The sequence below is a fragment of the Thermobia domestica genome, chromosome 15 (genome assembly GCF_964235325.1).
Source record: "Thermobia domestica chromosome 15, izTheDome1.hap1.1, whole genome shotgun sequence".
Lineage (NCBI taxonomy): Eukaryota > Metazoa > Arthropoda > Insecta > Zygentoma > Lepismatidae > Thermobia > Thermobia domestica.
In genome coordinates this window covers 38,960,129-39,071,596 of record NC_137468.1, presented here as the reverse complement: position 1 = coordinate 39,071,596, position 111,468 = coordinate 38,960,129, and the positions used below count along the sequence as shown (strand labels likewise).

Below are 111,468 nucleotides of genomic sequence, written 5' to 3'. Positions count from 1 at the left end.
TGGAGATATTTTGAACCGTTTAATGCTTTTCGTACACGTCTAATGATACTGTACTTCCATAGTACAATTCTTTTCTCAGACACGAGTCGTTGACACATTGACATTTTGATCGGCCATATTGGGTTCAATACGTCAACGTCCGCGAAATTTTAAACCAATAGATGCGTAGTGTTCATACATATATCAATCTGCAAAACATTAAGTCAATCTGCCCATGGGAAGTGGATGAGAGGTTGCTTACAAAAGTCGATTGGTATGACTTTCGGGCGGCCATATTGGATTTATCCTTTGTTATCAGCCCGGCATATTTCACCAGTATTCCTTCGTGGCCCTCCTCTATCTAAATATAAGCGCAGTTTCCGGATCCCCGATTCTTGGGAAAGAACCTTTAGTTGTTAGACAAGTCATCTGCGTCTGAGTACTCTGTGATTTCACAGTTTGCTAATCCCATTTCCGGTAATCAACACAGGAGAAAAAGGAGTAGACAAGCGTTAATTAGGACAGTAAAACAACGTAGTTGATGATCTTACAGATATACTAATACACTGCGAAGACTTAATTTTATTCATTCTCTTCTCCTTCTTTGTTCTACGTGTTTGTCTAGGGATGGCCTTTTTCGAAAAATCTGTTTTTCGATTTTCGGAAATTTCATTTTTCGTTTTTTCGTTTTTCGCTTTTTCGAAAAAATTTTCGTTTTTCGTTTTTTCGAAAAATTTTTCGTTTTTCGTTTTTTCGAAAAATTTTTCGTTTTTCGTTTTTTCGAAAAATTTTTCGTTTTTCGTTTTTCGAAAAATTTTTCGTTTTTCGTTTTTCGTTTTTCGAAAAATTTTTCGTTTTTCGAAAAAATTTTCGTTTTCGTTTTTCGAAAAATTTTTCGTTTTTCGTTTTTCGAATAAAATTTCGTTTTTCGTTTTCGAAAAAGCCATTTTTCGAAAAAGTATTTTTCGAAAAAATGTGGCCATCCTTAATCTCAAGATTAAAGAGATTCGCAATCACGTCCGGATGTGTGCAACATTGGCACTAGTGCCCGTAGACTATATTTCTTATGGTTTGTTGATCAACATGGAGGCTGTCCGATTAGACGAACAATCATTTGAGATTTTACATTTAAAGAAAGAAAAAAAATGATTAATTAGGCTTATATTATATGGAACTTCTCCACTTTATAGTATAAAAATTTGAGATGGGCCATTTATCTTGATACGCCCATGTAATTTTGAAACTAATTGATAAAAATGGCTCGAATTTTGTAAGATGCAAATAACGACAAGGGAACTCTGTCTAATAAACTCTGCAGTACCAACAAATTAATAGTGTTGCCAACATAATATAAAGTTATATTTTTAACGCCACTATGCCATGTTATTACATATCTCAAATCTAAATATTAAACGAAACCTTACAACACAAATTTGTTATTCAGTGTTGCAAATTAAGGACGCTGCAATATGACAAGCATCTAAACTTTAGAAACCTGATAATAGTATTAATAAAAGCAGAGGCGGATTTAGGACGAACTCAGCGGTGAGGAAAGAAGGTAGTGAAAGATTATGTTTTCTCTCTCACCGACTTTTGCAGCACTGGTGATTGTGAAACTTAGGGAGGTGAATAACCTTTCCCCCCCTGGATCTGTCCATGAATAGAAGTGAGACGGACAGTGAAATGCAAACCCGAAATACCTTAGTGTCGAATACTATGACCATGGCTTATTTCGAATGAATACAAGAAATTGAAAATTAGACTTTTTTCGAAAAATTTCTTACATAAACAGAACGTCTAATCACGTAGGTAATTCTCAAAAGACGTAAACTTCTCGGATCCGTTACAGCAATTTGATATCTCAAATCGTTCAGGAGATATGAAAAACGTGAATACTGATAGTGATACTCCTAAAAATGACGTATTTGGGGATTGTTCGTAATGTATCTTGATTCTCTTTGCTTTTATAACATTACAGAAACAGATTTTGGTACTTGTAATTACAATAAATTCTCGCAATTACATAATTTTAACCAGTGTTGCAAACTTTACCAATGTGTATCACAACTCCAGATCAGTTTGAGATATCAAATTGCTGTAAACTGCATTATGATCTTTACGTCCGTTGAAAACCTTCTATGTTGTTGGATATGATACTCATCCAAGCAATTATCGAAATAAAATCATTCTGGAAAAAAAGTCAAATTTTCAATCCCTTACGTGAAGACTAAGGAGCATGGAAGCTTCTTAGTTGCGGCAAGTGCCTTGCCAATAATGGCAGAATACCTATGATGACAACTTTGTACCTATTTATTTGAAATAAATCATATCATGATCATAGTATGTAACACTAATGTGCTGTGGATGTGCATGCCCCGTCCAAGTTATTATTTATTACTATTATAGAAGCCTAAAACATTTGGATCTTTGAAGGCCCGTGCTGGCCCACCGGGACACCGGGACATGTCCCTGTGCGCCCTCCGAAACATCTCATTATAAATAAAGGTACAACTTTTTTTATAAATATAGATCTAATAAATTCTTCCATTTATTATGTATTGCTAAAGAACTGGTGGTGAATGCAGCGCGTTCTTTACATAAGACGCCCTCGCGAACTACATAAAAAATAAACAGTTTTATTTATTCTTCTGTAAGGCACAATTTTGTACAATGAATACATACTGTTACTGTTGGTAAAAAACCCATGAAGGTTACAGTGCGCCCTCTATATAAGGCGCCCTTGCGGAACCTCACCAAAGATAAACGGTTTTATTTATTCTTCTGTATGGCATAGTTCTGTACAATGAATGCATACTATTACTGTTGGTAAAGAACCCGTGAAAGGTACAATGCGCCCTTTATGTAAGGCGCTCTTGTGAAACCAAATCAAAGATAAACGGTTTAATTTATTGTTCGGTATGACACAGTTCTATACAATAAATACCTACTGTTACTGTAGGTAAAGAAACCGTGAAGAGTACAGTGCGCCTTTTACGTAAGGCACCCTTGCAAAACAACATCAAAGATAAAAGTTTAATTTATTCTTCTGTATATTGGTGGATCCACGACCACGTGGGGGCGGAGGGGGCGACCGCTCCCCCAAAGGTCTTTTACTTCCAGTTTACTTTCGGAAATAAAAATATTGCCTTTTCAATGTGGCCGATCCAATCTGTGTGACAAGCCTAGCAGAGTCTAATCAAAATGTATGGTATTTAATACAGACATATTTGAATTGTGAATACTTCTGTCCCTAGTTCCTTGAGACTGTCACCATAAGCCGCAAACGAGCGAGAATGATTTATTCGTTGAACGAACAGCTGTAGGAAGAAGGAAAGATGGATCACTCTTTGAACTAAAAATGTATATTTTAAAACTATATCCTAGAAAAAAATGATGTGTGATTCAAAACCCGAATCTTCAATTACGTTTACCTTGAATAAAGAGAAATATAGAATATTCAGCGCTCCTTACCGAAAGCTCTCTGAATCTAAGAGGAGACTTTTCGGTTGGTTGATTGATTGACATGTATTTATGTCGTTTGTCAAAAGCAATGCTTTACAGAACGAGAACTAGAGTTTAAAGTTGGATCTGAACCACTGCAGTGCGTTCTATGTTTACTTACCTTGTGTCAAACCACAGAACCTCATGCATCAATTATCAAAGGTACGTCCGCTAGCTACTACATCAACAAAGAACTGTGACGTTTGGGGTTCAACACGGAAACATTCATTGTGACTTTTAATGGCATTTCATCTTTTCTTAGGAAATAATACAAGCTGTTATTTTAATCATATATAAAGAAGTCGTCCTGATCTTCGCACAGGCCAAACCGCTTAAGATAGAAACTTGAAATTCGGACAGTAGATAAGATTTTCGATCTAAGGTATCACTAAGGAAGGATTTTTGAGAAATTCAAAGAAAGGAAGGGGGAATGGGGTGGGAATTATTTTAATAAGATGATCATCTCTCCGAATCCCTTACAATTCAATATATATTTCAGCGTTTTGTATTATTATTATTATTATTATTATTATTATTATTATTATTATTATTATTATTATTATTATTATTATTATTATAAGATGCCTATATTTCGGGATTCCTTACGGCTAGAGACATGAAAGTTGCTAATTTGATTATTCATTTAAAATAATGAAACATGTATTTGAGCATTTTTTTTTTTTTTTTTTTTTTTTTGCCACTTAACGTACAGTAGAAAGGCAAAAAAATAGGTGAGGGTTGACTAAAATGCCTTGCGAGGTGTTTGAATTTCGTGACAGCGTTTTAGCTCGATTCAATTATATGTATATGAAAGACACAGAAGGGAGAACGAGAAATATTGTGTCACAGTACACGTAGAAGCATTTTCTACATTGTACAGGGCCGTATTCCGAACAAATTGGGGGGCTGGAAGCGAAATCCCACCAAGGTAAAGGCTACTATAATATAATTTTATTGTTGCAGGCATACATGTTTCTAAATGCTGCTTTTAAGAAATTAATTAATAGAGCCAATTTACAACACCCTCTTCCTCGTCTGGTCTAATGCTTAAAAAAAAAAAAAAACTCAATTATACCACTGCAAAAGCAGAGTATTCGGACAAAATACCCTATACGGTGTTTATAGTCCCCAGTTTGATTCCCGGTGAGGGTACATTTCAACGAAAAATGTGGTTCGGATTCCATTACAATCAATAAGTGCACGTCTCCTTTAGCCGTCATGTCACTACCATGGAACGTTAATCTCAAGCAACAAATCAAAATACCCTATGTATAGTTGTCTACACTTTTGTAATATAGTGTCCTATATTTGTTTTCTTGCTCTCTCCTGCTTAAGTTAAAAATTGGGAGCTTTTCTTGAGAAATGAACTATTCCATGCACACATAACGTCAAGGCTTATCAATGACTCCCCAACTCCTCGTGAATCCTGGGTTCTATACCAATCATAGAAATGTTTTCTTCACCTTTGATACATCAGAAGATTTTGGTACGACTTATGTAGCCGCAATCTTAACGCGCACTTAAGAAAATGTCAATAATGTTGATAAACTGAAATCATGGTGAAATATTGAGTTTAGCAAAACGAAACGTAACGGAAATCCAACATCTTGCCCTCAGGAAATGTTCTTTCCATAGCGCCATAGATCAAAGATCAGATCAGAGAGACAGTGAAAAAAAATGTCATGGATAGGGGTCGACGAACGTCAAGACATTCTATTGGATAATGAAATTGATAGTTATGTCAAACTTCATGTTTTCTTGCGATCACTTTAGTGAAACAAATGGAAGCTATATTTATATACACAGAGGAGATATGGGAGAGGCTTCGTGGTAGATAACAGATGACATATAAATGCCATCGTCAATATAGTACTTTGTGTAAGTACTGTGCAAGACAGTGCATCTGATATATTGTGGTGACTAAGTGTGAAGTGAATTATGATACCGCCACGCCTCCGAAACGGAAGTTCGTATTTAATTTAACTCTAGAGAAAGAATATACTTTCATCAAAAAAAAAAAAAAAAAAAAAGTCACAAAATATAATCTGAGAATCAGGTTTACGCCCCCCCCCTCCTCTCCAGCCCCGGATTCATATGTGTCCCATTTTTGCAAATTAAAATTCTGGTCAGTTTTAGGCTACCTCATCTTCCAGAAAGCGAACCGCACCTTCAAACGATACCTCTGGATCCGCTAGTGCTTCTGTATGGCACAGTTCTATACAATATACATACTGTTATCGTTGGAAAAGAACCCGTCAAGCCACCCTTGCAAAACAACATCAAAGATAAACGGTTTTATTTATTTTTCTGTATGGCTTAGTTCTATAAAATGAATACATGGTGTTACTGTGGGTGAAGAACCCGTGAAGGCTGCAGTGCGTCCCGCGCATAGAGCACCCTGCGAAACACCACGTTAGAGGGAAGTGGTTTTAATTGTCCTTCTGTATATCAGTTCTATATAGTAAATTCATATAGTCATTGGCGCAAATCCCGAGAGGATGAGGGGGACATGTCCCCAACCTTGGAACTACGGGGGACTGTCCCCTCAATAATTCGATTTGAAATGTGTTTTTGGGGGAGAAATGTGATGATTTGTGTCCGACTGCAACAAAGGAAAGTGAGATGAAATTGATGTTTCTTGGCTTGTTTCATTTTTAAAAAAAGAATCGTATTCTTTCATATTTCAAACTGAACTTCGTATCCTGGCGTATTTACGTCACATCAATCTGTATTAATTCAGCTCCCGTTACTTGGACACAAATTGCAATAAGTGTCAGAAAAGGATATGTGCCTCTCCTCATGCTGGAAAATTGTCTCAGCTGTAGATAGGGCACAAATCCCGAGGAAATGGGGGGGCCTGCCTCCCAATTTCAATACATTAAATTCGTTTTTAATTATTGTTAGTCTATTTATTTAATTCCTGTAACGATTCCTATAATGCTAGAGATCATCATCATTTTCCTCAAATAATAGTATTCTTGCGTCATACATAATTGATTTTCTTTCTTCATAGTTTAGGGAAAGTTATTATTTAAGTTATTATAAAATAAGTGTCCTAAAATTTAATGCGGTCTAAGTAGAAGCATACCAATTACAAATATGCATTTATTCAGATTTCAGAATAAGTTCATGGCACTGATTTGTAATACTGATATGTACCACTATTTCATCTACATCGCCTGATATATAATATACAACATGTTCACCTCAGAAAGCAGATTCATCTGAGTCTCATCTGCCCCTTCGCCACCAAAAAAAGCCTTAAATCTGCCCGTCTCCCAATATTGAAGACAACTGTGCTCCCCCAGTTTCTTTGGGAGCCACCCTTGCACCGCCACTGCACTTTATCCGATTGTACACTAATGGAATCTATGACTAAAAATAATGGACATTCACTTTTGCCCAATTTCAATCCGACATTTTGTTCTGGAGTATGGCTGTTTTTGCATTTTTCCGAAAATTTTCGAGTGGTCATCGCTCCGAGGCATTTCTACACCCAGGTTGGTCTATACTTTTCTTTTTATCTTGGAGACAGGAATTAAATCTTCCAAAAGACAGACAGACAGACAGACACACACTTAAATCACGTTTGTATGAGCGCCCTCTTGGTAGACTTGTCCACCGCCCTCATTAGTAAGCCAGCACGGGCCTGGATCTTTGTGGATGTTTGTGATACTGTAGCATCCTTAGTTTGTAGCAAAATTTCAGCCTTTTTTATATTATTCTAAAAGTTACAAGAGTGTAAAGATAAATAGTCCACTAAGTGTGTTCGTGTCACGTTATTTTTTTATTTTTTCTCTAAGAGTGTCAAACACGAGTGTCCTCTAAATAAATCTTATGTACCCCACTCAGGGAGGGGGCTAGAAGACTCAAATGACACCAATGTACAATCACTTACCTCTGTTTCTTTTGTGGCTCCATCTCTGGATCACCCTCGGCCTCAATAATCTCTTCCAGTGACTGCTATCTTGATGTTTCCTGTATAACACCAACGTGTCGTGATCTTAAATGGTACCACAAGCCAGTCGTTGAATTTCGATTGTGGATAATACTTCGACAGTAATTGCATTTTGAAGAAACACCATCATTTTCACGAGTGAAATGTTCCCATATATTGGACTTTCCCATTGTAAATACTTCCCGAAAATATATCTTCTTGCAGTTCTTTTATATAGTTCGAAACAAGCTCTGCGTTGGTAACTGATATAATGAACTCGGTTGGAACGAACTAATGCTTCTCCCACTAGGCCAATAAACATATCAGAAGTGTTGATATCGTAGGACACGTGTCCTTTCTCTAAAAACAATCTTTTATTGTTACCAAAATATTCAGTCACAGCGAATACGAAACCACCTACCGTATCAGCAAAGGCGAGTACGAGATAGCTAAAAGCAGTCTCAAATAGCTATTACGATTAAAACACGCCGCATCAGCGAAATAAGATACTATTCAATTTCAGTCAGGGAGTAAAGCTTATCTGTATGTAATGATGCGTTTCTTTTCTTTTGTTTATAACTTCAATCAAACCAGGCAGGGAAGGAAATGTTGCTCTTTCGCAACTTCACATTTCTCTTCAGTTTCGTTTCGTCCCTTCGTGTTCCATCTCCTTCTGTTTCGATTTTTTTCGTTTTTCGTTTTCCGAAAAATTTTTCGTTTTTCGAAAAATTTTTCGTTTTTCGTTTTTCGAAAAATTTTTCGTTTTTCGTTTTTCGAAAATTTTTTCGTTTTTCGTTTTTCGTTTTCGAAAAATCCATTTTTCGAAAAAGTATTTTTCGAAAAAATGTGGCCATCCCTAGTTTGTACCAGAGTTGGCGTGGGTCAATGAAAACATGACCCACGACCCACTGACCCACCACCCACCGTGACCCACGACCACTGACCCACCACCCACCATGACCCACTGTGACCCACCACCCACGGTGACCCACTCTGACCCACCACCCATCATGAACCACTCTCATCCACTTTGACCTACTCAGACTCACTAAAATCCATCGTCATCAACTCTGAACACGATCCTCGGCCTCCTCTGTACTGACTAAAGAGTTTACACTTGTAATAAAACAAGACTGTGAAATTGTCACTAATCAAAGTTTGAATTTCTAATCAATCGCTCAAGCACCACTCTGTTACGTTAACGGTGGATCTGACCTTTACGATATAAAATGGTAAAGTGTTTGTCAGTGAGGAAATTGAAACAGTTCGAGGTGGGGGGGGGGGATTAGTGTGTGCCTAAAATATACTTATACTAAGAGAGTATTCTTGCAAGTGTTAATTCCTGAACGCATTCCACAAGAAACTTTTACTTGCAGGGAAATAAGGTTATGGTTTCTCAGTTCATAGTATTTTTTTTTTCACAAAAGACCTGAAAAATCAGTTGTTCATAGGGTATAAAGGTGCTCGGGTACCCTATGTGAGAGCATTTCCATAAAGTATGCTCATAATTGTAATTTGTGTAATCACTAAAACACCACGTTAAATTTAAGTTACAGATATGCATAATTGCAATTATTATGAACATTTATTCAAAGTAGTTTACCTAAAGCAAAGAAGAGACTTACTGCAAATTAGGTACAAAGTTGAATAACACAAATAAGCCATTAGTAATACAAGTATACATTTTCCGTAACTCGTAATTTTCCACCTTAAAACTAATCTGAAATCGGATTTATTTCCTGTTGGTAACTTTTTGGTGGTAAATCATCCGCAGTGGAATGATGTCCATCCTTCAGCCAAGAAATAACTAGCTCGTCTACTTTGAGCTTGTCTAGCGGTAGGCCATTAACAATGATGAGCAACAAGTTAGACAATGTTTGAGCACTTAGTCTATTTCTAATATCAGTCATCTGTAAATTCATAAGGGAAAATCCCCGTTCGCACTCTGTCGTGGAAATTGATAGTACTTCTACCCGATTTCTGCAACTTCTCATCGACAATCTACTTGTTAGACTTAAGTCTGATAACGATTTTTCTTGGTCAGGTTTGAAATACTCAGCAAGAAGTATAATCTCTCTATCACCATACAACATCTTTACCATATCGACTATGCCAGTTGGCAATGTCGACCCATGTAGAACAGAAACTTCATTTACCACGCCTTTGATAGTGAATCTTGTGAATAAATTATCAATTAAAGCCTGATAAACTGATGATTTCTTATTTGTTTATAAATTTAAATTTTTGTAATTACACATGAAGGTTTGATACCATTATCAAGTTCCCTCCCCCCTCTAGAAAGCGAAAGGGAACGAGGTTCCTGGAAAGTGTTCAGAGGTGAATGGGAATTTCCCTTCTTCAACTTCAATTACCACACTGCTGTTTGCATGTGCCAAATTACGATGAAATTCAACTAAATTATCATAGTATAATTATTTCTTTGTTGAATTATCAATGCTTTTCAGTGGAAAAAAAGAGTGAAATTTCAAAGTTCCAAACCAAAATAAGTAGACCAACGTAAAGGGGAAATAAGTGTAAAATTTTCCATACAATTATGCGTACAATCCAAACTTCAAATTTCCTTGTAATTAAACTTACAGTACAAATTTTATGCATATTTTTCTCACAACTTTATGGGTTGATTGCCCTGTGCTGTAAGCGCTCCATATAATAAACATAAGCTTCAGCAATTATTATAGTAGAAAGCAATGGATATATGAAGGCAAGCACTGTATTTTTTGTTTCTGATTTTTTTCCTTAAATAACATCGATCGTTTTCGATCATTTTTACAAACCAACTCACTACCAATTTTCCATATTTAGAAAGTCCCCCCCCCCCACATAAAGGAGAATTTTTAAAAAATGCTAGGACACATTCTGTTTATTTCCAATAAAGAGTTAATACACTGAATTTCAGCTCCATAAGTTTAACGGCTTGCGAGTTACTCATTTTTTTTTTCGCAAACATTCGGATCCTCACTACCTCCTTAGGATATTATGCATTATAACAAAAGCAATATAATATCCCAATTTGGATTAAGGCCTAACTATATACCAAAAGTCATTTTATTTGACTTTGCAATTTGACCGTGATGATCCGGCACACATAGTTACATTCAATTTTTTATATAATAATTTATATATTACAGTGATTCAAAAATGTATTTTTTTCCAGTAGTTAGCTCCTCTAAAAATTCACAGGTCTCGAAAGTCAAGTAGTAGTATAAGCCCTATTGCTATTATTACCATTAAAAATATCAATATCCAAAAGTGCCTGAAGTTCATTTTTCACTTGGTTAGATATACTCACCTCAGGAAAGTAGACAGAAACAAGTGGAAAAGAAAGGGAAATGAAGGTCTTGAAAGTAAAACGGAGAGAAATTTACCAGTCCTTAGAAGATACTGTCTACAATGCAGTGAGCAGAGAGGGTCGGTAGATCATACTGAGTCGGTGGGTCGCAGTGGGTCACGGTGGGTGGTGGGCCGCAGTGGGTCACGGTGGGTGGTGGGCCGCAGTGGGTCACGGTGGGTGGTGGGTCACAGTGGGTCAGATGCTGTTGACCCAAGACCCACTGGCCACCCAGAAAACGTGACCCACTTGACCCACTGACCCACCGACCCACTGACCCACTCCATCTCTGGTTTGTACGTCATTCAATGACCAATTGGTTTACATCTTTCGTCTATACCAAGCGGCTTTCTCTGTTCAAATGCAAAGTGCTACAGAAATTATCCCGAAAATTGCAACAACTATAGAAATTGCTCGTACTCTTTGAAACATTGTTGTGTCTCTTTAAAACATATTGTTGTTTTTGCAGAGAGAAAGGTGATACGTGGTGCTTAAAATAGGCACTTTTAAAAGTAATGGAAGATAAAATAGTTTCATTGTTAATAAAGTCACTTTCATTTAAAATATAATTAGTCACTGTAGCTTGTTCCCCGTGGATACGGGCCTATGAACACACACACAAACTGTTGCTATTGCATTGGTTTGTTTATTGAAGAACAAAGAAAAATGTAAGCATTTGTATCAGTAAAAAAAAGTCAGCCCGAGAACTTTTCTAGAGTTTAACGTTTTATCGAAAATTTCTCTTTTTCCTTTTTTGTTAAATTTGCATACGAAAATTTCCCCAGATTAGGGAAATTTCCCTCAAACTACGTACACTGAACTGAGGCCGTTAAACAGTTAAAACAAATAGGCCCTACATTATTTCTTCCACAGATGGCACTATATGCCGTGAATGGCTTACTGCGAGTGGCGCGACATTTCAGTGTCAGACCAGAAAATTTTGAAATACCCTCGTAAATTATACACTCTATAAAGTCTGTATTAACACTATATGTGTTAATAACTTTCGTTTCACAAATAAAATGAGAAATGAAGCTGCGGATAACAAATTAAAATTGTGGAAGTTGTTGTAATAATAAGATTAATAATGAGTACCGTCAACTATATTCCCAGACATTTGACAACTGGTAAAGTGCATACAATGTCAATGCAAAATGAATTAATAATAAAATATAAAATGTTTATTTCCTTACAAATATTTTTTAAAAAAATAAACAGTTACAACTTAAAGAACACATGCAGGTGTTTGGAAACAGTGTCACTGATACTACCAAAGTGAACATTTATCACGGGGATTCATTGGAGAACCCTCAGGGCATCCCCAAACTCTGGCAAAGTCCTTCATGTTACTCAACGTGCCCCAAACACGAAACTTTCCAGGACTATGAGGATCTGCCAATATTGCACTAAGAAGTGATTGATGGGTTGCCACGCTACACCATATCTGAAAGTGAGAACATATCATGTAAGATAGTGACAGAATACCGTACGTGTAAAATTTCTTTCAAAAAAAAGTTAGCATAACTCATGATATGAAAAGAAATCAAATGTGAGAACGGAAAACAAAGAATAGAATCAAATTTGGTTCAATATACTGTACAGGGCCGGCACTAACGTATGTGCAACACAGTGGCGTATTTAGTGGGGGGGGGCTTCCGGGCTTAAGCCCCCCCCCGAAATCTTACTTACTATAGTAAAGTATATGAAATATCTTGCAGAATTTTCACATTTTCAGGCAAAGCCCCTCCCCGAAAGTTAGCAAAGCCCCTCCCGAAACAAAATCGTAAATACGCCACTGGTGCAACACGTGCATTTCCACCTGGCAGCAAGTTTCGAGGTTCAGTAAAATCTGTTATAACTATATTATTTAAAGTAAATAATTCTTGTTGTAAACAGACTTCATGATGATGCTAGTTAATTTTACTAACTTGTAAGCTGACCTATTTGAATGCTACCTTCATAAATCATGTTAAGGTCGCATTAGTTTTTAAGATCCCATGACAGTGCTAAAGCAAACGATCAAGCATGAATTGCTTGATTGTTGTCAAATACAAGAACTCAGTTCTCGAATAGTAGCGAACACCTGCCCCATTTAGTTAGATATTACAGTTTTGACATGAAAACTAGTCTTGTCTTTGTCACAAACAAGTTCCTTATCACTGAAGGTGGAAACAAGTTTTTTTTTTTTAATTTTGATAGATATAGAAGAAAAATCGAGAATAAAGATAAAAGATCTAGTTGGACTGGAATTGTAAATTGATATGTTGAGATTAAAGCTTGATATTGAATTATATAAAAGGTATTACCATCTTTTCTTTCAGCAGGAGTGTTTGCTTAATCCTTTACTAACATAACAGATTATTATTTAAAGAAAAAAGGAGACACAACGAGATTGTATTTGTAGTGTTTAGGCCTTTCTGAGTGCGAGTGAACTTTCCTCTTTTCGTTGTTCATAATAGGGTAGCTTTCAAGATTTGTTCTTTCTGGGGAAAGGGGTGCGACAAATTATGCCATTTCATGGGGCGACAAATTGCCTAGGGCTCGCCCTGATACTATAGTTATTGTTTGGTTAAATCTTCACAAAGGCCGTAATAACTTCAGGGAATATATATAGAATCGAATAAACAGTAGTGCATAAATAGTAGACTTAGATAAATTTGAGACTTAGGTAGATTTGAGGCTATCTCAAATTATTGAAAACTCCGTCTATACGTAAAAGAAATTTTATAGAATTTGTACTAGCGATGGAATGGATCATGAACTTCGTGACCCGGAAAGAGTCAGACCCATGACTCAACAGATCCGGTATCCCAGATAGGTTTGTTACCCGATCTGAACCGATAACCCCCAGTGTAATGCTGAGGTAACGAAACTTCGTCTACACAAGATTAGCATCGAGTCTGCTAACGCAATTCTAACGAGTATGATTCTCTTTTTGTTCTCTTTTAACTAAGTGTATTCTCTTTCTTGTTGTGTACGAGCTTATCTATGTGTGTACCAAAGACATGGACCTACAACTTAAAGTGAAAAATCCAAACTAAAAGAGCTCTCGCAGGGAATCGAACCAGAGTTTCCAGCATCGATTTTTACTTATATCATTGGAATCCAAAATGGAGAGTCGTATAGAGGAATTGATTGATATCCCGATTATATTGGTTTATGATATATTTTGTGGATGATTTATGAATGGTGATATTGGTTTATCATATTTACCAAATGTCTTCTAGTTCGGCTATAAGGGTCGCACTCCAATAATCACACATGTACACATTTTGTTAACTTGTTACAGTGAAAAGATAAGTTCGTTTTTTGTTTTTTTTAATGTTTGTTATTTCGTTCACTTTATACCGTACCGAACTGGAGCCGGACGATTTTCTTGATGAGAGTTGCAATATTTGTCTATTATAGATTTATAGTTCATGCTTATCTTGATTCATAAATAGTTCTATATTATCATGTTATTCGAAATTTGAATAAGGCAAAACTTGAATAAGACAAATGTTTCTTGTCTGGTGTCGTGTTATTTTGTTTACTTTTTCCTCATAGATCTCTTCTTCTAAAGAGCGCATGCACCAAAGAACAATGTTTCCTTCCTTACTAGCTTCCGAACAATAAATGTGGAGTAAGTGTGGTCAGAAATCAATCAAGCAAGCAATGTCATTGCTTCACTCCCCTTTGCAGGGAGAAATGTGCATCTCGCGTTTCTCACTTTGCCTTATGAGCAATATGAAATGATTATGGATTACTGGAGGAAGTTTGGAAAGTGGAGTGTGTTCTCATTACAAACCAAAGAAGATAACAAAAGCAGAATGAAACGACAGTGTGAGTTGTTCGAGTGTTTGACATTCCAGGTATTTCTTGGTAAGCGCTTTCCTTGTCGGACGTGATCCTCTTTCTGACTCCAGTCGGTCGCAGTCGGCAGGTATCGAGAGGACCGCGTTGACTCAGTGGTAGAGCGTTCACCTCTGGTACATGGGGTATCTGGTTCAATCCCAGCTCGCGACAAGTAAACTTTCTGGTGGACAAACACCGTGTGCGTGGGTTTCCTCGGTGTTCTCCCGTTTCCTTCCTCTTTCTTCATTCCACCATTTCATTCATTCCTTATTATCACCGTCTCCTTTAGCCTAGACGGCATAACCGTGGGACACAAAACTCAAAGATTTCATTTGGTTAGGTATCGATTCTCCAGCAACGCAGAGGTTGGAAGGGCGTCCTGCAACTATGCTGCTTTACCCAGTGGAGATGTTTTGTTTATATTTGATATTTCTTTTTGGATTAAAAGTCGGCATATTCTCGTTTCCGTGTTTTACGTTTCATTCTGGTTCAGGGATAGGAGAAAGGGTCCCAAACAACTGTGTTCCCCTCTGGGTGAGAATTTTTTTTAGAATATGTTTGTTTGCTCGAGTAGTATTTTTGTTTGTTTGGTCTGCTGTTTTGTATCTTTTTCTTGCATTGGCTCTTGAAAGGGCCGGACGTCTATGGGCTGTCCCTCCTTTTCTGCGTGTAGGGTCGACCTTACTGGGAATGGTGTTAAGCTTATTTCTGCTTATGAATGTTTTCTTTTTGTGTTACGTGGCTGTGAGTACTAGCTATTTGTGTTTTTGGATTTCTTCTTGAGTGGTGTTGGCTCTTTTTAATTTGTGTGTGAAGACTAGATGTCATCATGCGTGGAAGTGATGACGTTGAGGTTTTCTTCGAGAGATTGATTTTACCCTTTTTGGTTGGGTTAGTATAGTACTGGTTGTTTGGCAGATTCCGTAGTCATAATGAGTAAGGAGGCTACCCATTTTATGATCAAGTCATGTCTGTTTCCCTCCCTTCGAAGAGAAGAGGAATATATATAATTTTATTTCTATTTTGTTCAAAGTTTATTTGGTTGTTTTAGATGTTCTATGGCCAACTAGGGTTTGTTGGGATTTGATATATAATTAAGTTTAGGGGAATAGGCTTTGCACGAGAATTTATTACAATTGTCCAAATGTAGTAGACCCTTATTTCCAATGAGATGTATACCAGAGACAATAGACATTGTTTATTTCGTTGTCTATTGTCTCGTATTCATCCCAGTTGGTTTATAATACGTATGGATGATTTATTGTCCTGTATTCCGTGTGTTTTCATCTATGTGAAAATTACTAATCGCGTGATCAGATACTATTTCGAAGTCTTGTAAATAGCTCTTGGTAATCGGTTGCAAGGATGGCGATGTTAACATTTTGTCAGCTTTCATGTCGATTTCGTTTGAACTTCTTGTTAGTCCATGAATTTTAATCTTAAGTCATGAGCTCACGACTAGGTATTATATCAGTCTCTTCTCTTTTAAGTTCGTGATCGGATCATCTAGTAGTTGGTGTTGGTTATGTATGTCTCAAACTATGACAATCCTCTTAAATTTTGACAGATAATTTAGGATAGGACAGATTTGAACTGTTGTAAAAGATAACTAGTTAGAATGATTTCTCAGTGTGTATGTATACCAGTATGGGTGTTTGACAGTCGCTTTGGATTTCTGTATTCAGAGGGTATTGTGCAAATTTGATACCTTGTTTTATTGATATTGCTGTGCCTCCAATGATTTTAGTTGCTATCTTCTTATTATTTGTAATTGTTATGTACCCTGGAATGTGTAAAGAATTCCTTTTCCTAGGCAGGATCTCATTTAGTATAATTATTTGTATGTCATGATCTTTCACATATGCTTTTAGTTCTTCTGTTTTTTTTTTTTTTTTTTTTTTTTTTTTTTTTGTATTGCAACTTCTATGTTGAAGAATAATATTCGAAGCTTGTTGTTAATCCTCCCTCTTTTGCTCTTCATCATCTGATGGTTCAATAATTTCCTTGGTTGTTTTGTTGGAATATTGGAATTTTTGCTTCCTAGAACGTGTGAGTGGTTTCTGCCTATTTATATTATGCCTTCGCTGCATTTCACTGAATGCGTTCTCTGTGGTTATTCTTGCTATATTTATCAGATTCTGTGAGTTGTCCTTGTGCAGTAGAGTTAGGGTGCTACTCACCCACGTTAGGATGTTTCCCTGTAATCTTTGTAGTTCAGCTCTGAGCTGTTCAATTATGTCGTAGAGTTGGTTGGTTATGTGTATGTCATCATGTTCTGGATTCTCGTTTCTGGGGTTTCTGTGTTCTTCGTCATTTCTGCGTGGCGTTGATAATTCTTTGGTATTAGATGGTATGAAGACCTTAATTTAGTTGTCTACGTTCTGGTATGGTCTGTCTGAGCAGCGACAACTTCTGATTCTGTGATCATTGGTTTTACAGGTGGCGCAGAAGAGCTTGGAAGCTTTTTTTGGAATGCGTTGGGTGGGTATTGTCCGCATATTTAGCATGTGATCTTACTTTTACAGCTGTATAAGTTATGGCCCTATACGTAGCAATGCATGCATGCTGTGGATCGGTCTGCTGTTCTGGAGATTTCCATTTTGTACCTTGTAAATCCTATATAGATTCCGTTTGTAATCAGCATGTTGATGGTTTCCGGATTCTTTGAGGAGATGCAAAGTAGTGAGATTGACCCCGTATCTTTGTTGGGTGGTATTTTGTATGGCTTCTCTGATCATGTTTTCAATTGATTGAGGTCCTCCGACGTGCTCTTCACTAGTTAGCTGTTCGTTGTCTTTTGGCGGTGGTGAGGATTTACATATGGATGTCTCAGAAGGTGGACCTCAGAAGAACCTGAGGTTGTGGTTTAGTTCTTTTGTTTTTGGTTTTATTATGTTGGGTAGCCTATTATAGGTGTTGTGGTCTCTTGGTGTTGGGCGTAGAGGGCAGCTGCTATGACCTGTCCGATGCCCTGATGTTGCAGGTGGCGTAGTACTTTGGGTTGACGATACACTGTGTTGGACGTCATGGCTCTCTTTACATCTGTGGGTGGTGTGGATAGAGTGGCCATACTTGTAACATGTTCAACATGGCTGTGCTCTTGCATTGTTTTAGATACTTCTGTTTTGTGGTGGTTCTGGACCAATTCGATGCAAGTCTGGATGAATTTACTAATCTCTTCTGGAGGGCCTGGATTCTGGTTATGTTTTGAAAGTCAATGTTGAGATTAGTTACTTCATTCTTGATTGACTGCAGTTGGATTGTAGGATCCACACCCTTGATGACACTGGTGTATGTTATTTGATATTTCTTAGTTTGAATGTTTCTTATTGAGTTAAGAGCAGTGTTCGAGTTCTTCTTTGTTGGTTTCTTTATGTTCTCTTTTAGCCCGTTTGCTTCAATGTTCTTCTTTATATGTGTATCAATGCTTTCTGTTTGCGTGCCCTTAAAATTCTTCTTGTTTGATTTCCTGTGTCTCTTAGGGTTTATTTCTTTCATGTGGATTATGTACTCCTGATTCTTGCATTGAACATGTCTTGGTTTTTTCTGCTGGGGTGTGTGACCAACAGTAGAAATCACCGGAAATGAATTCTTCTGCTGGGTATGCAATTCGAAATTGGCTGACATTTTTCGGATCTTTGAAGGCTAGTTCTGTTATGATTTTCGGCGCTGGAGATATGGAAGTCTTTCACATTCGCCTCTCTTCTTACCCTGTCGTAAACGTCATCCGCGACCGCCTTCATTTTTTTGAAGATGTAAATCTGTTTTTGTGGTGAAGATTCTCCAGTAAAGGCGAAACCTGTCTTTTGTCTTTATGTCTTTATTGGGTGGCTCAGATGGTAGATCTTCTGACTTCTAGTTTTTCTTATATCTCTTTCTACGCATGATGAATATGTTTTTTTATTTATTGATGATTGTGTTGTTGTGTTGGTGGGTCTGGTAAAGGCAAGTCTGGTGAGTAGGGAAGCGAGTGGGTGGGGCTGAATATCCCAGCAGAATGGAAACAAACATCCTTTTTCCGCGACTGTCACCAAAGGCTGTACCCGCAGGTTTTCCGTGCGAATCTTCGCTATTCAGGGAGTCTGCAAGTGAAGGTGGTCTTCCTCTACTACTAGGAATAACCAGTATGGGGACGGTGGTAACCATAATTTGTTTGTATATTTGGGAGGCTTATTTGACGAGGAGATGCCGAATTTCGTACGACATTGCTTCTGCTAAGCGATATTCTTCTTTGCAGCGGGTGCTAGACTCAGACAGCGGTGCACACTTCTTGATGAATCTTCTTTAGGTGAAATCTTCGATTGTTCAACCACCTATACTTCTTGTCGTTTCTTCTTGAGGCGGGAGCTGCTTACTCAAACCACCTCCACCAATTGCGCTGGATTACTTCTTCTTTCATGACAGTGTAAGTGTAGCTGCACGTCCATCTCTTCTCGCTCTTTGGAATAAGGACTGTATCGAAAAGTAACTATCAACATGTATGATTAACAGGAATAAAAATGGAAGAAGATATACAAAAAAGACAATTTGTTACACTACAATACTTGTTGAATACACAGAGAAAAAAATATACATTTGCAGTTCTTGTCTGATGAATAAACGAAGCTTTTGTCGAACACCACCCAATAGTTTCTGCACAGTATTGGCGGTGCATTTTCTCGTTGCGGCAGACCAATATTTTCTGAATTCAGCCATGTTCCTGGCAGCTTTACCACCCTGTTTGACATTTTTCTTCACAAGTGCCCAATACCGTTCAATAGGTCGGAGCTGAGGGTAGTTTGGTGGGTTCACATGTTTTGCAACAAAATCCACTTTGTGTTTAATGTACTAATTTAGCGTAGATTTAGCGTAGTAGGCTGTCGCCAAATCCGGCCAAAACAATGGGGAAACAGTGCTTTTTATACAGAGGGAGCAATCTTTTCTGTAGACAATCCTTTTCATATATTTCGGCATTAATAGTTCCCTGCGTATAGAAAATTCCAGATCGTAAGCCGCACGAATAAATTGCTTGCCACACGAGCACTTTTGGTACAAGTTTGTCCACGGAAAGACATTTGACCGAGTCATTCACATCTTCATCTTTTACTTTTGTATGATATTGAGGGCCAGGAAATGTTGTAAAGTCCTCCTTCACGTAAGTTTCATCGTCCATCAAAACACATTGTCTCTCCCTGTTCACAATTCGTTCATACAATTTGCGAGCTCGTGATTGTGCTCTCAATTTCTGCTTTGACGATTGTTTGGCTATTTTTTGCTATCTGTAGGTTTTCAAATTATTTCTAGTTTTAATTCTTTGAACCGCTGCGATCGTAGTACCTGCTTTTTCGGTAAATCGCGAACAGATAATGATGGATTTTTTTATTAATCTCACCACTTTCTGGTCCAGTTTTGGGTTACGTGCCCCTTTTTTCGCACCGATCTCGGCAAATCTGTAAAAGTAAAATTGTTATCAAATTTTTCAATAATAGCTTTCACACTTGCATGATGCACTTTCACCTGTTTTGTTATCTGATTGTAGGTTACTCCTTTTTAGGAACACCATATGTGCACAATTTTGCACTTCACTTTCCTCGGAATTCGTCCCATAGCCTCTGCAACTCCTTACACGGCATTCAACACGCTACAGCAGCTAAGTACAACTTACCAACTAACCCGCAGACTGCGTGGACTCACTTTCAGCTGCCTGGGCCCGTGAATACCAGCGCCACCAATGTTGATAGTTACTTTTCGATACAGTCCTTAGTGTGTAACCGCTCCAAGATTTAGATTGTTTGCCTCTTATGTTCTTCAGGTGGTGTCAAGCCGGTATTCGGAATCATATGGCTTTGGTGATCCTCTTTGCGGCCGCAGTGGATGACTGTCCTAGCGACGATGCAAGCACATTGTGTTTGGTTGGATGGAAACATATTGCGAAACAGAAACAAGTTGTTGTCTCTATTGAACTGAGAATTAATATTTCCTGAGTAACTTTCCAGGATCTGAATCCTTGACTTCGGTATAGTCTTGGATGAGAATATGATAACGTTTCTTTAAGAGGAAGTAAATAGAGTCAAAATATAATATAGTTGTTACATTTTTAATGTTGTTTCCATTTCGTTCTAAATGTACTCGTGTAATTTTGCAGTATTTTCTAATGTAAGTGAAGTACTGTTTTCCCGAGAGGATGTGTTCTTTGTGACATCAGCAATATGAAGAGCCAGATATAATTTTTCTATTGGGATTATATCCTCTTCTGTGATGATCCAATGCAATCTGAAGTGGTAGTTTTGTAGAGGGCTGAGAGAGAAGTTGCTCCTTCTGGTACTATGTTCAGTTCCGCGGCATTTCAATAGAAGTTCATGATAGGTTCCATTTTAGACGTAAACTGATATGGAAATCCACAACAATAGCAAAAGACTCGCTTCTCGCTTGGCATCCTCTAAAAGAATGCCCTTATTGACAGCAGTTCTCCATTATGGAGATGACCTAGGATTATTTCGAGATTCTTCTACTCTGAATTTCTTTTTGTAGGCGATTCCCGGCTGGGTTAAACCCTTGACTTGCTTCGAATCCTAAGTAAACACCCGGATAAAAGCGATCGGATCCTTGTTTTACTGGATTTTGATGAGTTTGATAAAATATACTTTATTTGTACATAGTTCTGTTTGAGATCTTCCAAACTGACGGGCAAAGGTACTCCAATGACCACGTAGGTGAACGTGGCGTTGACCCTCTTGGAATGAGAAAGTTCTGTCTTGACTTGTTAAAGAGAAAAGATGTTCTTCTGTAGAAGATTTTGCCGAAACAGGATGAGGATTTTACATCATTCTGTTGAAACACTTCTTAATCAGCTACAAATTCTAGGTCTTGGTTTTGCTGTGTTTCTTCTGTGTAAATCTTCATTATATTTGCTTCTTTCAATGCACTTTGTCTTGCTTGGCGATGAGTTTCTGTTCTTCTTGCTTTTCCATTTTTTAAGTTGAAGTTCCATGTCCGCAAAATAGGAACCTGAATGTTCCACGCTTGAATAGTGTCTTTCCTGGATAAGACATATGTACTTCCAGACTACTTTTCTGACAGAAGGTTTCTTTTTACTCATGTTTCTTGAATAACAAGAGAACATTGGTCTACTCTTACGGATCTTTGTTTCAGAATGTTGGATAACTCCAGTGATCAGGAATGATCAAATTGTCTTTATATATCCATTGTTGTTGTTGCAGAATTCTTGCTGCGAACGGAATTAAACTTCGTAAGCGGTGGAAGTTATTTTGTGTGACTCATATTAAATGGATCATCGGATTATCAAGACTCAAATTATTGACACTCTAGTGTAAAAATGAAATGAAATCTTTAAGTTTACGTCCCACAGTTATGCTGATTAGGCTAAAGGAGACGGTGATCATGAGAGATGAGTGAAATGGTGGAATAAAGAAAGTGGGAGGAAACGGGAGAATCCCGGGAAAACACATGAGCACGGCGCGAGCTGGGATCGAACCAGGGACCCCAAGCAACGGAGGTGAACGCTCTACCATTGAGCCATCGCACGCCCCTCACTCTACTGTAAATAGATACAACATTGAATGAATTCTAACCAAAGGCAATCATTCGAGCTTCAATCAATAGGAACTGACAGATATTTTAATAAACAATAACAAATACATTCATATCTATGTTTATAAAAATCTTGAAAATATTAAGTTTTGCGATCAATGAAATCAACCATATATAAATTAATAGACTACTTGTTGAAGTATTGGTAGTAAAAATTTAGTTCTTTCATTACCCTCGCACTACTTAGGCTTTTTTTTTTTTTTTTTTTTTTTTGCAACGCGGGCTACCAAGAACGGTCATTTTGTACCCACCTGTTACGATTAAATATATCTCGCAAAAGAAACAAATTAGAATTCTCACAAAAATCTACAGGGACTGAAATGAACAGTACACAAAGTGAGACTACTAGCTATTTATTATACTGCCATCTAGGAGTGACAATTCTAAATGTCAGTCACGTCTCCTACCAACGGGGACGGGGTACTTTGTGCCCTCCAACTCAAAAAAATAAAAGACACACTAAAGTTTAGTGTGCACCACCGCAAGGCTTTAGTTAAATTTCTTATGCAATAATGTATTTTTTTTTTACAATTTTAAACAAAAGATTACAAGAGTAATTACAAAAAGCATACTCTGGAGGGCACAAATTATCTACCCCCCTCCCAATTGGTAGTGCAAGGGTTAATGAGTAGAACTTTTATTTATTTGTGGAACAAATTTCTTTTAATATTTACCGATCTACTTACGGAAGTATAAGATATGAAAAATAACTGTTCCGGTGTGTAAGGCAAACCAGGAAGAAGTGGTTCCAGTCCATGATTCTCTACGTATTTCTGGTATCCTCTGAAGGCCTCTCTAACTCCTCCATTGTCTGCTATGTTTTCGCCCAAAGTATTTAAACCATTTACCTAAAAAAAAAAAAAAATCACAATATTACTGTAGTATACAAGGATTACTTATTGGCAACTTATTCGGAGGAAATTTAACATGATTTGTGCTATATTTTATACAAATTCAGTGGTTAGAATCATATTTCAAGAAATCATTACTAACAAGGGAACATCTTATATTGATAGTAGTATTGCCCAATCAAACAATGTGTAATCGAAAGAGGAGTGAAGAAAAGTGAAAAATACAAAAGTTTTACGGGCCGACACCCAGAAACACAGGAGATACAGAGGAAACAAAGATCTAGAATTATGTGAAGATAGCAATGCAAAAGACACACTGACACAGAAAGAACTTGCAAATGAGTAAAGTAATCAAAATGGCATTTGCACAACAGTATAGTAAGCAAAAATTGTACACACAGACATTCTCAATAAAATCATAGATAAAAAAATAATAAAACCTAATAACTTTTGAACCACCCAACCAATCTCGATCAAATTATCAACACATATATGAGGATCGATTCTTGGGTATTTTTAATCGTTTCACTTTGACGAACAACGTAGGGGAGGGGAGATATATGTAAAAAAAATAATAATAATAAAATAAAAATAAAAATGAGTGCTTTTGTGACTTCATCACTCTTGAACCACCCGACCGATATCAATCAAATTTTCAACATACATGAGTTTAGGAGCAGGGATTACTTTAGGCTATTCACTTTGACGATGCAACGTAGGGGAGGGGAAGAGAAATTTTAAAATTATAAAAAATGACTGATATTAGTGTTGAATCCATAGTTTCCGGAGTCGATAAAAGAAACAGTGACACTTCTGATGCTGTTGCAATCCAAGTTCAGCCCTGATAGTTGGGGAGGGTACAACGTAGGGGAGGGGGATAAACATTTAAAAATGATCGAAAATGACCAATATTAGTGTCTAATCCATAGTTTTCGGGATCATTCAGATGAATAGTGACATTTCCGATCCAGTTTAAATCCAAAAACAGCTTCACCACTTGAGGGAGGGGGAGAAAGATATATATATTTAGTTTTCTGGGCCCCTTAGATGAACAGTGATGCTTTCGATCCCGTTTAAATCCAAATTCAAACCCGCAACTTTGGGGAGGGGGAAGAGAGATATTTAAAAATAATCGAAAATGACCGATATTAGTGCTGAATCCACATTTTTTGGGGTCGCTGAGATGAACGGTGACACTTCCGATGAACTGGAGAGAGGGGAAATTATATATATATATATATATATATATATATATATATATATATATATATATATATATATATATATATGGTCAAAAAATGATCGATATTAGTTTTGAATCCATAATTTTCGGGGTCAATGAGATGAACATTGATACTTACGATGCAGCATAGATCCAAATTCAGCCATACAACATACAAACATGTGCATTTAAATTATTTATTTCAACCCAGCGAAGCGGGTAATATATGCTAGTACACTACTATAACGCACGCTCATAAAATTGCTTTTAGTTTCTTTAGATGTAACTGGATTGTGGGCATATGCAAATCAAATTGGATCAAGTACTGCTTCTCTAACACATGTTACCCGTTATTGGATTCAACTTTCGTTTTTTCAAATTGGAATAGGTGCAAGTGATGCAGTTGCAAAGATGAAAATGCACAGTCCAATTCAGGAACTTCTCCACTAAAAGTTCGAACTATGCCATAACCCAAGACATTTATTGTGCTAAAGGTGATCACAGCTATCAACCTGATGATTGAAAATATGTTGTTCGGGTTGTGATAACCTCGCCGATCAGCAAAGGTCAGATAGACAGAATGGAAGGAAAATAATACATGTAAGTTGTTTGAAAATATTTATTTTAATATTCAATTAGTGTTTCTAACCGCACAATTTCATTAAAAGCTCACTATATTTTCTGACGTATTAGATAGATACTAAAAGTACGAAATGAGCTAACACTTCGAAAACTGTGACGATCCGCCACTGATGGGAACACTTATAATGAGATTGACATCCTTAACCAGAAGACATACATATTTTAAATAAACAGAGATATCAAATAATTACCCATGTAGGTGCTTTTAGTGATTCTTTGCTGCAATAATGAAATCATGAAACAAACTTTTTAACTACAGGAATATTAAGAAAGTTTTATATACGAACATCACTTAGATTGAAGTGGCAACATATCTGAGAAACGAAAATGAAATATTTTACTCACGTAAACATGATTATATTCCATCGATGTACTCGTCGCCTTCCTGGTGAACATATTTCCAGATATTTGGCAGACGTTGGATACTGTTCTGAGTCCCCGTTTGAGACAGGATTCTTAAAGCGCTCTTAAGCACAAATATTTTTGAGAATATCACGAAAACATTGTCACTGAAGTCTTGTTTGCATTTTTTTAGCAAGTGAAAATCGCAGGATCTTAGATCCGGGGAATATGGGGATGCTTCAGTACCTTCCAACCCCTTTGTCATAAGAGTCTGTACCGCATGGACAGTGACATCAAGCATTTTTGTGAATCAGAACTGGTCCATATTGCAGGAGATGTAGTCATTTGCATCGCAATGCTGGCTGCAAATGATGTCTCAGATATGACGTATAGTACGCAGCATTTAGAGCAATCCTTGGTGGGACTTCATGTGAGAGGGTAATGCCTTCTTTGTCATAAGACATTGTCATTAAGACTTCAATGTTTGCTGGCTCTTGTTTGACCTTTTTCGATTATGGAGACGCCGGGTGGGGCAATTCACTGGAGTGGCGATTCACTTCTCGTCCATAGGATCTTCCCAATGTATCGTCAATCGCAATAATGGGGTGCAAAAAATCAACATTTTCCTTCGCGTTAACGATCAAGATGTAAACGTGCACAAGTCCATCTGTATCACTTTCGCACCTCCGTTAGGGCATGCGCTAATCATCTGGCTACTATCTTAGGTACGCCGAAACTGTGGGTTAGCATATGGCACACTGACGCAGATGAAATAGACAATTTCCTGCACGCCCATCGCGGATGATTTTTGAGCATTTTTCGCAGTGCTTCCAATGATATTGATCTGTAGCTGTTCTGTAGGGCTTCCATCGTAATCTTCATCTATTGACTGTCTCAATCCCGCAGCCATTTCGCAACTTTCAGATAAAGCAGAACACTCTCATCCAAGCCCTACATATTTTTTTCTGGTTCTGACGTGCATTTCGACCTCATGCCTGCTGAAACTTGATGACAACATGCAGCTCTGCACGGAAAAACACTGTTTAAGGCAAAGGGTGTAGGTGTTTGAAAATCAGCTGCGGTGCTGTTACAATTCACGACGGGAATCTCAGGGTATTAAATATCATTCAGGCTTCCGGTAGCCCTCTCCTGGAAAATTTTGAAAATTGACCCTCTTGGAAATGCAGTTTTAGGTTATTTTGAATGAAAATTGAAATTTCTAGTGTCTGCTTTCCTTTTTTTCTTCTTTTTCTTTACGGTGGAAAATGTGTGTTCTTGAATGAGAGTATGGCGGCGTAATCAGGGTTGTTCGAAGATTCTAAGGTTCTAACCTCTGATCTACATTTCTCATCACGCCATTTTGAATATTAGCCACGTGTGAGATAGGACGTGTGATAAATTTTAGCTGAAAATAGCACGAAGAAACGGTCGTTCAACCTGTCATTTAAAAGTCCTCAATGTTACAAGTGCATTCATTCCTGGTAAAGTCTGCCCAAACGTCAAGTCTCTGCTCTATGAAAATGTCAGACCACATTATCATTTAAGAAATGTGTTGAAGTATTAAACATTTTTCATTTTTCTTTTTTTCTTTCTTTTTGTTTTCTTCATTACTTTTCTCTTCTAGTTTTCTTTTCCCTTTTTTGTGTGGATACTGAGCACCCCTACAAAAACTCTAGAGGATTTTCGAGCACTGGAGCGCCCTCGGTGTCGGCGTCCCTGTTTAAGGCGGTATGTCACACGCTATGGTTACACTAAGACATCGACACGATTGCTAGAGTGTTCAGAAACACTTTATGTTCGTCATTTGTCTCTCGGACAAACGACAATCTAATCACAGCAGTGTTATCACTTAAATTTAAATGACCCTCGTATATGTTACTAAAAAAACGTTCTAGTAGAAATAAATAAAATAAAATACGTACTGTTATTTCTTGGCTCAGAAGTTCCGCCAATTCAATTATTCGAAAACTGTTGTATAAAATAGTAAAACATTCGGCTTTGGTGATGAAATGATTCAGGGTTAAGTTACTCCACCATTGAACCATATTGCCATGTTTACCAAACTGTCTACCTGAAATAATGCGGTTACTAGAGTTCTTGGCAGGTAAAAATGACGCATTTTCTTACAAATAATAATAAGAAGAATCATTTAAAGGAAATATTAGCTATGTATGAGTACAGTACAAAATATGCATTTATCCCTCGCTTTAAGAGTCCCTATGACTGCGAAATTAAAATACCGCTAATTTTACAGTAATTATGTGATATCTTCAAATAGATAAAAGAAAATCGAAAAGTGGATCAAGACCTCCCTAGACGATGTTATTTTGCATGAGGTACCGTTATCACGAGTCACCTAGTAGCTTTCCGTTTACAGTTATTTAGAAACGCGAAAATAAATCCCGATTTTCTAAATGGCTGGAAATCGAAAGCAGATAAATGAGTCGTAATAACGGTGTCTCACGCAAAATAATATTATCTAGGGAGATCTTGTTCCACTTTTCGATTATCTTTTATCTCTTTGAATATATCACATAATTACTGTAAAATTAGCGTTATTCTAATTTCGCAGTGATGAGGCCTCTTAACGGATTGAAAGGGAGCAAAAACAGTCTGATGTTGCGCATTGTCCATACGTTCTGTTAATAACTATGTAATGGCTAATATTCACAATTACATATTACAAAAGAAAGAGGAAAAATACATCATTATACTTTTAATCAAGTACACCATCCAAATGGATAATGTAAAATACCTTGTAGACTATAAATATACACTATCATACGGTAAATCTAAAATTTCTTGTTTACAGACTGAATGGGCTGCTACAAGTTTTGTCCATTGCTTCTAAAGTACATTAAATCGAGAAATCGAAGTACAATAGACTGTTTCTTAAAAATCAAGTATACACTAAAACCTGATAGATTTGATTGTAGTACGCGAAAATTTCCTAATAAACATAAAACGAGAAACGTGTCCATTTCCAGTTGTAGGCCATAGAAAAATATGCTAAAATAAAGTAAACGCTAGGACTATTTGTCAGGCATTTAGCTCAAGAACTATGAGAATTAAACTTAGTACACTCTTTTGATCTTCTCTATCAGCTATATACCTAATAGATAAAAGAAAGAAGTTAGACAATCTATTGGAATCTCTTATGAAACAAAATCACTAAGGTGTTTCATGTTTTGTTGAATTTCGAGTGTTGTAATTGTATTTCTTTCCATATTGTATTGATAGAGGAAATTGCTTACAAGGAACGGACATGAACCTATCATCTAGACATCCGAATCAAACCTAGTCCATTCGATAAACATAACAAAGATATGTTCATGCACAAAAGATTAGGTGCCATGGACAACGGAGTAAGTCCATGGGGCCCAATAACCCTGTTAGTATAAAGAAAATCGTAGAGTCGCAGTGAAATAGCTATTGTATGAGCCTACTCATTGGAAAGTCATGGTTTATTGTTCATTCTCTTCAGTATGAAACAAGCTTTCCAGAGCTGCTATGTATTGGGACCCATAACGTACTTGAACAGGGAAAATTGGGTAAATGTCTTGAAAATTCAATTCAGTAATCCCTTCCATCAACTTTGGACCCGTCTGGAGTGGCTCCTGGTAAAAGCACACAATCCAAATGTATCTCAAAACTATCAACACAATCCAAATGTATCTAATGATATTTTAATATTTTACTGTTATATTATTTTACTATTATATTTTATTATTGACGACAATACTACTCTCTTCACATCATTTCTTGATACCAGTTATATCCAGTTCTTTTTATTTATGTATCACGAGTGGGTGAAGTTAGAACCATAGTTTGAAATCTCCATAATATTCATTCTTACCTTCTAAAAATTACTCCAATTGTTTATTTAAGTGTAATACATAACTATAACATACTGTACTTGAGCTGCAATGCACAATATTGTAAACACATTGTAAAGTAAAATAAATAACTAAAATTAGAAACTAAGTTTTATTTGGATTGAAATGATAATCTCTTTGAGGAAATGTTATTACTCTGTTATTATTTTAAAGAAGGAATATCACCAAAGAAAACAGCTGAGGTAATATAAATAAATTCTAGAATAGATATTATTAGCGTTCTTCAAAGATGAGTCATATACTGTAACAATCGATCAGAGGAGGCTCGTGAGGGAAGTCCTATCACTAAAAAAAATATTCTGCTAAATTTAAATTCAAGAAAAGAAAATTCCTGTTCATGTCAAGGATCTTATAAAATAGAGGATGTGCCTTTACAACATAATCTTGAAGCCATACGTCACAGTTCCACCACCCCTACTCTGATCACTCCGCCCAATAGGATCGCAATGTTTTGAGCCAACAATCATGGCGGAAACGAAAGTAACCATTGAGACGATGGCGGAAACAAGAGTAGCCAATCAGACGTGCAGATGCTCGGTTGTTTTTTGGCTTCATTGATTTAATAGGATGAACATACATATGGGCAGATCCTTTATTTTATAAGATTCTTGGTTCATGTATATAACATTTTGTATACATTAAGCAACTTCTTTTTTCTTTAGTTTGAAACTATAAAGATTTAATTTTTACGGCTGCAAATTTCCTAACAAGCTGCCCCTGATAAATGTAAATGCTGATGTGCATTTTAGGAAAAATGTAGATAAAGAATAATGAACCTATAAGTTTATGCTGCACGATAAACATGCCCCTTATTGAGGCAAAATTGCCACTGAAATATACCTTTATTAAACTCTTCATTATAAGGTTTGGAATCATATTTTTATGAAACTGCCCGGTTTACAATCAAAACTATTCTGCGTTACTATGTGCGTTTGTTATATATAAACTGTAAATATTACGAAACCTTTTTTCCCCTTAAAATTCTTTCTTTCGTCCTGAAATGCCTTCCGTTTTTCTCTTTCTGAAAATATGATAACTCTAGCGTGTTCTCCTGCCAGAAAACATTTAAATAAATGCGTTTATAGAATAAGAATACCTCCTTAAGCCTTTCAGAAAGAAAAGCCATCATAGTTTCTCACCGATATCATCAAATCCATGGGTAATTTCATGTCCAATAATAGCTCCAATGCTGCCATAATTTAGAGCTCTGAAAAACAAAAAATGTGTTATACAGGGTGTTTCAAAACAATACCGACAACGTTTGGGAGGTGATTCCTGACACCAAGATAAGACAAAAAGTATAGACCAACCTGTAGTATAAATCTGTAATTTCGCAGTTAAATCCTGCCGAAAACATGAAAAAAATGAGCTTTAGATGTCCATAGCTCCAAAAACTATGGGATCTACCGTAGTCGGGTCAAGACTTCACTTAGAATCTAGTATGTGCCCTATCCAAATATCCATGTTTCAGAATCCTTCCAGGTACTTCCACAACAATTTTTATAGAGGTAGGTGGTGAGTACTTCAAATTATATGGCTGTATCCAAACTCCCACTATAAAAATTGTTGCAGAAGTACCTTAGATTCTGAAACATGTATTTCTGGATAGCGCACATATTAGTTCCTAAGTGAAGTCTTAACCCTACCACGGTAGGTCCCATAGTTTTTGAGCTTGGACCTTTAAAGTTCATTTTTTCATGTTTTTGGCAGCGTAGGAAGCATTTATGCACCCAGGTTCGTCTATACTTTTTGTCTTAACTTGGTGTAGGAAATTATCTCCCAAAGGTTGTCGGTGTTGTTTGAAATACCCTGTATTTAATTAAGCCATTTAATATTGCTATTAATAAGTCTTAGACACACCGGTTTAGAAAAGGTAATATTGAAGGTAATATTAGAAATAAACGTTTCTATCGCTTAAACGTTCTCATTCAACTATAGCTGATTACTGGATTCTAATGAGATACTTTTAAATCTTTTGCATCTATTGTGCCTCCATTACGAAGAAACAATTAATTAATAGGCCTATTAACCAAATCCCATTTTTATTAAAACACCGATTTCTTGTCAATTCATATTTTGCAATGAGTAACAAAACACTTCACCCTCTTGCTACGTTGTATCCATCAATCACGTCATGATTTAAACAGCATCTATCCAACAGAGCCTTGTATCAGATTTTTGTTTCAAGTACATATTAGATGGAGAAAAAAAAATATTTTGTGTGATTATCGTGGTAGAAAACAGATTTGTTTGACGTTTATTGGATTATGTGGACACTCATAATGCACGCAAATACAAAATATCATGGATGAATAATACAACATGTAATCTATAACCAATGGCGGATCCAGAGGGCAATCGTCCCACCCCCAACCCCCCCAGAAGAGGAAAATTTTATTTTATTTTATATATAAATAAAACCCATCTCAGACTTTGGAGTTTTTAAAAGTAGCTCTAAGTAGCAGTATTACAACCCACCGCCCCCCTCAGAAGTCCGTCCTGAATCCGCCCCTGTCTATAACAATAGCATTTGGTTTCACTATTCTCTTTCCTTTGAAAACGTCACTTTTTTTTTTTCAGAGAGAAAATCTTCCAGTGTTCCTTCCCTTGAAGACATGAGTTTTGTCAGCAGACTCATTTTAGGTTTTACTTGGGAAAGGGGTGCAAAATTCCCCTAACTCAAGGTGGCAATTTTACCCTTATCGTCCGCAAATCATACCTTTATATTTAATAAGAAGATCAAATGAAAATATGTTCGATACTTACTACAATTAAAATGTATTAAATGTGTCGAGTATAAATGTGAATCGAACAATATTCGACTGGTGCACTACACTCAATAATTGATAACAAATACTAAACAAAACAGTGCTTTCCTTGATGTTAGGTAATATAGGATACCTTTTGAACCAACGCAAATGTTGTCATAAAACTTTAAGGAAACTAAATACTGGTAACGACCTGAGAAAAGGGCACATATCTACTGGGTTCGATTCCCGGCAGGAGCTCATGTGGTTCAGATCCTACGTTAAGCTCTAGGTTCACATCTTAAATAGACCTTCTCTGCTGAAAGTTCTAATGAATACTAAACTCTAATCCAACCCAACCTAGAACGTCTCGTTCCGTTGCCCTAATTTTTCCTGTTCTTCCTGGTAGACTCTGAACTATATCCATTAGCTACTAACAATATATAGAAAGGAGGATTTGGTATGGAGGATATATGTATTACCACAGAGTACTCTATGGCGTTACTTTGTCCATTGTAAACTACCACCAAAGAACATAAGTGGCTTTTTATCCTATTTAAATATGGAGCCCAAAAGCAGCTCCTAGAATCCCTTTTGGAAAAAAAAATGAAATAAAATCTGTGAGTTTTACGTCCCACGGTTATGCCAGTTAGGCTAAAGGAGACGGTGAAGATGAGAAATGAATAAAATGAAGAAAGTGGGAGGAAACGGGAGAACCCCGGGAAAACCCACGAGCACGTGTTTGTCCACTACAAAGTCCACACGGCGCGAGCTGGGATCGAACCAGGGACCCCAAGCACCGGAGGTGAACGCTGTACCACTGAGCCACCGCGCCCCCAATCCCTTTTGCGTTAACCCATATGTAATATACCTATACACTGTCAAATATCACTGATACTTTTCTAATAAGACAATATCGACATATGAAGGAAAATAAGTATAATAAATGAAATAGACTTACGCTAAATTATTTTTGGAAAAATATGGCGGCTGGAGAATAGCAGCTGGAAAAGCTGAAAAATAAAACATAATTTCGTTATTGTCTATTTTATTTAAAATATTGATGTACTTAGAAATACAGTAGAGCCCCGAAAATTCGGCCTAATGTAGACCGAAGGGTAGTCGAGTTTGTTAAGATGCCGGGTTATTGGGAATGGAGTTTTAAAAAAAAGAATAAGTACAAGTGTTTCCTTACTGTACTTATATGAATTGATTGCTTGAGAATATAACAGAGAATAAATTACCCGATTACCCTTAAAGAAAGGAAAAAGTACGTACTTTATGAAGGCATAGAGCCTTTACTATACACGAAAATGACAAATTAATGCATACACACTGTACAATAATTTACCTGATAAGCCAGACCTCAGAAAAATACTTTATGAATGCATAAAACTGTGGGCAATGACCTTGAACAAGTTTGCCAGAGTGTGACCGAGACTGCCGGGGGTTCGAGTGCCGAGTTTTAGGGACCCTACTGTATCGGTAAAATAAAAGGTTACTGGTGTGGAGTTCATATATCGTGTGGATTATTATACGATACGGGGCAAAAAATTTATACATTTCTGTACGAAGATGAAATAAAAACTGGGAGCAGTCGAAATGTAGACATGGAGAAGAATGGTGAAAATTAAATATGTGGATGAAATGAAAATAAATGAGAATATATTGAGAATAATAGAGAAGAGAAGGACATTGTTGGAAACAGTTAAAGATGTAAAGAAGAGAGGGGTTAAGAGACTATTAAAAGAAATTATATCTTGATGAACAGGGTGGGTATTAGTGTTGCATAGTAGACGAGAAATTTCTCGAGTCTTCACCAGAGACTAGTTCACCAGAGACTCAGTCCTCAAACACTGTTTTAGTGTTGGATAATTCATAGTAGAAGACTATAAATTGATAAAAGGATCGTACGAACACAATGAAAAGCATATATCAACGCTTTGCAGACGAAAGTCAATACATAACACGTATATATTTGAATAGTAAATATAATTTCAGTCTTGTTATATCACACCTTTGGTGGACTTCTCGCGACGCGGGAGGATTCTGACAACTTGTAGATGAAATAAAGATAAAAAATAAGGGGGCGAATTTTGTACATAAATTCAAGGACAAAATACTAGACGAAACGAGACGAAAATCGAAAAGTTTATAGACGAGACGAGAAAAGCTTTTCCGAGAATCGAGACGAGATGATAATTAGACAAAAAAAAAAAAAAATCCACGAGCAAAAAGGAGAAAACTTCATTTCTTGTCTCGTCTTGTTAGTACGCTAAAAAGAAAAACTGGAAAATAAGGAAACAGAAACAACTTGAATTAGTGGAATTATTAATACAGATAAAATACTTAAAAGCGATCAGCGATCCATCCTTATTTTTTAGTCTATAGAATATTTTTTCTCTTTTCTCTGAACTGAACTGGAATTTTGAATTATGTAATTTTACTGATTTCTTCTTTAAGTCCAGTTAAATGTCTCTGAACAATAAAACTCAAAGTCATAACTAGAGAACATGACTCTGAACATTAAAACTCCAGAACATGTCTCTGAACGTTAAAACTCAAAGTCATAACTCGAGAATATGTCTCTGAATGATACAACTCAAAGTCATTACTAGAGAACATGTCTCTGAACATTAAAATTTATAGTCATAACTCGAGAACATGTCTCTGAACGTTAAAACTCAAAGTCATAACTCGAGAATATGTCTCTGAACAATAAAACTTAAAGTCATAACTCGAGAACATGTCTCTAAACACTAAAATTTATAGTCATAATTCGAGAACATGTCTTTGAACGTTAAAACTCAAAGTCATAACTTGGGGGCCGCGGTGGATCGTTCACCTCTGGTGCTTGGGGTCCCGGGTTCGATCCCAGCCCCCGCCAAGTGAACTTTGTGGTGGATAAACACCATGTGCGTGGGTTTTCTCGGGGTTCTCCCGTTTCCTCCCACTTTCTTCATTCCACCATTTCATTCATTACTCATCAACACCGTCTCCTTTAGCCTAACCAGCATAACCGTGGGACGTAAAACTCAAAGATTTCAAAGTCATAACTCGAGAATATGTCTCTGAACGATACAACTCAAAGTCATAAGTAGAGAATATGTCTGAATGGTAAAACTCAAATTCATAACTTGTGAACATGTCTCTGAACGATACAACTCAGTCATAACTCGAGAACGAAATGTGGAATTAAGGTTGAGCAACAGAACATACTGCTTGTTTCAAGCCTAGAACCCATTAATGCAACAGCGGATGTGGGACAGGGGCGGTGCCAGGGTTAACCTCGAAGAATATGTCACGTTCTCTCGAAATTACGATATGTCACGTGACATACTTTTTGAAGGATAATGCCTTGCAAATAACACGAATTCTAATGAGAAATAGAGGACTACTATTATAGTCGTTAGTATATAAATTAATTATGATGTTTATGAGTGTAGTAGATTACATTGCAATGAGATAGAACAAATACATAGTTGATAAAACAATAGAATAAATAATCTTAACGTAGATGATTTTTTGTGCTAAGGTCGTTTTAGTTTTTTCTGTAGTACTGTACATGAAGAAATATAGATGAACGAAGAACAAATAGCAAGAAGAAACAAGTTTTGCACCTTTTCCACATTATCTTTTTGGTAAAAATAAACTCATATGCAGTAAGGTCGTTAAGAAAGAGCATTTGATTGAAGTGATATTCCAGCAATTCCACCCAACAATACTTATATGTGTATATCTTAAAAATATAGTGTTTAAAAGTTTATGGGCCATGTATTTCGCATGCCTACCTTTCATATTCTTCTGTAATGTATTATCAGATCTTGTAAAAGTCCGCTAAGCTGACTGGAAGTTGCAATTTGCATAGCTGTACAGGATGTCTATAAAGTCACTTAACATTTCCTCGTCTTTTTTGCAGGTGATCTAAACTGATCTGCAAAAATGTACTCTATTGAAGAGCGAATAGCCATGGTATGCAGTCGTCTGCGTGGTAGGGCATACAGGCAGGTACAAAACGATGTCATCCATAAGTTAAAAAAAAAATCTCCTACAACAAGTTGAACTATTAACAGTACTGTCAACAAATTTAAGAGAACTGGTAGCGTGCATGATGAACAGTGATCTGAGACGCCATCTGTGTCATAGGAGATCATTCATAGCATTGAAGTTGCTCTTACTTTCAGTTTACTTGCATGGACAAGAAAATTCAGCAGGCAGCTTGGCATTTCTCGAAGCATTGTTTGGAAAACAAATCGCTTCACATTGAAATAAAGAGGTTTCAAGCGGAAATTCTGCATTAGCTGGAGGCAGAGGATTACGCAGAGAGAGCAACGATTCGTTATGATTTGCTACAGGCAGTTAGGTTTGAAGAAGGTTCTGTATGGTGACGAAACCATGTAGTCAATAGACATAATTGTAGGATTTGGGCACTTGAGCAGTTGAATGCAGTGGTAGAGAGAGTGGAAACGGGACACTCTCAAGGTTAATATGTGGATTGGCACTACCAAAATGAAAGTGTAGGGACTATTTATATTTACAGAGCGACATTAAGGGGAGGTATGTACAAAGACATGCTGTAAAATCACCTGGCACCTCAGTTGGTCCAGGATGGCATTTTGGGTACTGTTGTTTCCTAGCAGGATGGAGCACCACTGCATTTTACTTCAAGTGTATTGCAATTCCTCAGTACCACTTTTCCGAAAGGTGGATTGATCGTGCAGCACCAAAGGTTTGGGATCCTCGGTCACCCGACTTGATCCAGTGAACTTTTCCCTTTCGAGCTTCGTTAAGTTTCTTGTGAATCAGGTAAAAGTAACCCAGCATGGGATTGTTAAAGCAATACATCTACGCAGCTGCGGCAGAGATTACGCCAGATATTCCCCGTACGAAGGTTTCGGAACACAGAACAGCGCTAAGAAACATGTGTAAAGGCCTTCAAATTGAAATTTAGTTATTTCTTATATTACACATGTCTATATGTATAAGTTAAAGTTATCAGGACATCTTATTAAAAAGAGTTCTGACTCATGCTCATAGCGAATGTACTTCCGGTATGCTTGTCCTTACGTCGATAAAATTTGTGTAAATGGAAAATGTTAAGTGACTTTATAGGCACCCTGTATAAACCCGGAGCAAAGTATTAAATTCCTTTGCATCCTGCACAATTTGCACGCTGGTGTTTGTCTCGTTGTAACTCCGCAACTCTCAATTGCTTAGATAGTCATAGTACTTGGAATTCGATGCCTCTTACTCAAATACATATTTAGTGTTATGACCTGGGCATAAATCTGTTTGAACATTAAAGCGTACTAGAGGGCGCTTATATGCTCTGTCGTACTGTCGTCCAACCTAATTTTAATATGCAAGACATGGTCATACATAGAAGTATCAAATTTGACTGTTAATTTTAATAGGACACTGTTGATTATAGGATATTAGAAATATCAACATTAACAACTTACTTAAGAGATGTAAATGTGTTTATAATTGTACTTACTGATAGCATTTTTATTCGAACTGTAAAAGGCATTCACTATGGTTGGCGGAGATTCCCATCTGAAAGACATAATAAATACTATAGCTGTATATTAAAACTAATTTGTAGCCTCTCTTACCTAAAGCAAGTAGTTACTAAACCTTTTCGGTTCACAGCGACCTAAGTTCAAAAAAAAAAAAAAATCCACGATACCCAAAGGTATCTCATAGACCTAACCTTTATTCAAATTCTAACGCTAAAAATTATTTAGCGATATTCTAGGGCAGGGATGAATTCAGGGGGTAGCCCGGGGGGAATCTTCCCCCGAAGAAAATCCATTCTCCCCCGGAGAAACTTCCAAAATTTCAGTCACAAAATGTAGAAATTACTTCACCCAATTATTTGCTTTTCTTTCCGTGCACGTGCAGATGAAATCCGATCTCTCAATATACATATAAATGACGCAGACCCATTGTATTTAAATATATAAATATTAAACAATTAACATCTAAGATAGAATACCAAAATAGTCAATAAAACCTATATTTCTTAACGCTATGACCGAGTTTGGCAGAACATGAAATTTTCAACTGTTGAAGAAAGGTTTGCATTTTAGTAAGTACTATACTCTCGCCCTATATTATATATTAGTACTGTAGGTAGCATTAGCACAGATTGAGATAGGAAAGGAAAGATAGGGCTTTGATCATTCCATATGATCTCTGATGTCAGCAGACTTCATTCAGTTCTTGAAAATGTACGGTTCTTGCATTATTTGAAATAGAGCGCCTAAATTCCATGTGTTTGGCGATTGTTAAAGTAAACACACCTTTCTTTAACTAAAAATAAGTGAGTTAAAGGGTGAGATTCAGAGGGATCAGGGAGGAACAGTTATCCCTCCTGGGTTAGAGATTTATATAGAATTTATCAATATAATAGTAGTATATAAGTGAAAGATTGCTATTGAAGGTGACGAAGATCCTGCTCAGTGCCGTGCAATGGGGGAGGGGCAACGGCCCCGGGCGCCGAAGTAAGGGGCGCAAAATTCGGGAGGGAAAAGAAAAGAAGGAAAGAAAAAGAGAGGAATGAAACACATATGCACATGTGGGCATGTGCACATATATAAAATGAAAGGAAAAAAGTAATAAAAAGTGCTCAAAATCAAGGAAAAGCAGGGTTTACTTTTTAAAATTTTCTCACCTTTCGCAGCTGGTCTGTCGACCTCACTCACACGTACGGGGCTAACGTCGTATACTCTCGCCCCAAGCGCTGATTTTCCATGACACGGCACAAAGTCGTGGAAAATCCTACTGAAGACAGTCCTACTGAAGATTTCGTAAACTAAACTATTGATGTGTATGCAATGAAGAAACCAAGGCTAATATGCTTGATTCAGAATCAGAAGTGTGAGAAAGAATGATAAGTTTTTGTTAAGATATTCCTATGTATGTTTGTTTTAGGACAAAAAAAAATTGCGTTAATTTAAATCTTTTTGAAAACTTCTACATTAGTAACAAACAGTAACTACTGAACATAGGAAATAATAACAAAAATAGCTACTGTAAATAGCAGTTAAAATTTAGTCTAAAATATTTTTGCCAGTCTTTATTTAATGTTTTAGATAAAATTAAACGATTGTTTCTTTTAATTATAATTTCACATTGAATATTTATCAGCAATTAGTCTCAATATTAGGTAAGATGTGTATGTGAATGAAATTGTTAAATATGCTGCTTTCTTGCAAAAATACAGAAAAACAACCCTTCCCCCCCGAGGAGTTCACATTCCCCCCCGGGTGAAAATGTCTGAATTCAACACTGTTCTAGGGCCCCGCGGGCTGCTACGTACACTTTTAGAACCACTGGCTTTAACATAAATTGGAAGACATGTAAGCCTTTTACGTAAAGACTAGAACCTGCCAAATGTGCCAGATGATACAAAAACGAGACACAGATCCGGATGACCCTGGTCCAAGTGACCTGGTGACTCGTGGCATCACTGGCGAGTAACGACGCTTCAGAGAGACATGTTTTGCTACGAATTTATCAGAAATTTCTCGTATTTCACGCAGAATTACCAAGGACTATTTATGGGAAATTTTGGTACTGCTAAGAATATCCTATTTAGAGATTCTCTAATAAAATCTTTCTCACACTTATCTCGAGTTATTTATCTGGTGTAGTAAAAAGTAATCCATTATTTTGCCACTAAATGGCTTCAGTGATCTGTATCTCGCGTTGAATAAGTCCGATCGGGTTCAACGAGATGGCGTTCAAACGATTAGATTGCGTACTACAAATACTGTTTAGATAGGTGTGATGAGTTGACACAGTGTTGTGTGAGCGCGAGTCAAAATGGACACTAGCAAAGAGAAAATACCCTATATTTTACAATTTTTTTTCGATAAAGGCGAAAACGCAAGCCAGGCGGCTGCAAATGTGAATAGTGTTTATAGTCCTGATACTGTAACAGCCAATCACGCGCAATTTTGGTTTCGTCGATTCCGTTCCGGTAATTTTGACGTCAAAGATGCACCAGACACTGGAAGGCCAAGTGTCGAAAATGTCAATAAAATCATGGACATTGTCGCTTCCGACCGTCATGTAAGCACTGTGTCGATTGCCCAAGAGCTAAACATTGCACAAAAAATCGTGTGGAACCATTTGCATAAGGCTGGATACAAAAAGAAGCTTGATGTATGGGTGCCACACGAGTTAACGCAAGAAAACCTCATAGACCGAATTTCCATCTGCGAATCGCTGCTGAATCGCAACAAAATCGACACATTTCTGAAGCGGTTGGTGACTGGCGATGAAAAGTGGATTATTTACGACAACGTCACGCAAAAAACGGTCGTGGTCGAAGCGTGGCGAGCCGGCGCCAACGGTGCCCAAGCCAGGATTGACGGCCAGGAAGGTTTTGCTGTGTGTTTGATGGGATTGGCAGGGAATTATCTACTATGAGCTGCTCCCCTACGGCCAAACCCTTAACTCGGAACTGTACTGTCAACAATTGGACCGTCTGAAGGCAGCAATCGCCTAGAAGCGGCCAGCTTTGGCCAATAGGAGAGGCATTGTGTTGCACGAGGACAACGCCAGGCCACACACATCGATAGTGACTCGCCCGGGAGCTTGGTTCGGAGGTTCTTATGCATCCCCCTTATAATCCGGACCTGGCACCAAATGATTACCATCTGTTTCTGTCCATGGCGAACACGTTTGCTGGTGAAAAAGTCGCTTCAAGAGAGGCTCGTGAAAATCGACTGTCTCAATTTTTTGCCACTAGGGACAAGGGCTTCTATGAGAGAGGCATCATGATATTACCTTCCAAATGGCAACACGTTATCGAACAAAAGGGCGCATATGTGACCTAAATCAGATCATTCTAACTATGGTAAGTCAAGCCTTCAATTCCATGTCAAAATAATGGATTACTTTTTACTACACCAGATATTACATGTATTTTGTCCGCAAAAATTTATGCAAATGTTATAAAGAAAAGAAGCGTTTACTACATACAAACACACAATAACATACAAAGTGTATTTAATACTAATTATATTAATACATCTACTGAACTTATTCTTCGATTATGAAAATGCAGGACTTACTCATTTACATTTGGTTCTAAACGTAATTTCTTCAAACTAATCACTTTGTTCACCAACATCAAGTTTTGGAGATTTCGTATGTGATTTTCCCCAGTAGATACCTGAAATGAAAAATGCAATTATGAATAGGTGTGGATATACAGTAGATATAGTTACATATCTCAGTCGTGTATTCAATGGAGATTACCGGCTTTTAATTCCTTTTACAAATATTATCCGAAACTAAGAATTTACTATATTAAAATATAAATACATAAATGACGCTGCTCCTCCCAAGACTTTTTATTCCAACTTCGAAAGTATTGAGATTATCAATACATCATTAGGATTATATAAGTGGGACACATAAGAATGTAATGTGTGTTCGTCCGTCCGGCGGTCCGTTACTTCATAAATGATAACTGTTGAACGAAAGCAACAAGGGACACGGTGGCTCAGTGGTAAAGCGCTTACTTCTTATGCTTGTGGTCCCTGGTTCGATACCCGCCCTAGTAAGATTGTGGTGCACAACATCGTGCCTGTGGGTTTTCTCGAGATAGGTATACTCCCGTTTCCTTCTACATTGTGTGATTCCACCAATTCTTCCATTATTATTCACTTGCCTTAATTATCTGTCTCTTAACCTAAAGGATATAATCGTGGGATGTTAAAATGAAAGAATATTTTTGAAGAAAAGCTAATATATATATATGGTACTAGTACCGATTATGGACCGGGTCCCTAATATGGCCCACCCACCATATTTCTGTAGATTTACGTTGGTGCTACTAGATGACAATATAAACTATGTCCTCATGAAAAGCGTATACATATTTGCTGGACTCAGAGGACATAGTTTATATTGTCATCTAGTAGCACCAACGTAAATCTACAGAAATATGGTGGGTGGGCCATATTAGAGACCCTGGCCATAATTGGTACATGTACCTTATATATATATATATATATATATATATATATATATATATATATATATATATATATATGCTGTAGACAATAATACAGGGTGGCCCAGAAGTAGGTATACAACCCTGCATTGATCAAGTATGACAGTTTTTTAAGATAATGAGGTTATATGCTTCGATCCATTCCGACTTTAGCGTATAAGTGAAAAGAAATTAAATTCAAATAATAAACTATAGCCTAAGTTAAACCTGTATGGATAACAACAGTAAATTATATGAAATGCCGTCAGTCGATCAGTACGAGACTGTATACCTCTATAGTTTCGGGCCACCTTGTATTGTACAATTATTGAATCGTTATGAAATACTGTTTTTTAAAGAAAAAATGATAAGCGGGTTTTTTTTTTTTTTTTTGGAAACTTCCTCCAAGGAAATCTCAATTCCAAGAGTACACTACCCCTTGTCGATATTTTCAGGCCAAATGAGTTACGTTATAATGTCAGGTTATTTTAATGAAATATTTAAATATGATCCGTTAATGATGAAACATTTAATGAAGTATGAAGAAAATAAAGTTTGTTTTCTTAATCATTTTTAAATAATTTCTCAAAAGCGATTTAGGCGATTTCATTTATATCTCATATTTAAATATTTCATTAAAAACCTTACGTTATGACATAACTCATTTGCCCTGAAAATATCCACAAGGGGTGGTGTATTAGTTTACTCTTGGGTGAAGTTTCCCCCCCCCCCCAAAAAAAAAACGCTTTATTTTATTAGTATTTCATGACGATTGAATCATTGAAAGTCGCCCGCAAAGAACTCATTTCCAAGAGTAAACTGTCTATTTTAGATTTTACCCAGAGGGACTGAGGACTGATACCAGGATATAAGGTTGTAAATGCAGTATAAACAAAATAGTTAAAATCGATTTCGACAAAATAGCATTTTATTGCAACTGTAAAAACTGTACTGTAAAAACAAAATCTGTAAATGTAGACACAAAACAAGAACTATTATCAATACATCTAAAGTATGTCAGATTGCCATAACAACGGTCATTTCATTACGTTCGCGCAAAATAGAAGTGTTCTGCTTTAGTGTCACCGATATATCCATATGGTCTAGAACAACTACACTATATTCAGATTTATTACTAATGTCATTTGATAAAATTTAGAAATTTGAAAATAGTTGATATTATGAATTTTGTAAAATATTTTAGATAATTTTCGAATGCATGTAGTTGATGTACGAGTAATATATTGTAAAGTACCCAAAATCTTTACATGTATTTTTTAATTTATTTTTGTTTACTATAAAATAAGGAAGTGATATTCAAACTGCTTAGAAAAAAATAAAAACAGATAACGTCGGCATCACACCACAATTACAGGAAATTTTCCTATACGGAAATAACTAAGTAAGAGATTGCAGAAGGAGGCTCTTCGCCACAACCAGGAAGCACCTAAATCCCGGAAAGGGGTTGTGCTGGTTGAGGACGGAGACTAGACTCAGGGAGTTGTAATTAAGATTGGAGAGTGGAAGGACATCGTTTGGAGTTGAACTGAGCTAAACTACCTGTGAGTACTGCATCTATTTGCGATGTTAGATAACCATAATGGTTCTGTGCCATTACGATGTAGTAGATTTCTATAGTTAAGACCATTTCGAATCCTAATAGCTTGTGGTGTGATGTCGAAAATATCCAAAAGTAATTGATTATTTCACTTCTTATTCTAAGGTGATTAGTTAAATTCATCCTTGAGTTGTCTAAATACACGGTGTTACAAATTTCAGATGAGCTACGCTCTACCCCCAAGTATAAAAGGTTTCTAAGATACTAAATCATTCCAGTTAGAAATTTGTAGCACACGTTATGTGGTGTGCTGCCGACGTTATCTGTTTTTATTTTTTTTTAAAGCAGTTTGAATATCACTTCCTTATTTTATAGTAAACAAAAATAAATTAAAAAATACATGTAAAGATTTTGGGTACTTTACAATATACTTTTTTGTAGTGATTAATTGTGTAAGACTTTCTACGAGTTTTTCAGGTTGTACCTTTAGAAACTCGACATCTCAAACTTTTATTTCGTTTAAAGAATATTGTTGTATTCGATAAAGTTTGTTTTCTTAGAAAGTTAGAATTGCTATTTCACATTTTTTGTTAACCAGAAGAGCCCATCTCTATCTATGTTGAAATGCCTTAGCCAAGGGCTCCCATGTTGTGGTTTCCAAGGGAGGCAAGTATAAGCGACTTTTCAAATATAGTTTCAAATTTTCCTGTAACTAATGTAAAAATTCTATTGGGTTTTCAATATTCGCAAGTACAATTTCCTCTTAGGGGAGCAAGCGCCCCACCTTGCCACCCCTTCCTGATGGGCGCCCTTGGCCTTAGCTATGACTGAGACTGTATTTCCTGAACATCTAATTTTCAGATTACTCCGATTACAGTACATTTACTTCTAATTTTCTATAGAGTTAGTTGTTTCTTGAATTGTAGAGTTTCTAGTGACTTACCCCTTCATAGTAGCTTTCAAGAGCAGAAACATTTTTGTACCATTCCGGATAACCAATTAAATAATTCATATAACCAGCCTTATCCTGGGCGTAAGATTTAGTCTCTTGATCCATCCAATCATTTTCCTCTAGAAGTTCTCTGAAACTTTGTCTTATATTAAGTACCATGGATTCTGCCTGGAAAACAGAGGAAAATTTTAATTTAACAAATTCTTTCCTGAATTATATCAATAGCTGGGAAGCATTCAATAATAATTACCGGATCTTCTTAAACACAAAATGATGAGTGTCTTCATGCGACATAGTGCAATATCGCTCAGGTTATAAGACGGTTTACAGCTATCAAGATGTAGGAAAGTGTGAAGATGTAATTATCCACTATAATTCGTAACTATTAAATCGGATATGCTTCTGGAAGGTTAACACACTGTAGCAAATTTTTGAGATGATGTCAGTATACAGTTTATCACAGAACTTCCATTATATCATGTATCGAACAACTGACGTCGTTAATTCAAATATAGGCGGACGTAAATGGAAATTCTACAGAGGCGAATTCTGTATGTTGGATGCAATTACCAGTTATAGCCCGGTCAGTTAAGGTCTTGAAAAATGAAAAAAATCTTATAGTTCTGGAAATTGCCTTAAAATGTCCTTTGGGGATTCCATTTAAACATACTAAAAAGTCCCGGTGGTGGTGGGGGGTCAGGAACCTGCCGCCATATTGGATTTTAGGTCCCATTTGCCAGTTTTTATTGAATATCTCGAATCCTATCAGCATTTGTGTACCATAAGGAAAATTCACATTCGTAAGCAGGATATTTTAGTTCCAGAGCTTGAAACAGTTTCTAAATAGCTTTATTATTACATTTGAGTGATATTTTAATGGTGGTATAGTTGAAATAACGAGAAGGGAAGGAGAAAAGCGAAATCATGTAGGATGCAGAGAACAATGGCTTTCACACCTGATTGACGCAAATGGAATGATAAAAGAGATATATTTGCTTAGTAATTGTTTTGATAATTTATTTATCAGTAACCAAAATAATACAATGAAATAAAGCGGAGACAAAGAGATTTAAGTTGCAAAAACTTATTCAGTTTCATAAACATAAAGTTACACATTAAATGTAGATATTGTATTAAGTAAATATGTTCACTGCGTTACATGCAATAAGCAGTGTTTCTGTCAGACGAATGGTGGTAGGCTTCACTAGACGTCGTCGTCAGAAGACTCGTCCTCATCTGGTGACGACAGTGATCTGTTAATACACACATCAGAGCACTGTGAACAGGCATTAGTGCACATTGCACCAGCTTTTCAGCAGTGACATCTCCGTCCACATCTAGTCTTGCATGAGCAGAATATCATATCTAAAATGTTGTCTGGAGCGGCAGAATCCAAGGTGCGGATGGGTTCCAGTGTGGATGATACTGTGGTCCATCCCCAACTCTTGGGATCAAGGTCTGTTCCCAGCCATATTTGGATCTGGTGATACACCCGAAAACAATGTTGGCCAGCTGAACTCTCAGTGGGAGGGAATGAGGCCAAGTCAGGCTTGATTTTTCGTACCGATCGCTGGAACCAGGTGCACCTGAAGGCGTTTAGACATGTCTCGCTGAGGGGAACTCCATAAAAAGCAAGAAATATTTTCTGCCCAACTTCAGTGAGAACTTCCGGTGTGGTGTGAGGGTGGTAAACTTTTGCTGGGATGTCATGAAGGTGTTGATTTTTTTGGAAAACTTTGACGATCTTAATCTTCCCTTGATTGTATATAGCCGATATACTATCGCAGCCACTAAAAGCATGCACAAACAATATGCTCTCTTTAAGAAACGAGGGTTCTCATTGTTTTGAGGATAATTTTTTTGGTTCTACTTTCAATTTTCCGGGTTTATAAAAATAAATTTTATTTTCAAGTGGAGTTAGAGCAACTAGTAACACCAAGAGGTCCACATCCTCCCACACCACAACAACGTTCTGAAAATTTGACAAATTTTCCAAAAGCTGTTTGAACTATTAGGAGGTGAGCATCCCCATCACTCTGGAAAACCTCGAATCCATTTTGACGGAGCTTAGGAACCAGAGACGCAATCGGCCCTGCTTTATTCTTTGCATTCGTTAGGAACTGATCCTGTTTTATAGTGAGAGGGAGGTTGTCCTCTGCTCTGACGTCTATAAAATGTTTTAGACGTGCCCTTCTGCTTTGCTCTGCAGTTTCTGTATGGTTGGAAGCATCTTCGTAACCGTCAAACACTATGGTACACCAGTTTCCAAAGTGATTCCTGACGTACTTTATATAAGAATCGTAAATTCCAGCATAGTTAGTAGCTTCATTCCACTTCACTCGATGTAATAAAAAGCCTCCGTCCAGTACCACAAAGCTCTGAAGCAAGTCAATGTTGTTTCCCAAAGGTGTAAAAACATCGTAGAGGAAGGATTTAGTTGTTTTCTCATTCCACCGTTCTCAAAAAGAGATAAGGGATATGGAGCCAGTTCGTATTTGAAGCAGTCAGCCAAATCCTCATCAGTTTGCTTGACAATCGCAATCCGTTGAAAAATAAGGAGGGGATTTACAACAATGTTGTAAGTTTTTTGTTTTTACTACACAGATAATTGATGCCAAAGACATGACTATCTTTCCTGGCAAGTTTCACAGCTCCAAAAGTTTTGCCTACCAACTTTCCAAGACATACCTCACCTACTTGTACTGCTTTGTACCAGTTGATTGATTCATTGCCAACTACCCCAGTTGCAATAGACATGATTTTTGAATTTCAAGTAAAGGGAGGGTGATCTTTCAACAATTCAATCAGTTTCTGTACATCTGAAGCATCACGAGAAAGTCTTGAATCTCGGAAGTCGACGTGTTGTTCTCCTGATGTAAAATCAAGACCAGCAAAATTTTCTAATGATTGACAAATCTTGTGAGTGGGCACAATTTCTTGAACATTTTTAGTTAACGTGCTCCTCTCGAGACAGTTTTTGTGACAGCTGCAACATGTCCTGCAAGTACAAGTGACTTGACTTGGCGTACTGTGTGTGACCGCTGGCATGAAATATTGGTATCATCTGGGCTACACTACGAAGATGATTCTCCCAGTTCCCAGATCGTTCAGCATGTACATACTCTTTCATGAGAGAAACCATTCGAAAGTACTATATCCACGATGTTGCAGTGAGCTATTAGTAAGTATAACGTTTAACTCTTTACTAAATGTAGATACAAGGTGTTTAATTTGTGGATCTTCATTCATCCTGGATACGGTGGGTGTTTCACTTAGAAAATCTGACAGGAAATTCTTGATGTACTCCTTTTTATCATCCGGAACATCCATGCGATCCAACACTAGATGGGCTTAGCTTGTCTGAACCAGAAAATGAACCCGAATAGCTCTTGCATACGCATGCACTAACAGCATTTTGTCTACTGCGTGTGAAGCGTATATTGTGCAGAGTAACTCCCTAAGACCACTGCCAGCCATTATTTCACCGATGCTACCCAGAAAAGACAAGAGCAAGTGGAACCCTCCTAGCCTCACAATTACTTTTGACAAGTCTGAGTCGTGAGCAGTTGAGACCATTATCTCGCGAGCCTTTATGTACAATGGCTGATCGAAGGTGATGATACATGTATCCTGGTTCAGTGATTTATGGCCATTTTGATCACAGTAAGGATTGTGTCACATTTTGATGGTGGAGCTTTCACAAACGTTAATGGTACAACCTCACTTTTTTCACTGTTCACCGATGCGTTGGCTGCATTCATAAAAGATTTCCATCCTGGTATTGGCAGTTTTGCAACGAGCCACAAAACGTCAGCAGCTTCAATCTTCATAAGCTCCTTAGAACAAGGGAGAGCACTAGTAAAATCTGAAATTGCAATGTTTTTTTAGACCAGGCTGACGGTGTTCATAATTTGCAATCGGCACTAAGTGCCTTGCGCCAGTTTCTGAAACAGATGGTTTAGTTGTCAACTTCTTTATTTCTCCGATGCATTGTAGATGGGAACCTGGGGCTATGCACTTGTTTCCTACCATGCTGTGAAAGGTGTTGTGCCCGTCAATAGTTGCAACGTTAAAGTCTGCGTTATCGAACATAAATTGCACAAATGTGTCAGGCGAAATTGTGCTTGGGGAATGGGAAATCGCTGAAACTTCGTGCATCGTCATAAAATGAACATAAACCCAATTTGTGCAGCAAACATACCAGGTTTTTGGAAACATGCTTCCTGTAAAGGAATAATCCCAAAGCATCTTGAAGAGGTGAACCGATGATTCGAGGCCGTACACCTTTCATAATAGCATGAGCTATAGATGTCGTCTTTATTTTGGCTCTTCCTTTGCTCTCTGCAGTTCGTTTTTTCCTCGACAACAAATGCTCTAGAAAAGACAGTAAAGCATTTTACTCACAGCAGTACAAGCATTTACGTTTGTAGTCAAATGCACGTTGAGTCGACCTCAAAAGGGTAGATTGAGCTCTTGATGTTGGTGGCTCAACAACCTTCTTTATTGCTGATTTTATAGATGTCTTCCTGATGTAAGTTTTCTTGCAGGAGGCGTGCATGACCAAACTAGTAAGTCCTTCAAGTTCTTTCACTCATCCATCCTTTCTTAATAAACTACACTCTATCAAACCATTTAGTCCTTTTATACCAACTTCCATTTCATCACATCCTTTTCTAACTTCTTCTCCACAAACAAAACACTTCACATTGCTTGTTACTTCCATTTCGTATCCTACATTGTTCAGCAGACGAATAGAAGTCACAGCATTTAATCGTCCAGTTTGTTCACGTCAAAAAAGGTTGTTCAGTCTGCAGCATGAGCAGGTCAGATCTCACAGTATTTTAGTGTGTCCCGTCACTATCTCTTTTAGACGAATAGAAGTCATAGCTTCTAATGTCCAGTCTATTCACCGCGAGAAAAGTTATTCAGTCTGCAGTCGTGAGCAGCGTAGATCACAGAGTGTTTCAGTGTGCGAACTTTCTTTTTTTAAAAAAAAAAAAGAAAAAGAAAGAAAGAAAGAAAAATAAATTGCCGTTACCTTCTTGCACATCACTTTCATGAGCAGGAACGTCGCTACGTAAAAAATAGGGATGGGATCATAACCGTAACTAGAGGGGGACCAGGGTAGGCTAGGCCCTCCCCAAGAACAAAGCTGGCCCTCCAGAGATTTTTTTTACTGAACGAAAATAATGTGACAAATTTACCTCTATTTACTCATAACCATTTTAGTGGTGTAAAAGGTACTACCAATTTCCAGAACTTAGGGACCATGGCAACCCCAGAAACATATTCAAGTTACGCTAATGGGCGAGATAAGCGTAAATTGAACATATTTTAGGTCTGAAACTGGAATATCCTGCTTACAGATGCGAGTTTTCCTTATGGTACACAAATGCTGATAGGATTCGTGATATTCAGTAAAAACTGGCAAATGGGACCTAAAATTCAAGATGGCGGCAGGTTTCCAACCCCCACCACTGGGGATTTTTAGTATGTTTAAATGGAATCCCCAAAGGACATTTTAAGGCAATTTCCAGAACTATAGTTTTTTTTTTCATTTTTCAGGCCACTTTTGGTTCTAAAGCGACTGGGCTATTAAATGAGGAAAATGGAAGCCTCAATATTTGAATGAAATAAAGATAAATGTCTCCTGAATAACGTATCAATAAATACGAATTAAAAAGTTAGGAGCTGCGATTACATTCTATATGTATAAACAGTGGCGTATTTACGATTTTGTTTCGGGAGGGACTTTGCTAACTTTCGGGGGGAGCTTTGCCTGGAAATGTGAAAATTCTGCAAGATATTTTATTTACTTTACTATACTAAGTAAGATTTCGGGGGGGGGGCTTAAGCCCGGAAGCCACCCCCTAAATACGCCACTGTGTATAAATGTTTCAAATAATATAATTATAGGTAACGAGTCTTCAATAATACATACATAATCACAACATTTGATTTCAAAATTATCTCATGTGAACAACACAATCTAATCTAAACATACCAACGTGCATTAGCCTGTATATGATGAGTACGCTCCTATATAAAGTACATCTTATTTTTGGACACCCTCGTTGTATGTCAATAATAATGTAAAATTGTTCAATATTAAGAATTTGTTTCTGTGACAATATAACTTTCTTTATCTATTAAGCTATAGATTTGGTAAATTGTCATTTAAATATATAGAAGAAACTTAAATATCATTGTAAAGAACGTACCTCATGCTTAGAATTTTCATCAAACAAGTAGTGTACATATTTATATCCAATAGCGAAGCCCAGCAAGTTGTTCATTTGTCCAACGCAAGATTCCCACCTACAGGAGAGAAAGAAAAAGCGGTGTTTGTGCGTTGTTCAATATATACTGTATTTCAGTTGATAAAATTGCTAACAGAACATTATAGTTTTGATGCAGTGTAATATAATAAGAAACTTTTAGTTCTTCACAGTCAACAGAATCCATCTGATCTTGATTTAAAGTTTTCACGGAAGTAGACTTTTTCTTATTTAGTAAGCATGTGAAATATTTTCCTGTACAGATTTTTGGTTCCAGAGTTATTAGCCATCAAAATATTGAGTTTGGATTCAGTCAAATTTGTGCAAAATGATAATGATAATAATAAAAAAAATTTAAAAGACACTACCTACTAAGTTCTTTAGAATTCATTCCATCTTTTGACCAAACTTGGCATTGAAGTAGACGTTGATGTGCTAAGTACACATGTGAAATAGTTTCTTCTACAGATCTTTGCTTCCTGACTTATGGACCATGAATTTGCGACTTGGATTTAAATGAAATTTTCGCCAAAAAAAAACTCACTAATTGCCAATTATGTATATTAATCAAAATACAGTGCTTTTCAACCAGTATGTCACACAGTTTCATATGGTGTGTCATGAAATATTAGAATTTAATGTACTAATTACAATTAGAATGAATTTTTGAGACAGACTGTGCTAGTCAACAACGCTTCCAACACCAGCAAGTAAGTTCATTACTAGGGCCACGATGGCTCAGTGGTAGAGCATTCACCTTTGGTGCTTGGGGTTTCTGGCTCGATCCCAGTTCGCGCCAAATTAACAAACACCATGTGCTTGAGTTTCCACGGGGTTCTCCCGTTTCCTCCCACTTTCTTCATTCCACCATTTCATTCTTTTCTCATCATCATCGTCTCCTTTAGCATAGCCGGCATAATCGTGGGACGTAAAACTCAAAGATTTTATTTTATTTCATTTTAAAGTTCATTATTACATAAAGTCACTATTTCATAAACATTTGTGGTCTTATACTATTACCAGTGTGTATGCAACGGGATTTTTGGAGTTTAAACCCCCTTGAGCAAGATATTACGAAAAAATAAACATTTACTATGTTAAAATTTACTGTATTAAAATATACAGTGGAGAATCGTTAATTCGAACTTGGAAAATTGGAATAAAAATTTATTCCTTTTGAAAACGGTATTGGAAACAATGGTAAAAGATACTGGGTAAATCAAACTTTTGATCCTCGTGTTTGAATAATTCGAAGTACAAGAAATTTTTAGTGTTAGGGAGATCACAACAGAAGAACGGATTTGCAACTTGTTATCTGTTACGCAGAGACAGCTGTAGAGGAAGAATGAAAAAGCTCAAGACAAGAGGGACGTTGCAGAAAATAAAAAATTAAAAAAACAGCATGTGTTAACCTCATCCCTCAAAGCTTCCGAAATATTTGAAAATTTCAGACCTATTGAATGCAAACCAAGTGTTACTATTTCACTGTTATAACGCATTTAACCAGTAAATAAAATTGAAGTTTTTGTTTGCCGTGTACTTAAAAATAATCAAAATCAAACTAAACCAAGATCACCAATAAATAAAATTGAAGTTTTTGTTGGCCGTGTACTTAAAAACAATCAAAATCAAACTAAACGAAGATCACCAATAAATAAAATTGAAGTTTTTGTTGGCAGTGTATCTAAAAACAATCAAAATCAAACTAAACCAAGATCACCAATAAATAAAATTGAAGTTTTTGTTGGTCGTGTACCTAAAAAGCAATCAAAATCAAACTAAACCAAGATCACGAACTTATTTAAGTCAGATCAGATTATTAAGGTTGTCACTTGTATATGTAATACTGTACTTGAGTGTATTTTTCATGGTACACTCATGTACAAAATTATTGTCGCATGTCTATAAACATGTTGATCTAGGAATAAAATTTGATAAAGAATTCCCCAGGTACTTTTTACAATGTTAGTATGCGTATAATCGGCAAAGACATATATGTGGCAAATTTCTTGTCAAAAGAGCAGTAAATAAGAACAATAAAACGAAAATAAAACTTTATTGTCCATTTAGCAACATTTTGTTTCACTCATTCTAATTTTCTTATTTACAATTCTTTTCCTATGAAATTTACCACAAATATACATTTCCCGATTATACACATAGTATCAGTATTAAAAGTACCCTGCAAGATCATTATCAAAGTATATTCTTACAAGAAGACAGTTATAGATATGCGACAATAACTTTGCACATGATTGTACATGTGACTTAAAATATGTGCGAGTAAATGTTTGTTTGCTTGAGGTATTGCGTCACCCAAAATAATATGCTCTCTTAAAAGTAAAATCTACTGCATGCTATTATTTTTTCATTGTAGATATACTGTAGTAGTTTTGTTCGCTTGATTTTTAGATAGTGAACAATGCATATTTTTTTTTTTAGATAATTTGAACTTCTTTTGTGTTCCCTTGGATTTTGAATTAAAACGACTCCGCTGTATATACAAAAACCATGCGTGCCCTAAAAGGATATGAGATAAAGTACTTGAGCCCTTCCTTGATGAAACTCTGCGTACGCCACTGACTATTATATTTTATATTATTTTAATTTTAAAATATCAAACATGTGTGTTGTGTTGTCGGTGGCATATAGAGCTAATAAAGTGTGTTTATCAGTCAAAAATGGTTGGAAACCACTGGTCTAATAGTCTCTATAGGCTATTTCCAGTTACGATAAGAATTTGTTAAAATCAATCAAGGACATAACTTTTTGCATAACCGGGAAAGTTGCTAACTCTTCCATAACCTTATTAACCAACTAAACACAACGTAAAAAAAAGTTCTGCTTAGTTTACCGAGTTTAATATTTGTTTTAAACACTTTAACCAAATTGTATATAAGTACATGTGCAAAAGTACTGTAAGTTTAACCCTTTACCGCATGTCGTGCTATATATGGCACATACCCCTTTTTTCACTTTAGCTTTTGTGTATTTATCAAAGGCACCAAATGACTGTTTTGTCTGCTGTGTGAGATATTGACGTGTATGAATAAGAGATTTTGGTGTCATCTGGCAGGTTCTTTGTGAGTTGTAAATGTGTCATATATGGCATTTACTTATTTCTCGTCGGAATTAAATGAAAAATCTAAAATTCAAGTTTTCAAGTTTCCATATGATGATATCCAATACTGATTTTTTTTTTTTTTTTCGCTAAAAGAAAAGAATCATGCAGAAAGGGGTTGAGTAAATGTCCGTACGTTCCTAGCAAATAGCAATGTGCATTTGTGAAATAGACATAAATAATCTGTTATGTTTTGTTAAGCTCTTAGACAGTCCTGGAATTTGGAAAAGGGTTACAGAGAACCTCAAATATAATGCTGAGGTACAATTTATATTTTATGTTAAACTTATATGTTTTACTGTTGTATACATGAAACATAATAAACCTAAGTTTCACTGTTCAAGGGAAATATATTATTGCCATCTGTTTTCAACAAACACTGCAAATAGCTAATATAATCATCATTATTTATTGAAACAGAAACATTAAGATACAGATGAGATGGTGATGTAAATCCAACTATTTTATTAACCTTGCACTGTAAAACAGCATTTAAAGACTTTTAGTACAGATGTTGAGGGGAAAATATTGTATATCAAGTGTGTGTTTATAAAATGTGCTTTGCGTATCCAAAAGCGTCTACAGTTCGAAAACAAAGTGATGACATGTACATTTTGCACATTTTGTACAGTCCGCAGCAAAAAGAAACCCTGCAACATGAGCATGTAAGTTTATCGCGAAACTACGCCTAACAGTGCAAAAATCAACATAACGTCTAAGTGGTACGAATCACACCAGGAGAAACCTCGTCGTCCTCCCCCTGCACATTTATTTTGGAGCAAAAGTCTTCATCGTTTCACAATAAACTTACATGCTTATATTGCAGGTTTTTTTTTTTTTTTTTTTTTTTTTTTTGCTGCAGACTGTACATACTTCTAGGACATACTTGGATAACACAGTATCTACAAGGAGTGAATAAATTTGTCATTTAGGGGTATTCAAAGAGTGTCGATAATGTGTACAGTGTCCTACTGTGTCTAAAAGTTGTTTCTGTATTTTTTGCAGTGTGGAAATATGCTTTGGTGGAATATTCATTTGACTACACTAAAAAATAATAGTAAAACACCATTGAAACACTTTTAGTTGTAGCCATCGAGGGAAAAATTGATGAAATAGTGTTTGTAAAGTACGGTTCGTTTGTCCAAAAGTGTCCATTTTCCGAAAACAGTACATAGTGTGACATATAGAAGTTAAAACACTTCTCGGCAAACAGTTCGAAAACAAAGTGATGACATATTTTGCAAATGGATCTGAGACATACTTGGACAACATAGTATCTAAGAGGGATGAATATGTGTCATCTGGAGGTGTTCAAAGAGTGTCGGTAATGTGTACAGTGTCCTACTGTGTCTAAAAGCAGTTTCTGTATTTTTTGCAGTGTGGTACTTAATAAGAGCTAAGTAGAAGTTTCGTATAGAAAAAAACTTTTAAACTTAGAATGAGCAGTAAGTTTTAATTGCGTTTATAAGTGAGTAGTAACTAAACTAAATTGGAATGTAAACTTAAGAGGCCGTATCACTGCGAAATTAAAATACCGCTAATTTTACAGTAACATCTTCAAATAGATAAAAAATAATCAAAAAGTGGAACAAGATCGCCCTAGACAATATTATTTTGCATTAGGGACCGTTAGCACGAGTCACTTAGTAGCTTTCCCTTTGCAGCCATTTAGAAACGCGAAAATAAATCCCGATTTTCTAAATAGCTGGAAATCGAAAGCAGATAAGTGACTCATGATAACGGTCCCTCATACAAAATAATATTGTCTAGGACGATCTTGTTCCACATTTCAATTATCTTAATTATCTTTTATCTATTTGAAGATATCACACAATTACTGTAAAATTAGCGGTACTTTAATTTCGCCGTGATGGGGCCTCTTAATACATATGAAAATAATAAAAATGAAGTTACACTCATAAACAGAAAGCACGTCCACATGTGTGCACATGCTCTTGATATTGCAAATTGCTACTGTTGTCCAGGCCCGTATTTAGGTAAGTGCTATTCTGTGCTCGAGCACAGGGCGGCAGAATTTAGGGGCGGTAAAATTTTGATATTCTTTTTAAGATTCACAATCAAGTAATATTTAAAACTAGCAACCCGCAGAGTTCCGCACAAGCGCGAAAAAATATGTTAATGTGTCTAATTCGCTCTGATTAAAGTAGTTACTAATTAGCTAGCTTATCTGATTATTTTTTAAAATGTCATCCTCTCCCAGCCCACCCCAAGGGGGTGAGAATGAACTTGATCACCATGAAAACTTATACCGTTAAACTCAGCAACCTCAAAAACTATGACTTCAACATTAATATCTGTCGTTTTCGATCACTTTTAAAATTTCTTCCGTCCCTGTGGAGTGGAGTATGATCTAGAAGATGAATTGGATTAAAACTGTCACTATTCATCTCAGCGACCCCAGAAAACTATGAATTCAACTCTAATATCGGTCGTTTTCAAGGGGGCCGGAAAATTATTTAGAGCACAGGGGCGCACAATATAAAAATACGAGCCTGCTGCTGTCTAAAGTCTATCAAACAAGATTAATAAAACAATTAATACAAACCATCGTGCAGGTTGCTTGGCTCCGGTTAATACTTTTCTAAAATCTTCAGCAAAATCTTTCAGTCTACTGGTTGAGTCCCTTACAAACAGTTTTGCCAGCGTCCAATGCAAATAGTTCACTGAAATACATGAATGTTAACCTCAGCTTTAGTAGTAGTAGTAGTAGTAGTAGCAATAGTAGTAGTAGTAGAAAAAGAAGAAGAAAAGGAAGAAGAAGAAGTAGGAGGAGAAGAACAAGAAGAAAATTTGATGTAGACTCCTCACATTCTTGTTAGACAATTGTTAGGCCAGTAGTTCATTTTCTACTACTTGACAATAGTGAGCCCTTTTAAACTAGATATATATTCTTGAGCCGCGTAATTGATTGCAGAATAAAAGAACAATTCTCGCTATGTATTGCCAAACAAAACTGTTTCAAACAGTTTGGAGCTTTATTCAAATATAATTAGCCATTTTCAAACAATTAAACTAACTTGAAACCAGATGAAAAATTTAGATATACCCTATATTTTTCTAGTTTCTCGTCAATATTACTTATTGATTATCTGTCCGTCGATGGATGAAATTGTGTAACGGCTAACAAGTACTGGTTTAGGGATTCCAAAATTGATATCAATCACATAACTCGAAACATTAATTAAATAGATCCTCCGTCCATTTTATTAGGACTACGCCTTTGCGTGTTATGAGACTGCACACGATAACCATTGAACCGAAGCGAATTTTTAAATTCTGTTTTCTGTAATATTATATAGATGGAGCGATTACTTCGCACGAGTTCGTTAGTGAAGTCAATCCGCTAACATCTTAAGGGATAACGGAAAAATATAACGGTGGCTATCTTTAGGCCTTCCTCATACCCAATACATGAAAACGAATTTTTAAATTCTTTTTTTCTTTTGCAATAGATAACTAGAGCAATTATCTCGACTAAGCTTGTTATTGGAGTCAATCAGATAACGGGTAACGGTGACTTCTATGTGTCTGTTATTTCGGCACGATAACTTTTGAACGAAGGCAAATATTTTATCATGGTTTCGGCAATAGATAATTTCAGGAATTATTTTGGCCAAGTTCGTTAATGGAATCAATTCATTAATATTGTCACGGGTAACGGTGGCTTACCTCCATCTGTTACTCCACATAATAACTTTCGAACGAAAGCGAATTTTTTTAAAAAAAATCTTTTTGCACTAGTTAACTAGAGCAATTATCTCGGCCAAGCTTGTTATTGGAGTCAGTCAGACAACGGGTTACGGTGACTTATATATCTGTTATTCCGCACGAAAACTCTTGAACGAAGGTGATATTTTAAATTATGGTTTCGGCAATAAATAGCTATTTAATGGAGTCAACTCGTTAATATTGTCCCGAGTAACGATGATTTAAGTGTATCCGTTATATTCCCAGACGGTAACTATTGAACAAAATCGAATTTTGCCTTTTTTGCAATAGATAACTAAAGCAATTTCTTGGCCAAGCTTGTTATTGACGTCAATCAGTTAACGGATAGCGGTGACTTATGTAGTCTGTTATTCCGCACGATAACTATTGAACGAAGGTGAATTTATTATAGTTTTGGTAATAGACAGCTACAGTAATTATTTCCACCGAGTTCGTTAATGGATTAAATCCGTTAATATTGTCACGGGTAACGGTGACATACGTCCATCTGTTACTCCACACGATAACGTTTGAACGAAACTAAATTTTGCAATTTTTTGCAATAGATAACTAGAGCAATTATCTCGAGCAAGCTTGTTATTGGAGTCAATCAGATAACGGGTAAGAGTGATTTATGTGTCTATTATTCCGCACGATAACTCTTGAACGAAGGTGATTTTTTAAAATTATGGTTTTCGCAATAGATAGCTACAGCAATTACAATGTTTCGGTCAAGTTCGTTAGTAGAGTCAATCCGTTAATATTGTTTTGGGTAACGATGACTTACGTGCATCTGTTATTCCACACGATAACTTTCCTACCAAAGTAAATTTTGGCATCTTTTTGCACTAAATAACTAGAGCAGTTATCTCGGCCAAGCTTGTTATTATTGGAGTCAATCCGTTAACAACTTCACAGATAACGTTGGCTTAAACAGTGGTTATTTATACCCCATTTTCTATAATTGAAACAAAGGTGTCTAATTCTGGAATGCTAGAAATTCCACATCGTGCCATTAGATGGCTGCAAACGTCTTCCCGCAGTTAACATCTACCAGACGAAACTGAAACTTTTTTAAAATTGTCTTTAGCAGAGCTTATTTCATCAGCATTCATTACTCTCTAATTGTAAACATTAGAAACTTGGAATCTTAAAAAAAAAATACCATATAAGACATATATACTTACCTAATGTTTTCACTGACGTGTTATCTAATAAGGTGATAAGATCGCGTATAAATTTCACTTCTCGTAACACAATTATTTCTTCTTCAGATATTTGTATTCCGGTTCTAGAAAATACCCTGTTCAGGAATGTTTTCCACTCGATCTGGAAGGAATAAAATAAACAAATAAACGGTGATTAGGAGAAAGTACTGTAAGGCTTAAGAGCTTTCCATAAATATACCAACTTTTTAAAAAAATAATAAATAACTTATAAATAATACGTAAATGATAACAAAAAATATTAAATATGCCAGATAATATTTGCTAATTGCTATTAAGTAAACCAGTAACGGATTAAAGATCAAAAGTTTTGGTGAGAGTGTGTGATATCGTAATTGCTGATGTCTTTTTTTTAACGATATGAGATGTCTCATACAATAGTAATACTCTATAGTCATGCCTCATTTCAACGGATAAAACAAGGATATTAGCGGACTAATAGTGACAGTTGTGCAAGAGCTCCAGCACTAAAGAATTCATTTCGTAACAAATTTCACAATTATCCAGAAGTTCCAACGCTAATGATCTCATTTCATAACGGATTTCGTTACTGTCCGGAAGTTCCAACACTAAGGACTTCATTTCGTAACTGAATTCGTTGCTGACCGGAAGTTCCAACACTAAGGACTTCATTTCATAACGAACTTTGCAATTATCCAGAAGTTCCAACTCTAAGGACTTCATTTCGTAATGGACTTCGCAAAATTTTCGGATCGCTATGCAAATACTGCAATAAATCAATATAAATACTACACTGACTATAAATCGACACTTCCACTGATCTGTTATGAGTAGGTGTGGGATGGGGATTCTGCGCCACCTCATCATTTCCAATAACAATCTAGCACACCATCAATATTAATAGCGCACTCCTAATAACAATAGCGCATCCCCCTACCTCCAAATAACTTCTAAACTATCCCTAATAATTTCTACCGCACTCCTTATTTCCCAAATAACTTCTATCACATCTCAAATAACTTCTATCTTACTCATAATAACTTCTAATGCATTCTATCACTAAATCTAGTTACAAAAAATCATTAAATCTAGTTATAATCGGTTTTGACTTTAAAAATCATTAAATCTAGTTCAAAAAAATCACTAAATCTAGTTATAAAAACAAAAAATCACTAAATCTGGTTACAAAAATCTGGTTATAACCGGTTTTGAATTCAAAAATTACTAAATTTGGTTACAAAATCTGGTTATAACCGGTTTTGAATTCAAAAATCACTAAATTTGGTTACAAAATATGGTTATAACCGGTTTTGAATTCAAAAATCACTAAATTTGGTTACAAAAAATCATTAAATCTAGTTACAAAATAAAAAAATCACTAAATCTAACAACATTTAACAAGAATGAACAATTGCATTTTAAACTCTGATACATACTCTTTTAAATGCCGTTTGAATTATCAAAATCGGATAAAAAATAACGAATTTAGCATTTTGCCGCCTGTATTTATACAACCCAACACAGCACAGAAGGTTTGTCCACACACACATTTACAATTCAGTTTGCTTGAGAGAAGGAATAGCATATATGTACATGAGATTTACGATCATTCTCCTTCTTTCTTTCTTTCTTAGCATGGGAACGTGACTTGCTTACATCATCATACACTCATCCACACTCACATTCTCTTCAGTCAACCGGAGCAGCAACAACATTTTTTCTTTCTTTTTAGTAATCAAGCGGTATATGGAAGTGTAGTAATAACAAAACCAAAACTGTCACGTCACGTTAGATAGTCACGTTATGCAGTTACAATTTTCTCTCTCTTCACAGTCGAAAAATTTTTAAACTTTTTTAAACTTCTTAGATGTAACGTGATGATTTTTACTTTCACGTGACAAACAGGGTTGGAAACTAATTCTTTTTAACATATTTTTCCAGAATTGTTAAAATTACGAATTAAGCTCTGAAATTATTACGAATGAACTAGTACCAAATAAGGTAAACATGATAATTTTTTGGAAACGATAACCAACCCTGACATCGATGGCGGCTCATAAGGGAAAATATCTCCAGATCGTTATAACTTCGTTGTTTATTAACCGATTTTCAAAATTCAAACGGCAAATGAATACTAATAACACAACCAATTTTCTGAAATGCATAAATGGTTGCATAACCCAAAGGATACTTTTCCCTTTTTCAATATCTCCATAAAATTTCAACAAATCGAAAAAATAAAAATACTACCATAAGTAAAATAAAATTTTAAGACTTTTTTAAAGAATAACATTTTCCCGAAAACTCAAAAATAAACCCGTAAAAAATTCCCGAAATTTTGAACTTGCTATAAAATCGTCAAATATTAACCGATTTTCAAAATTCAAACGGTAAATGGTTTCTATTTTCTTATAATTTTTTCTAACGCGTTACTGGTTGTCTATGTCTAAGGATAAAATTATAAAAAATCAAAAATCTTCACTATGTAAGAATGTATTAAGGAAATGTAAACAGGACATAAATACTAGACTACAAAACAATTATTTTCATGCATTACTGGTTGCCTATGTCTAAGGATAAAATTACAAAAACAACTTTTATGACTTAAAAATATAAATTTACCTAAAACTAAACTATACATAAAAGTTAATTAAATTTACCTAAAACTAAACTATACATAAAAGTTAATTAAATTTACCTAAAACTAAACTATACATAAAAGTTAATTAAATATGACCTAAAACTAAACTAAACTATACATAAAAGTTAATTAAATATGACCTAAAACTAAACTAAACTAAACTATACATAAAAGTTAATTAAATATGACATGAAACTAAACTACACATAAATACATAAAAGTTAATTAAATATGACCTAAAATTAAACTACACTATATATAAAAGTTAATTAAATTTTACCTAAACTAAACTATACATAAAAGTTAATTAAATATGACCTAAAACTAAACTATACATAAAGGTTAATTAAATATGACTTAAAACTAAACTACACATAAATACATTTTAACTATATCTTATAATGCCCCCAAGCTAATGTACTTACACCACCCTCTAATATATATCTTTTATCATCATTCGAATCTAAAGCTAATTTATTTACAGCTATGGTATACACATCATGCTTACAACTTCGAATTAGATTTATATTTTTATATGTTTTCACATCATTGAATAGGGTTTGTTTATAATCATCAAATTGTAACTCTTTTGCTACTACACATTTTGTTATTCCTTTTGCTTTCTTCTCCTCTTTATTTTCAACTTTAAAGGCATACATTTTCGACCTTAACCCAATAAATTCTGTCATTATTTTACCATTGTTTTCATCCTTCATCTTTCCTAATACTTTTTTGTTTACTAATGGTATTCCATATTGATTATCCTTTCCATAATCACTTGTATCAAATAAATCAATCATTTCATTTAAGTCTTTGTAGAAGTCATCTGTCCCAATTTCATATATAAAACTATCGGTATCCGTATAACATAAGTTTATATCAATATCATATTTAGGTTTCATAATGTTGTAATGGAAGTCATACATTAATAGTTTTGATAAATCTAACACACTCATACCAACATATATAGGTTTGTTGAAGGTCAATTTTTCTTTTTTCATATGTATCGCACACAAATCTTCAGTAAATATTGTTCTATAATCAAAGTTCGGTTTCGCTATTAACTTTTCCACCCTCATTGGATCACATTCTAAAGTAATTGATGGCCTCTTTCTAATGTTTTCCATTGTTTTACCAAATACACTATTATTCATTAACTTGTAAAAATCTTTCTCGAAATTATTCTTAGCTTGTGTTCTCATATTTGTATTTAGATCAATATATTCCTTTAACCAGTTTGATTGCTTGAACTCTAATACTCGGTGAATTTTCTTTAATATCATTCCAAGTGACATATATAATTTTAAATTTCTATAGTGAATAACATATCTTTCTTTATTGTAAAGTGTTGTTAATAATTTTGATTGTTTCGATCCTGGTGGGCACATATTTTCTGGAGCTAATGGTAGATCTGTATGTTTATCATGTAAGTATTCTGGATATTCTAAATCAACTTCTAATATGTAACCAGTTTCTGAATTATCTGGAATATTCATTATGTTTATGTAAGGTTGAACCCATTTAAAGTCTTTGTAAGGCATGTATTGACTCATTGCCCATCCATATAAATTATTTGCATCTAGATAAGCTAAATACTTTGAAGGTTCGTCTTTGTTATAACTTTTCATATACTTATTATTTGCTTTTACATACCTCTTACTACATTGTGAAATTCCACCTCTTATACCTTTTTCAATCATTAATATTTTGTCATAGTCAGTTAACATTTCTAGTTCGATTTTAGTCACCTTTAACATTGAATCCCACGATAAACCAGGAGCAGTGAAATACCAAGCAGGATCTAAACCATATGCCTTTAAACACACATCTCTAAAATTTTCAAATACATCGGCTAATATCAATACATCTGTCCTGTTATAAAGTTCTGTATATTCACCTAGATTTTTAATATTGAATGACTTCCAAACATTTTTCGCATGCTCATAATCTTCATCACTGATGTGGGTGTTAGTAAGTTTATTAAAGAACATTTCTTTTGAAGGTAGTTTTGTTTCTTCTAATCTTTCAATTGAGTCAATATAATCATATGGGTACACACCTTTTTTAATTACTAAATCTAATAAATCATAAGTGAAATACTTTGACGTTTCTCTATATTGTTCTTTTGTAAGGTTATTTGCTAGTTCTGCTAAACCCCTTGACATAAACCTAAATGAATCTAGAAATCGTAAATTAATTCCATTCTTTTTATCAACCTTCACATATTTCGAGTATGTTATATATTTTTCTTCATTGTTTGCAATTAGTTTTATTTCATTCTTATCATAAGCAAGTTCTTTAACAAATAGGTGAGTATCATAACCACTTAAATTGTGAATAAATACTGGAATGAAATTAGGATTTCGATAGCTTAAGTTACAATAACTGTGAGCTGCACCTCTAAACTTTCCAGTTAAATGATCATGATCTCTTACTTTTGCTTTATTTATATTTATATTTTTCAAACATTTACCTAATTCATGTTTCCATTCTTCTAATTTTTCAACCATGCTATCATTATTTTTAGCGAATTTTATTTTCTTATTTAACACATTTATTTGTTTTTCAATTGCGGGTGGTAAATCATTCAAGTTTTTCTCACATATATGACAACTATTGGAATTATTATATAACTCTTCCTCATCTTTAGTTAGGTTATTCATTTCAACTCTTTTGTTATATATTTTCTTTATTTCTATTGCTTCTTGTTTTAACTTCTCCACAAACACCTTTGCAGCATCTAAACCAATATAACTAACAGGACTTTTATACACACCATTTGAGTATTTAATATAATAACAGAAACTCATTGGTAAATGCTTTTGATACTTCACAGTTTTAGAACAATTATGGTCTACTTCCATTTTACATAACAAGCATTCAAAATCGGCATATATCGCAAATGGTACCCTCAATGATCTATTATAATTTTGAAATTGTATTTGATTGTTATATGGCTTTGGAAGTTCTATTCTAACAGATTCATGCTCCTTACAATATAGTTCATGTTCTTGTAATTGTATCTCATTTCTAAAATGTCTTGTTAAACACCTATCACAAAAGTATAATTTTTCCTTATGCTTTGTTACTTGACTTCTTATTAATCTTGATAAATCCTTTATCCAACAAAAGTGATCATTATTTTCATCTTTTACATATAATAAATTGATGTGTTTATCCTGCTTATTTTTTGTGATTTGAAGTGGGTATATATTATATTCATCATCATAGGTATACACGTTAATGGATATGTTACTTCTTTTTTCAAACTTTACTATATCTTTTAATTGTACAGGAAATTCAATACCCTTACAATATTTCTCTTGTAATTCATCCACAGTTTCTGTATAGTTTGAAGGCCGTTGAGGATGTGATTGGTGATCTATAGGTTTTAAATAACATGCAATAGAATATAAGAAACATTTATTATCTTTATTTTGAACATTAATCACTGCTTTTTTATCTTTAATTGGTTTAGGAAGGTCAATATAGGAAGAAGCTCGTAATGGTACATATTTATTTAATCTGATTTCTAAATATTTAATTTGATGTAATGACCATCCTGAACCTCTTCCTTGAAATTCCTCCATCTCTCTACATAGTTTTTGTTTAGCATTGGTTATATATTCATCTAAGTCAGTTGATTGTAATATTCTTTCATTCATAGTTTTAAAATTGCGTTCTTGTACTTCTTTATCTTTAATATAATCACAAATGAATACAAGGTTGACTTTTAATGGATGGTGCTTTAATTCTTCCTTGATTTTGTTAATAACTACTTTCCCACTTATATTTAAAAACTTCACTGGATCTTTATATCCTCCTATGTTTTCGATTGTGATAGTTTGTAATCGTTTCTGTATTGCTGTTTCCTTTGTTTGTACTTTAATTGGTATTCGTTGTGGTTTGCATTCTTCAAAAACATCTTGTTTAAATGGAAATATGTTTCTAATTTGTGATCTGTTCTGTTCATCTTCATATTTTTTAATACGGTCAATAAGTTCAGCCTTTCTTAATTTAGAATAACCTTTTATTCCTTTCCTTTTACAATGGTTTTTTAATTCATCAACTTTCATTGTGTATATAACTTTCAATTCATCTGGTTCATTTTGATATTGTTCGATTTTTTTGATTAATTCACTCTTATTTAAAGAACTATAGTTACGGATTTTTTGACTTTACATATTTGTTTTAGTTTTGTAATTGACATCTCTTTCATCTCCTCACCAGTAAAATTAACATTATTCATACTCATTTTATATGGAAAAACACTGTATCATAATTTTATATTCACTAAATTTTTAAATTCATTTTCATAATATTTTTATACCAACATTAGCAACTTATTTTTCTAATACAGCTATTAATGTCGACATAAAAAAATGATACAGTGTTTTTCCATATAATAACACACCTTATATGAAAAAACACTGTATCGTTTTTTATATTCACCAGATTTTTAAATTCATTTTCATAATATTTTTCATGTTTAAACAAATTAAATTACATTACAACATTTATAATATTATATTATTTTTATTTATTTAATTATTATGCAAATTATTAAACCCTAACCATTTAATAAACTCTAATTATTTAATTATTATGCAAATTATTTATTTAATTATTAATGCAAATTATTTATTTAATTATTATGCAAATTATTAAACCCTAACCATTTAATAAACCCTAATTATTTAATTATTATGTAAATTATTAAACCCTAACCATTTAATAAACCCTAATTATTTAATAAACACTTTATTACATTTTATGAAATAACATTTATAATATTATATTACTTATTATACAAATTATTAAATCCTAACCATTTAATAAACACTTTATTACCTTTTATGAAATAACCATAAAAGATAAAATTTATAATATTATATTACTTATTATGCAAATTATTAAACCATAACCATTTAATAAACCCTAATTATTTAATAAACAATTTATACCTTTAATGAAATAACATTTATAATATTATATTACTTTTATTTATTTAATTATTATACAAATTATTAAATCCTAACCATTTAATAAACCCTAATTATTTAATAAACACTATTACATTTTATGAAATAATCATAAAAGATAACATTTATAATATTATATTACTTTTATTTATTTAATTATTATACAAATTATTAAACCCTAACTATTTAATAAACCCTAACCATTTAATAAACAATTTATACCTTTTATGAAATAATCATAAAAGATAACATTTATAATATTATATTACTTTTATTTATTTAATTATTATGTAAATTATTAAACCCTAACCATTTAATAAACTATTTATACCTTTTATGAAATAATCATAAAATATAATATTTATAATATTACATTACTTTTATCTATCCAACTATTATGTGAATCATCAAACCCTAACCATTTAACAAACACTTTATTACCTTTCTTTCTCAATATTTTTTCAACCAAATACTCATCCTTATATTTAGTTTTCAATAATTCTGGTTCATAAAATCTTCCTCTAACTTCTTCATTGTTTAAATCTTTAATTTTATATGTTGGTGGATTAGATGGTATAACCTCATTAATAACAAACACTTCTGTTGACCAATTTGGTGTATAACCTTTTTCAAACAAACCTTTAATTTTACTTATACGAACATAATCACCAATCTTATACTTTAACTTAACAGACTTATATTCTTTCTTATACACTTTTTTCAATATCACATGCTCATTTTTCTTATTCACTTCTACAGGTTTCATGCCTATTGTTCTATGTACTTTGTTATTATATTCATCAACCAAACCTTGCAATATTTTTAACCACTTATAATTACCTTGAACAGTAAATTTCTTCCACATATTTTGTTTAAGTGTTTTGTTAAATCTTTCAACAACAGAAGCTTTTTTACCACTATATGTTGAGTAATGATTGATATTGTTTTTTCCCATCAAATCTTCAAATTCTTTATTATAAAACTCTTTACCTTGATCAGTTTGTAAATTATTAGGTTTTCTTACTTTTAACACTGATTCAAATGCTTCTGTAACATTCTTACCACTCTTATCTTTAACAGGAACAGCAAATGCATATTTTGAAAACACATCTATAATCGTTAGCAAATACTTATAACCTTTATTTAATTTTGAAACACCTTTTAACACACCACTATCCATTTCCACAAGATCAGCTTGCCATAAATCATCTATACCTTTAACAATAACACTTAACCTAGGATAATTTTTTCTAGATGGTTTATGAATTTCTTCTATAATATCTTCTCTAATACCTTCACCTTCATATAGTCAATCGCACTTTTTAATGAATTGGGATTTATTAGTACCACATACAACACATATACCTTTCTTAACATATCTCCCATTCTTTGTTTGTTCTATTCTAATGTTATCTATTTTTGTATCTGTTGATTTCTTACACTTAACACAATACATCATACTATTTATTATATGGAAAATTATTAACCTCAATCTATAATTAAAACACTATATCAAATAACAACATCATTCTAAAGATCAACCTAATTCAAACTATAATTCAACTAACAATATAATTCTAAAGATTAGCCTAATTCAAACTATAATTTAAGCATATGTTTGTTTGATGCTGTTGTCGATATTTGATGATTAATACTATAATTAACGGGTGTCGATATTTGATGATTAATACTATAATTAACAGGTGTCGGTATTTGATGATTAATACTATAATTAATGCTGTTGTTGATTAATACTATAATTGATCATGAACTTCAATCTATAATTCAATCTATAATCAATCTGTATAATAACTTCTACAATTCAAACACTGTTCATCTATATAATTTAATCAATATAACATTCTATAACTTAATCTATAATTCGAACAATAATTCAATCTATATAACAATTTATAATTCATCTGTATAATTGAATTTAGAATGTTGTTATATATATTGAATTAGAATGTTGTTATATAGATTGAATATAGCAAATGGTTTTATGAAAGCTCTCTTTCTATATACATAATAACTTGCAATGGTTGCCCTTCTTCCATAGCTGAATTCTTATTTGCTTGAAACATAATTATATCACCCTTTTTAATGTTTACAGGTAAATTTTCAATCAAAGTGTCACCTAAATATATCTCTAGAAAGTATTTATCCAAACTTAATTCCATGTGCATTATTTTCCCATTATATAGAAATTTGTAACCATTAGAGAGATTAAATATTCTAAAGATTGGTTCCTTAACATTTTTAACTCTCAATCGACATATTAGGGGTATAGTTTCTTTCTGCATAATCAATTTAGTAGTATCCATCCTAATCTTTTGAAAATCATCTTTCTTTATATATGTGTCTTGTAATGTTTTTAATACATCTTCAAATTTGTTTCTATCACCTTCCAATTGGCTATTAACATTAGTATTTATTAAATCTAGCTGTTGTAAAGTTACTACATCATGTTGGTCAATTGCATCACTTACATTAACAAGTCTTTTGTTTTTGAAATCAACCCATGTTATATTTGATGTAAAAACTTCACTTACATGATTGAGGTTTGTAGTCCTCCTTTTAGTATTACCAAAGATGTCCATATTTATTATATAACAATTCAAATTATTTAATAGCAAGTAAAACAGTTATACGAGCTCCACCAAAATCAATCAAATCACCATTTTCATCTTTAATTGAAACTTTGAAATTATTAAATTTATTGTGATGTATTGGGAAAAATATCTTTTCATTAGGTTCATATATAATTGGTTCTCTAAACTCTGCATTTGTTCTAAATGTTGCAATTAAGTCTGTTTCGTTGTGTGTTGTGTCATTGTGTTTTAAAATCATACCTTCTGCTAAATCACAGTGAATATTTATAGTATCAAACGGATGAAACCTTGGTGGTTTATCTCCAATATGTTCTATGTTATTAGCCAAGTTTTTATCACTAAAAACTAATACAGTGTTAATGGTATCTAAGGTTATATCACAAACCTCACTAAATATTTTAACTCTATTTCTTTTCCTGTCTTCTGTAATTTCAAAAGTATCTTTGAATTCATCAGTGTAGAATGGAAGGTTTGATTTAATATATTCTTCTAATTCTTTTAAACTATATTGACCAGGTTGAACTATGGCTTGTCTTGTAACTTCAGGTTCTTCAGTGCAAAACGTTAATTTATTATTTTTTTCTGTAATGTTTGGAGTTAAGTATGTTGTGTAAAATCCTGCAACAGCTACTTCTAAATCGTTTTCAAATGGGTAATGCAATGACATGTTTAATACAGATGAATAACCATTTAAATTAAATACCTTCATTTATTATATAATATATAATTAAAATGGATAATTGGGATATTAAAGTAAGGTTAACAGAAGAAACGGCGAAGAGTAAGAGGAATGGAGAGTTGTTACCTGATGATATAAGATGTTTAATAGTTGGGCCTAGTGGATGTGGTAAAACAACGTTAATGATTGATAATTTTTTGTTGGCACCTAAATGGTTAAAATATGCAAATGTTTATATATATTCTAAAAGTTTAAATCAACCTAAATACCAACACTTAATACAACTTTTTCGAGATATAGAACGTAATATTAAAGACACAATAGCAATAATAAAAGGAAACAATGAAGAGATTATTTCATTAGATGAATGTGAGGACTATTCTGTGGTAGTATTTGATGATTTCATATTAGAAGAACAAAATCACGTAAGAGAATATTTTACTCGAGGTCGTCATAAGGGTTTAAACTGTTTCTATCTTGGACAAACATATTCTAAAGTGCCAAAACAATTAATTAGGGACAACTTAAACTTTCTTTGTATATTTAGACAGGATAATGTAAATTTAAAACATATATATGATGAATTTGTTGCATCTGATATGTCGTTTGAAAAATTACAATTATTATGTAGCAAGTGTTGGAGTGAAGAATATGGTTTCTTAACAATATATATGACTAGGAAGGTGAATAATGGTAAATATAGAAATAAAATTAAAGAATTTATAAAAGTGTGAACTAAACGTATATGAATGTAGGTGAACGTATATGTTATATTATATTATGTTATGTTATGTTATGTTATGTTATGTTATGTTATGTTATGTTATGTTATGTTATGTTTTTATTTTTTTTCTTTATATAATAAATGGATGTTAATAAAGCTAAGAAGTATATTAAGTTAAAAGAAGAACTTATTAAAAGATTTAAGGAAATTAAACAAAGTAATCGAAGTAAGTATGAAAAATTTAAAGAACAAGATCAGCCTGTTATTGATGCAATTAAAGATTTAGGGCAAGATATATCAAAAGTAGCAGAAGAAAATAAAAATCTAATTCAAGAGTTAGTTCCAGTTGTACATAAAAGTGCTAGAGTGGATTCAAGCTTATTAGAAACACCGCCTATGTATGATAGTCCTATAAATGAAAGTGATACGCCTATAACAGAAGAAATAAAACACATGAAAAAACAAATTAAATATAAAGTAGAAGGAATAGAATCTTTAGCAACAACTCATTTGGGTAAAATTGCCTCAAGATATTATGCAACTAGAGATGATAAAAGTTTTGGAATACAACCATATGATGAAGATGGGAAAATTATACATATGATAGGAAATGCGGAAGTTAAAATTCATGGTGATGATTTAGTTATTAATAATCGACATTATACAGGAACAGAAGGTTTATGGGAATTATTGACAAAACATAATCCAACAAATTATAATGATGATGATCTAGAAAAATATAAACAAATAGTAATTGATTCTAGTGTTGCATTTCATAATAATGATCCGAATACAAGAAAACAAAAATCTAGTAAAGGTAAAAAATATAAAGAGATTATCAAACCTATTTGGGATGAATATATAAAACCAACAACACCTTCAAAAAATACACCAAAATCTGGAGAAGGAATAAAGGTATATAACGAATTATCAAAAGAATACATATGGATGGATGATGTGAGAAAACTGATTGATCGTTTGATTGTTATTGATGGTGAAGAAAAATCTGGAAATGATAACTTTTATAATGAAAAAGTAGGCATAGTGGATATGATTAATTCTAAACTTGCACAATTTATACCTAATGATCCAAAAGGTATAGGTTATTTGATTAAGATATTGAATACGCTGCCACCAAAATTTTGGAATAGTGAAAAGTATGGAAAAGGATTAGTAAATGATTTGATTAATAAACTTCCATTTGAGTTGCATATTCCAGGATTTAGATTTTGCGGACCTGGGACTAAGTTAGAAGAAAGATTAGAAAGAGGTGATGAAGGTATTAACAAATTAGATGAGGCTTGTAAAGAACATGATATATACTATAGGGATAATAAAGATACAGAATCAAGACATATTGCAGATAAGGAATTAGAAAATAAAGCTTGGGAAAGAGTTTTTGATAAAGATGCTAATTTAATAACTGAAAAACTACCTGCTCTTGGAACTGCTTTAATGATGAATACAAAAGTAAGATTTGGTTTAGGTTTATAAGTAATGAAAGTAAGATTAGGTTTAGGTTTATAAGTATTTTTTAGATTTAGGTTTATATATGTACTTTTTAGTTTTAGGTTTATAAGTATTTTTTAGATTTAGGTTTATATATGTACTTTTTATGGAATTTTTTCATAAAAAGCTTTTAATTTATATAATAAATATGCAGTTAAAAGGTTTTACATTTACGATTCCTAATCAGGAACTTAAACAATTAAATATAGATCACATTTTAACTAACAAACAACTCAAACAAAAGGAGGCAAAACTAAGTAAAGGACAATGTATGTCTCTATCTCTTTCTATACCACAACTTAAGAAAATAAACAAAGAAATGAAGGCAAATGATAATAAAGTTCATTATGGTGGTTTTATATTTACTATTCCAACGATTTTAGCTTTAATAGGTGCTCTAGGTTCTGTTGCTGGAGGTGCGGCTGCTATTGCTAAGACTGTAGATGATGCAAAAAAGAATAAAATGGAATTAGAGGAACAAAAGCGACATAACTTAGCAATGGAAGAAAAACAAGGTGGTAGGCTTTCAAAAAACGTAAACTCCAAAACAGTAAAGAAAAAGAAGAAATTAAACCTTTAAGTAATTTAGATCTAATACAACTTGTTAAAAAACTTAAGATAACAAACTTTAGAGGTGTATTTATGAGTGATGAATTGCCTAAACAACCAAGGAAGAATGAGTGTGGTATTGTTAATTTTGATACGTCTAAAAATATAGGAACGCATTGGATTTGTTATTGGAAAAAAGGAAATAGAAAGTATGTGTTTGATTCATTTGGAGGTAATCCACCAAAAACACTCGTAAAATATCTTGGTCATAATATAAAGTACAATAGCAGAAGTATACAACATTTTAACGAGGTAATTTGTGGACATTTATGCATTATAGTGTTAAGAATGTTTACAAATGGGTATAGTTTTTCAGAAATTATTAGTCAGGTTAATAGGAATAAGGATATTTGGATAAGTTATATTTAAGTTTTTATGGGTTTATTTTATGGGCTTAATTCATAAAACGATTATAAATATTTTTTATAATAAATATGGATAAGATAGAATCATATGAATTACAATCCTTTAAACCTAATCAAAAAACAATCGAGAATTTAAATAAGCCAAACAGGTCTATTCAATTCGATATTGACGTGGGTGATGGCTTTATACATCCTTATTATGCTGATATGTATGTAACTTTTGAAATTAGAGGTAGAGATGGTGATGGGGAATATACTACTGGTCAAAATATTAGACTTATTAATAATTTCTTCCCACATTTGTTTTCTCAAATTCAAGTTAGTAAGCATGGACAGATATTAGATATTATTGATTATCCTGGTTTAACTTCAACAGCTGTAAACACATGTACGATTTCAAAACCAGAGGCAAATCACTATGATGAATGTGGATGGGAAGGAATTACGTGGGCAAGGACAGATGAAGAAATAGTGTTTTTGCTAAGACTTTTGCCAGGATTTTGTTCAGATTTTAAAGATATTATGTGGAAAGGAGGTTTGAAATATACATTTAAAAGAAGTGGTTCTGATGATAATGCATTTGCTATTTGGAAAACAAAAAAGCAGGATGGAACATATGAGAATGATCAACCACATCCAGGTAAAATTAAGATTACAAATATGGAGTTAAGAATGCCTATTGTTAATTATGAACCTAACTATGTTACCTTGTTAAAATCTTCTATGTTAAAAGAAGGTAAGATTCCTATTTCATTTAACACGTATCAATGTTTACAGAAATCAGTTAGTGGTAAATATTTAGAATTCGATTTAACCACACAATTTAACTCAAGTGAATTTGATATGCCTAATTTTGTAATTGCATTTTTCCAAACTGATAGAAATGATAATCAAGAAAGAGATTCAAGTTATTTTGATCATTGTAAAGTTCAGAATATCCATTTTCGTAATTCTAGAAATGAATCTTTCCCATTAGAATCTTTAAACTTAGATTTTGCAAAACATAAGTATTTGAAAGTTTATGAAATGTATACGGTATATAAGCGAGCTACAATTGGAAATACTGAGATGTTTTATTATCCTAAGGAATTTTTAGAAAATAGGCCGATGTTCGTAATTAACACAAGCAAGCATAAATCAGTAACTGTAAGTGATAGAACTAATTTGAAACTGACTGTTAATTTTGAAAGCGATGTACCAGATAAAACAATTTGCTATGTTGTTATGATTGGTAAGAAAAATTTAGAGTATGATGTTGAGAAAGAAAAAATAATTGAGAAGATATAAATCAATTATATGTTTATTAGATTTTTTTAGTTTGTAAGGTTTTTATGATATTATCATAAAAACTTATTTAATAAAATGACTATTCCAGATAACATTCCACGTGAGAATTTAATTGTGTTAATTGAAGATACTATATTAAATCTTGAGAAGTTATTAATGAAAAACAAAAGGAAGTTTAAGAGAATAAAATGTGTTTATATTACTCTTATTACGTTATCAATTCTATTATCAGCTTCTACAGGGTTCATCAATGTATTTATTCCTGTTACAGTGTATTCAATTATTACAACTGCATTTGCTTCGGCTTCTGCTGTTATCACTGGTCTATCAACACGGTTTAATATAGCTTCAAAGAAAGAATATTATAAAAATATGGTGAATCGAATTGGGATGTTTAAAGATGAGCTTAATGTAATTAAGCTCATGAATGGTGAATTAACAGATGAAAATGTAAGAGATATTGTTAACAGAATCAATGACATACTTAACGAAATTCGAGGCTATTAGAAACTGATTTTTAAAAAGTTTTAATATAATAAATACGATGGCGAGTCATATTGAACTTTTAAATAAACTTGGAAGTCTTGAACAAAAACAGGTTATTGGATTAAGAGAATTAGAATTAAATACAGAATATAAGATTGTGAAAATGGAAAAGATTAAAACTAAGTTTGGAAAGAGTATTTTAGTTGAATGTGAAGAGTTTAAGGTATTTCTTCCACCTAGATTTACAAAACACTTAACAGATAAAATGATTGATGAGATCGTTAAAGATGGAATAAAAATCAAATACACTGGTTTAAAAGATAACTATCCAACTGTTGAGTTCTGTATGTGAATCCAAAAAATAATAAAAATGATCAAAAATATGTTGTCAGAAGTAAAAAATGGAGTGAATAGAATGGATCCTCAAAAGAAATTTATACTTACTAATAACTTCAATGTAATTGTGAAAAATGTGCAAACCGAAGTTCAAGTTGTTTTTTATATTAACGGCTGTCTATTCAGTTTGAATTATGATCAGTGGACAGAGTTTAAGAAGTCATTGTTTCCTATAGAGAACGAGGTTAGCAGAAGATTCCATTATCAGTATCCGAACTTGTAACTATTAATATATTAATTTGTAAGTATTATGTAATTATGTAGAATTTAGTTAACTTTTATGGTAAAATCATAAAAGTGTTTTGTAATTTTATTTTACTAAATTTAGTGATTTTTATAACTAGATTTAGTGATTTTTTTGTTTTTGTAACTAGATTTAGTGATAGAATGCATTAGAAGTTATTATGAGTAAGATAGAAGTTATTTGAAATGGTGATAGAAGTTATTTGGGAAATAGGGAGTGCGGTAGAAATTATTAGGGATAGTTTAGAAGTTATTTGGAGGTAGGGGGATGCGCTATTGTTATTAGGAGTGCGCTATTAATATTGATGGTGTGCTAGATTGTTATTGGAAATGATGAGGTGGCGCAGAATCCCCATCCCACACCTACTGTTATGCTATAAAATGCTTCAGAGTTAGATGATTATGGAACACTCTTTTGCTGATGTGTTGATTCTAACTAGTTGAAAATAGCGATTGAATTTCGGTTTGTTTCTCCTGCGCTTAAAATAATGACCGCCATGTTTGTACATCATTTGTCGGGTCAGTGGAAACTGTCTGCGTTCGTCAGTAGGGAAATGGCTTGGAGAAAAATACGATGAATGTTTTTTGTTTTTTCAAGGTGTACGGAGTTGTTTATGAAACGAAGAATAAAAATGTAATTAATCTTAAGGAAGGTTCTTTCGAAAAGTAAACTGTGTGTTTGTTTATAATCAATTATTTGAATATATTTGAATATTTAAAGACAGTGTTATACAACAAAGTTCCTAACGTATACTGAAGTATTGCTCAGTCATAAAGTTAATGTAGTAATTGACTAACGACTTAAACATGTAACTTTTCTTAACAGCCACAATCAGTTCCTATGAAATACATATTCATGTAACTTTACAGTTCTTAAGGAGGCACGGTGGCTTAGTGGTAGAGTGGTTATTTCGGGTGTGTGAAGTCCTTGGCTCGATCCCCGGCCAAATAAGTTTATGTTGAATTTTCTGTCTCTGGATTTTCTCGGGTACTTCGTTTCCTCCCACATACTCATACCATCATCTCTTCCATCATCATTCACTTTCCTTAATCATCTGTCTCCCTTTGCCTAAATGGCATAATCGTGTGACGTTAAACTGAAAGATTTCATTTAATTTTTTTAACAGATTGACTGCCATGAGCATCATATGTGGTGCTCACCTTATTGTTGGTGTGGGGCCATGGTGTGGGGCCATGAGCACCATACCGTGTCCTGCGAAAACGAACTAAGCGCCACTTTCATACTTTTAAGAAAATTACGTATAAAGGTTGATGTCCAACACTAATGTACCCGTAATCAAAAGTGAAATTATGTTTCTTTTTTGGAGAGGTGTTGGTTTTCCTCTCTTTTCGATTTTGCAAAACGTTCTAATGCGTATCAGAAACCAATCGTCGCATTTACGTGGATTTTCAAAGTTTGGCGCTTAGTTCATTTTTGCATAACACGGTACAATGATGCTCATGCTCGATATCACAAATTACTAATATATTCAAGATTCTTGAGCATCATATATGATGCTCATTGTCACAGATTACTGTGAGACCATGAGCATGACATATGGTGCTCAGCTCCCATTGGTATATTTTCGGGAGAAGCAAAATATCGCGACAAAAATGTGACATGACTATCCATAATTGAGCCAAAGGTAAGAAGAAATTTATGGCCTCCTGGGAGCAGTACCCTCAAATCACCTTTGCAGTCAGCTTTAATGTTAGCCATATGTGTAAGACATTTCGAATGTAAACACGACATATCGTTCGGATGTTTCTCAAAATCAACTTAGTGACTATGCATTCACGCTTAGTATTCATGTTTCCATTTCTTGATGGTCTTCTGTTTCTTGCTTTAACGATACAATTTTAGAAACGATGGCTAGAGTAACTGTTTTCCTAAATTCCAAATGATCATGTTTTCATTTCACTTTTTCTTCCGCTACATCAATACAACCCAAAATCAAATGGTAATGCCATTTCTTCCTTCTGATTGAAATTCAGTGAAGACTCGCGTTCATATTACACCTGTCAACTCCTGTATTTACTTTGTATTAAAAGACAATATCAGGCTATGAAATAAAAATTCTTCTCTTCTTTACTTCATGTATTGAATAAACGGAACAATAATTTGAGGTCATACTAACAGTATTGTTCTCGTTTCTCTTACAAGCAGTGTTTCTTGCACCAAGTATGCTCGTTCCTCTTTGCATCTTTTTTTTCATAGCAGATGCATTTCAGACACGAAAGCGGGCATCTCAGAGTTCTGTTCTATCAAATTGTTAAAGTTCCCTATATTCACTCTTCTCCAGTTCCTCCATGTACCCCACATGTATTGCTCTTACCCATATCTTGAAGCCATATCGGATAGGCTTTCCTTTCATTAAAAAAAAATTGGATATCCTTGCTTACCGAAATAAAGTACCATAGCTTCATCTACACTGTTTTGTTGTTATATCGGAGCGTTCGTCTGAAAATTAGTGTTCAAGGCTATAAAGATTGCTCATACTTTTGCAAACTTATATCTAAATTACTGATACGGTTATTGTTAGATGAATAGGCGTCAACTCTGTATATTTCGTTTGTTCCCAGTACAAGCTTTAGAGTGGAAGTTGTAGATGCTCACTCAGAAGTATATAAGCTTTTAATTTCATCAGCGTAGACATTTTTGTGTAGCATCCTCTTACAATAGTATCAATGGTGCTATCATCAATAAAGAGAGAAAACATGTTCTTTAGTAGATAAATCATCTTCTATAAGATTGGTGCAAAATTCCATGGGGAGACATTTAGAGGGCTCCGCTTTATTGTCCAGGGACATACTTTAGTCCCCTTTCTCGATACTTTACTACTCACATCTGCAACAATACTACTCTTATTTATCTTATATTTATTTAACAACCTATTCATGAATTCAGAACAAGATACCAAATCATTACTATCTACAGGCTGTCCTTTCTGCACGGCCTTTCCTTCCTTACGTCCCGTATAGAGGACAGTAATAATGTAAACACTACAGTGTTTACAGGTTACGTGATACGAACTATATAAATATCTCTATTTACTTATATATCATTAGTAAACTTACATCATTAGTAGTGTGGCAAGATATTAAGAGTGAACAAGTAGTGTGAACTATCAGAAACTTTCGAAATGTAGTATATCCCATATGTGGAACATTGGGAACATCTAGGTAAGCCATAATGAATTGGCGAAATCCGAAACTGATTTCTATAATCCATTCCTAATTTTAATCCTTCAGTAGAACAGTGACAAGCGCATCGGTCTGCGGCAGGCTCAACGCTTTTAGGTAAATCAAGATAAATTAAGGGTCATTCTACGGACGAAGTGAAACTAACATCACCAAAATTAATTTTTATTTCAGACATTTTGTGTTTGCTTATTGTGTTAGTACTTGCGTTAGACTTTTGGTAACAAGCTTGATTATTGACTGGCAATATCGTTTGAAGTCTATTCCCGCCTTTTAAAGCAAGGTGGCTTCCGCATATTGGACTTGATGAAAATTTTGTCCAAGAGAAATCTGATTTAGCAAGGTAAGGTTTGCCTGCGTTTGAGTGAAAATTTGTTCTATGTTCACTTTGTAATATACTTTATAAGCAGGCACACATTTCTAACCTTGAAAAGACATACAATTAAGTTATGCTTCCATTTAAAACAGGGCCGGCGCGAAGGGGGGTCGAGCCGTGCCACCGCCCAGGGCGGCACGTCTAGTGGGCGGCAAAATTTGTAAAAGAAAATAATACTATTAAAATATAATGCTTCGTAATAGGCCCACATGGAAAAATAAAATTGTGTTCCCTGAGAATGTAACTAAACTTACTTCACTCACATTCAGGAAAACACTCACTCAGGAAATTCAGAGCATTCCCCTTCATTTCCAATTATCAAACTACTAGCCACAGGTATCTCTTCAAGATTTCCCTTGCAGCGGCGTAGATAAGATTTTCAGCTAGGACGGATAAGATTGTCAAGTGTCTTTTATATTTTTTTCTATTCAGCAATATTCTAATGCTCCACTCCAAGTACGCAAAAGGCACACTCCCGCTTGAGACAAGCCGTTCTACCCTACAGCACCTCTAGAGACTTTTAGGTTCTAGCAGCGAGTTTTTAACCAATTTACAATTTTTTTCATTATCATATCTTATCAACAATATATATATTTATATATAATTGTTTTTATATTTAAACAATACAAGTTTGACTGCGTCATGGCCGAACACATTAAAAGAACCACGGGAGGACAAAATAAATACAACTACGAAAATACGTCCTTTTTTAAATTCCAATTCTTAGTGAGTAAATTGAAAGTAAAATACTGTTTTTGTTGAGAGCTGCAACATCTTACACTATAATGCTAGACTGTACACCAGATATTTCTGGTACAGAGCAAAGGATCGTTCGTTTTGTACAAATTGCATACAGCAACGGAGAATGGCTTGTAAAAATTTGCGAACACTTTCTTGGTTTCGTACCAGTGAAAGGCATCACTGGTCTAGAACTGACAGAAGTAATAATTAAACAGCTAAAAGAAATGAACTTCTATCGAAGACATGAAGGGCCAAAGATATGACAATAGTTCCAATATGAATAGCAAAACCAAATTCCCAAGCCTTCTATGTTCCTTTACTAAACTTTGTCGTTAACGATGCAGCGAAAACATCTCAGTCCACCGTTTCATTTTTTTGTATAGTTAAAGAAAATGTTTATGACTTCTTTTCTGCGTCAGTTTAACGTTGGGTCATACTAAAGGAATATATTAGCAGCCTCACTTTAAAACCATTCAGCACCACAAGATGGGAGAGCCGAGTTGATGCTCTGACTCCACTTAGATATCAAATAGAGGTTTATGATACCTTATTTCAAATAAATAACGATAATAGAATACATAGAATGGTCGCCTACGATGCTCTGTGTATAGCAAACCAGCTGCGTGACGTTACTTTCCTTTGCTCTTTTGTTATCTGGTATGACTTTTTACTCCACCTAAACACAGTAAGCAAAAATCTCCAAAACATTGATTCTCGTGTGTTGAATGCAGTCGGGGCTTCTTGAAAATATATCTGAGTACTTTGAGAGGAGCTGAAATGATGCAAAATTTCAATATATCTTAGTTGATATGATTTGGCATCAGCATTAGATATGGATGATCCACGGATACGGAAAAAGAGAGATTCAGTACGAGGCAGAGGATGAAGCTATTGAAGATCCACATAACAAAATACAAGATCGATTTTTATTACTACTTCTAGACGTGATTGTGTTAGCTTTAAGAGAATGGCTTGAGCAACTTAAACATTACAGCGAGTATTTCATTTTCTTTACGATATAAGTAATCTGAACGATATGCCACCTGAACATTTGTCTGAAAAGTGCCATTTTAATATGCAAAGAATCAAAAGATATTAACTCCAGCGATTTGAAAGACAAACTGAAACTATTAACCGCTATAATTAAGCCTAAAAGTTCACCAAAAGAGACTAAAATTAATTAAGGAATGTGACTTTGCTTCCTATGTCAGTATTGCAGTTATGATTGTGTTTACCCTACCAGTAACCGTGGAAAGTAGAGTAAAATTTTTTTTCGAAACTTACTCTAAGCTTATTAAAACCTATCTACGTTCTTCCATATTTCAAACACGTTCAAGTGGTCTAGTGATGATATCAATGGAACATTAATTGGCTGAAACATTGGACTATGCGAATGTGATAAAGGAATTTGCTCATACCAAAACAAGAAAAGTTTTTTCAATTAAAGTATGTTAAATTTGTGTATTTCTATTGTGTTTTAGTACATAATAAGTCTTAAGCTAATTACTTAATTTTTGCCATAATATTTGATTTACTATATTATCTTTTTGCTCCATACTCTATTGGAAACACCTTTTGATATAAAGTCGGACTAAAGTACATTTAAAAAATCCTGTATGCCCTGCTATATATCACGTACAGTGAAATCGATCATACTGAATATTGTGTCATGTATGGAGTCGTTTAAATTACATAAGCATTCGAGAGAGGTATTTCAATTTTTTGTTTCCTTTTCCTTTTCATACATGTTTTTAAATATGGTATCTTACTTTTTCTTAATACGTGAACGTCTTCTGTCAAAATAAGGTTTGTGGATTAAAGGGGCGGCATTTGAAAGTACCGCCCAGGGCGGCAAAACTGCTAGCGCAGGCCCTGAATACCAATGTGTGGTTTGTCCCGTTCTGTCACAAATTATTAAAAATTTCAAACAGTTTTGAAAGTATTTATATTTGGAACACAATATAACAGATGGTAAACAATCACGAATGAACAAGATTCACGGGGTATTTCACTTTTAGTGCATGTCTTTAAAATAGACACAATCATGAACTGAAAATATGTCCTGTTCTGTCACGGACACAACGAATTAAAGTGTCACGAACGAAAGTGATAGAAAAATGGTTTAACACATCGCAGTTCCTATTGCTATTCTTATGAGAAACACAGTATCGGAAGATATGGACACTGCAACCTGATCTTCTACATTTTAGTGCAAGGTTATATTTTGCAAAGCAATAGAACACAACAATTCTGTTTTGTCCGAGGAAAAAGTGCTTAAGGAGAAAGAATAATCTGGCATCTGCTTGCAGGACATCCAAGCAATTGCAGACACACATTCAGTCCACTATGTTGAAGCAATGCCACCATATGTAGTGTGTTATAAGCAGTGGTGCCCACCCCCCCTTATGTCCATGACGCACCCCCCCCAACTGTCTATCCGTAGGTGTTCTTCCATGAAAAAAATCTTCTTTTCGATTAATTTTACCCCCCTCCATCAAACATATTTATATAGATTTTTACCCCCCCCCAAATATTTCAATGACGCAGTTTGCGTCATAGCCCCCCCCTTGTGGTCACCCCTGTTATAAGACAAATTCGCTTGTACATAACTTCCAGTTCAAGGTTTCTGAAACTCACTTTGATGCTGATGAATCAATTTATCGAAAAGAACCACGGCTTCAAGTAGGGGCATTTGTTGTCGTTCCCGTCGCTGGTAAGAAGTCAGTTAAGCAATTCATCGGACAAATTGCTTCAATGGATGCAGCAGAAAGCGAGGTGTTATTTAGGAGAAAAAACTATCAGTACTGGAGAGTCAAAGTTCGTTTTTAAAGGGTAGGATATTTTTTGGATACCGAACACCGATATTTTAAAATATCTCTTGACCCCGGGCATCGACGGTCGTTAAAGATACTTTTTTCCGTCAAGTAGATGTAACATCCATAGAATAAATTCTTCAACTGTGCATATGAGTATTCGGTTTTGTATTAGTTGTCAGTTTTTCAGTTCATATTAGTATACAGAGTCAGCTATAAAAATGCATACATTCTTCGTCATCCTGTATTAGGATGTTGCCATTGACAATTGTTCTGAAATTAAGAATCTTGTTTCTATGGTTTTTCGCCCAACACATATCGGCATTGTCAATCATTTTCAGTTAAAATTGTTATAGTACGGCTGTTTTCGCTCAAAAGATGTCAGCACTGTCAGCACGATTAGTGAGATAAGAAAATGGCAGGGTACGCGTGACGTTCGAGCAGCGTTAAGTACATTTTGAAGTGTTTTACAAGGTTTGGGAATGCCATCAAAGTGTAGCGTTAGTGGAGAGGGGAGTTTGGTACTGAACCACCAACCTGCCTAGCAATCAAACGCATTGTTGACAAGTTTGAGGCTACAAGAAGACTACAGAGGCATGAGCATCGATCTCCATTGAAGCATTGACCGCTGTATCTGCAGCGACTGCCACCAGCAGCCAACATTTTGAACATCTAATGTAAACATATGCTTACTTGAAGGTTTGTAACACATGCTTCAACAATAATTAAATGTAATAAGAAATATGATATATAGTTTTTTTAATTAAACTGTGTATACATTTTTCTGGCGGACTCTGTATTATAATTTTATGCTTTTGAAATAAATTAACTGTCTTGTATTTTATTAAGTTCTCAGAGGTGTCCCTTTCCGTCACATTCTGTCCCGCTCCGTCACGAATATATTTCACGGTGTTACCCAAACTAATCAATTGCCAGCACTGAAGCCGAACTATTTGGAAGGAAGTAGCTATAAATATGCTACATTTACTTGATCCCTAATCTTTCGTTGCAAGCGCTGCTATCGTCTGAAGGAATTCCACTCGCTTTTTCTCGCTTAGCAATAGCTGAAAACCTTATTGGCTCAACGCGTGGATGTGTGAGGGTGTGAGCGTTAGTTCGCATTTTTGCCACGGCTCAATACATTTTGGCAGCACAATAGTACTGTAATTGATAAGAATATGATAAAGAGTGCTTCGTGCTTCGGTTATTTCACAAAAATGTCAACCCAAGTCTAATTTTCCGAAATTGCTTTAATGTTTCGAGTCCTGTTCCGCCACAAGCACTTAAATTTATCTATGGTCAATAGTGAGCGTCTGATTATATATATTCTGGCATAGAAATACAAAGTACACTTTCCTCTTTCATTTCAAAAGCAGTCTGGGATTTGCTTGTTCACTATTGATAGTACCAAGCAAACGATGTCGCAAAAATGTGTCCAAATGTCCCGTTCCGTTAAACATTAAAAAGAGAAGTTAGATAATCAATGCTCATGGTACTTTTACAAGAAATTAAAATTAAATAAATTCTCTTATTATTACAACACATTTCACTTGCTCTACTTTTCTTATATACCTTAGAATGTGGTTTCTGTGTTGGCACATTGTCAGTCATTCTCTGTAATTCAATAACGGTGGCAGGATTATATAATCTATTGGCATCTCTTCGGTCTTCTTGCTTCGTGGTAATCTACGGAGAAAAAATGAAATTCATGTGATAAGAAATGAAATGCTTTTTTTAAAATTAAACTATTCTAATTATTTCTTTACTATGTAACAAAGGAACTGTTTTACTTAAATGTTGTAGTTGCTCAAATATTGCCAAAGTGCATTGTTAACCTGATGGTATCACAAAACGCATCAAACAATATCCCCCTGTTGATATTTCTATAGTACGATATTTGAGTGTTATCTATCTATCGTGTGTGTGTGTGTGTGTGTAATTATTAGTGACAATTATTAGTTCCCCTTAACAAGTTTCATTGTCAATTGGCCCAAATTGAAATTGTAATAATTTTATTTGAATTTAATTGTTTGATACTTGATTGGCCCATTTCTCGTATAATCCAAAGAAAGTATTCCAATATTTCTACTTATTCTTCATTCATATATTATGCCAGTACATGTTTTATTGTAGAAAATATAATTTATTTGAATCGCCGAATTACGTATTAGGACAAGAAAGACTCTTAGAGAAAATGTTCACAATTTAGCCGAAGCTATTTATAAAGGAAATAGTCCTATGAAATTATCTCTTTTGTATTCTTGTTGTGCAACCGGTGCTTTACTTGTTCATTTTTTATTCCTTCATATTTCTACTTCGTTAGAATTGATAATAAAGTAGTTGCAAATATTCTATTTTAATTCATAGCATAGGTGAACCTGATAGTTGGAGTGTTCACGTCGATTTGTCTACAAGACAAGCAGTGATGATTCGTAGTTTGGTTTCGACTAAAGTTACCATATTGGTAATGGTGAATACTTGTTGAGAGGAACATTGAAAAATCTTACCTGGGCAAGAGCTACCTCAAAATCTACAATACGTCTCGCTTCAACATGAATTTGTACATCCTTAACAGATGAACCAATAGTATTCTTTAGCTCAATTGCTGTGTTTACTATCCATTGCCAGTAAGCTTCGTGCTTCTCAGAATATAGGATCGGGTTCACTATTATGGATCGAGCTGTGTCGAACTCTGCTTGGTCTATCTAAAACGAACCACATTTTATTTAAGGTTATTATCAGTGTTGAAGTTTTATTATTTGAAATAATAACTAGGTGATAATAGTATACTTGTCTTTGTTTTTCAATTTTTAGGTTCTAAAATACTTTTAGATAGTTCCGAGGTCTTGTGTTCAGTTATTTTCGGAATAGAGCTACAATTAAACATAATGGCTTACTTCATAGAAGTCTTCTGTCTTCTGTCTATTCAATTTGGATAAAGTTTCTTAGTACGTATAGCAGAATAAAAAATACAAACTAATCACCATAGATTTTTGTAAGTAAATAACACAGCTGTTACTGCCATATGTGTATAATCTGTGTCATTAAATGAATAATTATCCAATGTACTAATCACAGAAAAATAGCTGTCAAAGTTTGAAGTCCATCAACACATAGGAACAGCTATCAAAGTTCGAAGTGAATTAATCACAGAGGAACAGTTGACCAAGTTCGAAGTGGATTTAACACAGACGAACAGCTGTTCAAGTTTGAAGGGTTTTTATCACAGATGAACAGCTGTTTAAGTTTGAAGTGTATTTAACCCAGAGGATTGGCTGTCCAAATTTGAAGTGTGTCAATCACAGACCTATTTTAGCATTCCTTATCGTGTGACACACATTCATATAGTTATGAAACTCTTCCGTCTTCAATGTTATGTCTAGATCCTGAAGACATGAGCAATAGGAGTATACAGTATAAACAGTCTCTTTAACGAACACCAAAATAGGAGTAAAGGATGCTCATCAAAGAGTACTGCTTTGTGTTGTGTCATGGTTACTCCAGCACTATGTAAGTTAACAGCACTCAAAGAAACATAGACTTTCAAACTATCGGTGCCTTTCCATCTCGCCTAACGGCTTATCAGCCACTGATGTCTCCTAGATAAGAATTTCCGTCCTTTTAGACGAGAAAGGAATTCCCATCTTGCCTAATCCCATTTCATCTAAAATTGTGATGAGGGAATTTTATTTAGTCTGAATTGCCCGTACTCAGTAGTCACTGCTAAAGTGATAGCAATTAAGCTTGCACTTGAGCATGTGCTTCATCCTTTGCTGCATCATGTGTTTATCTGCACTGACTCTCATAGCGCTATCATAACCCTACACAATGACAAGTCCTAGTAAAAGACATCCTTATGATATATCACGAGGTAGAAAAACAGGCCTATGTCATCATTGTCTGCTGAGTGCCAGGACATGTCGGTATTAGGAAAAATAAGCGTGCAGATACAGCTGCTAAGAACACTGCATCGGCAGGGTATTTCTTCCAACGGATGCGCTCTCACTGCCAAGCGCATTGGAACCAAGCCTACGGAAATATGCTCCACTCAGTAAAACCTATTTGGCCAATTGGCAGATATCTTTGCGTATTAATCGCCGAGATGAAGCATCCCTTACATGATTACGTGTCGGACACATCTATGCCACTCATTCCTATTTAGTGCGTGACTCTAACTGTCCGTATTTTGAATCCATATCGTTCCACTGCGTATTTTGGGACATTCTTCTAGAATACCCGAATACTCTGATTTTAGAGAACGTTTAGGATTACCTAAAGATAATAACTAGGTTTTATCGGATAATGCAGTCCGTAGTGACAGTATTCTAATCTTTATTCGTGAAATTAACATAGTTAACATTCTCTGAGGTTTCCTTTTCTCACCTTCCCTTGTTATACGTTACTATTTTTGCTATTTTAGACTCATTTTCTAGTTATATATTGTGTATTTCACTATTTATTCTTTTAGGATTTTTATATCCTCTAGTTGAGTTTTTTTGTTTTGTTTTAATGTCTTATTTTGCCGAATTTATACCTGAACTTCACTTATTTTTATTGTTTTTATTCTGAGTTTTTAATGTACGAATGTATTGGCTACCTTTTTGTGACGAGGTAGTGTGCCTCACCCATAAAAACCCAGGAATCAATCGATCAATACTTAACGTTATCTGTTTTGGTGGCTAATTGAAGTTTATTCAGTAGCAAGGTTATATGAAACAAGATCTAATGTTTGGTTTTGGATCCGAACCACTGAGATATAAATAAGAGGCGAGTACCCGAACACAGAAATAGAATTCAGGAGCACATGTAAAAAAAAAAAACATGCAAGTTAGCCATTAGGGCCTGTCTCGAAGTGACACTACACTTACTTTCATATAATACAATAACCTGCAACAAGCACGAAACTAAATTGAGGTAGAGGACCGCGGTAGCTCAGTGGTAGAGCGTTCACTTCTGGTGTACGGGGTCCTGGATTCAAACCCTGCGCCCGTCAAATGAACTTTGTGGTGAACAAACACCGTGTGCGTGGGTTTCCTCGTTGTTCTCCCGTTTCCTCCCACTTTCTTCATTCCACCAGTTCATTCATTTCTCATCATCAACGTCTCTTTTAGCCTAGCCGGCATAACCGTGGGACGTAAACCTTAAAGAGTGCATTTAATTTTTTTCTAAGTTGATGTAAATATTGGTTCAATGTACAACACTACTGCTAATTAAACTACGCAATAGTTTTCATTAAAAATATTTTTTCAGAGGCCGATCAATGATACAAACACACAGTTTCAAAACAGATATTCTTTTAAACACGCTTATCAAGAAATATTTAAATTTGTACTAACCGATATAATACTTTTGTTTCCTGTCATGTCATCATGAGTCACCTGAATGGTCAGAAAGTTTGAAGTGGGATAATGGCCAATAATATCAGCAGCCAACCACTGCCAATTAACAGAATTTTCATCCCAGTCACTGTACAGCATTGGCCATCCTCCGTACTCTTTCAGGATCTCAATCAGGGTAGGAACACTTCTCTCTTCCAATGCATCTAAAAGAAATTCATTATTATCTGTCATGCTCTGTTACTTAAACCCTGTTCGGCGTAAGCTCTAAACTGCGATAAACAAAGCCACGTGAAACTAAATCTAGCTGATTTGCTGTTGGCCTACCGACGCTTGTACTCCTCCGCAAAATAGTTCATGTGATTGCATTATTACTTTTACTATGAAGCTTCATATAAAACTGCTATATTATTATAAATGGCACAAATATAATACGGATTATCTCATAATACTGTAATCGAGTCTGGTTAATAAAACAATACAGATAAACACTAAGAATGAGCAGTAATTATGGCGCCAATTCAACTGTGAAGACGTGTTCTGCTTTTAAGTCTGAAAGATGGCTGACATGAATCCCGGGTCAGCGAGTGTTGTGATGAAACATCAACAACGTAAACCTTTATTCACTAAGCAACAATTATTTACCAGCGAAATTCAAATATATATATTTTTTAATCTTTCGAGTTTTTTTCTTTCTTTTCTGCTGCTGCTGCAAGTATCTGGACAACACGAGACAGTATTGTCAAAATGCACGTGTATAATTTGTTCCTCTCCATGGGGAGTGGGAGAGATACATTACTAGCCAATCGTATTTGTGATAAGCGGAAGGATACAAATATTCTGTTTATAGGAGTTTAGAGCTTACGCTGAACAGGAAATAGAAAGTATGGTAATTACATATTTATGGTAATTAATTAAGAATAAAATCACTGTGTGTAGATTAAGAATTCAAGCAGGGCACTGATCAAAGACAACCATAAGGTAAATGGATTAAAATACGTCAAAGTACCTATCTTACCGACTACCCTCGTAACTGTTGGCAAGAATCAGGGAGACTAGATGACTCTCTTTCCCAGATAAAAATGTTGGAAATTCATTTTATAGAAATCTAATTGAGACCTACGTCTCCAATATTTTAAACATCTTCTGTAAATGGATCTCTGTTTTGAATCTTCCTTTGTTAGCTACATTCTTAAGAGTTCGTAAGTAATATCATATTATTTGTGGAAAGTTAATATTTGAAATGTCATTGTTTGAAAAGAAACGTCCATATGAAGTTTAGAATCGATGTACCACGTGTAAGAAATGGGCCCACGAACCTTGTGTAGATAAGTTTAGCCATAATTTTATGTAAGTTTAGCGATTTTCAGCTAGATTATCTGCGCTATTAGCTATTTACTAATGATACTTGTTGATAATATTGTTCTCACTTAACTTAATGGAAAATATTTTCTTACGTTTCGTATTTTTTTTTATCCGTTTATTCTTTTGAGATTCTTCTTTCGGAAATTTAACCAGGAATGCAAATCTCTCTTTGATTTTGATGTTTATACATATTAAAAAATGGTTACATTAATTCAACATCTCCTCTTTTCTCAAGCCTGTAACACCAGGCCTGTGCCAACCGCAACACTGACCTCTTGGTGTTGAAATACCACGCTTAAGCTGGGACCACTAGCTTCTGTTAAAAATTGAGCTCTATTAACTTTATCCTATTTTACTATGTATGGTAGTGCGAAACAGTAAACATTGTTAGTTCAAAATTATCGAAATTTTGTTATAACTCACCGGAAAGAAATAACGCCGAAATCATGTGCTTGACCCATTCACTAATATATGAAAACATGCATTTTGTTTTTAAAAACTTTGAATTGAAATTAAAAATAAATGCATCAAGACGCATGTATTTTAAAATAAAATTGCATTACCATAAATTTAATATTAATGAGACCATTACTAACTTTACCAACCTAAGTCCATACACGCAGCATAAGCATCCTTCGCAGCGTTTATTGGAAATGGATCATCTGGATTCTTGGCCTCCTCTAGAATAACTGCAAATACAAATCCACATCTATTAATATGTTCTACAATAAACCTAGAGTGCCACAATCTGATCCTGTCTACAATAAAATATGAACTAAACTTTCTGGCTCCTGTTTGTTAAATTTAATAATGACATGCTCACGAGTAAACTGTCACCTTGAAATTGGACGGGTTAACGTTACAATGGTGTAATCACATTTGTTTTCAAATAATTAAAGGAAAACGTACTGCGATAAATTCAGGAATAAAACAACTGCTAGAGCTTCTTCGTATCTAAGCAGTTAGCATACGCGCCTTTGGTGGGGGAGACCCGGATTCGATTCCCGGCGGGAGCTCATATGGTTCGGATTCAGGTCCCACCTCATATAGCCTCGCTGCTGAAAGGGACGTTAAACTCAAAATCAACTCAACTCTAAACAGCTGCTTGCTTCATCACCATTGATACTTACAGGCTCCTTCGATAAATAGCACAATGACCCACAGACTTTAGCTAAAATTGGTGTAAAACAATTATAAAAATATAGCTAAATTTATAGCTAAAAGACTAACAATATAGCAAGTTCTACTGTATAACACATGGTGCAGTAGTGTTCCTGATATTCTAAAAATACAGTACGCTTTGCTTGAAGCATTGTAGAAGATCTACATCCCTCGGATTCCTTTTTTCGTTCCCAAACTCTGCAGTAATATTGGACACCGATAGAACTATTGACCTAGGACAACACTAAATATACATCTCCCTTGCTCAAAATTTCTGGTCGCGAGTTAGCGACGGAAAAGTGAAATTTTCTGAATATCTTGTTCACAATTCCAGAGAAATTTTGATTGAAAAGTATACCATCTATAGCTAAGCACAAATGGCTAGAAATGGGCAAGTGGGAAACGCAGAAGTGGGCAAAATTATTGCTAATAGCTGAACTATATTTTTACTGGCTAAATTTCATGTGAAAATGTCTAGATTCAACCATAAAATGGTGAAATTGTCGACAATGTTTATAACTAGAACTTCAACCAGTTGAATGAATACTTATATATGGTTTCTCTAAGTCTTTCTTTTTGAAAAGTGATTTACACCACGGTAAGTTTCAACCCGTCCAAGTATATGTATTAACTGTAAAATTTAGTCGTAGGCACACTGGTTTGCTCACAAGTAAACCTTACGTTTGGGTGAATCGAGTTGCTGACTGAGACACATATGAGAAAGTAGTACTAAATGTGGTCAGTATTTCGGTAAAGTTGTAGGTGCGAAGCTCCAGGGGTTTAGGAGATACAGCTACCAGAACATCACATGGAAGTACAGAATAGTCTTCATACAGTTGGAGGTAAAAGCTCTGTAAGACCTCTTGTAACGACGAAAGGTGAATAACAAATATATGGGTACATATTAGGACTAGGGGAAGTCATATAGTAAGGGTATACCTGACGGCGGCCATCTTGAAATCCGCCATTTTGAATTAAGGTTAAGTTTTTAAAATAGGAGTAGGGTCATGTGATACACGATTTAAGGCGCAAATTTAAACAGAAGAACAATGGTGACGTTAATTTTTATTTACGCGCAATTGGTAAAAAGTTACAGGGAAATTAAATATTGTTGCGGCATATGTATTAGTCCTTTACCCCACCTTGTAAATTTTGTGTTAATGATAATAATTAAATAAAAAGCAGGTGGATAAATATTAGGTCTATGGTAAGAGTTGCCTTGATGGCGGCCATGTTCAAATCCGCCATTTTGAATCAGACAAAAGTTTTAAACAAAACGCATAACAGTGACACCTTATTAATAGCAAATTTTACCATAAATCCAACGGTATAAATATTTTTGCTTTATCATTAACTAGCATTTGTTACGCCACCATTGTATTTCTGATGAACTTCTAGCCCAAGTCATCTATTACATTACTCTATTCCCATTTAATTTTGTGCTGGTTAATGATAAAGCAAAAATGGTTATACCGATGGATTTATGGTAAAATTTCTATTAATAAGGTGTCACTGTTGTGCGTTTTGTTTAAAACTTTTGTCTGATTCAAAATGGCGGATTTGAACATGGCCGCCATCAAGGCAACTCTTACCATAGACCTAATATTTATCCACCTGCTTTTTATTTAATTATTATCATTAACACAAAATTTACAAGGTGGGGTAAAGGACTAATACATATGCCGCAACAATATTTAATTTCCCTGTAACTTTTTACCAATTGCGCGTAAATAAAAATTAACGTCACCATTGTTCTTCTGGTTAAATTTGCGCCTTAAATCATGTATCACATGACCCTACTCCTATTTTAAAAACTTAACCTTAATTCAAAATGGCGGATTTCAAGATGGCCGCCGTCAGGTATACCCTTACTATATGACTTCCCCTAGTCCTAATATGTACCCATATATTTGTTATTCACCTTTTGTCGCTACAAGAGGTCTTACAGAGCTTTTACCTCCAACTGTATGAAGACTATTCTGTACTTCCATGTGATGTTCTGGTAGCTGTATCTCCTAAACCCCTGGAGCTTCGCACTTACAACTTTACTGAAATACTGACCACATTTAGTACTACTTTCTCATATGTGTCTCAGTCAGCAACTCGATTCACCCAAACGTAAGGTTTACTTGTCAGAATCCCATAATACTGTTAAAACAGCACTACACATACGTACTAAGCAAATCAAGATCTGTTTTTCTTGCTAAGTTTGCTTAAGTTTGATAAGATCGGATGAACTTCACAGAGATTATACAATACACTGTGAATGATGAAAAAATCAAAATGATGAAAAAATCAAATTAATGATGATTAATTCCTAACATACATCAAAAGAAAAAGAGAATAAACGCGAAGATCTTGTAAAAGCTAAATATAACTCACGTCTCAATTTGTTGTTAACGTCTTCTTTGATCATGCCGAGCGGATTCCATTTTGATTTTCGAGCTGGTAGAGGATTATGAAGAGGCCATCTTCCGCATGTAAATTCATAAAAATCGTCACAAGGATCAACAGATACATTGATACTTTCTTTAAATCTTTCAGCTACAAATAAAAAATAAAATTAAAATATTAACAAACTTAAATATCATGCAATATTGTAATTTTTTTACTTCTACGTTAATAATTAGTAGCAAGATGATTACATTAAGGTCTAAAAAAAAGTACCTTTCCATAGGCCAACTTTGTTATTAGTGCAGACAGGAAAAAAAATGTAAAGAGAACAAAGTTATTGGAAATGATAGGTTTGTAATCTAAAGTGTTGGAATTTTTCAGATTGGACCAGCAGTTTTGCCGTTTTGGTAATTGGAAAAGCAACGTTGTCAGTCATAGTGTTACAATAGAAGCATTAATTATTGCAATAGTTGAACAGAGAGCAAGCAAAAATTATGCCGTAGGGAAGAAATAGGAATATTATAAACCTTGGTTTGCGGTCATTAGCATTATGGAATGCATGGGCAGGCAGGAGAAGGGGGTATGATTTTGCTTTGATTTAGTTTAACGTCCCACGTTTATGCCTGCTATGCTAAAGAAGACGTGGACCTACTGATTATAGAGGAATCTGAACCACTTTGGTAATTCAACTGCATTCCCATCGGGAATCAAACCCGGTACGCGAGAAGGAGGTATGAAATTCGTAACAAGTTGAAAATTGATTCGGGAAAAAAATATCCATTATGTCGTGAAAACTTACTATTGTTACGTATTACATATTACTTTAAACTATTACCTCCTCTTGTTGCATACTACTACTAATAGTAGGGGAGGGCGGGGCAAGTGAGACACGTTAAGACAAAAGCGTCAATAACGTACATGTTGTAACCATTAGGAGCACGAAACTTGTGACAAAGTAAATAGTAGTGTCTGCTAATATCTAATAAATAATGCAAAGTGACTGCTGATCTGTTGTCATTTAAAAAGTCAAGCAGACAGAAGATATACCGAGAAGACTCACTTGCCCCACCTAGTGGGACAAGGGAGTCCACCAATGTTTTCTACACTACAAATAAAAAAAAGAAAATAGTTATAATGTAACAAAGTGAAATTACATACGAACAACGAATTGCAACCTAAGTATTACTAAACATAAAATGAAAATTTACTGCGTTCTAAATGATGCTACGTTATTATAACCAACAGGGTTACACATTAGACCTCTGACTATAACCCCATAGTCTTCATCGGTACAACAAAAAATAATAAAACTCATAGACAGCTGCCTTTCTGTCCAGAGTAGGAAAGAGAGAAACTAACGACAATTGTCGTAAAATCCATGCCTGGTTCATTGTTAGTACACTCCTCATGCATTCATTGATTGCACTTCACGCACATTATCCACTCCTCCATACTAGTGTCTGCGTATTTTTTGTTGGAATACAAACAATGTGTTGTCTTCTTCAGCAGCTGCAATTGAAGATGTGAGACCTTCATTAATTTCCACTTTCCTTCTTACGGTTTTGGGCTTGTCATCACAGTTGGAGTTCTATCACGGCTGTAGAACCTTTCGTTGATTTTGCTTGTTTGGATTGTTGCCTGTCTTCCAACAATTTCGTGTACAGAGAACTGGTGATCACCTCAGACGCTTCACGCTGCATAGATCTGCGCTTCCTTCTAGAAACAATGTCCTTCTTGGTTGGCAAGGGAGATATCGCAATAAGGGGAACGTGCGAAGTACTCGGTCTTGCAGTAGGCCGATCAGTATGAACAGGCACAGAAGGAAGTTCTACTCTGTTTTACTTATGTTCTTCTCGCAGATTGCTGGTGCTACCATCATAATCTACTAACGGCTACTCCTGCGTAGCCCTAGCTGCACCATTTGGCCTCTTTTCTAAAGTCTGTCTCATACGATTCGGTGCTTCAAACTCACTGTCCTCAAAAATATTTGGGTTCATAGGAAACATGTCGGTTTTCTCGAACCCACTTACTACGTTCTTAGAAGTGAAAGCTCGTAGAAATGCGTTCTTTTTAATGGGACCTATATCATATTCACTTACTCCGTTTTCTGCATGGTTCGTCATGGAACAGATGGGGGGCCAAGTGTGTTCACTCATTATTCTTTACTTGTCGCACTTGCCCCATCCTGCACTCAGTCTTTCTTTCGCGCCTGCCCACGAGGCTAGGAGTTCTGCACTTCTACCAAGCTTCCATATGACAACTCAATCTTAGTGTTGTCACACGCATTGCCTATTACCCATGGAATAATTTAGAATCATGGTTACTCTGGACTGTAATATGCTGATATGCTTACTTCAAATTGAATGAAAACAGAAATTTGCTTGTTCAAATTCGAATTTCGGGCAGGCACTTGCACATCGACATTCACTTGATAAATGACAGTCTCACATTGAATTCTAATCTAGTTCAAGATATCACAAAAGATATCTTACTGGCAATATGGGGATGGACGCACTTGCCCTCCCTGTCGCATTTGCATCGCTCTCTCCTATTACTTTTACTAATAATAACATTAAATGTCTCGAACCTTCACTACGAGTATTATTACTATCTCGTAGTGGAACACTGACAAGCAATGACATCCAAAGTACAAATTTCAGAAACTATCATTTTTGAATCGTAGAAGATCCCTCCGTCATGAGTATAAGTAATTTTTATTAGTGGTCTCTACAGGACGCTGTTGCTATTGTCCTGCCTCAATGCCATTCCTTTCCTGTCTGACACACATATGCTATCTTGAGAACGCTGATAGATAGAAGCATATGGTTTTCCATACTCCACTTCGCATCGAAAATTATGTTTATCAGCCAAATTCTAGATCACTGATTTCTAGGAGTCCTTTCTGGCAAACGGTCAAAAACATCATTTGTTAACCATTTCTTGTGGACTGCCTGCGTTTATATCCGAAACAAATTCAAACTACTAGCTTGTCATGTCTTTACGATTGTAACATGCACAAGAATAAAAATGTTAGCACTGACCTTGATGGCTTAAACAGTAGAGCATCTGGCTTCAACGCGGGGGAACCGGGTTCTATTTCCGGGATGATTAGAACCAGGTAAGTTTTCCGTCATCTCCGTACCTAGACGCTATGGAACCCATTCAACATCGAGATACCGTAATTTGCGTACTTGAGTGGAGGAAAGGAAGCTTTGGTGTCATGTTTACAATCCACCTTGAATATGGCCAAAGTGAAGGAAGTGTGGAACTTTACATCCACCACCCCTTCAACATCCCTTCATTACATGGAGCTTTGCAGGACGGACACTTTCACTTCCACCACCGATCATTATTTTGTTTCAAAACATTTAACATCTCTGAGAATGTACCGTCAGAGCAGTAGATCGTAGTTATTTTACTTTCAAACTCAAGAACAAACAGCAAGAAGGTAAATCCGACTAAATCATAACCTATGAGACGAATAAAGAAAATTGAAAAGCTCGCAACATATGCAGAGGTTACGTGTCTAATTTGAGGTTGATCATTTACAAGAGTGCGGCAAATTATGTATCAATAGGGGTTGTGCTTGTGCAACACGGCTGTCTGTCCATGCTGAGTGTAATGCAGCCTCTGTGGAACAATTTAGTGTAGCCCTGTCCTATCGGTTTCCTTTGTAATAAATGTTTTCAGAAAGTGAAATATATATATATATATATATATATATATATATATATATATATTCGATGCAGGATAAAGCTGAAATGGTGCTCCTTTATGAAGCTGGAATGAGTCAACGGGAAGCAATAGCAGAGTATTACAGGCGCCATCCAAATTAGACAGAACCGCCACCGTCCCACCATCTCATTTCGGTACTCATTGCATGATACAAAGCAGTAAGCAGCATGGTGGACAGACTCCGTAGTGTATGACCACGAAGCGCAACTTCCTGCACCATGAGTATTTATGTTGTTGCGAAAGTGACTGTTAGCCCGGAACAATCAACAGGCAAGGTTGTACAAGAGAATGGCGTGACACATATGTCTATCTCCAGAATTTTGTTAAGTGACAATATTATCCTTACAAGACACGTTTCGTACAAGAGTTATGTGAGGATGACACAGACAGAAGAAAATAGTTTTGTGAATGGTTTCAGCAGACATGAATACAGAATTCTAACCTAGGCTGCCATTAAGAATTCAGACCTAAGAATTCAGAGGATGCCATTCAATACATTCAATATATACATGATGCCAACACTTTGTACTGGTCTATTGATAACCCTCACATAATTGTGAAAACTCACCATGAAACTGATCCTCAAGTGAATGTGTGAGTGGGATACATAGCAATGTTTTATTAGGCCCTGTTTTCCTTCCTGACAGGTTAATATCAGACTAATACCTACATCATCTTGAGACCACACTACAGCTGTATCTAGATGACATGCCCTTAAAATAGAAGCGTTAATTTTATTTCCAATACGATGAAGCATCGCCACATTTCGGCCATACAGCACGACAGTGGCTAAACGAGATGCTTCCTGGTCAGTGGATTAGCCGTAGGAGTCCTGTAGAATATCTAACCCAGCCACCTGATCAAACAACATTAAACTTTCACTTGTGGGATTATCTAAAGCCAGCTATATGTCGAACAAGACCTAGAACCGCGGATCACTTGAAGGAGAATATCAAGCACATGTGTAGAGAAGTAACACCTGAAACACTGCCGCGTGGAGTGGTAATGCACGGCATCGTATCCACATTGTCATACCAGAAGGAGGGAGACCAATTTCAACACCTGTTGTAGTAATGCCCTTGAGTTTTGCGTCTGGAAGAGTGTACTGTGTGTGCATGAGGTACGTAAATTTATTCTTAGTAACATGTACAGTCTGTCCGGTAAACTTTGTAAACGATTTTTTCAAACAACTTTCAACTTGTTATCAATTTCATTCCCTTGCTCCAGTCCCTACGATGCTAATGATTGCAACTGAGACTTATAGAATTCTTGTTTCTTCCCTATGGCATAGTTTTTCCTTGCTTTCTGTTCAGTTACTGAGTGAACTAATGCTTCGATTGCAACACTGACTGGCAATGTTACTTTTTCAATTACCATTGGGGCTAGTACCAGTACAGAGCAAAACTTCCAACACTTTAGACTGAAAACCTATCATTTCCATGCTCTCTTTAGATCTTTTGTATTTGCTCCGATAACAAAGTTGGCCTATGGCAGGGGACTTTCATTATACCCGTTATACCCTCTTTCAGAAAGTCGTGAAATAATTGTTAAGCGAGAAAATTACATTTCAGTTATTATCCGAAAGTTTTCCTTGAGGAAACAATATGGTGTGTCTACTTGCCAAGTGCATAACACCTTAACATACTATTTGCTGCTGCATAGAAGTGAAAAATGATACTAAATTTGAGATTTATAGTGATTGATGTCATTTCTAAATGTTATCTTCTAGAAATATGTTACCCAATCAGTTCTTCAAATTATCTACCGGCTACACATGTCCCAACTTTCTTCATAAAAATTAGTAGCGAAAGAATTTCAAGACTGAAACATGGATATTTAGATAAAGTACATACTACTTCCAAGGGCGCCCATGTTGTGGTTTCCAACGGGGAGCAAGTATAAGCGACGCTTCAAATTTTGGTGTAACTAATGTAAAAATTGTATTGAATTTTGGATATTCCCAAGTACAATTTCCTTTTTGGGGAGGGCAAGCGCCCCACCTTGCACCCCCTGATGGGCGCCCTTGACTATTTCCCAAGTGATTCATTGAACTTACTACAATTCCCATGTTGTTGGAACCATACAGATTACAAGTACATTTTCCGTCGTTTTTGGCGAGATCACTTTTCCGTTCTGTTTACTTTTTTTCCCCTTTCTTTTAAGGACACATGTATTATGGCTTTCTCAGTTATCCTTACTGTTTTAGTGCCCAATAGGGGGATACACACCCTTGGCAGCCATCGCACCCAACCTTCCGAGTTCCGGCTTGGTATTTGAAGTACGAAACACAGATACGTTTTTCAAAATATATATGTATTTTCCATAAAAGAAACATATACTCTATTAAAAATTTTCGTACAATAACAATTTTCGTGTTATTTATTAGTTTACATATCCAGAAAGTAAACAAGTTTGTACAAATGTCCTGTTTGTGAGTCGTCCTTGGGCATATGTTAATCGTTAAAAAATTAATAATACTGTATTGTGGTATTTCATTGTCAAAGTGATACTAGATATATCTTCAAAAATTTCCCCTGTCAAGTAAGAAAGCGAAAATGAAAAATGCCCTTTTTTAAAAAAAACAAAAGATGCAACTTATTTCAATCAATTTCTTATACGCCTTATATCTGGAGAACTACATATAGTGTAACCGAACCCAAACTATCAGTTAACTCAGCATGATGTGTTTATTCCGTTAAGGGAACTCTCGATTTAGGGGCCGTTCAAACATTTTGTGGCTCCTGATTCAAGATCCAATATACCTTAGTAGCAAAATCTCTTGGCCCAACGTTGGGAAAATAGTGGCGATGCGACATACCAACTGTGGCCCAACGTCGGGTTTGACCATTTTGGCAAACATTTACTTCCCAAACCATTTTCAACCCATTTCCCAACCGAAAAAGCGGTTCCCAGACATTTAGCCAACGCTAAAGTAGCGGTAATGTATTTCTTGGTTCGGAAAACAGTCAATTCTGGTATCGTTGCGTGAAGGTCTGGAAAATAGTTGGTTGGCCAACCATACATTTAACAACGTCGGGCCAACGTTTTCCGCTATAGGCTCGCACCGACCATCACCCACTGTGTTGACCAAATTCCACTTAATCCCCAACGATGGTCCAACCAACCTTGCTACTAATGTATTTCATTCAACTAAAAATTTTCTTGTACACCTTATATCTGGAGAACCACATACAGTGTAGACAAACCCAAACTATCACTTAACTCAGTATGATGTGCTTATTCCGTAGAAAATATAAAAACTCGATTTAGGGGCCGTTCAAAAATTTTGTGGTCCCTGATCCAAAATCTAATATATTTCAATCAAACAATTATTTATATGCCTTATATATTGTAGCCAACCCAATCTATCACTTAACTCAGTATGATGTGCTTATTCCGTAGAAAATACGAAAAGTCGATTTAGGGGTCGTTTAAAAATTTGTGGCCTGTGATTCAAGAACTAATTATTAGCCAAGATCGCAATCTTTTGATGCATTTTTCTTTGATAATTCCTAAAATTCTTGTTTTATTTTCTTTTCATAAAATACATTAAATGTTTGTGGAGGGGGATGCATTAATACATGTTACTTTTGAAAACTGTTTCCTGTAGTAGCCCTAATAATAATAAGTAACAGAAAACACATACGGTAATTTATTAGATATGTCAGTGGCGTATGCAGAATTTTATCAAGGAGTGTTGGGGTTCAAGCACTGAATCTCATATTCTTTCAGGAAAACAAGTCATTTATGTGATATTCCTATATCTTACTATGGTAAATGTTTATTTTTCCATAATAGTTTGCTCAAGAGGGAAGTTAAACCCTGAAACTCCCTTGTGTACGCTTAACACTCTGCGTTGGTCTAGTGAATAGCGCGTGTGCCGTTGGCGGTATAGTGCCTAGCACCATGGTAATATCCCTTATCTGTGATAAAGTAGTCAAAAATAAACAGAAGTCTTTAAAAACAACTGAATTTCTTTATTTTTAGTGTATTTTGTAATACATTCCGATATAGCACTTCAAATTTGTGATTTCTTAAGTTGGTAAATAAATAGATATATAATGAGCAGTTTATTTGGATAACATCTGTAGATAATTGCTTTTAAATCGAAGTATGTCGTAAATTAATGATAATTGTGGACGTACCTGATTGGATACACTCTGTAGTTTCGCACACTTTTAATTGCTCTTGAGGTGAAAAGTCTGACTTCTCCGGAAACCATCCTTCCCTACTTACATTGCTTTTATCTGTAAAATTAGAATAATAATAGTTATTACACTTACCTACCTATGGAATTGATTACTCCTAGAGATCTACACTGGAAGTAATGAGAAAGCCGATAAGAATTTATTGCGGTATACTAATTAACAAAGCAGAACATTGAGGAGAATTAAGATTACATAATAAGATATAGTTTTCCAAATTCAAAAATTAATGTCGTATGTAGGCAGAAAGTTTGGAGATAGATAGAGTTGCCCACGAAACAGACAAGAAAGAGCTCTTCCAATAGAAATACTTATTTCTAGACGAGATAGCCTCCGCAGAACTATTTATAGGAGAAGATAAAATATCCTCAGAAAGTGAATACAAGTACGAAAAATAAAATGGAATCTTTTGGGTTAACGTCCCACGTATTTGCCCTATAGGATAAAGGAGACGGATGATTAGCGAAAGTGAATGATGATGAAAGAATTGGTGGAATGAGAATGTGGAAGGAAACGGGAGCATCCGAGAAAACCCACAGACATGATGTTGTGTACCACAAACTCACTTGCCCAGGGATCGAGCCAGAGATAAAGCGCTTTACCACTGAGCCACCATGTCTCTCTGACACGAATACGAATGGTGTGTCCACAATACTAATGATTGCCTGGCCTGGGAAGAAGATTCCTATGCAATGGCACAGCCGTGATCAAAGCGTTCGTATATTATAATGTCTTCATACTCAGCAAAATACCAGTGCGAAAACAGCTTGAAATTCATTTTTGAAGACAAAATAGTACCTTACTTCCAGGAGAAAGTGGAAGTCAGTTTCTTCAAGCAGGATCCTTATATTAGCAAAAGCCTGACCTTGCATGAGATATTCCTTCGCTCACATATACAAAACAATGAAACACATCAAAATACTTTAGACACACAGCAAAAAAGACAAAACAAAGGATACACTCCCTAAAAAGGCAAGGTAATGCCACCACACAGAACAGACTCTCTACTAGAGAATGAGAAGACCAGTGTATATTAGGAAACCTCATAGCTTCATCTCCACAATCGTAGACTGCCGCCACAGGGAAGGGGAAGAAGAATGGTCCCTCTGTTATGTATGTCGTAAAAGAAGTTGATCTAGAAAGGTGCAACAAACAGCTGATCAATTAGTTTCAAGATCTGAACCTATCTATAAATAATCTTACAAACACCACCTCGCAAGGCACGCCCCTCCCCTGGTCAGAATTTTTTGAAATTATAGATCTATCAAGAAATTGAACTGTTTAGTAAGAGACACAAGCTACAGGCATCTAAAAGTACTCCAACGACCTCAACTATGTTAAAATTACTTCCAGAAGGAATACTTCAGTCATCACTGCAGGAAAGCCCATCACTCCTAAGAAACCAGAAAAGACGAAATATAACACGGATTAGACCTGATAAAGGAACTCCACCATTACTTTTTTTTTTCAGATGACCTAAAACAACTAAACTACTTTCTAACATATGGAATAAATATCCAGCAGAAACATTATACAGTAAAAACATAAAGGACACTCCCCAAACCAATGCCATACCAAAATTGTTACCAGTACGGACATTTCAACTGCTGGTGCAAAGTAGACAGAGTCTGCAACCGTTGTGATAAACCACATGAAGAAAAGTGCAAGAAACCTAGAAAGAATAACTTTTGTGTCATGTGCATAAGTGACACCCACCTTATTGGCAGTAGTAATTTTTAAAGAAGACCAAAGAGCCATTAGGCAAGAAGACCACCGTCAATATTAACAACAATAGATCTGAAGACAAACCTAACCAAAGGCTCTTTCGAGGACTACCAGTCAACACACCAAGAAACCACAAACAGCACGTTAGAGATACTCAATAAGGAAATACAAAGATAGATAAAAGAAGAAATTTAAAAAGTCACCAACAAAATCATAACGTGAATGACCTATGTACTAACCTCAACAATAAGACAACAACAGGAAAACTCTAACAAAAGCCATTCAAACAGCATCAAAGAAGATTTTTGAAAATACAATCAATGTACTAACAACCACAGCATACCAAGTTTACATCACTGACTGAAGCAGTAAAAGGAAAGCCTACTACAAACGACCGAACAGTAATGCAGAGGGAACAGCGCGGTGAAATCAAGAACCTCAGGGAAAAAATCACATCGTGAATGATGCAACCGAAGACGATCAGGCGAGACCATGGAGAGTTATTACCAATTTTCATGCTTAGAAACTAACATATCTCCACTAACAAAACACCTTCTCATTACAGACAACACAGATTTGTATAAAGATTAAGCTAGTTTAAAAAATATTACAGACGTCTCATTATTTATTAGTACAGATCATGCTTGCATGCATTTTTATTTACCATATATCTGCTCTATATCATACATTTTTAATAGATTCGCATGTAAATATATTCGCAAAGATAGAACCCATGGTACTACACTTCCCCCGACAGATGCTTTAGGCTACTAAGTGCATGGAGAAGAAGCATATAGAAGATCCTTGATACCTTACTACTCTCAATCACGACACGGGCTTTGCTGAAGGCTTTGCCTTTTTATAACTTTCCTGTTTCATAATGAGACTATAATTTGGTGAATACGGTAGTCACTCAACAAGTTGCAGCCATCATGGTAGGAGACTCCTCATAGACGTACAACTAGAGCGAAGATAAAATCATGTGATTTGGATTCCACGTTAATCAGCAGGTCCACGTCTTATATAGCATACCTGTTGAACGGGACGTTAAATTCAACTCAACAACAACAAAGTTAAAAAGTAGTGGTTTGAAGAAACAAGAAGGGAATTGCAGCGGAAAAGTCGTTGTTTAACAACAACGTAAGAGTTAAGAAGAATATGTCGACTGCACACGCCTAAGCAGATTCAAGTGCTTCACTGGTGCTAGTTCTGCTATAAAACAGTGCTTTGTGCGAATAGAGTTACTTTGTTGAATTCACATATACTAGCTAACTATACTAGCCAGGCATCCCCTTAAAACAGAGTAGTAATTCTTGGCAAGAAGAAATTTCTCCAGCCTAATAACCCTCACGCAATCCAAGATTGACTCTGTACCGATGTATGTATAGGTTTTGCCGACAGTCCCTGGTTCGTGTTGCTTTTCCTCTTGCTATAGATTACTACTCTACTTAGACTTACACTACAAATACGATCAAACTCCAAAAGGCACGAGACAATTCAGATTTGAAGACAAAGGCTTAGACCCTGTAATTCGATTACTAAAACTTGCTAAAACAAGACTCAAGATACTTTGTGCAAATTATGACAAGGGGTATCCGAAGGATATTAGTCTACGTTGGGCTTTCCAGTTGAGTGTTACGCTGGTCGCCAGATCATATCCTAATTAGCTCAACTTGACGGCTGTGTCTTTCCTTCCCCGTCAAAAACCGGTGCGGTCCTATCAAGGGACAGAGGAAGGAATCTGGAAGTTTACAGTCTGCTGCTTGAACAGCAAGATTTGTCTGAATAATCAAAATTGGATGCGCGAGGTGAAGAACCTACCTGCCAACTCTGACCTCAAGTAAGAGAGAAATTATTCACAACCAGCAAACACTGACTGTAACCTGCATACAGTGCCTGGTATGAAAAATCCTATTCCTGTCCTGTAGTGGACGCATTTCATGACAAACCTAAAGTACCAGCAGTAGAGCATCTAATTTTCTGTTTCTTCATTGTTTAAACTTCACTTGAGCATAACAGTTTTTCCAGTTGTTAGAATCTAGACGTGGTATAGTTCTCTCGCTCTGCTACTTTTACACTCTACAAAACTTACGCTATTAGTACCCGTTTATTCGTTTTCTTCTCCCAGAACCCTATTAGACAGCCTCTCGCGAGTGTTAATAACCAGGAACTGGTAGTATACTGGTATTAACCTGATATCGCGATCTTGCGTGGTCCTAGTGAACTAACTATATGCATGGGGATCCTGTGAATTAGATAAAAGTCTTGCCCAGGAGCGGGTGCTGCGAGATTTCCGAGGCAGCGTCCAAAAGTGGTTTGCAGTTTCTGTTTCTCATGAGACGACTTCACTGCGATTCGAAAAGTGATATAAAACGGGATGATTATTTTCCCATGAGACGAATTCACTACAAGTCAAAATAGTGGAAAAAGGGTATAAAATGGGAAGTTGGTTTCCACATGAGGTGAGTTCATTGCGATTCAAAAAACAGAAAGTGATGTAAAATGAGATGATGGTTCCTAGATGAGTTCATTTGCGCTTCAGAAAGCCCCACGAGCAAACACTTGACTTTCTTTGTTCTCAGGCAAAGTAAAAGATGAGTTTCTCGAGAAAGTTACAACGCGCGATGAGAAGCAGGTTCTTTATTACACTCCAGGGCGCCACAATCATTGGTTACTATCACATGAAACCACTCCTAAACAACCAATCCAAATCTGTAACAGTAGACGATTATTCTTTGTGTTTGTTTGGTTGTTTGGGAATCATGCATCGCAAACTGCTACCATATGGTTATATGAGCAACACAACTGTATACTCACAACAACTGAATCATACAAATGAAATTTTGAAGCTACAAAGCTAGTCCTTGTAAGTCAGAAGTTAATTCTGCTTCAGAACAACCGAAGCTACATACTGCTAAGAAGGATTAATAATCATAACTTACACATAGAAAACATTTTTCTTTAATACGATGTATTGTTTATAAGTTCTGTCACTAGTTTTGGACTTTATATCAGTACATAAACTTAACATATTTCGTAACGAAAATATATTTATTTTATAGAGATAAATATGAAATATTCAACTTACTTCGTGTATAAAGTTCTGATTGAACACTCGGAGTATTCACAATTGTAAGTAAGATGTCAAAGAATACAAATGAGGCGATATTTCTTGATTTGCTGCAACCATTGTATGTCCTACAAAAGACAGAATTTTATCAAATCATTAATAATATCTATATTAGTAGCGTTAATGTTAAAAATTAAGGTAAGGATGGACTGTGAAAATGTTAGGTGTGTTTTTCAACAATAATATGTATATGTTATAAAGGACAATGGTCCGGTACATAAGATACCCATTCTATTGATAGACAGACCTGTACATTTATGCTGTTAAATATTGTGGTCATACTTGTACATTTAGGTAATTAAGATATATTAAGTGAGAACGCCATCTTAGAAGTCTTATAATTTATGTATTTTTGGAATTACAGCTAATAAATGATAAGTATTAAACAAAAGCAGTGCCTTTAGACAATAAAGAAATAATTTAACTTCTTGGACTAATTATAGTAGAAAGTTTTAGTGTTAAATAAAGTAAGTTTAATCGAACTGGGGCAGCAATAAATATTAAAATGTTTGTTGCACTATATGGCATATTCTCCCGTATGCTAGGGTGGAGCTTTTTGCACTTTTGTTGGAAATTCGATGACGGCTAGTGCGGAAAAGGTGCCATTAGTGGCACCGACCTTACTGATTTTTATTTTTTAAATTTTTTTGGACAACCCCTTACCCTGCTCCAACGGACTTAAAGTTTTTTATATGTTTGGTTAGGCAACACGCACAACACCAATGACAGGAAAGCTACTTGTGGTCGTTTCCAGAGTTAACCTGATGGCTATAATACAATTATTTTATTAAAAGAAACTTGTAGCAATACCAGTAAATAATTTTAAAATATTTATGAATCAAAGTACAGCCATATTAGCTCAGTTGTTGGAATTAATGTCCAGATTTTGTTTGGAATGCCACGTTAACGATGATTATAGGCATAGCCCTTGATATAACACGATTTTCTTTGTGCAACTCTTCGGTTATTTTGCTCTGTACGCAAAATACCCAGAACTCACCACGGGGAGGTGGTTGCACATCGAGGTCCGGCCATCCACGCACCCAGTAGACATACGTTGACCTTTTTTTTTTTTACCTTAGGTCACTTAGTTCTTGTTGGTGTCGAAGCGGGGCATCCTTGTTCTAGACTTCAGTTTGGCTCTAACGTAGATATCGCTATCAACAGGTTTTCATGATGACCTTAGTATCGGTTAGTTTGTAGAACAGAACGAACTATGTGTTGTAGATTTTCTGGCAGAAAACGTGATAGCTTAATTATGCTAAACAGTTGCATGGCGCCCATTTCGCACGAAGGATTTCGCCGTATTGAAAATCAGACGGGAGAGTATACTTTAACAAAGTACTGGCAAAGTAGACACAACCTTGAACTAAGTTTATCAGTACTGATGTAGTGGCAAAGCATCCTACAGGCCAACGTAAGTCATCGTGAATGTGATAATGGTCCTGGTTTTCTGTTTGCTAGATCGGTAGTACACATTCCAGTAGCAGCAGCCTTACAAATTTCAGAGAGATAATTCTGGTCGCTGCTTAAACCATCTGGTTTTCCCATTTCAGACTCCATTAACGGGAATGGGTGTAAAGGAGACGGTCGGTGAAAGTTCACAATCCTTTAATTTCTTTCCCATGGTGTCGGTAAAAGCGTTGGGTCCGGTCGTCCCACCATCCAATTAGGTAACCAGGTATCGAAATGGCAAGTATAAAGAAGGCAAGTGAGATGCTGCAGTTCCTTTCCTAGGGATCTTTGTTTCTGACATCATACCGTTATCCCATCCTGTGTTCGTGGCTTCACCATCGCTGCCGACTGCCTCAAGACTTGACATGTCGTACTGGTTCTTCTCTAAAAGCTGCAATATAGAATCGGAAATATCCTTGCCAGTGCCTGACTTAGGTGTGGCATGACCCAAGTATTCTGTACCGTGCTCCGATAGACCTGTGATATTCTTTTCTGTAACCTCTCGTCTTCGTAGTTTGCCTTTAATTTTTTCTTGCACAAGAGTGCATCATTTTTTCCGTCGAAGTTGATACTTGTAGAAACTTGTAGTAGATACTTGTTCCTAGGTGAGCCTTTTCTTTCTGGATCGCCTCATCCAGTTTATCTTTTCCTCTTCGTACCTTAGATCTGTCAACAACAAGACTTTTGTCCTCTGGCGTTATGAGTCTCGGTCCTGAAGTACGGCAGAAGTGATCAAAGCAACCTGTCTGTCTGAAGCTCCAGTTCTAAACGCTGCCTCCGCTGTAGTTTGAAGACTGGTGCGCTTTAGGCTATGATTCCTTCTTGGTCGCGCCTCGAAGTCAGATCCCGACGTGCCTCCCGATTCAACAGCTTCGCTTGATTCCCCTGACGACGCCAGAATCTTTGATCTGTGCCTATGCCTAATCCCACTAGTTGATGGACTTGCTTCAACGCTTCCAGCGTCTCTCTTGGTTGTCTGCCCCTTAAATCTGCTCACTTTACGGGAAAACATCTTTGACAGAGATTTGCTTGTTCGGACGTCAATGTTACCAATGCTCATTTTCCGTGATGTTCTCTGGTCCAAAAGAAATTTGAATTCTCGTTTTGGAATCTTGCGTGTCCTCTCACAGTTGCAATCTTCGGCGCTATTACATTTGCAAGACGCAATATCAAAAAGAGACTTTTCCGCGTGTGCAATAAAACCTGCAGGAAGTGTTGCTTCTTGTCCTTGACGACTGAAATGTCCCGAGTCTTCTACACTTCGTCCCGTCCATACCATCATACATATGTTTTTCGCGGTTACATCATTGGTTTTCCTTTTGCATTTTACCTTACATTGATATATCATTCACCCCGCTTCTCATTTCAATACCTTACGCTATATCCAAGATGGCGGCTTTCAAGATGGCCGCCAAGTCAGTGTTCTAGCATATCAAATATCTTGATATCCTGGTGCTGCCCATCCTTTCCGTTTCCAACATGAACTGGTATCTTGCGATGTTTACCTTATATCATATTGTCGCGTGGTGCGTTATGTTGCGGAGCATATCTCCGGTGTTTCTGGATGGGGGCAGCTCCAATTTGGCATTTTTTCTTCTTTTCTATTATGTGTTCTCTGGGCGAAGTTTGAGTCGGATCTGATCGTGCCTTGTTCTGTACATTGCTTGTTAGCTAAAACTGATGATCACGTGGGCAAATGACAATAACTCCCGCTATGTGGCGTTGTAGGTAAAGAATCCAGGAACGCTCAGCAGAAGTTCCGCTTACTCTGCAAATAAATACTGTATAAGAGGAATACTAACCAACCGGCGAAACTTTTCATCCTGCCCTCGCATTCAAGTAAAAATTTTAAAAAAGAGCCAAGTTTATACCTGGAAAAAGTGATGAGTGAAATGGAATTCCCATGCCCGAGTTCATTGTATTGTATCGAGCAAAATTGACAGCTTCAGTTTAACAATGCACACCATCTAGTAGTATTCGGCGCATATTACTCGAAATACACGCCAACTAGTTAATAGAGTGAACATTTTCTCCAAAATACCAGACTCATTTACATCGTGACGACCTCTTTAACCCTTATATGAGCATCTGTTAATATTAAATCAACATGTTTTTTTTCGAACATAGTGTGCACAAATTCTAAGTGTATTTATTTCATTAACTGGTACACATATTGCAATGGAATATGCAGAGTTGTCTACAAAATTCTGTTTTTCAATATGTACGGAACATATTTGATATCGATTTTATTACAAACTCTATTGAGATGATTATTTCTTTTACAATCAGTTATACAGTTGAATTAGCTCTGTGGATTGCACGAATTAATTTGGCTCACCTTTGGCGAACTACCTACTGCTTTTGTTGTTCTCATTTCTTAATTTTATCTCACAAAAAAAAAGCAAACCTTTTCAATGCTTATAAAAGCGTTGTTTTCAATATGTTTAATTATTTCCAAGGAAAGGAGTCTACATATCAAATTATCTTAAATATCATGTTCAAAATTTTACAGATAAAATGTGTCAGGCGGTGATAGTGACGACCAGGCCCGTAGCCAGCCCAAAAATTTAGTTCAACATCTCTCCATTATGTCCTTTAGGCTAAGGGAGACGGTGATTAAGGCAAGTGAATGATGATGGAAGAATTGATGGAATGGGAACGTGGAAGGAAATTAAAGTGCCCCGAGAAAACCCACGGACACCGGCTGGGGATCGAACCAGGGACCTCATGCACCACAGGTAACAGCTCTACCACTGAGCCACATGACCCCGAAAGCTAACGTACGACTATGTACGTTGAGTTGAGTTCACGTCCCGTTCAGCAGCGAGACTATATGAGACGTGGACTTAGTACTTATTAACGTGGAATTCGAACCACTCCCGCCGGAAAACGAACCCGGGTCTACCACGCCAAAGGCGCGTGCGCTAATCATACGAGTATGTACGTATATCTCCTTGGCTTGTTACGATAATATTGAAATTCTTATAAATGTAACATCCCTCAAGAGCCGCCCTTGCTTTTAGATTCAAGATTTTGCACGTAAAATGTAACTGGTGGTGTATTAAGGAGCGATCTCCTTGGTTAAAGTAAACACTACAATAAAGTTGTAAAATGTTACCACAAACACTCTAGAAACATAAATATTGATTCAAACCTAATATCAAACCAGCACACATAATGTTCTAATATGTTTCTTATAATTGTATTTTGAATTTTGTGTTTTGTGTACAATGTTAATTAAGCACCGTCATGTATTGCTTACCTTGGCTTTGATTTGTGTATTCTTGGCTTTGTTTTGCAATATCGTTTACAATAATCAAAGCTCATCTCCTTGAGGTCTAATCTAATATCAGTAATAAGGAGTTGAAGTTCCATACACGGCGAACAACGTAAATAATAAACAAACAAAAATATTTGTATGTCTTGTACGGTTTAATGGTTTTGAAATTGACGCATAAATATAAACCTATCCGTCGATACTTGTTTCTATTGTTTAGACTTATTGCCAAATCATGTTTTTTCTGTTTAGAAAATCCAAAAATAAAATTAAGCCATGAAAGAAAAATGGTTAAATCTTTAAATTGAAATACAAAATTAAGAAACGTCAACTTGCTACATTGAGAACAAGTTTGTTTATATTACAAAACAAGACTTTTGTTTCTTACTGTGCCAAGTTCTCTGATCATAATGGGATTTTTTTTTCTTTTTAATAAAATCTAAGCAACAGTTTTATCATACACAAGTATCTTCTACAGTTGGCGATTCTTTCTGCAGCACGAGCAACAATAACTGTCATCAGAAAATAACCTTTTCAAAAGATGAGCAATAAACCTTTACTGAATGAAGAAATAGATACTTTGGAAGCATCATTAAACAAGTTACTGTGTTGAAAGATTAATGAACGAAATAACATCCATAAAGTCTCGAAGTCATATTGTTATTATAAGACTTTATAGACAATAAACATTTTTATGAGGTCAGTTCAAGAAGAACGTGGACTTCTTTTCTTCTTTAAAAAAAGAATACGTGTTGCGAAATGTCTAGTGTGGCGGAGACTTGAGGTTTTCATCTGATAGTGAAGTCACCAATCTGTTATATAAAGTGTTTGTTGACCCACATGCACTTTTAAAAAGTGGTTACTTGTGGTTAGTGCTCTTTATTCAGTATTTTTTCTATCAGTACCAAGCATATACATATAGCTATAAAAATGATAAACACTTTATGAAAATGCAACTTACCTAATTAATACGAAGTGGGAACAGCATTAGTTTGCAGAACACCCGTATAGAATGTTCGCATAGAAATAATAAATGGTTTACCTAAGACTATAGTATCTTCCCTCACGTAGTGTAACATTTAGTTTCTTCAGCAAGGATGGAAGCAAGAGGAGGATATCTGCTCCGAATTCTAAGCTCCAGATTGAGCATGGCCGTTTAAATGTTGATATCTGAGGACTAGCCGGGCCAAAGAATGTTCATCCCGATGTTCATAAAACAATGTCCCAACAGCTCCAATAACAATGTGCAGTTTTGCCAAGAAGTTGATACAAAAAGTCGCTAAATAGGAGATGA

At 35.3% G+C, this 111,468-nt stretch overlaps 1 protein-coding gene across 1 annotated transcript; it reads right to left on the bottom strand.

Annotated features, from left to right (window-relative positions):
* Positions 1 to 11,935: 11,935 nt before the first annotated feature.
* Positions 11,936 to 110,272, bottom strand: LOC145671463 (neprilysin-like). Its single transcript, XM_081740654.1, has 18 exons — positions 110,160 to 110,272; positions 105,401 to 105,510; positions 100,528 to 100,629; positions 92,636 to 92,797; positions 89,698 to 89,781; positions 87,728 to 87,933; positions 84,899 to 85,096; positions 83,964 to 84,077; positions 58,728 to 58,869; positions 48,614 to 48,786; positions 44,404 to 44,580; positions 40,977 to 41,077; positions 37,388 to 37,446; positions 32,852 to 32,903; positions 30,283 to 30,350; positions 27,170 to 27,318; positions 22,877 to 23,038; positions 11,936 to 12,210 (listed from the first exon to the last, which is right to left on the bottom strand). The coding sequence occupies exons 1-18, from the start codon at positions 110,270 to 110,272 to the stop codon at positions 12,034 to 12,036; spliced, it is 2,349 nt and encodes a 782-aa protein (XP_081596780.1). The 3' UTR covers positions 11,936 to 12,033.
* Between the last annotated feature and the right edge of the window lie 1,196 nt (positions 110,273 to 111,468).

Coding starts and splice junctions, on each gene's coding strand:
- LOC145671463 (XM_081740654.1), bottom strand. CDS start 110,272: ATGGAACTTCAACTCCTTATTACTGATATTAGATTAGACCTCAAGGAG. Junction 37,447..40,976: donor TTAGAACCAAATGTAAATGA/GTAAGTCCTGCA, acceptor TATGTCTTTCAG/ATGGGAATCTCCGCCAACCA. Junction 12,211..22,876: donor TTTTCATATCTTATACTTCC/GTAAGTAGATCG, acceptor TCTCACTTTCAG/ATATGGTGTAGCGTGGCAAC.